The 144,179-nt window shown below is 42.7% G+C and overlaps 4 protein-coding genes and 1 long non-coding RNA gene across 5 annotated transcripts in view; 3 read left to right on the top strand and 2 right to left on the bottom strand.

Moving 5' to 3' along the window:
- Positions 1–13,602: 13,602 nt before the first annotated feature.
- tesca (tescalcin a) lies at positions 13,603–42,115 on the top strand. The gene is made up of 8 exons (XM_055655611.1): positions 13,603–13,822; positions 19,210–19,279; positions 19,387–19,467; positions 20,207–20,346; positions 30,428–30,489; positions 32,046–32,150; positions 36,951–36,998; positions 39,367–42,115. Exons 1-8 carry the CDS (start codon positions 13,762–13,764, stop codon positions 39,445–39,447), a joined length of 648 nt encoding a protein of 215 aa, XP_055511586.1. The 5' UTR covers positions 13,603–13,761; the 3' UTR covers positions 39,448–42,115.
- Positions 41,853–72,198, bottom strand: fbxo21 (F-box protein 21). The gene is made up of 12 exons (XM_055655610.1): positions 71,954–72,198; positions 56,131–56,266; positions 54,376–54,470; positions 54,127–54,248; positions 53,368–53,514; positions 52,612–52,742; positions 52,395–52,531; positions 51,292–51,468; positions 49,546–49,678; positions 47,180–47,370; positions 43,987–44,144; positions 41,853–42,288 (listed from the first exon to the last, which is right to left on the bottom strand). Exons 1-12 carry the CDS (start codon positions 72,196–72,198, stop codon positions 42,116–42,118), a joined length of 1,845 nt encoding a protein of 614 aa, XP_055511585.1. The 3' UTR covers positions 41,853–42,115.
- A 4,038-nt stretch (positions 72,199–76,236) lies between these two features.
- On the top strand, positions 76,237–78,864 carry LOC129709331 (uncharacterized). The gene is made up of 2 exons (XR_008725501.1): positions 76,237–76,455; positions 77,512–78,864. It is a non-coding gene; the product is annotated as an uncharacterized LOC129709331 (long non-coding RNA).
- A 15,679-nt stretch (positions 78,865–94,543) lies between these two features.
- plbd2 (phospholipase B domain containing 2) lies at positions 94,544–124,830 on the bottom strand. The gene is made up of 12 exons (XM_055655612.1): positions 124,574–124,830; positions 123,134–123,227; positions 118,714–118,884; positions 111,904–112,004; positions 109,976–110,190; positions 108,406–108,497; positions 106,468–106,628; positions 103,583–103,678; positions 103,067–103,138; positions 99,714–99,866; positions 97,697–97,859; positions 94,544–94,964 (listed from the first exon to the last, which is right to left on the bottom strand). Exons 1-12 carry the CDS (start codon positions 124,801–124,803, stop codon positions 94,797–94,799), a joined length of 1,716 nt encoding a protein of 571 aa, XP_055511587.1. The 5' UTR covers positions 124,804–124,830; the 3' UTR covers positions 94,544–94,796.
- A 312-nt stretch (positions 124,831–125,142) lies between these two features.
- Positions 125,143–144,179, top strand: part of slc8b1 (solute carrier family 8 member B1) — a 20,650-nt gene continuing 1,613 nt past the window's right edge. The window contains exons 1-15 of the mRNA XM_055655613.1: positions 125,143–125,398; positions 126,117–126,328; positions 129,928–130,080; positions 132,073–132,125; positions 133,671–133,728; positions 134,844–134,958; positions 135,293–135,460; positions 135,599–135,709; positions 136,650–136,703; positions 137,073–137,209; positions 137,976–138,117; positions 139,796–139,917; positions 141,363–141,516; positions 143,170–143,250; positions 143,334–143,398. Coding sequence (XP_055511588.1) covers positions 126,131–126,328; positions 129,928–130,080; positions 132,073–132,125; positions 133,671–133,728; positions 134,844–134,958; positions 135,293–135,460; positions 135,599–135,709; positions 136,650–136,703; positions 137,073–137,209; positions 137,976–138,117; positions 139,796–139,917; positions 141,363–141,516; positions 143,170–143,250; positions 143,334–143,398 — 1,611 coding nt within the window. The 5' untranslated portion in view covers positions 125,143–125,398; positions 126,117–126,130. The remainder of the gene's footprint in view (positions 125,399–126,116; positions 126,329–129,927; positions 130,081–132,072; positions 132,126–133,670; positions 133,729–134,843; positions 134,959–135,292; positions 135,461–135,598; positions 135,710–136,649; positions 136,704–137,072; positions 137,210–137,975; positions 138,118–139,795; positions 139,918–141,362; positions 141,517–143,169; positions 143,251–143,333; positions 143,399–144,179) is intronic.

Here is a 144,179-nt window from a genome sequence, read left to right on the forward strand (position 1 = left end):
TACTCAGCAGATCCGTCAGCATCTATAGTTTATAGATACAGCATGGAAACAGGCCCTTCGGCCCACCATGTCCACGCTGACCAGCGATCCCCACACATTAACACTCTCCTACACACACTGGGGACAATTTTTACATTTACCAAGCCTATTAACCTACAAACCTGTACGTCTTTGGAGTGTGGGAGGAAACCAAAGATCTCAGAGAAAACCCACGCAGGTCACGGGGAGAACGTACAAACTCCGCACAGACAGCACCCGTAATCGGGATCGAACCCGGGTCTCCGGCGCTGCATTCGCTGTAAGGCAGCAACTCTACCCCTGCGCCACCGTGGAGGGAATGGATAAAACCCTCCTTTACTGCACAAGTAAAGTGATGGGCTCGCAGGGTTTTTGCTGGTCAGCTTAAACAATCCATCCTCTAGCTAAATAAATCTCAGTAAAGTCTTCATTTTAATGCAGGTAAAATTGTTGGTTTGTTCTGCAATTAGCTAATTCATTACATTACAGTAAAATTATAATCTATATTATATGGCGCCAGCAATGGCTGCCTCGCCAACAGCCTGTCTGTCTCTTCCTTCTTTTGTTGTTTGTTTGTATGTGTTAAATGTATGTCTTTAGTGTTCTTTAGCTTGTTTTATGAGGGAGGTGGGGGAGTTGGGGGAGACCTTTTCTAATCTCTTACCTCGACAGAGATGCGATTTTTTTCCGTATCGTATCTCTGTCCGCACTGCGGCCTAACATCGAGGAGTTGGCGGCCTTTGCTGGAACCGACTTTGGAGCTCCACCGTGGGAGCCTGCAGAATTTAACATTGCGGAGCCCGCGATCCCTTTGCCAGGGATCGACCTCTGGCCTCCAACCACGGGAGTCTGCGGGACTTTAACATTGTGGACCTCACGGTCTCTGGTCAGAGACTGACTTCGCAAACTCCAAGCCTCAGGAGCTTTGCTCACCGCGACGTGGGAGCGTCGATCGTCCCGACGCGGAGGCTTCGACCACCGGCTGCGGGAGAGTAAAAGAGGTTGATCGACCCGATCACGGATAGTTCGACGGCCCCGACTGCGGGAGAGTAAAAGAGGAAGAAGTTTGGACTTTGTTGCCTTCTATCACAGTGAGGAATGTGGGGAATCCGCTGTCGTGGATGTTTATGTTAACTTTTAGGTAGTTGTGTGTCTTGTTGCTTTTTTTTAGTATGGCTGTATGGTAATTTGAATTTCACTGTACCTTAATTGGTACATGTGACAAGAAACTGACCGTAAAACCTTGGAACTATAGATATTAGCATGGCCTGTTTCTGTTCAGTGTCTTTCTATAACTAAGAGAATGTGACACTAGCTAATTATCTGACCCAACATTTCAGTATTACTTCAAAAGTAGACGGGTCATTTTAAAGCCTGTCTCCATTCAAACGCATGCATTTGATATTAATTATTTGATCCATTTATGTCAATTCAAAATGCATCTGTCTCTGTATCAGGACCGTGAAGTGTGATTGATTGCCAGTTGAGTATGCCTTTAGCATCCAAAAGATAGAGTTATACTGTCATACAGTGTGGAAGCAGGGCCATTGGTCCAATTTGCCCACACCGCCCAACATGTCCCTTCTACACTAGTCCCACCTGGCTTGGGACTAGTGTAGAAGGGACATAAACATCCACCACAGCCCTCTAAACCTGTCCTGTCCATGTATCTGTGCAATTGCTTCTTAAATGTAACTATGGTCTCTACCTCCTCTGGCAGCTTGTTCCATACACCCACCCAACATTATTGTGTGAAAACATTACCCTTCAGATTTCTATTAAATCTTTTCTCCTTCACCTTAAACCTATGCCCCTTGGTTCATGATTTGCCTGCTCTGGGCAAGAGACTGTGCGGCACGATGATGGACAAACTGTAAAGCTATGCTCCTTTGCTCCACCTAATGCACTTAAGTTTTGCTAGATTCTACAGGCACTCCCCGACTTACATAATAGGCAACTTATCTAAGCTCATACTTACCTAATTCTTTACATAAACAATTCTTTCAGCCCAATTGCAGAGACCCTGTGGTCTCCACATCGGAACTACCCCCTAGTCTCTGCGTAGAATTGTCAAGAGTCAAGTGTTTTATTGTCATATATCCCAGTTAATTTGCACATGTGCAGTAGCCCTTGCATAAGTCACGGAACGTCTGTATTTATGTACAGTAGTATCTGATCTGTTTGGATAGCATGCAACACTCTACCTAAACCATCTCCCACCCCCACCCCCACCTTATTCTTTCTCATGACTGTGAAACACACAATAGATTATTTCTTGAACCTCTGGTTTTAAATCTAAAGCTCCGCTATTGTGGATCTGTTTGTATTTATGCTGACAGGCATTGCCACCTGATGGTCTGATTGCAAAATGGCACCTCTTTATTTGCAATGCTGGCTGACAGATCTTCGGCAATCATTAACAAAAGAGGACCGTTTGTAAGATGGTCAACCTCGGTACAGTCCTAATCACCTCTACCCCATTACGGACATTGGACATTGTCTCAAGAACTGTTGCACTACAACGCTGAGAACTGTGTGTCGGAAGGAACTGTAGCTGCTGGTTTATATTGAAGATGGACACAAAGTGTTGGAGCAACTCAATGGGTCAGGCAGCATCTCTAGAGGAAAGGAACAGATGCATGGCCTCCTTCATTGTCAATATGAATTTTGATTTCTCTAACTTCATGTAACCTCTGCTTTCCCTCTCTCTCCATCCTAATTCTCCGACTAGCCTGACTGTCCTCCGGATTAAACTTTTATTTTTGCATACCTTGTTGTCACCTTCCCCTAGCTAACAATGATCTATTCTAAATTTTGTCCCCTTTGATCTGTCATTTTCACACCTTACCCTTTGTTAGGCGCTCCCCCCCTGGTGAATGCTATGTACTTACCTTTCTTTGTTTCTCTCCCGAGTACAGGCCTCGTGGCTGTGAGTCTGGAATCAAGGGGTTAAAGGCTCCTGTACCCGATTGGCCAAGCTGCGTCAGGTGACGGGTGACTGATCTGAAGCTTAACTACCAGTTTCCCAGGATTCTCTCTCTTCTTCGTAGACCCTGACGTGAGCAGCCTGCTGGTGTGAGCTGAGGAAGGCCTGGCCACATGGCATAGAACTTTGTGTACTTTCACCATTACTTGTTTAACAAATATTGAATTGGGACGGATAAGGGCTGACCTTAGTGTTTTTGGGTATTTTGTTTCAGGGTTATATCTCTTTAGGCAGGTTTTAGAGTCTCCAGTTTGACGACCCATTACGTGGCTGGCTAGAGCATTGTTTAATTGTTTGTTAGTCCATCCATATCCCTGACTGGGTTGTTTAAATCAGGTTTGGGTTTTGTGTTCCATTGAATAAATAAAAGATTTTTGAACTTGAACTTGGTTTTTGAATTATGTTACGCAGCTCTAAAGTACCTGCATTCGGGAGTCGTAACAAAATAGGGGCTCGTCCTAAGCTGTGAGGACCCTAGACGTTTTTGGGGGGTTTTTTTGGTAGGCTTCTGGTGACTGAGGAAGTCTGTGTGTGTGAGGGAATTTTTTTCTTCCCTGTTTGTGGTAGCATTTGTGCCCAGAGTTTAGCTGGTGGTTTGGAGCTACATTTGATATGGAATTTAAGGTGCAAGACTTTGTTGAGGCTCCTAGTCGGGAGTTGTTTGATAGATGTACGAAGGAGCATTTGATTTTGCTGGCAGAGAACTATGACGTGCCTATTGACAACCATTCAAAGAAACATCCATTAAATCGGTGTTGTGGGCTGCGTTGGTGGAGGGTGGGGTTTTGCCTGGCTGTGCAGACAGCCCCCCACCTTCTGTTCAGCCTGGTCAGGACATGAAGGCAGTCATTAGATTGAAGGAGTTAGAGCTGGCAATGGCTGAGGAGGAAACCAAGAGGGCAGAGATTAGGCTGCGGGATAAGGGATTGGATGCCTCCCGGGTTTCTTCTAGGGAACGGGAGTTTGATATGAGCAAGAACATCTGCCTGGTTCCCCCGTTTAGTGGGAAGGATGTGGACAAGTTTTTCACAGTGTTTGAACGGGTGGCTTTGTCCTTGAAGTGGCCTAGGGACATGTGGACCTTGCTATTGCAGCGTGTCCTTGTGGGTAAAGCACGGGAGGTGTACTCGTCTTTGTCTGTTGAAAGCAGTCTGGACTATGAGTGTGTGAAGTCTGTGAGGGATAAGATGATTAAACCACCATCATTGTGAGGGGCCAAAACAAGTATCAAGGAGGACATACCAGATGAAACCCCTTAGAGAAGTTCCTTTAGGAGGGAATGTGAGTGGACTGGGATATGTGAATGTGCCCCTCACAAGTTCGGAGGTGCGGAGCTTTAAAAAAGAAATGAAAAGTCTATTGGAGGATCCCTTGGGATTGGCCGAACAGTTGGATTTGTTTTTAGGACCAAATATATACACCTGGGAAGAAATAATGTCGATCATGGGAAATGTATTTACATCAGAAGAAAGGCAGATGATAAGACAGGCGGGGATGAAAATATGGGACAGGAATCTGGTGGGCGGGGATAGTGCAGATGCAGTTGGGGGAGAGGCGAAATATCCTATCACAGCACCCACTAACCAGGAACAACCTAACAGAGGAAGGGAGGGAAGGTATGAGGGATCTTAGAGAAATCATAATTAAAGGCATTAGAGAGGCTGTTCCGAAGGGACAGAACTTCGAACGAGCCTTTGAGAGCAGCCAACAGAAAGATGAGGCCCCGACAGCGTTCTTACAGAGATTGCGGAAAAATATGCAGCAGTATTCTGGGATAGAACCTGATGCAGGAGCAGGGCAGCAGTTGTTAAGGGCTAATTTTGTAACCAAGTCATGGCCAGATATCAGAAAGAAATTGGAGAAATTGGACGACTGGAATGAAAAGCCATTGAACCAGTTGCTAACAGAGGCTCAGAAGGTAGACGTACGACGAGATGAGGAACGACAGAAAGGAAAAGCAAAAAATGATGTTACAAGCAGTGCGGCAGGTAGTAGAAAAGAACAACAAAGGTGACAGAAGGCTGGGCACTTATGGTGACCAAGAACGAGGTAGAGGTAGAGGACGAGGAAGAGGAAGGGGTGAATGGAGGGACCAAGGTTGGGGTCCCCCGGGAAATAAAGAACAAGTATCAGGTGGATGGCACACCGGGCCATCCCGGTGTTCTCATTGTCACAAAGAAGGACACTTTAAAAGAGAGTGTCCAAAGATAAGGCATGAAGTACAATCGTACACACTGATGGAGGAAAAGGGGGTCAGGGGTTCCCCTCCTTGGGGTGTGTAGGACGTACACGGGAACCCTTGGTAAACTTAAAATTAGGTCCCCAAGGAGAAGACATGGTATTTATGGTGGACTCAGGGGCGAAAAGATCAAGTGTAACCAGGATACCGGAGGGAATGGAATTAGGGGAAAAGCAAGTCAACATCTCTGGAGTAGGGGGAAAGGTAATGACAGCTCCCGAGATAGAAGGAGTAATGGTAAGATATGAAAATCGAGAGGCCATGGAAGACTTAATCCTGGTGCCCCAGGAAGGAATAAATCTGATGGGGACTTACAAGTTCAATTAGGAATGGGCACAGCTCCCGTAGGTGGACAGATTATAGTACAGCTATATAAATTGACGACCGAAGATGAAGACAGGTGTGGGCAAGAGAGGGAAATAGGGGAGGGCTAAGAATACCACCTCTGAGGATAGCCTTGCGAGACGGAAGTGAAGTGGTACAAGTAAGACAGTATCTGATTTCAATGGAAGGAAGGAAAGGGCTGCAGCCAATTATAGAAAACTTACTGAAGGTTGGAGTATTGGAGAGTTGTATGTGCCCCTACAATACGCCAATACTCCCTGTAAGAAAGACCGACGGAACGTTCCGACTGGTCCAGGACCTAAGAGAATTGAATAGGGTAGTTAGGGCTCGACAGTCCCAAATCCTTATACCATAATGGGACGTATACCCCCAAACCATAGGTGGTTCAGTGTGGTAGATCTGAAAGACGCCTTTTGGAGCTGCCCCTGGCTGAGGAAAGTAGAGACCTCTTTGCATTCGAGTGGGAAAACCCAGACACACTGAGGAAGCAACAGTATCGATGGACTGTGCTCCCTCAGGGATTTACTGAATCCCCGAACCTGTTCGGGCAAATATTAGAACAAGTATTAGAGGATGTTCCCAGGACCTATGGGGCACAATTATTGCAGTACGTAGATGATTTGTTACTCTCAGGCGGAGAAGAAGAGCCAGTAAGGGATGCAACCATAACCCTCTTAAACTTTTTAGGGGAAAAGGGATTGAGAGTGTCCAAAAAGAAACTACAATTTGTAGGACAGGAGGTTAAATATCTAGGACACCTGATTAGTGACGGGAAAAGGAGAATAAACCCCGAAACAATAGCTGGGATCACCAGGCTGCTGGTGCCAAGGAACAAAAAAGAAATCAGGAAGTTTCTCGGGTTAATTGGATACTGCAGATTATGGATAATAATAATAATAATAATAATCTTTATTTATATAGCACTTTTCAACAAAACCAGTATGAACCAAAGTGCTTTACAGAGATTGATTAAATTAATTGAACAGATCAAATGTCAATAAATCCATACAAAACAAAAAAGAGAAAAAAGAAAAAAGACACAGAACAGTACACTATAGAAATCAACATGAAACGTCCCCCCACAGCAGATAGACAATTACACCCGACAAGTCAAGTTCTTGTATGATAAATTGTGTGAGGAGACTGATAAAGTACCATGGGATTCTGAGGACGAACAGAGATTTGGAGAAATAAAGAATAGACTGATCACCGCACTGGTACTGACCCTCCCGTCCATCGATCAACCATTCCATCTCTTTGTTAATGCGGAGAATGGAATTGCGTTGGGGGTACTGACACAAAAGAGAGGAGGGAAGCAACAGCCAGTCGCATTCCTTTCTAAACTCTTGGATCCGGTATCACGAGGGTGGCCTGTATGTATTCAAGCGGTCGCAGCAACAGCAATATTAGTGGAAGAAAGTAGAACATTGACATTTGGAGGTGACCTGGTAGTATCCACTCCCCACACGGTCCGGACAATACTAACTCAGAAGTCCAACCGGTGGTTGACTGACTCCAGGATCTTAAAGTACGAAGTGATACTTATGGAAAAAGACGATTTGACCATTCTGACCGATAACCCTTCCCAGTTTTTATACTCGGCGGACGACGAGCAGGAAGGGCAGAGACCAGAACACTACTGTAGCGAAGTTATAGAACTACAGACCAAGAGCAGGGAGGATTTGGAGGAGCAGCCTCTGGTAGAGGGAGAAAGGTGGTTTATAGACGGTTCTTCCCGCTGTATAAATGGAAACAGATATAGTGGGTATGCCATAATAGGAGGAGAAGGATTTGAAGGAGTGGAGGCGAGTGGGGATAATTACAGCAAGAGAAAAGGAGTTGGCACATGAGCAATTAATTGAGAAGGCGCTGGAAGCATTACATTTGCCAGAAAGGATAGCGGTGGTCCATGTGGCGGGACACCAAAAGGGGAACTCATTAGAAGCAAGGGGAAATGAAGCGGCAGGCGGAGCCGCCATAAAGGCAGCGACAGAAGGAACAGTGAGGATGTTGGCTTTAATACCATTAAGGGAAGGAATAGGAAAGATACCTGTATTCTCACAGGAGGAGGAGGATAAAATGAATGAGTTACGGGGCTTGGCGTTCCACTGACGGGAGGTGGTGGACGCCGGATGGGAAACAAATGTTAACCAAAGGATTATCTCGGGATTTGATGACACAACTGCACTCCCAGTCACATTGGGGAGCGCAGGCCCTGTGTGACACAGTACTACGGACCTACGCTTGCCCAGGTATCTATACTTTGGCTAAGCAGACATTCTCCGGTTGTGTGTTATGTCAGAGGGTTAACAAGAAGGTAACGAGAGCTGTCCCTGGTGGAGGACTACAATTGGCTATAGGACCCTTCCAGAGAATACAGGTAGATTTTACACAACTTCCAAGAATACAAAGGTGGAAGTACCTCCTAGTAGTTGTAGACCATTTCACCAGGTGGGTGGAAGCATTTCCCACGATAAATGCCACCGCTCAGGCAGTAACCCGGATATTATTAGAACAAATCATTCCCCGATACGGGGTCATCGAATCCATAGATTCCGACCGAGGAACACATTTTGCCTCTAAGGTTCACCTGTTGGTTTGCAGTACCTTGGGAATAAATTGGAAATTGCATACACCCTGGCACCCCCAGAGTTCTGGGCGAGTGGAAAGGATGAATGCAACCCTTAAAACACAGATAAATAAGTTAATGGGGGAAACCAGACTACCCTGGACTAAGTGTTTACCAATTTCATTATTAAGAATGCGAACGGCACCCCGTAAAGATATTGCGGTGTCTCCCTACGAAATGTTGTTTGGGCTGCCCTATCTTGGAAAGGTAGAGGGCACGCCGACCTTCGAAGGCAGCGATGTGTTCCTGAGGAACTATTTACTGGCAGTGTCTCGTTCCCTTACAGAATTAAAAATAAAAGGACTGTTGGCACAAAGTCCACCACTCGACTTTCCAATACACGCTATAAAGACTGGGTACTGATTAAAAGTTGGAAGGAGGAGAAACTGCAAGCCCAATGGACTGGCCCATACCTGGCATTGCTGACAACGGAGACAGCAGTACGAACACAAGAAAAAGGGTAGACACATGCGACCCGGGTTAAAGGACCCGTTGACCCACCGTCAGTTCCTGAGAAAGACGATCAGTGGACGGTAAAACCAGGGAATAAGCCCGGCATTAACTTTCAGTAAGAAATACGTGTATGAAACTAACAGCATGAAAGGAGCAGTTGTAGTATTACTAACTATGTATGTAACCATTATAAGAAGTGTTAATAACTGTGATAAGTGCTACCATCCTATCAGATATGGAGGGCGAACAACCAGATCATTTACCTATCATTCCCATGTAAGTGATGATTGCTACGACCTAAGGACCAGAGCTGTTTGTCAGGACGGGGGGAGGGGGTATTATGTAGTAGAAAATAAGGGACATGTAGGAAGTTTTGGGCACATTACCTGCCCAAAAGGGGAGAAATGGGTCTGCATGACCAAGAGAGGACAGTTAGGCATCCCTTCCCGAGCCAGGGAGGAAACATTAGACACAATTAAGGAGGTAGTGATAGGGAAGTTAGCAGAAGCAGTAGTCAACAAACCTCCCCCACCTTCCCAGCCTCAACTGCACCAGACTATGTATGATGAAATAAAGCAGCAGATTGAGATCCCGGAAGTGGGGAGAAACCTGTTTGTGGACTTGGCCCTCCGGATAGCCAGAACCCTGAATGTGACTAACTGTTGGGTTTGTGGAGGACCGCTGATGAGCTCGCGCTGGCCATGGAGAGGATCTATCATTGAGGTATGGGACCTGATAAAGTGGAATTTGACGGTGGGAAGAGATCGAAGTCCCCAGGAATGGGTCCTGACACACACCCCGGTTGGAACTGAGTGTATCGCCAGGCGCTGGGCAAAGGATGCCATCCTAGTAGGCAGCAGCCCCTGCCAGCGCATCATCACCCAGTGGCCAAATCAATCCCGAGTGTGGTGGCCAGAGGAACCTCAATGGTATCCCACTGTAAAGGATGAAGGAAACTGTACTATCTGGATGAAGACTGATGGAAGCGAATCGACTGGATTATGGAATTGCACCGGGAACAACCCTTGCCAGGGAATCCCAGTGTTGCAGGACATATGGAACAATGTTACCTCTAGTGGACCGGCCCCTGAAGGACTGCTATGGATATGCGGACACAAGGCATACTCGGTATTGCCAGAAAAAATGGAGTGGGACTTGTTTAATTGGACTGGTACAACCAGGGTTTTTTCTGTTGACCACTGAGGAGGGGCTGGTCGCTAGGAACACCCATCTTTGACGATCTACACCGAACCAAGAGAAGAATGGACGTCGGAAAATGGGAAAATGATGAGTGGCCACCTGCAAGAATCATCTCATATTATGGACCAGCCACTTGGGCACAGGACGGATCCTGGGGCTACCGGACCCCAGTGTATATGTTAAATCGGAACATAAGACTACAGGCAGTGCTGGAAGTAATTACTAACCAGACTGCATCTGCACTAGAGATGTTGGCGAAGCAGCAGACACAGATGAGAACAGCGATATACCAAAACCGTTTGGCCTTAGACTACTTACTAGCCGAAGAGGGAGGAGTATGCGGAAAATTCAACCTCTCTAATTGCTGCCTAAACATAGATGACAACGGGCAAGCAGTAATGGATATATCAGAAGGAATCAGAAAAATAGCACATGTCCCGGTACAGAGATGGAACACAATCATGGGAGCAGGATGGTGGGATTACATCTTAGGAGGAGCCTGGTGGAAAGCGGTGGGACTGGTGATTTTATGGGCATTAGCTGCATTGATCATTATCCCCTGTTGTATACCATGTATCAGGGTTCTTATAACTAGAAGTATAAACCAAATGCAGGCGGTTGTAGTCCCCATGGGGGAGAAAGGGGGCGTCCAGAAGATAATGATAATGAGGCCGAGAGAGGACCCAGAGGAAAGAGAGATAAAAAGAATGTTATTAGCTTTGGAACAGCAGGAAGTCTAGGAATGGGGTTTAATACAGGATGCGTAGCAAAAGAAAAAGGGAGGATTGTGAGGGATAAGATGATTAAACCACCATCATTGTGAGGTAGGTAGATACAAATGCTGGAGAAACTCAGCGGGTGAGACAACATCTATGGAGCAAAGGAAATAGGCGACGTTTCGGGTCGAGACCCTTCTTCACATCGTTATGATATATACATTAGATCAATTTATCTTTCCAAAATATTTCATCACCAAAGGTTTAAGGCAGGCAGCCTAGCCTTCAGCAGGTACTCTGCCCCTCTCTCATCTTTCAAAAGCTTCCATAAACCCTTCCGCTGTCTTCAAAACATTAATCAACAATCTAGACATATCCTCATGAAGCTCAGTGCCAAATTACAACTGTTGCAACTCCTTTGAGTTACTTTGAGGTACTTTAGGATATTTGACTTCATTAAAGGTGCTATGAAAATGAAAGTTGTTGTTGCTGCTGCAGTCAGTTGTTATTGTTATGATGATCCTTCGGTTCGTGATCACATTTACTGATACCAGCTTTTCATTTCCAGTTCAAATATTTAAACAGCTTCCATTATTAGTCTCCACGGTGATAAAACTGTGTAGGAAGGAACTGCAGATGCTGGTTTGCATCGAAGATAGACACAAAATGCTGTAGTAACCCAGCGGGACAGGCAGCATCTCTGGAGAGAAGGAATGAGTGACGTTTCAGATCGAGACCCTTCTCCAGAAACGTCACCCATTCCTTCCCTCCAGAGATGCTACCTGTCCCGCTGAGTTACTCAAGCATTCGGTGTCTATCTTCATGATTAAACTATTGCACTTCCAAATGAGTGCAGGAGGGAGAGTATGTGTTCTAAATAAATGAGCAATGATGGAATAAGGAACTTTCCTCATCTGTATTGATTTTGTGATTAACATCTTTCACCAACCTCAATGTATTCTCCCCACCTAGCTTGTTTGCTCAGATGATTATGATCCAGGTACTTGGTGTTGATCATTAACTTATCTGTAAATAAATCAGTTCAATTTACTCTAACGGGTCGGATCTCCCAACCTGCCACTTCCCACAATGTCTCGCTGCGTTTTCATCAATAGCAACCACAATGTTCAATAGATCCAGGCCAGCTGTGCTGATGTAGCAACAGAGTGCTGCTGCACTTCTCAGTGTTGTAAACATCAGCGGTACACGCTGAGGACCACGCACAATGTTGATGGGGCAGTGTATCTTCCCAGTCGTCATCAGGCAACTGAACCATCCTCTCAACAACTAGAGAGCTGTCCTGACCGGCCATCTACTGTATTGGAGACCATCAGACTATTTTCAATCGAACTTTACTGGACTTTATCGTGCATTCCCCGTCATTCCCTTTATCTGGTATCTGTATACTATGTACAGCTTGATGGAAAATCATATGTAGGAAAGAACTGGAGATGCTGGTTTACACTGAAGATAGACACAAAATGCTGGAGTCACTCAGCGGGTCTCGCAGCGTCTCTGGGGAAAAAGGAATAGGTGACATTTCAGTCGAGACCTTTCTTCAGACTGAGGTGATTCCACTCACAGGAGAAACATAGAACAACGAGCTTTTGCAGTGTACCGGCCCTTCGAGCCTGCACCGCCATTCAATATGAACATGTGAATCATAAACTCAAGTCCCGTAAACTGCCTGGATTCCATGCCCCCATTCCCTTAGGTGATCTACTCATGGAAATATAGCCAATGGGTGACAATTCTGTGGCCTGCTTTTTTTTTTCAATCAAAAAAAAAAAAGTTATTCAATTTTTAAAAATAATATTTACACTAAGCTGTAAAACAAGCCAGAACCCCTACATCGGGAACATAAATCCAATATCAAACCTGTCCAAACCCAAGAATTTTGTAAGTTTATACAAAGATGATACAATCTTCTAATTCTAGGATACAAACAGTCAATCCACCTTTCTGCGGAGCCCATCCCAGCGGTCCGTCTCTGCAACTCCCTCAGGGTGCCCACAGACAGGGCGTATTCCCTTTCTAATCCTACCCGGGCACGGACGTAACCCCGGAAAAGGGGCAGGCAGCTGGCCCGGGTAGAGCCCTCTGCCGCCTGGCGCCATGACTCGCGGATCTTGGCCTGCTCTTTTGGTGTGGGAGGTGAACACGAGACGTGTCACTGACCGCATCCTCTTCAAATAGGCAGCTGGTTGGAAGAAAGGCCAGAGATTAAAAACAAGGTGCGAGACAGAAGGATTGAAGAGTTGCACATTGTGAAGCCAGAGGAGGGAATGTGGGAGGATGGGAAGGGACAAGGAGGAAAAGGTGTGAGTTCAGGTGGGGGACAGGGGAGTGGGTGGGGGGAGATATGGGGGGTGGGGGGGGGGGGGGGGGAGAAATAGTAGGGGGATGGGTCAGCAAGCAACCAAGTTGCTTGAGAATAGGGTAGATACGCAGAGCCTTTTACCCTGACCAGAACCGGAGGACAAGTTTAAAATGAGGGAGGAAAGAGTTAATAGGAATCTGAACGGTAACTTTTTCCACACACAACGTGGTGGGTATATGGAATGAGATAGTTGAGGCAGGTCCAATAATAACATTTAAAATACATTTGAACAGGTATATAGACATGGTTCTTCAATAGTACTTTAGTTGTCACATGTACCGAGGTACAGTAAGATTCATTTTTGTAATGCAGTTCAGTACAGGTATCACTATATTCAGGCACTTGGAGACATCTTTGATCAGCATCTCAGATACAGCACAAGGGTACGGCAGTATACAGTATAGGACAGGTTTCATGGGATATGGGCCAAACGAGTGCAGGTGGGACCAGCGTGGATGGGACGCCTTGGGTCGGCATGGGCAAGCCGGGCCGAATGGTCTGTTCCCCGGCTGTCCGACTGCCTGCCCAGTGATGAGCTGCCGAGTTGGAAGAGTAAACAGCTGGGCTTGTGTGAGCGGCGAGCGTCATAGATTGAGCAGGAGGGACCCGGAAGAATCCTCGACACGGGAGAATCTTGAAACTGGAGTGAGAGAGAGCAAGTGGACTGGGACGAGGACGAGGACGAGGACGAGGACATCCCGAGTGCCTGCGCTCGTCCATTCCCCCCTCCCTCGGGTGGGCTGGGCTGGGTCAGTCAGTCTCCAGAAGCCCGCTGATCCCCGGGACCGTGAGAGCATGGGCGCCTCGCCGTCGCTGTCCGCCAGGGAGATCCGCAACCTTACCGACTCCACCAGCTGTAAGTGCGGGGTTTAGATGTAAACTCGGGGGGAGCCGCTGACAACCGCTGCCGTGTAACTGGTGGGGACAGAGCGGGGTGACCGGGGCCACAGTTTCTGAGGGTCTGTGCTCGGGTGTACACCGTGACACTTCTCCAGTCCCCTGGGGGGAGTGGGTTGTGTCGGGCGTTTTCAAACGTGGGGGCCAGATATTCCTTCTGCCCCTCGCCCCCCAGCTTGGCGGTTGCCCCCACACGCGAGCTCCTCACCCACCCCCGGCACTTACACCCTCCCTGCCACAAGCCACTTCAACCAACAGTCTGAAGAAGGGAGATGCTGCCTGTCCCGCTGAGTTACGTCCGATCTTCGGTTTAAACCAGCATCTACACAACAGTCTCCAACTGCCGAGCAACCAACCCCGACTCCACTGGAAGTGGAGTCGGGGTTGGTTGCCCGGCGGTTGGTTAAGTCTCTATTTAATCCCCGAAGAATATCCTGGGCGCAGCTATTTCTAATCGGGGACAAGAGCCGGGTGTAGCAATTTCTAATTGTTACACCAACGAGCTTGGAATGTTGCGCTTTTAAACAACAACAGTAGCTGGCAGTGCACAGCAGGTCGGGCAGCGTCGGAGGAGAGAGGCGAGTGGGGTTAACGTTTCAACCTGCTGACCCTTTCATCACCAGCTGATCTCACCTCCTCCGGTAGAGGTGGGGGCTCACCTCTCGCATTTGGGCAGAGGAGAACCGGGCAGATGGTTCCCAGCAATGTGACTGTAAATAATTCTATTATAGACACAAAATGCTGGAGTAGCTCAGCGGGGACAGGCAGCATCTCTGGAGAGAAGGAATGGGTGACAATAGACAATAGGTGCAGGAGTAGGCCATTTGGCCCTTCGAGCCAGCACCGCCATTCAATGTGATCACGGCTGATCATCCCCAATCACTACCCCGTTCCTGCCTTCTCCCCATATCCCCTGACTCTGCTATCTTTAAGAGCCCTATCTAGCTCTCTCTTGAAAGCATCCAGAGAACTTGCCTCCACCGCCCTCTGAGGCAGAGAATTCCACAGACACACCACTCTCTGTGAGAAAAAGTGTTTCCTCGTCTCCGTTCTAAATGGCTTACTCCTTATTCTTAAACTGTGGCCCCTGGTTCTGGACGCTCCCAACATCGAGAACATGTTTCCTGCCTCTAGCATGTCCAAGCCCTTCACAATCTTATATGTTTCAATGAGATCCTCTCTCATCCTTCTAAACTCCAGAGTGTATAAGCCCAGCAGTTCCATTCTCTCAGCATATGACAGTCCCGCCATCCCGGGAATTAACCTTAACCTTGTAAACCTGCGCTGCACTCCCTCAATAGCAAGAATGTCCTTCCTCAAATTAGGGGACCAAAATTGCACACAATACTCCAGGTGTGGTCTCACTAGGGCTCTATACAGATGCTACTTCCTAAAAAAAGGCACAAAGTGCTGGAGTGACTCAGCAGGTCAGGCAGCATCTCTGGAGATCATGGATCGGAGACACTTTGGGTCGTGACCCTTCTTCAGAATGACCTGTCCCGACCCTGAAATGTCACCTATGCATGTTCTTCAAAAAGGCTGCCTGACCCACTTCAAAAAAACTGTGGCTTTACACTCTCTGAATTATACTGACCCTGTCCATTTTCAAGGGAACATGGTAAAGTAATATATATTACCCCCAAATCTTCCAAAGTACTGTAGGTGCTTTACGGGGGGGGGGGGTCCATTTTCAGGGAGGGGGTAATATATATGACGGTAGAGGGCCAAGAGGGTAGGGGGGGGGGGGGGGGGGGGGGGGGGGAGACGGTAGGGGAGAGGTGGGGGAGGGGGGGGGGGGGGGAGGTGTGGGAGGGGGGAGAGACGGGGGGGGGAGGGGGGGGAAGGGGGAGAGAGGGGGGGAGAGAGAGGAGGAGGGAGGGGGGGGGAGGGGGAGAGAGAGAGGGGGGAGAGAGAAGAGGGGAAAGAGGAGGGGGGGGAGCAGAGGAGGAGGGGGGAGAGAGAGGGGGGGTAGAGAGGAGGGAGGAGAGGGGAGGGGGAGAGGGAGGATGGGAAGAGGTGGAGGGGGGAGGGAGCCGGGTGAGTGAGCGGGCTGCAAAAAGCGGAGGGAGCCCGGGGAGAGAGAGGGGGCTCTAGTACAGGGCCTGACTCTACTACAAAGCTCTCGGCCGCTCTCGGGAGTTCTCAGGAAAGCCGAGCCGAGGCGTTAGCAGTCGACCTCGGAAGCGCTCTTAAGCTCTCAGAAGCTCCTTCGGAAGCTTTTGGGATCTGCAGAACAGAGCCCACTTGTTCATTCTTTCTGCATCTTTTGAAGAACCGGGGTGGGGGGGTTAACGTAACCTGCGGCGCGTGCAAAAACAGTGGCCAGCAGGCTGCGCTTTGAAAACTCTGCGCAGCTGGTCGCGAGGATCAGAGCCATTGTGACGTCATCAGCTCTTTAGTTTTTAAAAAGATCTCAGATTTGTGAACAATTTGAAGAAATAATTCGGGAAATAATGAATCAAATTTTCAGACGAGGCGATTTTCGAGATCATGAGGTAAATCTCTATCGGAATATGCAAAAAATTCACCGTTAGTGCGTCGGGTTTTCGAGGAAATGTGAATCACAGCCAAACACATAAATAACCACACAAATCCACACACAAATACATCCACATCCAAGATCAGAGTTTTATAAGTATATAGATTATTTAATTGCTGACACAAAAAAGCCAAGGTTAGCTTTCCAGGTTCGTGGAAAGCCAACCTTGTCGTTTCATTTAAATCCAAATTTAACTGGATTGTATGCAAAATAAAGCATTTCATTGCATCTAGGTGCATCACCCCACAACAAATATCCAAAACTTGGAAGAGAAAACCTTCCCCATAATTAACAGGATAAATATATAACCGCACTGTGTGTCAAACACAGGGGCGTTGGCAGCATTAGATTACAGCCTGATACAGCTACAGATTGCACCTAAACCATTGGGAACTTTTATACTCGTCTAGTTTTCAGTTTAATTTATGTGAATTAATGTTATGCTGCAGGGAATCTTTCTTTGAAAATGTTCTCTTAGTTACTTAAACTGATATTTAAAATAATAGTTTGAGGTTAATGATAGTTGTGTGTCAACTATTATAGTAGTTAGACACAAAGTGCTGGAGTAACTCAGCGGGACAGGCAGCATCTCTGGATAGAAGGAATGGGTGACGTTTTGGGTTGACACCCTTCTTCAGGCTGAGGAGGGTCTCAACCCAAAACGTCACTCTTTCCTTCTATCCAGAGATGCTGCCTGTCGCGCTGAGTTACTCCAGCACTTTGTGTCTTTCTTTGGTGTAAACAGCATCTGCAGTTTCCTCCTACACAAGTGTAGTGGTTATTTTGTTGTCACATGTCAAATATTTGTATGGATAGAATGACGGTGTTGAACGCATGATGTCTTACTCCATTGTTCACCTCAAGGACGACCCATTCATCGCCCCATTGCCTGACTCAAACACCTTCAGGCAGAAGACGTTATACTGTATCATCCTCTGAGTGTATAAAACCATGAGAGGAATAGATTGGGTAGACGAACAGAGTCCCTCGCCCAGAGTAGGGAAATCAAGAACCAGAGCAATAAGTTTAAGGTGAGGGGGGGAAAGGCTTAATAGGAATCTGAGGGGTCACTTTTTCAACGGATGTATGGAACAATCTGCCAGAAGAGTAGGTACCATCGCAATGTTTAAGAAACATTTAGACAGGTACATGGATAGAACAGATTTAGAGGGATATGGACCAAACACAGGCAGGTGGGACTAGTGTAGATGGGACATGTTGGTCGGGGTGGGCAAGTTGGGCCGAAGGGCCTGTTTCCAGGCTGTGTGATTCTTAGATGCAATGAAATGCTTTATTTTGCATACAATCCAGTTAAATCATATACATAAGTACAGTCATACATAAGTAAATGAATATGATAATTGCAATGTAAAAAAGTAGATTTCTGAGGCAGTATGCAAAGAATAGCCAATTTGTAGCGCTCAAAAGTTCTTGAAAATATCAACTTATCCTGGCCTTAAAGGTCAGTTGGCCTGATGACGGCCCTGGGTCGTGATGTAGGGGTCACCCTGCCCTGGCAATGCAGTCGGTACCTTCCACCGTCGCTCCGTGCAGCTGCTCCAAAACTGCATGCTCATCCAACTTTAGTGGGGCCTCCAGCGGTGTTTGGTCCACATGGCAGAGATGGGTGCATATGGGAGTATGGCACATGTGTAATAACTCCAATACACTTGGAGTGGCAATGAACACATCCAGGACTGTATCACGCTGGGACAGCTAGGGGTTCCTGGAATGTTAGTTTATTTAATTTATTGTCACGTGTAGGGAGGTACAGTTAAAACCTTTTTGTCACGTGTGTTAAACAGTCAGCAGAAAGACTATACACGATTAGAATTGAGCAGTCCAGTGAACAGATACAGGATAAAGGGAATTACGTTTAGTGCAAAATAAAGCCCAGAAAGCCGATAAAAGATAGTCTGAGGGTCTCCAGTGAGATGGATAGTAGTGCAGGACCACTCTCTAGTTGTTGATAGGATGGTTCAGTAGCCGATAACAGCGGAGAAGAAACTGTCCCTGAATCAGGAGGTGTGTGTTTTCACTCTTCTGTACCTCTTGCCTGATGGGACAGGAGAGAAGTGGGTGTCTGGGGTGAGACTCATCCTTGATTATGCTGGTGGCCTTGCCAAGGCAGCGTGAAGTGTAAGGGAGGTTGGTTTGTGTGATGGCCTGGCTGCATTCACAATTCTCTGCAATGTCTTGCGGTCTCAGATGGATCTGTTCCCAAACCATGCTGCGATGCTTCCCGATAAATGCTTTCTGCAGCACATCTGTAGAAGTCGGTGAGAGTTGTTGGGGACATGCCGACCTTCCTAAGCCTTCTAAGGAAGTAGAGGCATGGGTGTGCTTTCTTGGCCAGTGCTTCAATGTGGTGAGTCCAGGACAAATTGCAGGTGATGTTTACTCTGAGGAACTGGAAGCTTTCAAGCATCTTCAGTGCTGTCAATATATACAGTATGTACCGACCGCTTCACTTCCTGAAGCCGATCACGATCGCCTTTGTCTTGCTGACATTGAGAGAAAGGTTGCTGTCTTGATTCCAGGTTACCAGGTTCTCAATCTCCTTCCTGTACTCCATCTCGTCATTATTTAATATTTGGCCCACTACCATGGTGTCATCTGCGTATTTGTAAATTGCGTTGGATTTGTACTGTGGATTTGACACATGTGGGTGTCAAATACTTGTGGAGCCCAATCTGCTACCCAGTCACCCAGTGTGAACGCTGGGTTCTACCAGGCAGGAGGTGCTAAGGATGTGGAAGTGTTTCCATGGCTGTGACTTCTCATGTGTAGAATTTCATTCTTCCCAGTTTCTGCAGAGCAAATTGAAATCCTGCACAGAAGGTTCCTACATCTCACTGATGGGAAGACTACAATGAGGTAAAACATTTCTTCTGCAACAGTCATATCTTAGAACAGTTGCTTTTTTGTATTAGGATGGAGCAGCCACACAATGACATAAATGCCTCTCCATTTTAACTTTCCAGCAGAAACAGCTTTGACAATGTTCCAGATTTGGACAGTAATCCCATTAAATCAAGAATCGTAAATGCATTTTTTGACGGGAGGTGAGTAATCAGCATTTTAAAATAACGTTGCTTATATATTGCTGTGTAATTGAACTAGTAGAACTACATAAAAATACAGGTATACATGCCAAGTGCAGAGATGGGATGAGATTAGATTGGCATTATGATTGGCACAGATCAGTCAGGCCGAAGGGCCTGCTCCTGTGCTGTGCTATTTATTTCTAAATAATTATAAATGTACTTGATGGGTTACCCCACTGCTTTTATTAAGTTGCAAATCTAACACAGATCAATGAAATTGAAGTCTGTAATCTCTCCTGGTACTTTCAAGCAAAATCTACAAAGGCAAGAGTAAGCAGAACAAAACTGAAGATATGTAGGAAGGAACTGCAGATGCATGTTTACATCGAAGATAGGCATAAAATGCTGGGGTAACTCAGCAGGTCAGGCAGCATCTCCAGAGAAAAGGAATAGGTGATGTTTTGGGTTAAAACCCTTCTTCAGACTGTCTGAAGGGTCCTTTTGTGTCTATAAAACTGGAGATCCTAGATTGACCACAGAAGTGGCTCATATGAAGCATAGAGGCAGTGTTGTACACAACGAGAAGCAGTTTTGTAGATTGGGATTGAGAGTGAGAACAATGGGTGCTTAAGGTGGGAAACTGCTCCTTCCCCGAGAGTAGGTCCCACAACAGCAAAACAAGACGGTGATATTTAAAATGCTTTGGATCCTTCCTGATGTAATCATTTCACCCTAATTCCTTTGTGCATTTTCCCAGAAACCTGGGCTTACGGTCGAAAGAAAGAGTTGATGAAATCACATTTGAAAACTTCCTGACCACGTTGTCGTTTTTCCAACATGTGGAGGATACCCACCCAAAGGAAGACTTGGAGTTCTGCAAAATTGAAAAACTTAAATGTAAGTCCAAACACTGATGTATATTTTGTGCGCAAGTCATTATGAATTTTGCATTTTGCGCGGTTGTATAATATTATTAAGATAGAGTATAAAGAGCATATTTTTCATTAACTTAAAAATCTGCTAATTGTCTTGGATTGCTTCACGCCTGCTGTGTGTGGATGCGTTTTCACTGAGCGGTGCATAGCTGTCATAAGGTTATAAGATCATAAGTGATAGGAGCAGAATTAGGCCATTCGGCCCATCAAGTCTATGCCATTCAATCATGGCTGATCTATCTCTCCCTCCTAACCCCATTCTTCTGCCTTCCCCTCATAACCTCGGACACCCGTACTAATCAAGAATGGTAATAGTAATGGAGTACAGGATACTTCATGGTAATGGAATATTAATGAGTTAATGGTAATTTGTGCGTATGAATCATGCCTCAGACTTAACATGTTAACAATAATATGTAACTAGAGACTGGGCAAGTGAAAAAGTTCAATGATCTGATGCACCAAAGTATTGCTTCCCTAGACTCGGTGATCATGTGATTGTGGCCTTTTCCCTGCTTTACTCAACTTTATAGAGTCACTTAGCTTCTGATCCCATTCCGGGATTAGTCCAAACGTCAGCAAATGAGCTGGACTCCAGAGACGTTGAGTGAGAGTAACTGCACTCATCTTCAAACCAATCCATGTTCAACTATTGCATCAAAGATAAAATGGAGTCTGCGGGGAATCAGGGGAAAAACCTTCTGGCCATTGGAATCATCCAAGCACAAGAATGATGGTTGTGATGGTTGGTCGTCTATCATCTGAGCCACGGGACATCTCTGCAGGAGTTCCTCAGGATGGCTTCCTAGGCCCAAACATCTTCAGCTGCGTCACCAACTACTTCCCTTCAATAATAAGATCAGAATAGTGATGCCCAATATTGGTTATTGCACAATCATGGAATTCCTTGTACAATTATGTTTTACCTGCAGTTTTTCCAATCATTTGGAAGCATTCCAAATACAGGGAGTTTTGATGCATTACAACCAACGTCTATTATACCTGCAGCCACTTCCTTCCACGCAGAGCCTTAGCCCCAGGAGTTTGCCTAGTATTTCTTCTCTTTGATAGAGATAAGGGTATCAAGGGATTTAGGATTAATGCTGTAGAGCGGCAGGCAGATTAAACATCAGCATGACTCGTTGAAGCCAGTTTCTGCTTTTAATTACGTTCTTCAGAATAACAATTGCCATGGACTTTTTATTTCTAATTGTGTTTTGCACTAATATTTTAATTCCTTTAGAAATATTGTGTGTGATTTAAGCATAATTAGTAATAAGGAAGCATAATTTGTAATAAATTAAGTTTAAAAAAAAAAGAACTGCAGATACTGGTTTTTACCAAAGTAACAGCGAGACAGGCAGCGTCTCTGGAGAAAATGGATAGATGGCGTTTGGGGTCGGGACCCTTCTTACTTGTTTTTTATGTGTCTGTGAGCCTCTGATGCTGTTGCAAGCACGATTTTCATTGTACCTGTACCACCCCACACTTGTGCGTATGACAATAATCTCGAGTTGACTTGAGAAAACTCGTTGGAAAGAAAGTCGGCTACGTTTCAGACAGGAGTCGATATGTTGCCTCCATGATCTCCATTTTGCTACAGCAGTCCTCAGTTCATTGGATGGAGTTGTGACATTCTGCCCATTCTAAATTACTAAACTTCTTAGCCAAACTCTTTCTGCCACAGTAAAAGCAAACAGAGTAAAGTTACAGGTACTTTGGAATGTGTTTCCAAATGTTTATTTTACACTAGGTGTGGATGCATTCCTATATGTCAAATAAACCATGTGCCAGCAGGGGCAATGGTGCCTCACTTAAACGTTTCCATTTCCGCTCAGAGCAGGGTCGGCTACACAGGACTTCTCATGAGGTTGTGGCTAGTTTCTATCAGGCACTGCCTCACATCGATCAATGGGTTTGAAAGCAGGGACTTGGCTCCAGAGGATGCAGAGAAATGTACACTTCAGTTTAGGTTCAGGTTTACTATTGTCATGTGTACCGAGCTTCAGTGATAAGCTTGGTTTTGCCTGCTGTCTAATCAAATCAGATATTACTGTACATAAACACAATCAGATATTACTGTACAATAGGTGGAATGAAGGGAAAGTGCTCAATATAGTTTTCAGCATTGTACTGCACCAGTTCCAGAGACAAAGTCCAATGTTTGCAGTGGTGTAGAGGTGAATCGGACTGTAATGTATCTTATGGAAAGACCATTCAGAAGCCTGTAACCTGTACTACTCTCTCTCTTGTTCATCAACACAGGTGGATATATGGAACACACTGCTAGAGGTGGTGGTTGAGGGAGGTACTATTGATACAAATACATCGATAGATGCTCCTGAACACATCATCAGTGATATAACCTGGGGTCATTGGGTGTTTCGGGTCTTTCAACATCAGACACCCTCACCCAGGCGACCCAGCCGTGGTTGATCAGACCACGACTTGTGTTCAGGTGGCATTCGCTCCTCCCCATGGACCTCCTCTCCTGATCCAGAGCCATCTCGAGGCCTTCTCCGCTGCCTCTGTGGTGTTCTTGATGGCCCTTCTCCTTGCCACTCCGTTTAAGCCCAGTGCACTCAAGGCTTTGTAGAGCGATTGCCCTGCAAAACCTCTGCAGCCAACCTCGATGGGCATACACCTTGCCTTCCAGCCCTGCTTACAGCAGTCTATGACCAGCTCATCATACTTGGCCATCTTCCTCTCGTGGGCCTCCTCCAGACGGTCCTCCCACGGCACTGTCAGTTCCAACAAGACGATGTTTTTGGTCGCCTCTGAGACCAGGAGGATATCTGACCTCAGGGTGGTCGTGGCAATGTGCCGTGGGAACTTCAGCTGTTTCACCAGGTCTACGGAAAGCTGCCAGTCCTGCGCAGTCGCCAGGATTCCTGACGGATTCCTGGCTGCTGTGGTTCTTGGCAGCTGCACTCCGGCCTTTACGAAGGTGATCATCTGGGTGGTGGGGCGTGCTCGTCTGCAGCTGCTGATTCCCATGCTGATGGCTTCTGCAATGGGTTTAAGAACCTGATCGTGACGCCATGTGTACTGGCCCTGCCCAAGAGCCTTTGGGCAACAGCTCAGGATGTGCTCCAACTTGCCTGAGCATTGCGGGCAATCTGGAGATTCCGCTTTGCCCCAGATGAAGAAGTTCGATGGGCTGGGCAGGACATCATACACTGCCTGGACCAGGAACTTGATGTGCTGTGGTTCAGCCTGCCAGAGCTCAGTCCATGTGACTTTCGGTCCATGGCCTGCTCCCACCTTGTCCAGGCTCCCTGCTGCCTCAATCCAACTGCTCTGGTAGACCTCACCTCCTCCACCACTGCCATCACTTCCTCCTGGACCAGCCTGCGCCTCTCCTTCCCCTTGGCCTTGTCAAACTGGGGAGATGGGAAGATTCCCAGGCCAGCTCTTCCCCGAGTCACTGCTCCCACCAGGACTCTGGTGTATCCAGGATTCTGCTTGCAGCACGGCTTCGCCGGCTCTCCACTTCCGCCCAGTTTTCACCTCCACCCCTGCCTGAGCCACCTTGGGGTCGCTGGAGTCCCTGTACAGCATCACCTCTCTGGCCCGAGTCACCTTAAACTCCTCCTCCAGGGACTTCAGGGGCAGCTGGAGCTTGGTGTTATTTCCGTAAAGGGCGAATATCGAAAAGACATTTGAACAAGTTTGGGTGGCATGGTGATGCAGTGCTAGACTTGCTGCCTTACAGCGCCAGAGACCCGGGTTCCAACCTGACCACGGGTGCTGTCTGTATGGAGTTTGTACGTTCTCCTCGTGGCCTGCATGGGTTTTCTCTGAGAGCTCCGGTTTCCTCCCACACTCCAAAGGCGTACAGTTTTGTAGGTTAATTGGCTTCGGTAAAATTGTAAATTGTCCCTAGTGTGTAGGGTAGTGTGCAGGGATCGCTGGTCAGTGTGGATTCAGTGGGCCAAAGGACCTGTGTCCGTGATGTATCTCTAAACTAAACTAAACTACTTTGACCTGAAGCAAATGCAATTTCAATTCCTATTCAGTCATGCAAAAGGCAGTGGATGATGTCACTCATATTACATTAGAGCACGGGCCCTCCACAGAAGGCTGGGTTTCCCTTATAAACTGATAGCAGATCTTTGTCAGTGGCAATGAACTATGTGATTGAAGGCAATGACTGTGCACCTTTAAATAATTTGTCCCCTGGGTATCCTGTTGGACTTGCCTCAGAACATATACCCTATCGAGCCACTACAGCAGACTCCAGTCATTCTGGGTTCATAGCTTTTCATTCAAAAAGTACCACATGCCCTATGTTTATCCATTAGAAGTTGTTTTCAGCAATATAAAATACTAATTACAGCTTTAACATGATCAACAGCACCAATTTTTAATGCATCTACTTATAACACGTTAGAAGCCCCTTAGTCATAGTCATAGAGTGATACAGCGTGGAAACAGGCCTTCCAGCCCAGCTTGCCCACGCCAGCCTACATGTCCCAGCTACACTAGACCTACCTGCCCGCGTGTGGTCCAAATCCCTCCAAACCTGTCCCAACCATGTACCTGTCTGTTTCATAAACGTCGGGATAGTACCAGACTCCACTACCTCCTCCGACATCTTGTTCCATACACCCGCCACACTTTGTGTTCTAATCTTCACTGTTGGCATAATTTCAGCTGCGATTGGTCCTGGAAATGATTCCTGAGAAAATCTCAACTCTTGGAGTGCAAACATCTCCCCACCTTCTGTTCCAAATCTTTGACGTTTAACTCCTGTATATGTCAATCCCAGATGCTGACCGCTCTCCAGCCTGAAATAGTGCAGAGAGAAGTACACTATCTTAACCCTTTAAAAGTTAGAAATGCCTCTGCCAGGTCAACTGCAATTCCTACGCCCTTTCATTTTCTGTTATGTCAGACAGGATTTCAGATAGAAATAGAAATAGCATTTCAGATCAATGGACTGTGGAAGCAGTAGTAATGTGCTGAAGAATTTGACTGCATGAAGGCAGAGTTTCCAGGATTTGGGAAAACTGGACGCTGTGAATTGGGAGTACGGATGTAACAAGTACTGCAGTGAGACAGTTGAGACAGTCTTGCAAAATGAAAGTGTGGTGGTGGGTAATGTTGTCTCTTGCGTGTGTGTGTGTGTGTGTGTGTGTGTGTGTGTGTGCGTGTATGTGTGTGTGCGTGTGTGTGTGTGCATTGGAAGAATGAGGGGGGCACTACAGTTGTGAAGTAGGTATCTCCTTCGCCACACCCCGAGAAGCAGTCGCAGGTTCTTCAAAAGATTCGAAGTGCCCACATTGTGTGTGAAACAAAATGTTGGGTATATTTGAAGGAGGGTGAAGCTGGTTCCCAGTTTGTTGTGTGAAAAATAGCAACAGGCCTTTATCACTGCAGCATCTGTGAGAAGCAGGGTGATGAGCACGAGGTTCTGGACCAGGGAGCCAGAGCAGCAAAATTAAAACAGATAAGGGTAGAAAGAAGTGGTGTTGTGAGCACTGTGGTTGGGGTGAGAGAGAAGTGCCGCAGTTAAAGGAGAACAACGGCTTCAGTCATTTCCCCTATTTTGTTTGCACATAATTTCCCCAGTGCTGATCTCAGAAAACATCTGATGCTGATAGTCATTTATGAAGTTGCTCTGAGATTGCCAACTGTATATTGTACAATACAGAGGAAAGCAGCTAAACAACAGACTTCCTCGGCAGCTGGTTGTTAAAGGCGTTATTGGTTTAAAAAGAAATGCTAACTATAAATATTTATTGGGTAAAGTATTAACATTTGCCTTTTGGCTTTACTTTAAATCATATGACAGAAACCCTTAGGAACTTGTAGCCCATCAAAAACAATCCGTACATACGGTCATATCCTGGAAAGTCCAGGACAAGGGGTCACAGTTTCAGGATAAGGGGTCACAGTTTCAGGATAAGGGGGAAATCCTTTAGGACTGAGATGAAAAAAACATTTTTCACACAGAGAGTGGTGAATCTCTGGAACTCTCTGCTACAGAAGGTAGTTGAGGCCAGTTCATTGGCTATATTTAAGAGGAAGTTAGATGTGGCCCTTGTGGCTAAAGGGATCCGGGGGTATGGAGAGAAGGCAGGTACAGGATACTGAGTTGGATGATCAGCCTTGATCATATTGAATGGCAGTGCAGGCTCTAAGGGCCGAATGGCCTACTCCTGCACCTATTTTCTATGTTTCTATGTTTCTAAATAAGAAGCAATGTTTAAGATCTGAATCTATTACTCAATACAACCCATGACGTGACAGATCCAGCCAAAATCTTAGTTATCCAGGCCTAAAGGTACAGTTTGATTGATTGATTGCTTGAAAGAATGATCAATCGATTGAAAGATCGGCCCTTGGCCACCGAGTCCACACCATCAGCCGATCACCCACTCACACTCGTTCTGTTATCCCACTTTTATGTTCACACTGGGGGATATTTACAGAGTCCAATTAACCTACAAACCTGCACATTTTTAGGATGTGGGAAGAAACTGGAGCATCGGGAGGAAACCCGTGCAGTCACAGGGAGAACGTGCAAACTCCACACACACTGCAGCCAAAGTCAGGATTGAACCGTGGTCTCTGGTCCTGTGAGGCAGCAGCTCTACTCGCTGCACCGCTGCTCCACCCTAAAAGAAACACACCATCGTTGCAACGGGGAAATGAGCCATTCTGCTTGTTCAAGTTGTGTCAATGTTTACTCTCTACGCACGCAAGTTATTTCAATCACATTTACTCGCCCATCACTTTCATCCCGTCTCCAATCTAATCTTCACTGTTGCAATAATTTCAACTGCAATCACTGGTCCTGGAAATGATTTCAAGAGAATCTTATCTCTTGGAGTGCAAACATCTCCCCACCTTCTGTTCCAAATCTTTGACGTTTAACTCCTGTGTATGTCAATCCCAGATGCTGTACTTCTGTGCGTACTTCTCTCTGCACTATCTTAACCCTTTAAAAGTTATAAATGCCTCTGCCAGGTCAACTGCAATTCCTCACGCCCTTTCATTTCCTGTTTTGTAAGACAGGATTTCAGAAATAGAAATAACATTTCAGATCAATGTCATAATCAGAGAGTCATAGAGTTATACAGTGTAGAAACAGGCCCTTTGGCCCAACTTGCCCACACCAGCAAACATTGGCCCAGCTACACTAGTCTCACCTGCCTGTACTTGGTCCATATCCCTCCAAACCTGCCCTATCCATGTACCTGGCTAACTGTTTCTTAAACGCTGTCCCAGCCTCAACTATCTCCTCTGGTAGCTTGTTCCATACACCCACCACCCTTTGTGTGAAAATGTTACCCCTCGGATTCCTATTAAATCTTTTCTCCTTCACCTTGAACCTATGTCCTCTGGTCCTTGATTCCCCAACTCTGGGCAAGAGACTCTGCGCATCTGCCCGATCTATTCCTCTCATGATTCTGTACACCTCTATAAGATTCCTCCAGCGCTCCAAGGAATAGAGACCCAGCCTACTCAACCTCTCCCTACAGCTCTCACCCTCTAGTCCTGGCAACATCATTGTAAATCTTCTCGGAACCCTTTCAAGCTTGACAATATCTTTCCTCTAACATGGTGCCCAGAACTGAATACAATATTCCAAACGCGGTCTCATCAACGTCTCATACAACTGCAACATGACCTCCCAACTTCCATACTCAATACTCTGATTGATGGAGGCCAACGTGCCAAAAGCCTTTTTGACCACCTTATCTTGCAGTCTTAAATATATTCAAATTCAAACCGTGTGAGACCCCCCCGCACTATGTGTGTATAAAAAAAAGTGGAGCCCAAGTCGTTTATCATGCAAACAAAGTTTAGTTTAGTTGTGTCTAGAGTTACACCATGAAATCAGGCCCTTCGGCCCACTGAGTCTATGCTGGTCATTTATCACCCATACATATCAGTTCTGTTATCCCGCTTTCGCATCCTCTCCCTATACCTTAGGGACAATTTATGGAGGTCAATTAACCTACAAATCCACATGTCTTTGGGATGTGGGAAGAAACTGGGAGAACCCACGTGGCTACAGGGAGAACGTGCAAACTCCACACAGGCAGCACCCAAGGTCAGGATTAAACCCGGGCACCAACTCTAGCTTTTCATTGTACGTGACAATAATAAACAAATACCAAATCTTTTTGAGGAAGAGGAAAATGTTTTCCTTAATGCCAAATGATTCAGAGAAAGGACAAGAATACAGTAGACAGTGAAATAGGCTTGAACAGCCCATTCTTGCCCCTATTTTTTATGTTTCTCGTAAGCAAACCATAATGCGAGCCTATCCATGAGGGGAAATCCGGGCCCAGAAATTCATTCACTATGCACTTTCCACAGGAGTGCTCTATCCACATAAATGATCATGCGTTTCCTGTTGCAGGCCAATTCACTGCTCACTCATCCCTCTCTCACTCCAACCCGTTCATCTGCAGCCTCCTCCAGTGATATAATGAAACCCAATGTAAAATGGAAGAACATCTTATCTGCTGCCTAGAACCTTGCAGCTCTTGAAAGTCAACACTGAATCCTCCAGCTTCGAATAAGCTTCTCTCACATCAGTTCCTGTTTATCATGCTCGCGTCCCTTTCACACCCTGTTTCTTTAAAACGTTTTTCTGACAATCAATAATTATTTCCTTTTCACCTGACCTGTCTTAACCCATCTCCATCCTATCTGTCTTACACTTCACTCTTCCCTTCCAGTTCTTCTTTGATAACTGAAAGTCCTCCATCTTACACCCCCCACCACCCTCTCTACCGCAGTTCTAAGCAAGGGTCGCTGTAAGGCAGTAACTCTACCACAGCGCCACCGTGGCTGTCTTATTTCACATTCTATTGTCTTGTGTAATTAGGATCTCATTTCAGGAAATTACAGTATTAATCTCCTAGCATGCATCGTTGTGAAATGCACAGTCATAGATTTCTTTTATTGCAACACTATCTGCATTATTAATTTAAACATCTTTTCAAATGCTGTATAAATGCAGAAATGTGAGACTGCAGATGTTGGAATCTGAAGCCAGGAATAAATTGCATCAAAGTCCTGATGCAGGGTCTTGACCTGAAACATCAACCTTCCCTTGGCCTCCATAGATACTGCTTAACCCATTTAGTTCTTCCAAATGTCTATTTTTGGCTATATGAATACAGTTTTATTTTTATTAAAGTATCCATAAAAGTGTGATGTATATATCCATTTATGAAGCTTACTTTATGAATAAATCCCTAGTTTAGTTTAAGTTAGCTTGGAGATACAGCATGGAAACAGGCCCTTCGGCCCACCGAGTCCACGCCAACCAGTGATCACCTCGTACGCTAGATCTATCCTGCACAGCAGCGATGATTTACAGTAGCCAATTGACCTGCAAGTCTTTGGAAGGTGGGTGGAAACCGGAGCACTCGGAGAAAACGCACGTGGTCACGGGGAGAACGTACAAACTCCGTACAGACAGCACCCATAGTCAGGATCGAACCCGGGTGTCTGGTGCTGTAAGGCAGCAACGCTGCCTCTGTGCCACCCTGCCGTCAGTAATCTTGTTCCTTGTTAACATCAGTTGAGCCCATGAATTTCAATTGGCATATACATTTATCTCAGATAATCTTATCAGAAATACACGTCCTGACTGGCCCTCGGAATGTGTTACTTCTTACAATATCTGTAATATTCTGGCAAAATACATTGCATTCAGACTCTAGATCACAAAGGACATTCTCATTGAGGATCAGCCAGTTCCGATGGGCCAGGTTCCTGCTCCAATTTTGCACCAACAATATGAAATATGTGTAGGAAAAAAAAACTGCAGATGCTGGTTTAAATCAAAGGTAGACACAAAATGCTGGAGTAACTCAGCGGGACAGGCAGCATCTCTGGAGAGAAGGAATGGGTGACGTTTTGGGTCGAGACCATTCTTCAGACGTATGAAATATGTACAGATTGGTTTAACCTGGTCGCAATATTTGTTTCTGCGTAGCACATCATTCGCATTTTCAGTACTCTACACACTGTAACGTTCTCTCCCACTAACTTAAATTATCTTATCCTTCTAGTTTTATTTCGCATGTACGACACTAATGGAGATGGAAAAATCACTTTGGAAGAATTAAGAGAGGTTTGTATTATCTTGCTCGTTACATCAAAGTATACAAAGGCTGCTTTATCATCTGTGCCAAACAAATATTACATCAGGTGCCCATCCTATCAAGTATCAGATTACCAAGCCCAAATTGGATGTGAATTATGCAAACTGAATTTGGTTGAATGTTAATATTACCGAAGTAACAATTCAAAGTCCTGACTAATTATATGGTTCAACTCCCATAAGCAAAAAAAAAAAATTGGGTGTTCTAAAGATTTCTAAAAATCCTTTAGGGAAGAAGCTAAGTTCTGACTCAAAGCAACGTGATTGTTCCCCACAGCTTCTTCCCCCCAGCCATCAGACTATTAAACACAACTTCAAACAAACTATGAACGATAACAGCCTATTGCACTTTATCTGTGTATTTATGTGTGTATATATATATATATATATATATATATTCTATGGTATATGGTCACACTGATCTGATCTGATCTGTATTTATGCCTAAAATATTCTGCGTGCTGCAGCAAGCAAGAATTTCATTGTCCTATCTGGGACACATGACAATAAACTCTCTTGACTTGACTTGATCTCTTTACTGGCCTTGGAAGTAGCCCAGCAGGCTATTTGGTCCGAGGACTACTAATGCCCCTGTCCCACTTAGGAAACCTGAACGGAAACCTCTGGAGAGTTTGCGCCCCACCCAAGGTTTCCGTGCGGTTCCCGGAGGCTTGCAGGTAGTGGAAGCAGGTAGGGATACTGACAAAAACCTCCGGGAACCTACGGGAACCGCACGGAAATCTTGGGTGGGGCGCAAAGTCTCAAGAGGTTTCCGTTCAGGTTTCCTAAGTGGGACAGGGGCATTAGGCTATACAATAAATGCTGGCCCTGCTGGTAGTATCTATATTTTGTTTTTTTTCAATTTTCAACATCCTTCTGACAATTGGCATTTACCTCCCATTACTGGCTCAGTGTTTGGAGTATACATATCTGCTGCTCTGTTTTTGCAATAATGATTCTACTTCAGCAGTACTTGATTGGCTGTGAAAGTTCCACCTTGCAACCGTCCAAAAATAAAACGTTAAAATAAATTACTTTTTTTTAAGTATAAACAAAAGTGACCATCAAAAATGAGTTTAGTTTAGAGAAACAGTGAGGAAACAGGCCCTTCCGAACACCGAGTCCATGTTGGCCAGTGATCACTTGTGAACTAGTTGTATCCCACACACACACACTAGGAGCAATTTACAGTGGCCAATTAACCTATAAAGATGCACGTCTTTGGGAATGTGGGAGGAAACCGGAGCACCCGGAGAAAACCCGCAGGGAGAACGTATAAACTCTGTACAGACAGCACTGGTAGTCAGGTTTGTACCCGGGTCTCTGGTGCGGTAAGGCATGCAACTGCTGCTGCCACACGGTGTCACCCTCAAAAACATGTAACGCTGTTATTTGGTCACAAGATTCAAACGTCGATTTAAAACCATGAGTCAGCTTCTTAATTATCTTCTGTCTTTGAGAATGCATTTGGTTTTCATTATTCGCTTTGATAGTTCCAAATCAATTTTTGTTACCTTTTTTTCCAGATTGTAGATGAATTATTATCCAAGAAAGCTACTACGGATGTTACTTCCTCGTCAATAGCAGACGCTGCAATGTTGGAGGCTGCAAACATCTGTATGGGACAAACGGTTTGTAACATTTCAGACTAACTTTTTTACACAAAGGTTGATGGAACGAGCAGCTGGAGGAGGTAGTCGAGGCAGGTTCTATAGTAACGTTTAAGAAATATTTAGACAGGTACGTGGATAGGATAGGTTTAGAGTGATATGGCCCTAACACAGGCAGGTGGGACTAGTGTAGATGGGGCATGTTGGGTTGTGTGAGCAAGTTCTATCGAAGGGCCTATTTCCACATTGTATCACCAAGACTATGACTAACATTCTTATAGTTACAGTATATGCTATTATCAGAATATCTGATTCTCCATCCATCAACTAATCTGTTTATAACTACCAGCAAGCAGAGGCAGAAGGACACCTACAGGGACTTCTGTGTGGCAAAATGTAGGCTTTTAAGATAGTTTACTGGATAACATTATGTTTTCACCTCTCCTCAAGCCCACCCTTGTTCCCTTCCACCACCATCCCTCCCCCTGGTTCTACATTTCACTCCCCACCTCTCTTTCTTAGTTTGCACCCTAGCCACAATTTGCACCCTTTTGTTTTCACCACATCACCTCCAGTCTCGGTGACTATCCCCACCCATGCCTCCCCCACCTGACCCATCTATCCATCAGCCCCTTCTGAGCACAATGGTCCGACTGGTATCGAATGAAAATATTTTGATTATTTAACAGCATTTATTGTTTGGGGCACTTGGACAACCCATTGAGAGACTCATCTCAATCACAACCGTACGAGAAATGATTTTTTACTAGACATGCCCTATCCTAGAGATTGGATCATGTTGGCAACTATATACAATGAATTACAATTAGCATTTACTCAAATTCCTACCTCATCCTTCCCTGTGTAGGGAAATGCGGGACGGAATACAATGCAGGCATTAATTTGGAATATGAGAATGACATAACTATTGTTGAATAATTACTTCCTCCTTCCACGTTCACTCCTATCCCATGGGCCAAGTGCAGCGAAGTAGTTTGTCTTGTTTAGCGAAACAGAGTGCAGGAAGGGAGGGGTCAGTGTGGGAGGAGAGTGGAAACAGTGCTGAGAGCGAGTCAGTGTGGGTAGAGAGAATGCGGAAACGGTGCAGGCGCGAGGTAATCGGTGTGGGAGGAGAGAGTGTAAAAAAGGTGCAGGTGTGAGAGAATTTAAAATAAAAACTGGATCTAATCAGGTCAGGCACCTCTGTGGGAAGAGAAACAGAGTTACCATTTTAGATTGAGGACTCTTTGTCTGTTCCTCTGAAAACAAAAGAGACGGCAGATGTTGGAGTGTACCTCTTCTTGTGTATGGCGTGCACAGCCTAAAGTTGTAGGGCAACTTGTTCTATTTGATCTTATTTGATTGTGCACGCTGGGTTGATTGCATTCGTCGAAACAGGGTGGACCACGTGAAGGTTGCAATCTCCCACCCTGTTGGGATGTAGATCAGGCCACAGAACCCAAGCAGCAACTATGGAGGCAATAAGATGCAAGTTGACATTTCAGGTCAAGAACTTGCATCAGGACTCGGTGGGAACAGAGAATATGTCCAGTATATAGCAGTACTAAGGGAGGTAGGGTGGAGGGGGATAGGTGGAATATGGGTAATCGAAAACTGGTCAATTCAATGTCTATTCCATTCATCTCCTTTTGCTCATCTCTCCAATCCGTCCACTCACCTAATTTCCTCTGCTCATCATCCTGTCTGCCTGGCTCCACTATCAACTTCTGTTCCACAACACACCTATCTCACCTAGTTCCACTAACCCATCATTCGTCCCCATCTTATGCCACCCATTAGCCTCTCCAACCCCCACCCCCATTCATAGGACTATATCATTCCAGTTTCCTCTCAGTCCCGATGTCCAGTCTGAAGAAGGGTCTCGACCCAAAACGTCGTGCAGTCCTTCTCTCCAGAGATACTGCCTGGTCCGCTGAGTTACTCCAGCTTTTTGTGTCTATCTCCAATGCAGGACTATTTGACCAGCTGCATTCTTCCAGTATGTAGAAACAAATAATTGCAGATACTGGTTTAAACCAAAGATAGACACAAAGTGCTGGAGTAACTCAGCAGTTCAGGCAGCATCTGTAGAGGAAAAGGATAAGTGATGTTTCAGGTCAGGACCAGTCTTCAGATTTTTCCCCCAGAGTTGTTGCCTGACCCACTGAGTTACTTCAGCACTTTATGTCTATCTTTGCGTTCTTCCAGTGTTGTTTTTACGTTTCTCTTCTCACAGATGCAGTCTTCCATGCTGAGTATATCCAGCATTTTCTGTTTCATATAAGATTTCCAGTATTTGCTGTTGTTGTTGTGATTTTCACTTACCTAGAAATTGTTTGGCAAATGGAACTGCCTATCAAATCTATCCTTCAAGTGCAAGTGCAACACCACAAGGTTTGGTCCTGAAGATTCCTCCAAACCAGTTTTTCTTGTTCTTTTCATGTTAGTCAGTATGAATTTACACCATTCGGAACAATCTACAGCACTAAACAAGCCCTTTGGCCCACCGAGTCCAGGCAAACCATTGATCACCCGTTCACATCATGATGTCTCTGTGTTATCCCACTTCCTCATCCACTGCCTACATGCCAGGGGCAATTTACCCAGGACAATTAACCTACAAGCCTGCAGATCTTTTGCATGTGCGAGGAAACCACAGCACATGGGGGAAAAAAAACCCGCAGGCTCACTGGGAGAATGTGCAAACTCCAGCTTCAACTTCAGTAGATTTTCATTGCCAAGAACTCCACATGTTTTGGCTCAGATATACAATAAACTTGCCATCAGTACAAAACACTTCACTCAAGGATTGCATACTTCAGAGCATGTGAACTTGCTGGTATGCCTCTTCGTTCTAAAAATAAACCTTTTCTAAGAAGTGAACTGTTCCATGTCAAGTTGTGAATTGTTCCAGACCCAATATTCACATAGCAGTGGTTTTAAGGAAGATATTTACACGTCCGTCTTCCTCAAAGTATTGCTCACAAACATGGATGGAAATGTGCATTCAGAGCGGAACGTTTAGAGCATCTGCAGTGCACAAAAGATAATTACAATTGGGTATTACTTTATTTCCATAAAATGTATAAGTGCAGCATTAAAATGATGTGAATGGTGCATGGCAAATCTTACTTGGTACTTGAATAACTACTTGAAATCAACTACTAAATGTTGATCAAGTTATCATTTAAAATTAAGTTTGCAGAAATATTTCCACAAAATTTGGAAGTAACACCAAATATGAAATATAATGTATTTGTAACTATTTTCACAGACTAAAAACGGTTAATCCCCATTTCAATGGGATCTATTAATAGTGATAGGGCGTCATGTGACTAAAATAGCATGAAAATAGTCTCATGGTATTCCAGCACAGCTCTTAAAAGGGATTAAGAATAAAAGATGTTAGTCAATCAAACACCGTGGACAGGAACAGAGTTAATGTTCAAGTCAATGACTTTTAATCTAATACTTCATCAACTTCACCACCAATTTCCATCCTGCACTCAAATTCACGGACCATCTCCGACATCTCCCTACTGTTTCTAGATCTCTCCGTCTCCATCACAGGAGACAGAACTCGTCCCTTCACACCCAAACCACCCCCTCCCCAGGTACTTTTCCCAGCAACCGCAGGAGATGCAACACCTGTCCTTTTACCTCCCCCCTCGACTCCATCCAAGGACCCCAACAGCCTTTTCAGGCGAGGCAGAGGTTCACTTGCACCTCCTGCATCCTCATGTACTGTATCCGCTGTTCCAGTGTCAACTCCTGTACACTGGTGAGACCAAGCGCAGGCTCAGCGATCGTTTCGCTGAACACCTCCGCTCAGTCCACCTTAACCTACCTGATCGCCCGGTTGCTCAGCACTTTAACTCCTCCTACCATTCCCAATCTGACCTTTCTGTCCTGGGCCTCCTCCATTGTCAGAGTGAGACTCAGCGCAAATTGGAGGAACAGCACGTCATATTTCGCTTGGGTAGGTTACACCCCAGCGGCATGAACATTGACGTCTCTAACTTCAAATAGCCCTTGCTTTCCCTCTCTCTCCATCCCCTCCCTCTTCCCAGTTCTCCCACCAGTCTTACTGTCTCCGACTACATTCTATCTCTGTCCCGCCCACTCCCCTGACATCAGTCTGAAAAAGGGTCTTGACCCAAAACGTCGCCCATTCCTTCTCTCCAGAGATGCTGCTTGTCCCGCTGAGTTACTCCAGCATTTTGTGTCTACCTTCGACTTTTAAGTGATAAAGTAAGCAAATTTTGGGGTGCAGAGAAGAGGGAGAAGTGGTGGAAACATTAGGAATTGTTTGTGATAAGATGGGGACCAAGGTTCTTTAAGATACACAACGGCTTTCAGTGCTGGTGGGGAGCGGCAGATGAATGTTTGTTAATCACAGCTGATCTGTCTGAAGGATTGTAAATAGAGGAAGGTGAATGAAGGCATTTTGAGAGAAAAACGCATGCAGAAACCACGAGATGCTGAATTCCGCAGGTCCTGGAAATCCGAAATAAAAGGGAATGCTTGGAAATACTCAGCAGGTCAGATAACACCTATAAGAGAGAAACAAAACAAGCTGACAACCTAGCCAGTTCTGATTCTTCGAAATTGTTGAATTTGATATCAAGTTGCAAGGCTGCAATTTGCCCAGACAGATGAACCATGCAGGGTATAAATTAACTAAATACAGGCATGACACATTATTTAGACTGTTAAAGGCATACATTTCAATACACTTTCTGAAGTCTAACTGGACTAATACAATACATTCACGTTTATGCCTCTATATTTTATGTTAATTTTTGTTTGTTCATATTTCAGGAAACTGACGAACAATACGACGGAATAACCTTTACTGACTTCCTTCAGGTCTGTTTCCCTCTAAAGGAAATGAAAGCAGTCCTTAATACTGACCACACATTACAAGAGAGGGATATGGGCCAAATGCGGGCAGGTGGGACTAGTGTAGATGGGGTATTTTAGTCAGCATGGGCAAGTTGAGCTGAAGTGACCATTTCTGCGCTGTATGACTCATGGACTTTGAGCAATAGGTACAGCCAGCTGTGGCCCAGATGATCACTATGATAACAAACTAGGAAGTCCCCATACAGACGTTTTTCTAGATTATCCATTTTGCTGGTCCAACAGAGTTCATGGCCTCCAGTACTGGAATGGTTTGCCTAAGCCACTGAGGGACCACAAAGTCGGCCTAAAAAGTTGGCTACAGGAACGGATCTGCGGGTTTGGCCGGGCGGAGTTCCAGAGCCCTGGCCGGAGGGTGTAAATCTGACCCACCGAACGGCTGCATAAGTCGGCAATGGGAATAGATCTGCCAGCGTTCTAGTGCTCCAGTTGCAAGGAGAAAATTCAACCTGGCGTGGAAGTCCTGATGTCAAAATTGTCCGTCTTACCCGGCCTAGGCGCCACATTTTTGAGGGGGTGCTTCCGGGGGGTGCAGGGGTATTTCGAGGTTTCAAGGTCAGTTTATTGTCACATGTGCCAGTTAAGGTACAGTGAAATTCGAGTTACCATACAGTCATACCAAGTTGAAAGCAACTAGACTCACAACCACGTAAAAGTTAACATAAACATCCACCACAGTGGATTCCACATTCCTCACTGTGATGAAGGCAATAAAGTTCAATCTTCTTCCTCTTGTTCTCCCGCGGTCGGGACAGTCGAACCATCCGCAGTCGGGGCGATCAAAGCCCCCATTGGGGTGATCAAAACTCCCACATCAGAGCGGTTGAAACTCTCTCCGCAGCATGGTGCTCCCGAATCGGCCTCTTCTTACCAGAGACCGCAGGCTTCCCGATATTAAAATGCTCAGACCCCGCGGTTGGAGCTTCGATCCCCGGCAAAGGGACCGTAACTTCCATGATGTTAAAGTCGCACAGACTCCCGCGGCTTGGAGCGGCGGGTCGATCTCCAGCAAAGGCCGATGTTAGGCCGCAGTGGGGACGGAGATACGATACAGGAAAAAACATTTGCATCTCTGTCGTGGTAGGAGATTGAAAATAATGCCCGTCCCACTTAGGAAACCTGAACGGAAACCACTGGAGACTTTGCGCCCCACCCAAGGTTTCCGTGCGGGTCCCGGAGGTTTTTGTCAGTCTCCCTACCTGCTTCCATTACCTGCAACCTCCGGCAACCACCTGCAACCTCTGAGAACCGCACGGAAACCTTGGGTGGGGCGCAAAGTCTCCAGAGGTTTCCGTTCAGGTTCCTAAGTGGGACAGGGGCATAAGTTTCCCCCCACCACCCACATAAAACAAACCAAGGAACATTAAAACATACTTTTAACACGTACTAAAAATAATAAAAAAGGACAGACTGTAGGCGAGGCAGCCATTACTGGTGGTGCTACCCGGCACTCTTGTGATTTTGCCCGGATTAAAGGAAGCGCAGAACCATCAGTTGCCGGAAAATCGGTGGTGTCACTGTACCAATCAAATACGGATCGGTTGATGTGATTAACAGCTACTACAACAAAGTTTCTCTTTTAATGGTTTATATACCCTTACATGCACCATTTGTTTGTTGTATATCACTGCAAATGTGTATCATTCATAGTAATGAATGACAGAAACCTGCTGCTAGTGGGAATATTTAAATTTAGCTTTGCAATTAGTAGAGTGCATGCTGTTTGTAGGACTTGTATAATTCATTGACAATACAGATAAAGGCAATTTGCCAAAACTAGTCCAAACTACATTTAAAATAAAATGGTTATTTTTGCTATTAAATAAATTATTTTTACTCACGAGGTTAGAAGGACGAGGAGGGGACCTCATTGAAACTTACAGAATAGAGAAAGGCTTTGATAGAGTGGATGTGGAGAAGATGTTTTCACTGGTGGGAGAGTCTGGGACTAGAGGTCATAGCCTCAGAATTCAAGGACGTTTATTTAGGAAAGGAATGAGGACAAATTTCTTTAGTCAGATGGTGGTGAATCTGTGGAACTCTTTGCCACAGAAGGCTGTGGAGGCTGTGTCAATGGATATATTTAAGGCAGAGATAGATATATTATTGATTGGTACAGGTGTCATGGGTTGCGGGGAAAAGGCAGGAGAATGGCGTTAGGCGGGAGAGATAGATCAGCCAGGATTGAATGGCAGAGTAGACTTGATGGGCTGAATGGCCTAATTCTGCTCCTATCACTTATGACATGATAAATGTTTCTAAATTTTCAAATACCACAGATGAATTATTGAATAGTATTTTCTTCACTTTGTAGATAATGAAAGACCTCAAGATAGAATCCAAAATGCATGTGCGTTTTCTACAAATGGACACCACAGCCATGTGCACACAGTAAAAGAACTGGAAGTGAACAAGCCTGCAGAAAGCAAACAAATAATCTGTTGATTGTGAATGGGGTGATGCAGTACAAGTCCAAAGTAACTGTACTCATCTGTATTTTTTAAACTTAGATTTTGTACTTTCATCCTTGGAGAAAGTTTTAGAATTTAGAAAAAATGCAGCTTCTTGGTGAATCGGTTCTGCTATTCCAGAGCTCTTTTTGAGCAAAGGTTCTTCCCTCTATAATCAGTAAATGGTGCACAAAGTAATTTTACACAAAGCATTGTTTATAAAACAGAAGCTACACAGTTATTTTAATTGATTTCCATGCATTTTCTGAGGTTCTGCGGATGGGAGCAATTTAAAGTCAAATAGTTCATTTGCTTGTACAGTTACTAAACGAGTAAGTGACGGCCCTCCCTACAAAAATGACCTATTTCCAAACATTATTGATAGCCTATGCTTCAGTTTAGTGTGCAATGGAATCACAGCATGCTAATCAACTAATCGCCTAACGCTTAGTCCCTGAGAAACACAACTTTCCTTTCAAATAAATCTTGATATACCTGAACATTCAGTTCAACATGGCTTGTTTAACCTAACCTTGGTAAGAACTGGCAAATTACTAACATGCTGATTCAACCTACTCACTCTTGTACCATTAAAAGGCTTTGTTGGGGCCTTCCTTTCCCATCAAGTTGTGGCAATGCCTTCCAAATACTGGATGGGAACGATGCTCTCCCCAGCCTCTCCTTATTGGTGCCTATAAATTCAGTTGCATGCACCATGTTCTTTCCTTTGCACCATTTTATTTACATTTCCCATTCTCCAGAGATTTTTATTCCTCTGCCTTCCAGTCTCAAGGGCATGCAAATGACTCCTGAAGACCGTTGCCTTTCACCAATGCTATTAATTCCCAGACTGGGAGGAATTAATCACCAGCGTTTCCATTCTATTCTGTGGGGAGATTCTAGCTATGGATCAGCACTTGCACCTTAATGCTTGGAGTAGCTGCACTACAGTGAACCAATACCACTTTTATGAAAACAATCTGATGATGGATACTTTATTTTTTATAGTAGTTTGTACTTGTATGTTTGATTGCATTCTTACTATTTTAAGTACCAGAATTAATAAAGAGATCCTATTGATTCTTCCACATAATTGAGACGATATTGAGCTGCATTTTCTGGCAGTTAACCACTATTTTTTATTTTTCGGAATGTGGGCTTCACTGGCAAAGCCAGTGTTTGTGTCCATGTCTAACGGATTGAAATATGTGGTAATGTGCTGCCTTGATAAGGTTGCCGTCCTTTTGTAGAAATTTCTCCCATAGTATCGTGTAAGGTGTTGCAGGATTTAGTTGGGCACCGTGATACATTTCCAAAGAAAGGGGCAGCACAGTGGCAGCGTTGTTGCCTTACACTCTAGAGATTAGATTCTGATTACGGGTGCTGTCTGTGCAGAGTTTGTACGTTCTTCCTGTGATTGTGGGAGTTTTCTCCAGGTACTCCGGTTTCCTCCCGCACTCCAAAAACGTACAGGATTGTAGGTTAATTGGCTTCCATAAAAATTGTACATTGTCCCTAGTGTGTAGGATAGACCTAGCGTTAGGGCTGATCACTGGTTGGCACAGGCCGAAGGGCCTATTTCCGCACTGTATCTCTCAAGTCTAAAGGAAAGTAAGACGATGCATCAGGTAAGCCACGTGCTGCTGCATTTGCAGTTGCTGAGCAACACTTTAGTTTAACTTTTTTGCGCAACTTGAGTTTTGTCTTTTATGAAAAAAATGGCTAACAAAAAGAAATTGATAAAGGTTCTAATCCCTAAAATAACATTATTACAGCATTGCAAAGTACAGCTATTTACATGGCTAAGCTTTTTTCGTCACAGTCCAAACGGACTAAAATTCTTATCTCCTTTTGTTTACTAGATTTTAAAGTTTGCAGATTTTAAACCAGCTATTTTTGTTCAGAGACAAACCAAAGACATACTCAGTGGTAGAGCTGATGCCTCACAGCGCCATGGGCCCAACTTCAATCCTGACTTTGGGTGCTGTCTGTGTGTGATGCAATCTCCCTGTGACCGCGAGGAGTTTCTCCGGGTGCTCCAGTTTTCTTCCGCATTCCAAAGACGTGCAGGTTTGTAGGTTAATTGGCAGCTGTAAATTGGCTCCAGTGTGGATGAGAAGGTGGGATGACAGAACTAGTGTGAACAGGTGGTTGATGCTCAGCATGGACTCTGGGGGCTGAAGGATCTATTTTAACGATGTATCTCTGTACTACCCTATATATAAAATTAAAGCATTGCGATGTTTTCCTCCACAAAATGGAAGCAAGAATCAACTGACAATTAGAAACCAATTTTATTGTTTTACAGCATTTCAGGCCAAAACTAGGAGACTTCCAATGGAACATGGTCTGAATTATACAATAGAGTATTCAAAAACAAATGTACCTGATATATAGCAACACAAAGTTTACACTTGAACATTTTCATCGTTTTAAAAAAATATACACGTGGATTCTCTAAATGAATAAGGTGCATGAAATTACATTTATATATGATGCACATGATGTCCTGAGATTTCCAAACTTATATTAGCAAAATTCTCTTGGTTTGTCCTGATTGTTAGACACATTCATTGCATTCTGCATTTATTTCCAAAACAATAGAAAACTCACTCAGGGATGGTCATAGACCTTCATCACAAGCTGGGATATCAACACCAAGTCTTCTGGGTACTGGGTCTGCAATTCCTCATTTGCAACAAAGTGCGTCCCACAAAATTCTGAGAAGTAACGACCAACTTCCTGATGGCCTATTTGCATTGGCGATGAATTATAAAGAAGATTTTCTGCAATATTAATCAGAACATAAACATTTCAAACATCAGGATTTATTATACATATAAATCAAGGCATTTATTTTTATATATATATATATATATATAACACACACTGAATATCCTAGCACACACTAAATATTCCTCAATTAGCAGCATTCGTAATTCTGCTGTATTGCCATTGATCATCAAAACAAGAAATTAAAAAAATTGTGACTGTCTAGTTTCCCCAATCAGTCTGTAAATCTAGATGTGACACAATTTTTTAATAGCAGCAAGGTATCAGACTTTGAAAATTGGTAAAATGACAGATTTGTTTGGATGGCAATGTATGCACCGAATTATGATTTCAGTTTTTCTAAGGTCAATTATAAAGTTAAAAAACTGCTGCCCGAGCAAGTCAGATAATAACTAAATAGTTACAAAAGGCCCATTGTGAAGGTTATCTATGTTACTTTTTGTTGCACAGCCAAAAAAAGGTAACGAATAGAGATTCCTGTCACACCTTTTGGACCTAATGAGCATGAACAGGGTTGTGACAAGAGCTCATTAGTGATTAATAATGGTATTGACAGAAGGCCTGGTGATTTGCCAGTGTTATGAAGTGAATTTAAAATGGATCTTCTTTCTTTCATGCCGCCGCAGACAGTGTGGTACTGGCAAAGGTTTAAAGTGCATTATTTGCTTATCAATCTATTGAACGTTTAAAAGCTCCTCTAAAGAGCATCAACATGACAAAAGGGGAAGATAAGTGATACATTCATAAACTGTGTATGTAACTCTGCATCTATTAAACACAGATTGGCAGTGAATAAAACTAAGCCCACAATTTATGATTTATTCAATATTTTGACAAACATGCACTTAAATAAATTTTACATCAAACTATTTAAAAAAATACTCGTTTCAAATAAGGTTTTTTGATCTTGCAGTACCTTTAGCTAATGTTGTTTGCCATAGTGTTATACAACATGAAAACAGGCCCTTCAGCCCAACTTACCCATGGTGACCAAGAATCCCCATCTACACTAGTCCCACCTGCTCATGTTTGGCCCACATCCCTCTAAACATTTCCTATCAAGTTCAAGTTCACATTTATTGTCACATGCAGCAATTGGTACAGTGAAATTTGAGTTACCATACAGCCATAAGAATAAAATTAATGTACCTGTCCAATTGCCTTTTAAATGCTATTGGAGTACCTGGCTCAACTACTATTGTTCAACTCAATTCTGCAATGTGAGTAACCTGGTCAATGAAAAACTCATCCACAAAGAATCACTTGTTCTTAAATTCAGGAGTTAAGCATTATGTTAGCTCCAGATAATTAATCAGTCAATTTATCTTTCTTCCTTCTTCTGCTCAAGATTCCTCCTTGCGTTAAAACCCCAAAGGGGAATTTGTCACAAGGAGAGTCCCTGTGCATTGGAAAATATGTTTACCACACTTCTGTCCAATTTATTGATAATATCCAGTTTGCTCTATCCAACAATATCAATGGTTATGACTTTTTCTCCAAAGTAAGCAGACAACAGGTTTGTAGATTAATTGGCCTCTGTAAATCAACCCTAATGTGTAGAGAATGTATGTGAAAGTGGGAGGGCATAGAACCAGTGTGAATGGGTGATTGGCGATCGGCATGGACTCGTCGGCCCTATTACCATGTTGTATCTTCCAATTCAAACAGACCAAACCATATTGTTTCCTTACCTTGCGCAGCATATCTACATGAACCATCCTGAACAAGGACATTGTAGAATGGCTGATCAGGCCCATGAGGTAGATTATGAACTCCCATAGTTCGCATCCAGTCCAACCCCATCATACACTTAGGATCCCATCCATATATTACACAGTTATAACCATACCTAAATAAAAAGACAATATAGAAATAATGAAATATTACTTTATAGACATTAGGAATCTCGATACTTCTGATTGTTGTGCTGCACGTCCTAAAATTTACAAGATGAAAGATGCAAATTGCAGAAATCTATGAGGTAGCATGTGCATATTTTAAAAGTTTATTGGAAGCAAGGGCAACAGATGACGAGGGAAGACACACGAGGATTACGATGAGCTATACATAGTCACAGAAAATAATCATAATCATTAAGGGAACTAACATACTAATTTCAGACACAAAATGCTAGAGTAACTCAGCGGGTCAGGCAGCATCACTGGAAAAAAGGAATAGGTGAAGTTTTGAGCTAAGACTCTGGTCTAAAGAAGTCTTGACAGGTATTCCAGATTTTGGTGTCTGTCTTAGGTTAGCATGGGGAAAATGGCTGTGCCTGGATATCAGAAGGCAATGATTCATGTTCTTGAGTAAGAATAATGGCAATATTTAAGAGAGAGTTAGATAGAGCTCTATGGGCTAGTGGAATCAAGGGATATGGGGAGAAGGCAGGCACGGGTTATTGATTGGGAACGATCACAATGAATGGCGGTGCTGACTCGAAGAGCCGAATGGCCTCCTCCTGCACCTATTTTCCATGTTTCTAACCAAAGTGCTCGCAAAAATCAATTACGTATTGATGGAAAAGTACTTGCAAGCATTGGTAAACCAAAGTGCAGGCCTTAGCTGAATGCATTAACCCAGAGTCCGAGTTCTGTCTCAGAACAAATAAAATGACCATTGATATGATTTCATCAGTCAGACAGTTGCAAGAGAAGTGCCATTATATGATGCCTTTACTGCCCTTGGAGAGGTATCTCATTATGTGAACTGGATCAATTTATTTAAGCTAATGCTAGTTCCTTGCCAAAGCCGCACAGTATGACCTATTCATTTCAAAATAACCTGACGTGTAAGATTAGCAAGGACAACTATAAAACGTAAAGCAGAATTAGATTTGCCCCATCAAGTCTACTCCAACATTTGATCATGCTGATCTATGTTTCCCTCTCAACCCCATTCTCCTGCCTTCTCCCTGTAATTGAGAACCTATCGATCTCCACTTAAAAAAAGGGGCAACTTTAATGAAGCTCGACTTTAATGAAAGGGGCAACTTCAGAAATCAAAGTGAACAGGAGAGTCACAGGCACAATGTCCTTTGGCGTGCACCTCCGTTTATTCAGCTCATCTAGGGGATGTCTATTCACACTCCCAAGATCATTCATCTAATTAAGAATAATGGCAATCAATATATCTGCACTGCGAGGAAAGACAAAAATAGTGCACTGGAATCTCAGAGAGCCACTCTATGCTAACAATGCCATACCAGAATCCTAAACCAAGGGAAACATTCAGCAGTTAATGGGAACATTCTCATGCCTGAAAAGAGATAGACCTATAACCAAGCGACAGAGTTCTGCTGTTTTATAGATTAAGAAGCAGCAAGTAGCTGTTAAGAAGAAATTTTAAAATGAAGATGGAAAGTTTAAATTTCAGTAAGGCACAACCGTGAAAACAAGATAGATAATGAAGTGTTGCCAAAGAATAGGATACAATAGTGATGTTTATGATATCACAGTGGATCAGACAGAATGAGATTAGGAAAGAATGCTGGAGTAAGCCACTGCAAACGATGACAGCATTATCTAATTTTATTGGCAGCTGTACAAGGTAGAAATGTTGGAAAATATAGGTTGGGATGAAACAAAATGCCATCTGAAAGCTTCTCAATGAAGCCGACACAAAGACCAGAGAGGGTAAAGGAGAATCATGGATTTTATGACAATAGACAACAATAGCTACTTAAGTCTTTGTGATGTTTAGCTAAAAGTATTCCAGTTTCATAGGTTTTGCAACAGGACCTTGGAGATGAAATTCATACATTTGTCTTGTGTAACTTTAGTTCTTTAGTAACTTGTCAGTTTCTTTGTTGAACTAAATTAAGGCGCATGTTGCAATCAAAAGCGCTTGAACAATTGGTTGTGTGGATATGTGGGAACAATATCTAAATTTGGTGCCAATTGAAAGTTCATGGAAACTAAACACCAACAACAGATCAGTACTATATCCTGATTCACTTTCCTTTACAGTCTTCATTCATCTTCCTCATTACTTATTTACCCAACAAAGATCAGTCAGCAAAGATGGACCTTTGATTCATTAGCACAAAGAAACCCAAGCACCTGGTGTGATCATCTTGATGTAAATAGATGCCAACTAGAATTCCAACCTGAAAACAATTTGCATTTCTATTTCTGTTGCCATCTTCTCCTCATCCCTAAAGCCATGAGACCTTTTTTTCTTCTTAAATAAATTTTTCGGCAGCTTTTACAATCTAAATATACTATATCCATTATAATCTGAAGAAGAGTTTTGGCCCGAAACGTTGCCTATTTCCTTCGCTCCATAGATGCTGCTGCACCCGCTGAGTTTCTCCAGCATTTTTGTGTACCTTCGATTTTCCAGCATCTGCAGTTCCTGCTTAACCAAATCCATTATAATTTTCTTGTCTGTAAGCTACACTGTCAAGATTTGTCAGAGAATCCAGTTTGGTTAAAAATACCCCTGATGTGGTGGGCCCATGTATAATATCCAGCTTTTACATGTAAGTCTCTTAATAAAGTCAAGGATCCCAGGTGATTTCATGATTTTTATTTCCCTCCAATTTATCCCATCATCTTTTAAATTTACTGACATATAATCCAGTCTTAAAAGTATTCAATTAATCCCAATCCTCTGTTCTTTAGCCATCACCCTATAATATGTTCGACATTGCCAAATGACATGGAAAGAATCATATTCTGCCATTTGATCTGCGATTAATAGGCACAGAAAATAGCCTGGAACAGACATAATATTGTAGTGAGAGAAATGGCCTTCTGAAATCTCAAGGATGCAAGAAATGCTGCACATTTAATTTCCAGAACAGATCAATTGTTGTAAACCATCGTCTTAAAAGGATATCCAGGACATATCTGATATGCAATTAAAACAGATCAAATCTACCTTTTGTGCTTCATAATGAGTCCCACTGAAAACTCTACTTTTTTGTGCTTCTCCTCAGTATGCTTTTTCACTTGAAGTTCAGCTGTTTGGTCCTTGCATGCAATTTGCTGCAAGGTCAGCTGAACCAAGTGTCCCACCACACCATGCTGCAAGGGATCCACCGCCTGTATGTGCTGAAGAATGTCCAATACCTATGTCAAATACAACAGACAAACGGAATGAACTTGAGGTACTCAAATCTAAATCACAGAGATCCAAATACAGTACATAATTAAATGTACAGGCAACTGAAACCATAGATACTGACAAATGACGAACTATAAATAATATTCAAGGTATGAGGCCCCACCTCAGCTCAAAACATGGACTCAACCGAAGCTCTGCAACCAGCTAACTAACTTGCCTTGGTAATTTACAGAATGGCTCCACTTCTTCCAAATGTTGTTATACAGGAAATCAGACCTACTCTCAAAAGAACTCTGTTAATCCTACCCATTTGTTCTTTCCCCATAGCCCTGCATATTTTCCATGTGGAGCACTAACTCTATTTGCAAATGAAAATTGAATAAATGTTACTTGCCACTTTAGTCCCTGTCTGAATAATGTCTAGGTCTTGCTGCATGCCAGCATTGGCATCTTGATTTGCTGAAATTGCACATTGTGCAATAACTGAACATCACCACTTAGATGCTCAAATACCTCGACAACAGGTGCAGGAGTAGGCCATTCGAGCCAGCACCACCATTCAATGTGATCATGGCTGATCATCCACAATCAGTACCCCGTTCCTGCCTTCTCCCCATACCCTTGATTCCGCTAGCCCCAAGAGCTCCATCTAACTCTCTTTTGAATGCATCCAGTGAATTGGCCTCCACTGCCTTCTGAGGCAGAGAATTCCACAAATTCACAACTCACAACAAATGGGTGAAAAAGTTTTTCCTCGTCTCAGTTCTAAATGGCCTATCCCTTATTCTTAAACTGTGGCCCCTGGTTCTGGACTCCACCAACATCGGGATCATGTTTCCTGCATCTAGCGTGCCCAATCCCTTAATAATTTTCTATGTTCCTATAAATCTCCTTTCATCCTAAATTCCAGTGAATACAAGCCCAGTCGCTCCATTCTTTCATCATATCACAGTCCTGCTCTCCCAGGAATTAACTTTGTGAACTTACGCTGCACTCCCTCTTCTGACCCATATGATGGAAAGAAACAGCTGAAGATGGTTGGGCCTCGGATCATCGTTTGGAATGATGGTAGGCGGCGCGACTCTGGTCAGCAGCGGCCTCTGCAGCCTGTCCGCGTTTTTATTATTTTTTGTCTGTGTTTTTATGTAGTTTTTGTTATTTTATGTTGGGGTGTGTGTGTGAAACTTTTGAATCTCTCCCTGCACTGGAGACCCGACCTTTTCTCGTCGGGTCTCAGCTGTCGTTGGGGCCGCAACGAGGAGCGGCCTCCAACAGGAAGAAGCCGGGGACTCAGGTGCCGACTCACCTCACCGTCGCGGAGCTGGCCGAGACCGGAGCGGGTGGAGGAGCGTTGCCGCTGCTGCTGCCACTGCTGCTGCTGCTGCTGCCGCCGCCGCTGCTGAGTCGGAGGCTGCTGCTGCGGGTCTGCGGACGGCGGCACCGGGAGCCCGCGGATCCCTGGAGGGAGACCGCTTTTCGGGGCTCCTGCAACGGCGACTTCTCCCGCCCGAGTTGCGGGGTCGAAGAGCTCCTGGAGCGGGGCTTAGCACCACTGCCCCGCGCGGCTTGGAATGCGGGACTTTGCGAGCGCACGCCGGGGGCTCCAACATCAAGACCCGGTGTGCGACCTCGCACCACCCGGCGTGGCTTTAATGGCCGCGGGACAATCGCCATCGCCAGCCGGGGGCTTTGACTTTGACTCTGACATCGGGGGGGAGAGAGTGCAGTGGAGAGATAAGTTTATTTGGCCTTCCATCACAGTTATGTGATGGATGTTTATGTAAAATGTAATTATGTTGTGTCTGGGGTCTATTTGTGTGTAATGTATGGCTGCAGAAACGGCATTTCATTTGGACCTCCAGGGGTCCAAATGACAATTAAATATACTCTATACTCTTGACTCTTCCAGTAATCTCAGTTATTATGCAAGGCACGGCTCCACACAATGTTTTTCCCTTTGGTGCTCATTGACTTCAGTTTTACCAGGATGACTCAACATCACGCTTAGTCAACGCTGCCTTAATATCAAGAGCAATCACCCTTGTCTCTCTTATGGAACTGAATTGGTGCACATTTGGACCAAGGTATTTGATGCGATCTGGAGCCAAGTAGTTCTGTATTTCACAACTCAATTAGCAACCAAATGAAAGTCCAATTTTGTTCATGAGAAACTCAAATACCTTTTCTGGATTGATCCCCAGATGGAAGTAAAGTCTGGCCTGAAGCATCAAGTATTGAACATCATCGGGAGCCAAAGTAAGATACAAATCAAGAGCATTCCGTAGTAATTGGTAAGACTGGTCACTGGCTTCTCTGCAAATCACAACAAAATTAATCTAGACAATGTGCAACAAAACATTTTTCTATCTCTTTATTTAGGTTTTACATTTACATTTCCTACTTTGAAGGCAAATGGCTTTTTTTTTTAACATAAAGTCTGGAACTAGTCTTTTACACAGCTCATTGCATAGAGTCCAAAATATTGCCAATGTTGCACACAACCAAATCTCAAAACACAGCAACCATGCGAAGAGTTTCAACCCGAAACGTTGCCTATTTCCTTCGTTCCATAGATGCTGCTGCACCCGCTGAGTTTCTCCAGCATTTTGTGTACCGGCAAATAATTTGTTTGTTGCTTTTGAGTTGGGGAGATGCATCAGCTAGAACCAATAAAACTTCCCAACCTTCAACTTCCCGTGCAAGATGAGGCTTCAGTTTACAACTTTAATGGTAAGTGCTCAGGATTATGTGGTCACGTCCTGGAGCATGGTTTTGGGCTTAGACAAAGTTGGTGTTGTTTGTCATTCATTCTCGAGTAAGGCAATAACATCTGGTCTATAGTGTTGCAATGTATAGGGAGATTGAATCAATCTGAGCTTGAATGTTCCTTTCACACAAGTGACAGGTGTATGGAAGTTCTACCAGAGTCTTCAGATCTCTTTTTCGGTCTCCACAAAGTAACTGCTTTGGTATTACATCATCTTCCAACATGTCTTGGCCACCTGATCTGTGATTCTTTCATCAATGTGTGGATGCAGGAGAGGTTTGTCTGGTCCTGAATCTGTGTGTCTGGAATCTTGTCTTGCTATTTTGTGTGAAGTATTTTGTGTAGACAGGACTCATGGAAATGGTTAAGCAGTCCGCTATCTCTGCTGTACATTGGCCATGTCATGCAAGTATAGAATAAGGCAAGTATGATAACAGCAAGATTGGATAATCAAACTTCCAATTTTGAGAACATCACAAATGATTTGAGAAAATGCTGCCCGGCTGTTATAGAAATTGACAATATTTCCTACAATGCAAACAGAAGTTTCTCAAGATAAAACTTACTGAACTAACATCTGCTCCAGCAACATTATTTACATTTTCTCTGAAGTAATGCAGACAGAAAGGCAGTCATGTTCAGCAATTCTCCAAATATTTAAACAAGCACAAATAGAAATACTTCATTATCTTCTATATCATGTCAAGCCTTTAAAATAACTGCAGTATTTTAGTGTTCATACATTTAAATATTTCATATTGATATTATATAATTTGCATTTTGAAGCCATCCCTTCTTCCATGATTTCACAACCAACAAGCCTGATCAAAACTGTACAGTCTGACATCCTACAGTCAAATAGACCTTCTCCAAAACACCTTCCACTATTATTTTTGCAGGAAAATCAGGAATCATATAATACTAGCAAAGTTGAGACAAGCCATTTGACTCCCTTCTGATTAGTTGCCAGAATGGATGATCAGTTAGACACAAAATGCTGGAGTAACTGAATGAGTTAGGCAGTATCTTTGGAGAAAAGGAATAGGTGACTTTTTGGGTCAGAACTCTTCTTTTACTTTTACAGTGAAAGTATGCTTTGGACAAATTATAACTCTATTTGGATCTGAACATACTCAAGGTAAACCCATTCACTTCTTACCTCCTTCCCAGATGGAATAGGTTTGTTACCATACGGAAAAGCACATCCTTAATAGTAACAGAACTGTAAAAATTAGCTGCAACTTTCTGACCGATCAAATGCTCACATTCCTTTGCTGTGCATTGTTTCCCTTTGTCAAAAGCATCGATGTAAATATAGTCCAGCATATCATCACTCCTGAGAAAAGTAACAGAATATAAAAAGATTCATTTGAAGGCATAAACCAAAAGTATAAAGTGTTAAATAATAGCAGATAATATAACTAAGAAATGAATCAAAACAAATAGCCAATTCATGGGAGGTGTCTGAATGAGACAAGTTTTATTGCAAGAGTCCTTACATTGCAAAAAGGATTGCAATCCAATGTGGATGTGATCAATTAATCTCGTAATTTTACTTTCTGCATTTATTCAAGTCATTGTGCTCGGGTTTAAAAGCAGGGGATATTCAAAACCTCATTATCACAACAAAATTATACATTAGCATGAGATACATGCTTTGTATTGAGGGTGGAATTTTTAAAAAATAAAAATGGTGTGCAATCAAATTACTTTGTAAATCTGACGTGATCTGTTGTGGTATGTACTTCTAATAATTCAAATTTTCCCCACATTCAAAGAGGCCAGTGTTAATTGTGACTTGCGCATAGTACTGCATGTGTGAAGTTTTGCACGCACAGTACTACGTTAACGACAACACCTTAAGCTTATGCAACACCATTTATATAGGCAATCAAGACCAGACTGTTTAAAGCATAATCAGACAAAATGGATGCCAAACTACTGGAGGATATATAACAGCAAGAAATGATCAAAGTAATTTGTCCAATTTCTGGAAAAAGTCCTTGTGTAACAAACTATAAAATTACCTGATTTGGACACGTTTTATTATTGGGAGATATGACATGGTGTTTAAGGCAGTTTCTTCAGGAGAGAAGTGTAAAGGCACCATGCTTAACAGGGATAATTCCAAATGCAGGGCGAACATGTCTTAAGATTTGAGGACGTTTAAAAAGTTAAAATGAGCTCAATGCTAGAGGACAGTAACTTTATAATCAAACACACAGAATCAATTCATGCTTCAAAGCATTTAGACATTATTACCCTTCAGGTTTTTGGCACCATCTTAAGAGAAAGTGACCAGGGAAACTGACTGGCTCCAGTCGTACACCCAAATTCATGGCGATCGTTGAATATACCACACAAAGAGTGATGGGAATTCCTTTTTTTTGTCTAAGCACCTTGATGCAAAAATAAACAAATGATTATTTGAAGTAATTATTTCACAATCAGACAAAGCTTCGCCTTCAACTTCGTGTACCTCGTGTATGTAGGAATTCATGGGGTTATAATAATCATTTTCATTCCCTTTAAATTTCAGTTGCTTGTATAAGACACAGTTCAGAACATCCAGAGCCTGTTGTTGAAGTTCAAAGTCAATAAACGTGCCATCTGAAATATGAACCAAGGAAGAACGATACAAATTAAAATTACACAAATTGTGCAATGCAAAGAAACCAAGAAATGTTATTAAGACACAAAGTGCTAGAGTAACTCAAAGGATCAGGCCACGTCTCAGGGAAGATGGACAAGCTATCCAGAGATGTTACCCAGAGAGAGAGAGAGCACACACACACCAACACACACACACACACACACACACATACACAGCACTCCACACACACACACACACACACACACACACACACACACACACACACACACACACACACACACGCGCACACACACACACACACCACACACACACACACACACACACACACACACACACACACACACACACACACACGCTTCAAAGGTTGAGTTCACAGAAATAGTTTCTAAAATGTGCAAGATATTGGTTGCAGCTGTTTACATAAAACCATCTGAAGTACATAATGATAATCAAGTTCATGATTTAACTTTGTTTCCCAAATGCAAACACTAACCTACAGAGTTGCAGACATTGAATTTCATTTACCTTTCAAGACTGATGTTAGGTTACAATTAGAGTATAGGGAATACTTTAAGGATAAACTCCATGGAAAAAAACTACTTGCATAACTAAATAATCTACCTCTTTCTGCCGTTATACTTGGATGAGATGATTTTGTTAAACGCAATACTTTTTTCACCTCTTCCGTAATATGGTCCAGCTGCAGCAGGATGTTCTCCAGGGAGGTGTCCACCAAAGGGTTGCAGTACAGGTCGATGAGCACAACGCCTGATAAAGTAAATTAAAACTTTAAGCTTACATATCACTATCAACACTACAAGAGCTTTAAACGTAGGTTAGCTGACTGCTCCACCATCAATAAACAACACATGATTGAAAAATACAGCAAGGAAAAAGGTCCTTCGGCCCACCATCATGACCTATCCCACCTTTGCAGCCATTCCCATTGGGGGTGTTTTATAGAGGCCAATTAACCTACAAACCCGCATGTCTTTGGGATGTGTGAGGCAACACTGGGAGGAAGCCCACATGGTCACAGGGAGAACATGCAAACTTCACACAGATAGCACCAGAAGTTAGGATCTAACCCATGTCTCTGGATAGAGCTGCACCACTGTGCTGCCCTTTCCAGTCCATTGAGCTTATACGTGCGGATAGCACTCGGGGTCAGCATCGAACCTGGGTCTCCGATGCTGTGAGGCAGCAGCTCATAGCGCCAGCTGTACTAGCAGTGCCGTCCTTTGGAGTAACAACTCGAGCTATTCATCTTAATAAGTTTCAAACGATTGAATAAGAAAATTAATACGCTCAACAGTAGATGAGAATAGTGAGGAATATGGTGAATAGTACGATTAAAAAAATAAAAAAAAACACATTTACCTTCTATTAATTTTTTCTGTTCTGGAGGAGATGAGAGAAACTCCTTCAATGTTTTCATCAATTTCTGCTGGCGCAGAAAGCACAGTATCTTCCGAGAATAATATTTCCTCGTCAGGTACTTCCTGCATTATTTAAAAAGCGTTACTTACAAGCAACCACCGCTTATCTTGAAGATGCGAGCAGAAACATAACTTTCCAGACAATTCACACCATCTCAATTTTTTATCTGTGAAATAATATTTTACACACCTGCCATCCGCGTTTAGGATGGACAACAATTCATCTTCAATAAAATGGAAAGATCCATCTAAAGCCTCTATATCTTTAAAGCCTTCAACAGGAACCTGCCAAAAAAAAAGCTTGATTGTAACCAATGCCACATGAGCGCCACCTTCTGGCAATTAGGTGTTAAAAAAAATTTGTTTAACGATGTAAAAATCAACTTAAACATAGTCCTTGTTAACTTAATTATTCTGCTTCATATCCATGCAGAGATAAACATCAAATGTTGAGATTATGGTTATTATTGGCAGAAATATGCTCTGGGTACATTCTTTCAGCAAAGGTTTCCTGTAGATAAACCCTATAGCTCAGTTGTATGTTCAGACAATTTACTCTCAGAGCCTTTTCTACAAACAGATCAATTATAATTCATAGTGGTCACAACCCCAGAGAAAGCATGACGTATTAGTGTGGACACTGATATAAGCAATTCCAATTATTTTGAAACATGTTGGCACATTTTTAAGAAGACTGAAATTGTAACTTTGACCAAACCCATCAGATTATCATACAAGAAACAATTGTCCCATGAACTATTTAATAAAAGAATAATGTTTTAACCATGTGAACCCATTTTTAATGACATCTGAAAGCTGGTGTTATGAACTTCTTGCTCAAATTAAATTAAAATGGTGGTGTGAAACCAACGAGAAATTGACCGATTTCTATCTGTGTCCCAGGGAGCTGTGCGTGTGGCGGGATTGTCCCGGGGAACAACCGCGCCGCTGCCGACCAGAACGTGCCCCAGTAGGCATGACTCAACCCACAGGCCTCCCAGGGGACTGCGAAGCTGGGAGGCGAGGCCTGTATGGGCTGAAGGAGCCTCAGAGGTGGCTGCAATGGGAGCCTCGGCGGCAGCGGGGGACTCAGCGGTCGATGAGCATGGAGGGAGAAGGGGGAGACAATGGGGACCCGGCGTGGGGGGACCACCATGAATAATAATGAGGACCCGGTGTGGGGGGGACTACCGTGAGGGACGGTGGGAGAACAGTGTGAGGGGCGACACACTCTAGTTTAGAATCCTCTGCCCTGGGGATAAGTTTGTTTGTTTGCCGGAGATGAATAAAGTTTTATCGTGTCGCAAGATTAAAATATTAACAATTCTGTAAACATACTATAACTAATGTAAAAATGAAGATACAAGGAATTGCAGATGCTGGTTTATACCAAAGATCGACACAAAGAGCTGAAGTAATTTGGCGTGGCTGGCAGTATCTCTGGAAAAAAAGGATGAGTGGTATTTTGGATTGGGACCCTACTTCAGAAGAAGGGTTCCAACCCGAAACGTCACCCATCCTTTTTCTCCAGAGGTGTTGTTTGACCCGCTGTGTACTTTAGCACCTTGTATAATCGATGTAATATGGTTAGCATGTGGATTTACATGCAATCAGGAGAGCTTGTAACTAAATAATGCTCTGGGAACACCCCAGAAGCCATGGTAGAAGTTTGGCTGAGATGCCAAAGGTCACCATTAGCAAAATAACACACCAGCTAATTTTGAAGCTCAAGGTAGGTATCAACTGCAATGTCCAACTTCCAGCTCCATCACCATTACATTCTGCAAGTGCAGGAAATGTAGGGATAAAGTGAAGACACAATTTAAATAAAAAAGCAGCTTGTAAACAGCACAATCTCTCCATAGATCAAGACACCGTTACATGCATCGCTCAGGTATCAACGTACCATTGTACAAGCTTATTCATTCATCATTACAATTCTAACCTCTTTTGTGAAAAATCGCTTTGAAAAGCTGTCCACAATTTTCATCATTTTGCAGCCGATAGTATGTCGAGTTCGGTATTCCTCCCACCAATTATGGCTTCCTGATATAGTGTAGTATTTTATCATTCTTGGCCACCTACAAATTTAGAAGCATCATATATTCACATTAATACATTTTGAGCTAGGACTCATCCTTGAGGGCCATTACATCCAATACCCCTCCTGGGCAATCAAGCTGCTTGCTCCTGCACTGCCATAAATCAAGGTGGAGCGTTGCACAGTTTCCAGGAGGCAACTGACTTCCATTCTAGTTGCACAAATTGAAGTCATTGGAGAGAAGGAAAATAAGATTAGTCGCATGCTTCAATATTTCGCCACATCAAACTCAATTTCTGAGATATGGTAAACCTAATAGAGAAGACAGGAACAACTTGCTGTTCCAGGTCTTTCACAACTGCAGGATGCTGTAAAACACTTCACAACCAAAGAAATACTTCTGGTGCAGTTACTGTTAAAATGCAAGAAATGCTAATAATTAATTTATGCACAACAATATTCAGTAGATAACTAGTCTTAGTGATTATGCTAAGAATGAACTGCCTTTCTCTAAAACGGTGCTGGAGATTCTTTCATTTTTATCTCAAAGGAATTTTTTTTTAATCTAATATGAAAGACAGCACCTTCAACAACATAACACTGAAGTATTGTCTTGGGCAATATGTTTTAAATTTACAAGTTCAATTTGAATGGACAATTGTTGAGTACTGCCACTGAGCGATAACTTACCAGATAGATCAACAAGAACACACACCGGGGCAGCACGGTGGCATAGCGGTAGAGCTGCTGCCTAACAGCGCCAGAGACCCAGGTTCGATCCTGACTATGGGTGCTTGACTGTACGGAGTTTGTACGTTCTCCCCGTGACCTGCGTGAGTTTTCTCCGGGATCTCCAGTTTCCTCCCACACGCCAAAGATGTACAGGTTTGTAGATTAATTGGCTTGGTATAATTGTAAATTGTCCCTATTGAGCATAGGATAGTGTTAGTGTGCAAGGATCACTGGTCAGCACGGACTCGGTGAGCCAAAGGGCCTATTTCCTCGCTGTATTTCTAAACTAAACTCACCACCATGTTTTGAAGCTTTGGGTTCTCTCCAAGTTGCGAAAGTCAATTTACGATTCTGGAGGATGGATTTGCAAGGTGCTGTGGGACCACAGGCAACATTGCTAATGTGGGAACATTGTTCATGGCAATCTCTGAATGGTTGTTAAAAGCCCTGGTTTAACTATCTTGCTCTTGATTTTAAATATATAGTCTGGTAGTGATGTTTCCCACCTGTGAATTGTTTAGTTACCGACAGTTCGCAGGAACAGAACCCTGCTGCAACCTGGCAAGGACCTGCACAGTGATAAATGGCTCGTGTTCACGAAGCATATCCAGCTCTCGCCTGTCTCTATTAAATTTGCTTTATTTATCATTTAAATCACTACATTATATTAATTCCTTATCCCACACGTGATCATTCTCTGACACTCAAGCCATTGCCTCTGCGTCACTGTGAACAGTTCCAGGAGATGTGCGGAAGGTTTCCAGCATAATTAATATCTTTCCTGACAAAGGCCGTCTACCTCGTGAACCAAATCGACAAGTCGGTACACGACCAATGATGGGTAACGTGCGGCAGGACTATCTCTTGAATTTGATGTGAGTGAAGGTCATCCATGAAATGAATGTAATAGTCCCATGCGATTATTTTGATAGCTTTAAACGTTGAGTAATTCAGTACCAACGCTACTGATCTGGTAATTTCACCACGATTGGTATCAGGAAAAGGAATATGCCGTTTCAGTGGATGTGGTTATCTAAAGTTGCAAACCAGACAGCAGCATCAGTAAAGTGGGTCTTGTAGTGAGGGAGGAACCTGCATCTCATTTTTGACATGCAAAAACTTGAAGATAATGGAAACAAAATATCGTTTCACCTTTGTTTTGAATGCCACACCAAAAATAGGCATATTTTATCAATTTTCACATTTTCAATTACTGTTAGCCCCCATATGACTAAATAATTATTTTTATAAAAACCATGTCCGTGTAATGCTGAGAATTCAACAAAGCTATGTTGATCACAGATCTAAATAAAACAATATTTTGTTTCCATTATCTTCGAGTTTTTGCATGTCAAGAATAAGATACAGGTTCCTCCCTCACTACAAGACCCACTTTACTGATGCTGCTGTCTGGTTTGCAACTTTAGATAACCACATCCACTGAAACAGCATATTCCTTTTCCTGATACCAATCGTAGTGAAATTACCAGATCAGTAGCGTTGGTACTGAATGTGCCAAACAACTGGCACCGATCTATACAGACATTTTTAACCAGTCCCTGCAAGCATGTACTGACTCTGCCTGCTTCAAAGTCTCCACTGTTGTCCCTGTACCCAAAAAGGCAAGGATTACTTGTCTTAATGATTACAGGCTTGTCGCACTGACCTCTGTAGTCATGAAGACACTTTAATGGCTTGCGCTGGCCAAGCTGAAAAATATCACAAAGTCCCTGCTGGATCCTCTGCAGTTTGTATATCGGGCCAATAGATATGTGGATGATGCAGTCAACCTGGGCCTGCACTTCATCCTACAGCATCTAGGCCGCCAGGGGACCTTTGCGAGGATCCTGTTTGTTGATTTTAGCTCTGCATTCAACACCATTGTGCCAGAGCTACTACACTCCCAAACGTTCCGAGTTGACTGTGCCTGAACCCCTATCGGTGGATCACCAGCTTCCTGACAGACAGGAAGCAGCATGTGAGGCTGGGAAAGCACATCTCTAACCCACAAATGGAGCACCGCAAGGCTGCGTACTCTCTCTACCCCAACAACTGCACCTCCACAGACACCTCTGTCAAGCTTCTCAAGTTTGCGGACGACACAACCCTGATTGGACTGATCCAGGATGGGGAGGAATCTGCCTACAGACAGGAAGTGTCACAGCTGGCATTCTGGTGCCGTCGCAACAACCTAGAGCTCAATGCTCTTAAGACAGTGGAATTGATTGTAGACTTTAGGAGAGCTCCCCCTCCCCTCACCCCACTCACCATCAACAACACCACAGTCATACCTGCGGAGTATTTTAAGTTCCTAGGAACAATCATCTCCAAGGACCTTAAGTGGTGGGCTACCATCGACTCCACAGTGAAATAGTCACAACAGAGGGTGTACTTTCTACGGCAGCTGAGGAGGCACAATCTGCCACAGGCAATGGTGGCCCAATTCTACACAGCTGTCGTAGAATCTGTCCTCACCTTCTCCATCATGGTCTGGTTTGGCTCAGCCACGAAGCATGACACCTGGAGGCTGCAGCGAATCATCCAATCAGCTGAGAAGGTTATTGGCTGCAACCTTCCCTCCATTCATGAACTGTACACTGCAAGGGCCAGGAAGTGAGCGGGCAAGGTCATCTCTGACCCCTCTCACCCTGGCCACAAACTCTTTGAATCACTTCCCTCTGGAAGGCGACTCCGGACTGTCAAAGCTGCCACAGCCAGACATAAAAACAGTTTTTATCCACGAGTAGTTGCTCTACTCAACAGCCAAAAATCTGTAGCCTCCCTTTAATCTAATATTTTGTTGGTTCACATGCTTGATCAATGGTGTTTTATCATTAATGTTTTATTATTATTATTAATGTTTAGTGTTTTCTGAGTCATTCGTAACTGTCAGTGCATGTCATGTTGTTACTTGTGGGTGGAGCACCAAGGCAAATTCCTTGTGCGTGAATGATTGGCCAATAAACTTACTTACTTAACATGGACAAGGTGAAACAAGAATCTCAACAAATAAAACAAATGAGGTCTTCTTAAAACAAATAAACTGCTTTTTGAAGGAGGAATTCTGATGATTGTATTCCATAGCACATTCTCCTCCCAAATGGATGACAGTTAGAGTTTGACAAAATATTAACTTATTTTTCCTTTCAAAGATATCACCTCAACTGCTGTGTATTTCCAAAAAAATCATATTTAGTTTAACATTACAGGCATGCTGGCGCTAGAGCTGCAATCTCTACTACGCCAGGACCCAGGTTCGATCCTGACAATGGGTGCTGTCTGTAGGCAGTTAGTACATTCTTCCAATGACCGCGTGAGTTTTCTCCGGGTGCTCCAGTTTCCTCCCACAATCTAAACACGTATTAGGTTAATTGGCTTCAGTAAGAATTGTAAATTATCCGTAATGTGTGTAGGATTGTGTTAGTGTAGGTTTCCATACTGTATGTTTAAACTAAACAAAATAAACTAAAATTTTGCCTAACTATGTCACCAAACTTTACAAGGTAAATATGCAGACGGACTGATACACCGTATACATTGATGTATACATCGGCAAACCAAGCGCAGGCACGGCGATCGTTTTGCTGAACACCTCCATTCAGTCCGTCTTAACTTACCCGATCTCCCGGTGGCTCAGCACTTCAACTCCCCCTCCCATTCCCAATCTGACCTTTCTGTCCTGGGCCTCCTCCATCGTCAGAGTGAGACCCAGCGCTAATTGGAACAACAGCACCTCATATTTTGCTTGGGCAGCTTACACCCCAGCCCCAAAGTAAAAGAAGTACTGACACTTTTGAAAAATATAAAAGTGGATAAGTCTCCAGGTCCTGACAGGATATTCCCTAGGACATTGAGGGAAGTTAGTGTAGAAATAGCCGGGGCTATGACAGAAATATTTCAAATGTCATTAGAAACGGGAATAGTCCCCGAGGATTGGCGTACTGCGCATGTTGTTCCATTGTTTAAAAAGGGTTCTAAGAGTAAACCTAGCAATTATAGACCTGTTAGTTTGACTTCAGTGGTGGGCAAATTAATGGAAAAGATACTTCGAGACAATATATAAAAGCATCTAGATAAACAGGGTCTGATTAGGAACAGTCAACATGGATTTGTGCCTGGAAGGTCATGTTTGACTAATCTTCTTGAATTTTTTGAAGAGGTTACTAGGGAAATTGACGAGGGTAAAGCAGTGGATGTTGTCTATATGGACTTTAGTAAGGCCTTTGACAAGGTTCCTCATGGAAGGTTGGTTAAGAAGGTTCAACTGTTGGGTATAAATGCAGGAATAGCAAGATGGATTCAACCGTGGCTGAATGGGAGAAGCCAGAGGGTAATGGTGGATGGCTGTTTATCGGATTGGAGGCAGGTGACTAGTGGGGTGCCTCAGGAATCTGTGTTGGGTCCTTTGTTGTTTGTCATGTACATCAATGATCTGGATGAAGGTGTGGTAAATTGGATTAGTAAGTATGCAGATGATACCAAGATAGGGGGTGTTGTGGATAATGAATAGGATTTCCAAAGTCTACAGAGTGATTTAGGCCATTTGGAAAAATGGGCTGAAAGATGGCAGATGGAGTTTAATGCTGATAAATGTGAGGTGCTACACCTTGGCAGGACAAATCAAAATAGGACGTACATGGTAAATGGTAGGGAATTGAAAGATACAGTTGAACAGAGGGATCTGGGTATAACCGTGCATAGTTCCTTGAAGGTGGAATCTCATATAGATAGGGTGGTAAAGAAAGCTTTTGGTATGCTAGCCTTTATAAATCAGAGCATTGAGTATAGAAGCTGGGATGTAATGTTAAAATTGTACAAGGCATTGGTGAGACCAAATCTGGAGTATGGTGTACAATTTTGGTCGCCAAATTATAGGAAGGGTGTCAACAAAATAGAGAGAGTACAGAGGAGATTTACTAGAATGTTGCCTGGGTTTCAACAACTAAGTTACAGAGATAGGTTGAATAAGTTAGGTCTTTATTCTCTGGAGCGCAGAAGGTTAGGGGGGGACCTGATAGAGGTCTTTAAAATGATGAGAGGGATAGACAGAGTTGATGTGGACAAGCTTTTCCCTTTGAGAATAGGGAAGATTCAAACAAGAGGACATGACTTCAGAATTAAGGGACAGAAGTTTAGGGGTAATATGAGGGGGAACTTCTTTACGCAGAGAGTGGTGGCGGTGTGGAATGAGCTCCCAGTGGAAGTGGTGGAGGCAGGTTCATTGGTATCATTTAAAAATAAATTGGATAGGCATATGGATGAGAAGGGAATGGAGGGTTATGGTACGAGTGCAGGCAGGTGGGACTAAGGGGAAAAAAAAAATTGTTCGGCATGGACTTGTAAGGCCGAGATGGCCTGTTTCTGTGCTGTAATTGTTATATGGTTATATGGTATGAACATTAACTTGTCTACCTTCAAGTAACCCTTGCTTTCCCTCTCTCTCCATCCCTCCCCCTTCCCAGTTCACCCACTAGTTTTACTGTCTCTGACTGCATTCTATCTTTGTCCCGCCCCCTCCCCGAAATCAGTCTTAGGAAGGGTCTCAACTCGAAACGTCACCCATTCCTTCTCTCCAGAGATGCTGCCTGACCTGGGGAGTTACTCCAGCATTTTGTATCTACTGTTATCTCTTATTAATTTGCCATTTGTTCAAGCCAAACCTGATCAGTGGCTAAGAATTTGAAGAATCACTGTTTTCAATGTGTACATTTAATACCAGCCTTTACAGAAAATTAAAAGCATAGATTAGAGCCTTGAATTACTTTCACAAGAAAAAGAAGAGAATGTGTTATAAAAGAAAAGTGGGGAAAGAACACTGAACTGCTGTACTTGATTATGAAAGCACACTGGGAAGCTTAACAGAGTTTGAAAGTTATCGGCATTTACTGCCTGTTTAGGAAGGAACTGCAAATGCTGGAAAATCAAAGGTGGACAAAAATGGTGGAGAAACTCAGCGGGTGAGGCAGCATCTATGGAGCGAAGGAAATAGGCAACATTTCGGATCGAGACCTTTCTTCAGACTCTGCCATTTACTGCCTGCTGTGTAAGCCTTTGTAAAGCATTTTGATGTAATTTGAAGGACTGCAAAGACAGCAGATTCTTTGATCCATGGGGAGAAAACTACAGGCAGTCTACTTTGCCACAAAGATAGAAACGATATCAATCAGTGGCAGTAAAGAAGCACATCAAAGCAAATGTAAACAATGAATAAATGCCTCACATCATTCAGAATTCACAATCTAGATTATCTCTGGCTGAGTGGCTCGAGATATTAAGCATCATAATCTAAGGAAATGTTGGGTTTATTGTCAACAAAGCTGAGTATTTACAGGTTCAAACTGTTCAGTTAACTGTTAAAGCATTAACAAATTAAGAAACCTTACAAAACATTAGTTTGAGCTGTTTACGACAATGCATATTGCAAGCAAGACACCCAAACCCATCTTCACCTTCTTGAATAACCTCTTAAATTTGGTTCAGGTCTGTTTGTAGTGGCCAATGTGAGCATGCGAAGGTCAAGTGTACAGTGGCTTCAACCAAGGCTTCCAGTGGCTTCACAATCCAGGTAATTAAGGTTACGGTTAAGCTTTTAAATTGACAAAATAGCAAGGGAGAGATTTTTTTTTTTTTTAAATCAAAGCTGCAGAGGCATTTTTGAAATCGATAAACAGAATGAGAACGGAAAGAAAGCTTGACAGAAAAAGTGGCAAGAGATGGTGGATGGAAGTAGTGGAGGGGGCTAGGAAACACATTGACAAACACAACGCAGGGTCTTCAGCATTGACAATGTCACCCACAGCCCGAACACTCAAAGCTTCAACTCACCAACAGCCAAGGACTTACCATGGACAGCGAGGCAGTCAATATATGCTGGAAGGTACACAGCATAGACTTTCTCAGCCATGACTCCGTCTTGTTGCTATCCCACAGAAGCCTCTTCAATCCAGCCTTGTTGCCACCACTCCAAAAAGGCATCAAAAAGGTTCGATTCCAACCTGAGATTCCAAGATTCCAAAATCCAAGGTTGGTGCATTTCTGAAGCTCAGCAGAAAAGAGCTTCAGTCAAAAAGCTGCAAACTCACTGGCCGCATTAGGAAAGATGAGAATACACTCCAGGACCGTAGAATGCAGTGATTAAACCAATTTTTGAAAAAGCCACAAGCCAACTGTGATAACCAGAGGGGTCTCCCTACTCTCAGCTCTCACCACCATGTGAGGCCCCCAACGTCACAATTTTCTTTCTTATCAGATTCCAGAATCTGCAGCACTTTGTTCTGCACTTCTCACTTCCCATCCTCTGCCTCTATCTTTGCCCTTCCTTTCCCCACCCGATTCTCATCTGCCAGTCAACTCCTCCTCACTCCTCCACCCATCGCTTGCAAGCTCTTGCATACCCCTCTCTCCCATCTCTTTATATTGACTATTCCCTCTTCTCTTTCAGTACAGACAAAGTCTCCATCGAAATAGTCCATTTCCCTCCCAAGATGCTGCCCGGTCCGCTGAAATCCTCCAGCAAATGCAGTCTCTTGTGGCTCCGTGATGTTTGTCACTCACATCGTTATTGTTGGGTCCTCGTGTGGATATATTTCCTTAAGTGACAGTGTGGGTTTAATCCTTCTATCGTGCTCTTTATTGCATGATGACTCCAACCAAGGAGCAAGGCCTTTATTGACCTTGCAGAAGCTTTTAGCTCGTCAACCGGAAGAAACTGTGGACTCTCTTCCTCAGATTCAAATAGGCACAGATTTACCTCCGCATTTCATTTGCTTCATGATGGCATGGGGACTGTGGATCCCAGTAACATCAACCTCCACAAAGACAAGTGTCAAACAAGGCTACATTATCTTCCCAACACTTCTTTCTCACCACAATGCCACACCTCACCTCCAAGAAAAATCCTGCAAGAATGCAGCTAATTTCACAATTAGCACAAAACTATCCCACTTTCTGCAACTGATTAGTATAGATAAGTGATAAAAGAATCAGAGGAGCGGGGCGGCATGCAACACAAGATAAGCTGCAGGTGAATGGAACAGTGGCCCAGCAGTAGAGTTACTGCCTTACAGCACCAGAGACCCGGGTTCGATACTGACCTCGGGTGCTGTCTGTACGGAGTTGTACGTTCTCCCTGTGACCATGTGGGTTTTCTCCGGATGCTCCAATTTCCTCCCACATCCCAAAGAAAATTTACCCTAGTCGCTAGCATGGAACTAGTGTGGTGGTGATTGTTGGTCTGCATGGACTTGGTGGATTGAAGGGCCTGTTTTACACTGTATCTGTAAACTAAACTAAAAAGGTGTATAGGAATCGAACTGTGATCGTTCAGTTGGGGGCTGGTATGTATCCAATGGTCCATCATAGTAAATAACACATATTCAACAGGCAATCTCAGTGAAGAATGGTATCAAACATAACTGTATCACTGTCCTGATATCTCTTGCAACTGCAATGTTGGATCTCATTTTAACAAACTTCCCACTGGAATGGAATTAACCCTCTGAAGCCATTTAACCCACACCAACTACATTTCAGAACCAATATCAACTCAAACCTTCCTGCATGAATAAAATGGCCTCTGGCTATAAAGCTTCATGGCTAGACCTCGTAGCTTCTCATATCTTGGAAATTACATATTTAAGGGCCTGTCCCACTGTACGAGGTAATTCAAGAGTTCTCCAGAGTTATTCCCATGTTTCGAACTCGGAGAATGTCCGTAGCAGGTCCGTAGGAGTTCGTGGATGTCTCATAGCGGCTTGTACGAGTAAAAAGTAACCATTTTTTTCGTCACTAGTATTTATTTTACTCCTGGACATTTTTCACAGTGTTGAAAAAACGTCACGAGTTTACCGGATTTCCCGAGTACCTACCGTTACTCATACGAGCCGCTACGATACATCCACGAGCTGCTACGGACCCGTTACGGACATTCTCCGAGTTCGAATCAGGGGAAAACTCGGGAGAACTCTTAAATGACCTCGTACAGTGGGACAGGCCCTTAACTAGGGCAGACAATAATAATGGAGTTTGCTTCAAAGAGTCAACTCAGCCCTTAATCAATTAAAATGGATGCTTGTAGATCAGGTCTGCAGATCTAGCACAGAACTCTTGGTCCATCTTGGTCCCTGCCCTCCTATATGCCCCCAAGACCTAAATTACCTGCAGCAGACACCAAATACCACTAGCGCTACACCCATAAAGCCCTTCAAATACATAAAGGATACAATAACCAACTATATTACCCTTTCCCAGACCAATAATACCAATACAGATGCTCCAGTACATCGCATTTGGGAGGCCACATCATTTGTTTGCCCACAACAGACACCATAGGAGGTGAAGAGGAAACGATTTGAGGAGATACTCAAATTCGCCCTGAGAATTTGGAAATCACCATCGACCCATGGGGATCTACAGCCTGTGATCAAAGTGAAAAAGAAATAGGTTGATTCTATTGAGAACCTCAAATCCATGTATTGCATTAACAATTGAAGTAGGGCAATACTTCAAAACCTATCTAGCCAGCAGTCCTTGTCAGGCACATCTGCCCCCCTGTGTGGAAGTCGGTGGTTTCACACTCACCTGAGAAAACAATAAAAAACTGGAGGAGAAGCAGGTCACCCTCAATCCCAAGGGAACTGACTAAAATGAATCGTTTAAACAAAGCTAAATCAAGGAAAATTATAAACGGTTAAGATTCATGATGTTTGTGCCAGAATGCACAGCGCAGTCAGAATAAATTGCCCCTTAACAATTCTTTGACTCTGTTAAATAGAAGAAATGACAGCACAAACAAAGAGAGAGATGAGTTCAACCTGTGCCTTGGGGTGGAAGATTGCAACCTTCACGTGGTCCGCCTTGTTTCGACTAATGTAATCAACTCGACGTGCACAAACAGAAGATCAAATAGAACAAGTTGTCCTACAACTTTAGGCTGTGCACGCCACATGAAAGAAGGAGAACCTGTGCCTTAACAGAACAGTGGAGAACAAATTAGAAATGATTTTTCCAGAAAACTTGACTTGTAGAAAGGAAGAAAAGGCAGCATCCTTGATAAAGGATGATAAAGTAGAGTGCAATAACAACAGGACAAAAATCAATACTTAGTGTGGTTTTCATTCGATCAGGTCATTATTTATTAATAGAATGTCTGTGTCACTGATAAGCATAGCAGTATTGCCCATTCCTGAAAAACCCTAAGGAGTAAGCTACCAGCTTTAACTCCAATTGTCATGATGCAACTCTGTCCACAGGGTTATGAATGCATGTTTCATAATTAAGACCATATCAAGAATTCATAACAAGACGATGCGAGACTTGTAGGGGCACCTGCAATACAGTGCACCCACATGCACGCTGGCATTGTCCTTCATGGTGCACATTATAGAGGTGACCTGGATGGTGTCATTGGAGCTGCACAGGAAGAGTATCCTATCCGCTTTCTCTTCACTATGTCTTATAGAGTATAAATGCCACATAAAGGCACAGTGAAGAGAAAAAGGGCAGTCACTCAACACAGATTGCCCAGCATCTGAGCCGCTCTTGCAGTCAGTCATTGATCTGTACAGCATGAGCAAAAGGGCCTCAGCCTCACTTACCCAAGTCAAGCATTATGCCTACTACCTGATATTTGTCTGCATTCATCTGCTTTTTTTATCCAAGTATCGATCCAAATAGCCTTTTAATGTTATCATTGTTTCCGTCTCTACCACCTCTTCTGGCTGCTGGTTCCATGTAACCACCACCCACTGGGTGGGAATACATGCCCCCTATAATCTCCTTCAAATTTCTCTTAAAAATAGCGGTCAGGGGATATGGGGAGAAGGCAGGAACGGGGAACTGATTGGGGATGATCAGCCATGATCACATTGAATGGCCGGGCTGGCTCGAAGGGCCAAATGGCCTCCTCCTGCACCTATTGTCTATTGTCTCTCCTCTAGCCTACTCTGAGAAAAAGACTACTTCTAAATGCCCCATGCCATTCCTCTACGTGTAGCATAATGTTTGGGACACATGGCTTCCCAGGTCTTTGTAATTGCTCATGCGTGTTTAATTGCCTCCTCAATGCAAGTATAAGAGAGCTCTTAGCACCTACTCTTTCCTCCAGACTTTCCAACACTTTTGGAACCTTTTATTGCTGTTTATCAACGTGAGGACCAAAGATGTGCCAATGAAAGTCAACTAAGCCATTATGAGACCGAGAAACAAGAATAAAACTGTTAGAGGCATCAGCCAAACCTTAGGCTTACCAAAATCAACTGTTTGGAACATCATTAAGAAGAAAGAGAGCACTGTTTAGCTTACTAATCGCAAAGGGACTGGCAGGCCAAGGAAGACCTCCACAGCTGATGACAGAATAATAAAGAATATCCCGAATATTCTATAATAAAGAAAAATCCCGAAACACCTGTCCGACAGATCAGAAACACTCTTCAGGAGTCATGTGTGGATTTGTCAATGACCACTGTCTGCAGAAGACTTCATGAACAGAAATACAGAGGCAACACTGCAAGATGCAAACCACTGGTTAGCCACAAACATAGGATGGCTAGGCTACAGTTTGCTAAGAAGTACTTAAAAGAGCAACCACAGTTCTGGAAAAAGGTCTTGTGGACAGATGAAGATTAACATATCAGAGTGATGGCAAGAGCAAAGTATGGAGGAGAGTAGGAACTGCCCAAGATCCAAATCATACCACCTCATCTGTGAAGCCCAGTGGTGGGAGTGTTATGGCCTGGGCATTTATGGCTGCTGAATGTACTGGCTCACTTATCTTCATTGATGATACAACTACTGATGATAAATGCATAATGAATACTGAAGCGTATAGATACATCCTATCTGCTCAGGTTCAAACAAATACCTCAAAACTTATTGGCCGGCAGTTCATTCTACAGCAAGAAAATAATCCCAAACATACTGCTAAAGCAAGAAAGGAGTTTTTCCAAAGCTAAAAAATGACCAATTCTTGAGTGACCAAGTCATCACCCAATCTGAACCCAATTGAGCATGCCTTTTATATGCTGAAGAGAAAACTGAAGGGGACTAGCCCCCAAAACAAGCATAAACTAAAGATGGTTGCAATACAGACCTGGCAGAGCATCACCAGAGAAGACAACCAGCAATTGGTGATGTCCATGAATCGCAGACTTCAAGCAGTCATTGCATGCAAAGGATATGCAGCAAAATACCAAACAGAACTACTTTCATTTACATGACATTCCTGTGTCCCAAACATGATGGTGCTCTGAAATGGGGGAGACCGTGTATAAATGCTGCTGTAATTTCTACATGGTGAAACCCAAATGTATAAAAATGGCCTTTATTAAAATCTGACAATGTGCTCTTTAACCACGTGATTTCTTCTATTACAAATATCACATTGTAGAGTACAGAGCACATAGACAAATAAATAAATATATGATGGGTCTTTGTCCCAAACATTATGGAGGGCACTGTATTATTTGACTCTCATCAGCCCAAGTCTGGATGTTTTCAGCACAAAGGCACAGACTAATTCACTTTGAGGAATTGTGAAAGGAATTGAACAATCATCAATGAACATCCCTACTGGTGAAGGAAAGGTCATATAATAAACTAGGTCAAGAAAACTACCTGACGACACCCCTGAAGTGATAATCTGAAGCTGAGGAGAGGAACCACCAACCAGTTTCCTTTATGCAGGTACGACTCTAGTTTTCACCACGATTCCCACCAACTTCAGTTGAGCTCCAGAGCCTCTTAACTCCAGAGTAAGATAAATCCGACCTTTGGTGTTAAGGGCTACCACTCTCACATCAGCTCAGTTGTAATTTGCCCCATTGAATCAATGCTACAAATGTATGGCTGTGTGGTCCTGTTAAACCCTGGACAGAGAATACATACACAGACCTTGAATAAGTACAGCATGGCAGTACTTCCAATGGCACCTTTTTAACACAATGAAACTAATTGGGCAGCAATAAACCAGACTGGACTCATCCTGAGTTTTGTCGACTGGATGCATCTGGAAAATAGTCCACATTGCCAGTCACATGTCTGTATTGCAATTGTACAGGAACACCTTGGTAGGAGCCACAACTAATTGTGCAGTGCAAGCCTTCAGCACTATAGCCAGAAAAGACATCTGGTTCCACAGCTTTTGCTTTGTCCAATAATTTTAATCATGCCTGGAGGTCACATAGATTTCCTCTGCCAATGGGCTTAGGAGACACCAAGTCAAATCATTCACTTGGCATGTCTGCCTGAACATTGTTGCAAATTAGTCTCGGCCTTGGCTAGCCATGGGGACATTCTTGACGCCTCATTTTTGGTTATGCCCAATGTTGCCCCCTGCTATGAATTTCATGAATGGCAGAGCAGGAATAAGGAGCCAAATAGCCTGCTCCTCCTTCTGCTTCTCATGTACACAAAAGGCGCATGTTCCTACTGCTGTTTACATTCAGCATTGATAAGTTTGCTCAGAGCCATCGTTCAAACCTGAAACCAAAAAGATAAGGAAAAGGATAATGTCCTTTAAAAGTGGTGTTCACTACAGAAGAAATCACCACAACTTGCCACATGGAATGGATTTTGGGTGTTTCTTCATTTGTACGTTTTAGATTACTACTAAAAACAGATAGGATATCAGGTACACAAAAAAGCTGGAGAAACTCAGTGGGTGCAGCAGCATCTATGGAGCGAAGGAAATAGGCAAGGTTTCAGGCCGAAACCCTTCTTCAGACCTTGCACCTAACTGAATGAATCAGTTAATTAATAATGATGCATTCAAAATTCATTGATCAATCTAAATTTTAGAAAGTTATGGTAAGTTACTGCATCTTTCTGACCACACCCCATACACACATCTACCTACTAATTTCTAGAGTATCTTACACACAACTGCCACGGAGAAAATCATCAGAAGCTGCAGGGGAATGAAACAAACCACTGCCAATAAAAATCAATTCAGATATATTTAAAGACAGCTGGTATAATATTTACCTTTGCTCAGAACCAATACAAAATTTCCAAATGAGCCACTGCTACCTGATCAAACTCCAGTTTGGAATGAATAATATTATCACAGAGTTTTTTTGTAAACAGATCATTCAAATTGTTGTCTCATTCTTTTAAACTAAAATGTGAAGCTGGGTTACTTCCATCCAAAGCCCTGCCTCGTATTTTCCTTTCCTCATCCCAATTCCATTCCAAACCTCCTGCCCTTGTCCAACAGACCACACTGACACATTCAATTAATGTCCAACACAAGTACACAGGAACTTGGTGTCCATAGGGTGATTTCACGAAAGGTCACTGGAGCGTAGATCCGCACCCACGTGACCGAAAATCTCAAGTGGAGGACATTCTAGACATCCGGTACATGTTAGTGGATGGGAAAACACGCACTTTCCCACCCGTCAAAAACATAGAAAACGGCCATTCCCACATCTCTTCCTGACCCCCTCACCCTAGCGTCCCTCACCTTGCCCCGGAGCCCAGCACCCTATCACCCACAGACCACTCACCCTAGCACCCTGCCCCTGTCTCACATTCCAGCACCCACACACTCTTCACCCAAGAACCCAGACACCCCTCACCTCAGCACCGTAGACAGTACCTCAGGACTCGGCACCCACAGACCCCGCACCCTTCCCCTACCCCAGCCCTGCCCAAGATCCAAACACCCACCTATCCCTCACCCCAGCATCCCACACCCTCCCCTGGATCCCAGCGCCGCTCTCTCCCAGATCCCAACACCTCCCCACATCAGACCTAACACTCACCCACCCAGCACCCCTCACCCTCCAGGATCCCAACACCCCTCCCCCCTGGATCCCAGCGCCGCTCTCTCCCAGATCCCAACACCTCCCCACATCAGACCTAACACTCACCCACCCAGCACCCCTCACCCTCCAGGATCCCAACACCCCTCCCTCCTGGATCGCAGCACCGCTCGCCACCCGTTGACCCATCACACCTCGCCCTTCGGATGCCAGTTCCCCTCGGCCCCGCTCACCTCTGCGTGAACCTGCGCTTCCAGACGGTGCTGCGGCCCTGACACACCTCCTGCAGCTTCCTGCACGTCAGGCAGATGCTGACAACGTCCAGGTGGTCGAGCGACGGACAGCAGAATATCTGCTCCAACACCTCCTCCGGCAGCGCCATCAACCCGCCGCGGCCGTCCCCGTCTCCATCCTCTAGCAGCGCCATCAACCCGTTCCCTCTCTCCTCCTCCAGCGCCGCCATCTTGCTTGTCATCATGCCCAAAGATCCAATAGTGAGCATCTGCGCAATGCAACGTGCTGACGTGTAGTACACAACGGAGCGGAACGTGGGACATTCCTTCGTCCATTTTAGTAACCCGACCCAACTTGTATATCCCTCTCGCAGTGTAATCAGCGTTGCGGGGGAACAATGTGTGTGTGATATAGGGTTAGATTCATAATTCTGTTAAATGTTGTTAAAGATTAATATGTTAACAAATTGTGATTCTGTTATTTGTCTTTTTTTATGTTTTTTAAAACTTTTCTTTTTAAATGGCTCATGTGCCGTGTTTGAGTTGATTTTTTTTTATTATTCTTGTACTCTGTAATTCAATCTAATCACACTGTTCACAATTGCGGTATTTTGAAAACTAATAGCAATATGAAGATTCCAATTGCTCTACTCTTTGAATGTTCCTTAATGATTTGTTGTGTCGATAGAATTGTTTTTCAACAATAAAATGGGTGTTGGATTTGATGGCCTTGCACCCTGCTTGAAGTGGCAGGAAACGGCACTTGAATTTGGTGGCCCTGCACCCTGCTTGAAGTGGCAGGAAACGGCACTTTTGTTTGGTGGCCCTGCACCCTGCTTGAAGTGGTATGAAATTACACTTGAATTCAGTGGCCTTGCACCCTGCTTGAAATGGTAGGAAACTGCATTTGAATTTGGTGGCCTTGCACCCTGCTTGAAATGGAATTTCAAGGAATAGCTGTGAGTCAACTGGTAGCCCACCAGCCATGAGTGAGCTGCCAGCACATCAGGCTTGAGTGACTGAGCTACCACCCCAAGAATCCATTTGGCCCACAATGTCCATACTAGCCCTCTGGAAATCAGTCCCTTCAGCCCACAATACCCATACTAGCGCTCCAGAAAGCCCCCTCCCACACTGGCCACCAATATTGGAATTAGTGGAGAGGTGGAATATTATGTTGGGGGACCAGCCCTCCCGTGTGAACATGGGACCCAATGGGTCCCACTTAGTCTAGTATTATCTATGTACTTTGTGTTTACAGGCCTGTTATGCTGCTGCAAGTAAAAATGTCATTGTTCCAATGTCAGTACATTAAACACTCTTGACTCTTTTGACTCTTCTCCTGCACACATATGCAAATCTATGCTGTATATAAAAAACAATAATAATTGCAATAACGATTTTTAAATTTAATTTTTCCATTTTGTTTCTCAAACATTTAAAATAAATTTACTACAGTAAAAGTTTGATTATCCCACATCCATGGAGAATGAGGAGCACTGGTCAGCCAGTTAGTGTAGGGTTAAGTGCGTTTTCTTTTCATAAACGCTAATACTAAAGATTATACAATAAGGGGAACAAAAGATAGTATTCTGCAATACTTACCCGTGAATTGTAATCTATTTATTGTCATGAGCAGTGAGGCACTTTAAGTACAGGTGTAAAACACTCTGCAGCATACAGTAGTTTGAAATTACAGTGTGTGTTTAGATCTAAATTTTCAATCCCGTAATTTAATGTTTGTGTACTGCACTAATGCTCTTCTGTCTTCAGAAGGGAATCTACAACATCAACACTGGATGTTAATGCAGTTACAGTGCCTTACTTTGTTATCTTATTGGTGTTCTCAATAAAAACAAACAACCTGCACAATTATTTATTTCAATGCATTTCAAAATTGCACTCGGCTCTTTTTCTCAAATTCTTTTCACTGGTCATGACCTGAACTTTTAGGAGCTTTGCATTTTTGGACTTTCCTTCATGTTGGTACAAAATTAATACATATTGGCATCTTTTAATACTTCTCTATCAACAGTTTCCCAGTCATTCCTCTGTCATATCTCTTTTTGGAAACAAAAGTAAATTGCATTGATGCCAATTGCGTTGGTGAGATGCAGGTGCAAGTTGTAGAAGCACGTTAAAGCAAATATCAGATGTCTGATTGCCTAAAGCAGTGGTTCCCAACCTTTTTTTAGCTCATGGCCCCCTTGGGATCTTTTAATTTTTCTGTGGCCCCCCCTGACATTATTAGTGGAAAAAAAAGTACTTCAATATTATAATACCTTCCATAAAAATATCAGTGTCTATTAATTGCACATATATTCTCTTTTATTCTATTCCACAAATATCAAAAATATTTCAACTACATAGATTTAAATTTATTAGAACTGAAATTTAGGAGGCAACAGGGTGGTAGCTCATTGAACTTGTTGCCCCCTAAATCCCCAAGTTTTACTGTGGCCCCCCTGAAATTTGCCATGGCCCCAGGTTGGGAATCACTGGCCTAAAGCAAAGCTGCCTTTCCTCTGGAAAATTGTTGATGATGGCGTGCAGTTGTGTTCCTTCCTGAGCAGAATACTAGAATTCTTCTCACAGAAAAGGACAAGTAATTCCAGTTCTTTTCCCACATCTGCCCAGGATGATCATGGCTGGTCAGACGGGTTGTTGACTTTCCTCAGAATCCTTATCTGATGCCGTGGCTAGTTCACGATTTGGCACAATTTGATCACCAGTGGAAGTGGGACACAAAATGCTGGAGTAACACAGCGGGTCAAGCAGCATCTCTGGCGAGGAGGACGTTAGGATCGGAACCCTTCTTCAGATTTTCATACCAGCATCCGTCTTCATCAATTCTTCAACTTCCTATTCTCCTAGTCTCACAAATGGGTTTGGATATTCAGCATCTTTAAGTACACCCAGATGCCTATGCGTCTTTCTTTTGGATGCCACAACTGCTTTTGCCTCCACTATCATCCAGACAGCACATTGAAATCTCAACATTTACTATGTAAAAAATATTTTCTCTGACACTTAGTTGTGCTAAACAGCTTTAATCTTTGCCTCTTGGGTTTTGACCTCTCTCTCCACGGAGCAGTTTCCCGCAATTTAAATAAACCATCTATATCCATCCCCATTTTAGTTTAGATTAGTTTAGAAGTACAACGCGGCAACAGGCCCTTCGGCCCACCGAATCCTTGCCGACCAGTGATCTCAGTATCTAAACTATCCTACACACTAAGGACAATTTACAATTTTTACCAAAGCAAAATTAACTTACAAACCTGCACATTTTTGGAGTGTGGGCGGAAACGGGAACAGCCAGGGAAAGACCCACACAGTCACGGGGAGAATGTACAAACTCCGTACAGACACTACCCACAGTCAGGATTGAACACGGGTCCCTGGTGCTGCAAGGCAGCAACTCTGCCGCTGCGCCACCGTGCTACCCCAAAATAACCCTACTTACATTAGTCCTATGTTATCTCACTTTCGCATCCACTCTCAACACCTTAGGGGCAATTTACAAAGCCCAACTAACCTAGAAACGCACACATCTACAGGATGTAGGAGGAAACAGGTGCACCCGGAGGAAACCCACGCAATCACAGGAAGAACGTGCAAACTCCACACAGACAGCAATCGATGTCAGGATCAAACCCGGGTCTCTGGCACCGCGAGACAGCGACTCTACCAATTGCACCACTGTGCCACCAAAGAGAAAACCCTGGCTAATTAGAGTAAGTTCACATAGGAAATAAAAATAAAAATAAGAGGGGCAAAGAAAGAACATGATTAAAGTGACAGCAAATGTGAAAAGGAATTCAAATATCCTTTGAACAAGGAAAGGATTGTAAGAAGAGTTGCACACCCTGTCAGAGGTCAAAGCTGTTCATGGAGGCAGAAGGGGGATAACAGAACTAATGTCAATGGGTGATCAAAGAACGGCATGGACTCAGTGGGTCGAACAGACTGTTTCTGTGCTATATCTTGCATTCAATCAATCAATCAAAGGGACTGTTTGGTTTACTCCAGCTTCTATTTTTTACATTAGAGCTACGGAAAATCGTGTTTGATTCAAAAGATAACAAATTAGATATTGTTGAGAGTTAAAGGAAACACTTTATGCTGTGGGGGAGAAAATGGTAGCCATGCTGGAATTCAAATAAAAATACACCACTGTGATGTTTGGTGGACTGTGTGGGGTGGGAGGGCCCATTGCTCCTCCCGTGCAGCAGGTGGCGCTGCACAGGACAAAGGGAGATGTTTTTGTATATAGTTTATCCCGTCTGTAGCAAAGATCGTAGAGGGACAAGATAGACCACTCCTCGAAAAACGCGTAGTATGACGTGTGTGACCGTCGACGCCATATTGTTAAGCATTTATTGGGCTGTAATGGCGTCCTCAGCTAAATCTACATCTCACTGCTCCGCTATCAACTGTTCTAATCGTAAATCTAAACGACCAGAGCTGTCATTCTTTAGGTTCCCCAATAAAAAAGAAAGGTAAGAATATATTATTATAATTTTCAGTCGATATTCTGTCGTGAAAATGTTATTTTCTGTTCTCCCATCAACAGCCATTGGGAAATGGGTTTGTCGGTACATTATAAAGTTATTAGACTTATGTTTAATAGATCTTTACTTACCATAATAATAAAGACAGTTTTAACACTTCTGTACATTTTAGGTTTTGTTCTTGTAAGGGATTTATTTCCAAAATATGGCCTGCGGACACATTAGGCCCAGTGGCCACGGGATTTTTCGAGCTCAGATTCGTGTCCGAGAATGCGGCGGCTGTTACCTATTATATCCCTCGAATTGTCGAGACATCACAAGCAAAGATCACAAGCCCGCCGTGATCACAAGCCCGCCCATTCAAATATTATACAACTCTGCTCTATCATCTTTGGGTGCAATGGTGGGTCGGGGGGTTAGGCGGCGGCGGCCGCAATCAAAGATACGAGAGCAGCTCTGCTCTATAATCTTTGGTCGGAATGGGACGGCTGCGCGTTATAATGTGCTATCGTTCCACTCCCTCTCCCCCTTCTCCCTCTCCCCCATCTCCCTGTCCCCCTGCTCTCCCTCTCCCCCCCTTCCCCCTCTCCCTCCCCCCCTTTTCCCCTTCTCCCTCTCCCCATCTCCCTCTCCCCATCTCCCTCTCTCCCCCCCTTCTCCTCTCTTCTGTCTCCCCTCTCTCTTCGATCTCTCTCTCCCCTCTTTTCTCTCGATCTCTCTCTCTCCCTCTCTTCTCTCGATCTCCCTCCCTTCCCTCTCTCCCTCCCTTACCTCTTCGTGAGAGTTAGCATCTCTGCTATGCCTTGGGTCCAAAAGAGGATAGAAAGAAAATACTTAATGGTCTTTGTAAGAAGATTTTAATAAGCTCTTCTACATTTAAGGTAAATTGACATATTAGAGGCAAAATACATCTTCAACATACAGATCTCCACACAACTGAAAACAATTGCATTTAAGTGATATATCATCCATTGTTCAGGCATGTAGTTATGATCATCTTTCTTCTTATTAGTTAATCCTAAATGATATCTCCTGTAATTTCAGATGTCAACAGTGGGTCCAGAATACTCATCGACAAGATCTCCTGCACCGAACTGCAGAGTATTTGTCAAATAACTGCCGTCTTATGTACATTGTGTGAAATTGTGATTTGTTAACTGCACAAAACTAATGCAAATGGCGATACATGCCTGCATTTGGCCCATACCCCTCTAAACCTGTCCTAACCATCAAATAACCTAACAGAACTGTCATACGAGGAAAGATTTAAAAGACTAGGCTTGTATTCACTGGAGTTTAGAAGGATGAGGGGGATCTTATCATATTGTTTACAGTGTACTATGTTTACAGATTCTGTTGTGCTGCTGAAAGTAAGAATTTAATTGTTCTATCTGGGACAAGCTAGATGCAGGAAAATTGTTCTACATGACAATAAAACCCTCTTGTTAGATGCAAGGGGATCTTATAGAAACATCTAAATGAATAAAAGGACTGAACAAGCTAGATACAGGAAAAATGTTCCCAATGTTGGGCGAGTCCAGAACCAGGGGCCACAGTCTTAGAACAAAGGGGAGGCCATTTAAGACTGAGGTGAGAAAAAACTTTTTCACCCAGAGAGTTGTGAATTTGTGGAATTCCCTGCCACAGAGGGCAGTGGAGGCCAAATCACTGGGTGGATTTAAGAGAGAGTTAGATAGATCTCTAGGGGCTAGTGGAATCAAGGGGTATGGGGAGAAGGCAGGCATGGGTTATCGATTGGGGCTGATCAGCCATGATCACAATGAATGGCGGTGTTGGGTCGAAGTGCCAAATGGCCTCCTCCTGCACCTATTTTCTATATTTCTAAAACACTCATCCAGCAATCCTCGAGCCCACCAGCTCATCCCGTAGTCAATTCATCAGCTTTTCCATAAGAACTTCCATCAGTTCTTGCAAAAGAATGACAATCAGCCAATCTCGATTACCCTCAGCCCATCAAGCAGTCCCTTAATTCGCACAGAAGTCTGAACTATTGAATGCTCACTGCATCTCTTTCCATGTCAGCAAGTTAATATCCAGCTGCATATGAACCATGTGAAAAATGAATAAATAGATGCATGTGGTGCAGTGATTTGTGCAGCACTATAGGCCTGGAGACCAAGAGGAGTTCACCATTGAACGGAGTTTGAACGGGGGGCTTGAGGCCCCCGACCGAGGAAGAACAAAAGGAAGGGACTTGAACTTTATTTCACCTTCCATCACAGTGAGGAATGTGTAGGAGTCACTTTGGTGAATGTCCGTATTAAAATGTGTTTTTGAGTGCTGTTGCTTTTAATTGTATGACTGACCTGGCCAATGAAATTCCTCGTATATTGCAAAACATACTTGGAAAATAAAATCTGATTATGATTCTGAAAAGCCTTTCCCTTCCATACTCTTTCCTCTCTTTGATCTTTTTGCAGCTGACTGCCTTTCTGTACATGTTGCAAGAGATTGTCGCGGCATCCAGCATCCTCGGAGAATGTAGAAGTAAAGGCAGTTTTAAAGATGGTTATTTGCCTCAAAATTGGGTTATTGTATCTCCAGAACCTCCCCAGAGGCTCTGGGAGACACAAGGTTCAAGAGGGAACACAAAAAGCCTAATTAGGAAGAATATTAAGAGTAAGATTTTCAATTAAAATACTGTAATTGATGGAAACTTGCCTTTAAATTGGTTCCTGGATGAAACCCTGATGGTTCTCACATTGTCTCTTTAAATTTACTCTCCTTTTCACACTTGCATTAAAACACACAGCCACCACCATTCACAGTGATACTGCCCGGCAGTCTCATAATTACAGTCTACACAGCTACCTTGACAGCCACACAAAATGATGTAAATAAAAATTGTTTTCCTGTTTAAGAAGTTCAATTGAGAATTATTTGAAATTGTGGGGGTTGATACAAAATACTGTTGACCCACAAATGTGTTGATATGAGACATTCACATTTAAAAAATCCATGTCGCAAAAAAAGCAAGAAGGTGCCCATGTTATTTGACCAACTTGCCAGATTAATTTAAATATACACAATACACAATACAATTTATTTGTCACTTGAACCTCATAGAGGTTGTTGGAGCCCCCGGCGTGCGCTAGAAAAGTGCCGCAGCCATTTAAGCCACGCCGGGCGATGATGTAAGGCCCCGCTCCAGGTCATCCTCGACCCCCGCTACTCGGGCGGAATAATTTGCCGTTGCGGAAGCCCCGAAAAGCGGTCTCCCAGCAGGGACCCGCAGGCTCCGATATTACTGTCTGCCAGGCCTGCGGTTGGAGCCTCCGAATCTCCGGGGCTCGGGTCACAGCAGCGCATGGGTACATATGTAGGTATGTATGCATTAGTTTTGCTCCTAATTCCCTTTTCAAAATCATTAATATATATGGTAAACAGTTGCAGCCCCAACACCAAGCCTTGTGGCAAAAAAATCCAGAAGATTAGTCAAACATGATTTTCCTTTCATAAATCCATGTTGACTTGGACAGATCCTTTTACTGCTATCCAAATGCCCCATTATTGCATCTTTAATAATTGACTCCAGCATCTTTCACACCACCAAAGTCGGGCTAACTGGTCTGTAATTTTCCGTTTTCTCTCACGCTCCTTTCTTGAAAAGTGGGATAGCATTAACTATCCTCCAATCCACAGGAGCTGATCGTAAATCTATTGATCGTTGGAAAATGATAATATATATAAATATATATGTATGTGTATATATGCATGTATGTGTATATATGCATGTATATGTGTGTATATACGTATGTGTATATATATATATATATTTATATATGTGTATATATGTATGCATATAAATGTATCAATATGTATGTGCATTTGTGTATGTGTGTGTATATATGTGTGTGTATAAATATATATATATATGCATATATTTATTATTACTATATAATTATATATATAATTGCCTTTATGGTTTATGTATATCATCTTACAAGACAAATAAATAAATAGTGATGATTTAAATCAAAGTTGCTTCTGATACATGAGAATAAACTATTATCTCTAACTTGCCTCTCACACACAGACACACATTCATATAAATATATTAAATATATATACGTTAAATTTAATTTTTTGCAGTGTGTGTTAAAGCAATACAATGCAAGGGAAACTACACAAAGGAGGGGTCTGTTCCCGCTACAAGATACTTGAGGATCTTTGCTTTGGATCAAAGATTATAGCGGAGCTCTATAATCTTTGCTTTGAATCACAGCGGGTGGAATACCGGAAGTCGAGTGTCGCTGTAACAAATGGCGGCCGTGACGTTCCGTTGCGTACTACACGTCAGCCCATTGAATTTCGAAGGAGTGGTCTATCTTGTCCCTCTACGATCTTTGGTCTGTAGTGTGTGTAGCCATTTTTGAGTTGTCTTGCTGCCAGCATTGAGTAAAGCATTAAACACTTCTGTTGTAAATTAAAGACTCTCAAGTTTTGTGCAGACTTAGAAAATGAACACGAAAACCTCCTTGCCTCTTTCACGTAACCTTTGAATTCCCAACGTCTGGACTCTTGCAGCTTCGTAGAACATTATTCCATGGGGATGGATGGAATCGTTTTTTCCCCAGCAGCATCACTTAACTGCTGCTTGCAAGTACTTGCCTCAGAATATACAATCCCAAATTGGATATTTTTTCAGTCTCACGATTAAATACCATGAAAAATAAGGAGATTGTTTCCATCCTCAACTTGGTCCTAAGGACAGACACAAAATGCTAGAGTAACTCAATGGCGCAGGCAACACCTCTGACTTTTTTTTTAGTTTGGTTCAGTTTAGATTATACAGCGCGGAAACAGGCCCTTCGGCCCACTGAGTCTGTGCCGACCAGCGATCCACGCACATTAACACTATCCTACACACATTAGACAAATCTTACATTTATACCTAGCCAATTAACCTACAAACCTGTACGTCTTGGGAGTGTGCAAGGAAACCGAAGATCTCGGAGAAAACCCACGCAGGTCACTGGGACAACGTACAAACTCTGTACGGACAGTACCCATGGTTAAGATCGAACCTGGGTCTCTGGTGCTGTAAGGCAGCAACTCTACCGCTGCACCAACTCGCCGCCCCTAAAAGCCATCCCTGAAGGAATAGGTGATGTTTCGGGTCAAGATCCTTCTTCAGACTGAGAGTCAGGGGGGGAGGGAAGAGGTATGAAGAGGTACTAGAGGTATGAAAAGATTCAGAACAAACCAGAGCCGGCACCAATGACCAAGAAAAGGTGGAGCCCACAATGATCCATTGTTGGCTGTGGAAGAGGTGATAACCAAGGGATATATGGATGCGAACAGTGGAACTGGCAAGGCGACTTGGTCCCATTTCTTCTTGTGCACCGCATGCCACTCAACTAGTGTTTTGTGAACATTTACTCCCCTTGGTACCACCAGACTGACCAACTGGTCTCCAGGCATCCTGAGAGGGATCCCAAAACTTGTATGCCTTATGCTTGTAAGTTACATCCCCCTTTTAAGGTAGACAAACAATTGATGGCTATTCTTTTCAAATCTCATCTCTCCGCTGCAGAATTGGCACTGTTTGATGAGCAGATAGCCACAAAATGCTGTAGTAACTCTGTGGGACAGGCAGCATCTCTGGAGAGGAATGGGTGACGTTTCGGGGCTAGACCCTTCTTCAGACTGTCTGATGAGCCATCATTTTACCTGAAGTGAGATTTGTTTAAGTGACAACAAAGCATTATGCAATTTGGTAATTCGCTGATCAGAACCCGAGCACTATATATCTAAAATAATTTACAGTCCCTTACTTCTTAATCTTACTTTTTCCTTCTCAAAAAAGGAAATTATTTAATGTTTAAACAATTATTTATTCAAGTGCATTTTAAAATTTCACTGTTCGTTTTCTCAAATTCTTTTCACTGGCCGTGACCTGACCATAGGTGCTTTGGATTTTTGGACATGCATTTATATTGGGACAAAATTGGCATAGTTTAATACGTCTCTATGAACAGTTTCCCAGTCATTACACATATCTTTTTTGAAAACAGAACTAAAGTGCAATACTGGTGTTTGTTACCATGCAGGGACCCTGGCATATTCCAGAGGAACTGCAGATGCTGGTTTACACGGAGGATAGACACAAAATGCTGGAGTAACTCAGCGTGACGTTTCGGGTTGAGTGTGAAGAAGGGTCTCCACCCAAAACGTCGTCAGCCTTCCCTCCAATCCAGAGATGCCACCTGTCCTGCTGAGTTACTCCAGCATTTTGTGTCTATCTTGGCAAATTCCTTGTTACATTAAACAATTCGCCTCGTTATTTCTTCATCTTTTTATTTATTTACAAACAAAATGGTTTTATTATTAAATTATTAAATATTTCAACCCTCAGTATTTCTTTAACATGTCAGTGCAAGTGGAACATTGCTTAGTTTACAGCATGAGAGAACTGTTCCAAGGAATGTAAGATAAAAAGACAATGCAATGTTTTAAGTCTGATAATTATTTTTATAATTGCGTTTTTGTTTATTATCTATTTGTATGACTGTCAGGATACAATTTATTATCTGTGGTTGCCATTACATTGAGCATCTAATACAAAGCGAAAGAAACAAAATCAAACAAATTTTGTGTAGTTTGTGTGCTTTTACAAGGATGCGTTCAGATGGAAAATAAGATTAGATCTGCGAATAAAATTATTATTAAGTTAGGATCATCATTTATCAAGAATTCTGTAATGAAAGATAACTTTTCATTTTTGGCATTCTGGCTAAATCTTGATGATGATCAGGTCTATACCAAATGTGCATTAAAATCAAAGTTTCAAATAACTGAACAAGGAATCTAAGCAATTCCAGCTAATTGGATGAACTAAATTGTTCTCTATTTTTCTTGTAAATCTTTGGTTCTGCTGTGCAGTTGAACGATCCTTAATTGCAAGATGAGTTTCGTGAAATTATCTCACCATTCCATATCACATTTTTTCTCCAATGTAATTAATGCACAGTAGTGCACTGATGAGATCAAATTAATTTTGCCACGTTCAGTAGATTTTTCCATGGATAGGAGAGCCATGTCTAATCATAAACTCACGAGCATAAAACTGTAACCTTTTTGGGGTAACATATGTGCGCCACAGTGTGATAAAGCAAGTTGCAATATTCTTGGGGGTTTCAAACACAACGACAATGCTGTAGTATATATAGTATATATAGTATGTACTAAAATCAAATGCTAAATTAACATTCAAAGGAAGAATTGTTCCATTTCGCCTGAGGTAATTAAACAAATTAAAATGAAATTCTGCTGCAGAGTCTCAATTGGGAAGGTGCTACAGATGAAGAGGTAGCATCAGTTAAACTAAGTTCAACCATTTTGACAGCTCCCACTATTTCCCCTATTGCAGCATCCAAATCAGAAGTGATCCAAGTATCTGGGGTGACACAGTGATGCAACTAGTGGAGCTGCTGCCTCACACCTCCAGTACGCTAGGCTCAATCCTGACCTCTGATGCTGTCTATGCCGAGTATGCCTGTTCTCCCTGTGACTGTGAGTTTCCTCTGGGGGCTCCGGTTTCCTCTTTTGTGGGCTAACAGGTTCATTACCCTTGGTGTGTAGTTGAGCAGTAACATTTGAGAAGCATTGATGAGAATGTGGCAAAAATTAAATGGAATTAATGCAGAATTAGTGTATGTGGGTGTGTGATGGGCATCATGGTTTCTGTGGGCCAGAGCCTGTATGATTTGACAGTGTTGAGCGTGAGAATCACGAATTTGGCCCGATTCTCACGCTCTCATGCTGATCACAAATTTCACACGCTCTGTCGGAGGGAGGGATGGAAGCAGAAGCAACGGCGGGGGCAGATACGGACAGGGAGTCGGGGCTGGCGAGTGTTTGCCGGGCTGGCGAGTCGCTCACTGCAGGTCCGGCCATGGAGCAGTCTCAGGGCAAGAGTCCCGGGCCGTCGGAGGCGTCGGAAGCGTTGCGCCGCTGCCGTGAAAGTCTTTGCGCCAAATTCGTCCTGGTGACTGGCATGGGCCAGGCTGCGGCTCAGTGCATCCTGGAGGACAACCAGTGGCTGCTGGAAGTAGGTACCAAGCACTGGGTAGAAACGGTGGAAGATAGTGGCCTTTAAATGGGGATGGTTGGAGAAAGTATCCTGCTTGCCTGATGGATTTTCACATACTGTAACTGCAGAAAAAATATTTCCGATGTTGGGGGAGTTCAGAAGCAGGGGTCACAGTTGAAGTATAAGGGGCTGGCCATTTAGGACTGAGATGAGGACAAACTTTCTACACCCAGAGAGGTGTGAATCTGTGGAATTCTCTGCCACAGAAGGCAGTTCACTGGATTTTTTTAAGAGAGAGTTACATTTAGTTCTTGGGGCTAACGAAATCAAGGGATATGGGGAAAAAACAGTACAGAGGTACTGATTTTAGATGAACAGCCATGATCATATTGAATGGCAGTGCTGGCTCGAAGGCCGAATTACCTATTCCTGCACCTATTTTCTATGTTTCTACGCTTGAGTATATGGCAATAAAACTCCACCACTTGATTTTGAAGCATTCATGCAATGTGGAGGTATAATGTAGTCATAGAGTGATACAGTGTGAAAACAGGACCTTCGGCCCAACTTGCCCACACCTGCCAACATGCCCCAGCTACACTACCTGCTTTTGGTCCATATCCCTCCAAACCTGTCCTATCCATGTATCAGTCTAACTGTTTCTTAAATGTTGGGATAGTCCCTGCCTCAACTACCTCCTCTGGCAGCTTGTTCCATACACCCACCACCCTTTGTGTGGAAAATGTTACCCCTTAAAAAGTTACCTCTTAAAAATACTTCAAACAAAAAACATTGAAATATACCCCTACAATGCACTAAAACATGATTTAATACATTACATTTCAAAATGTCCCTACCGTAGGAGAGGGTGCCACACCCTTCCCCCGCTCACTTGCTCCACCCTCGCCAGTTACCCCCAAGGCCAGTGATCAGTGATCACTCAGCCCCCCCCTCCACTTTCAAAAACGCCCCTGGTTCAGACGGAGAGCACTGCCAGATGTGAGCAGGGAACTGAGGCCAGTTGTCCGTGATGTCTGGATCCCAATGCTTGGCGCTTCGTGTTTCAGAGTAGGTTAATGTTATTGATTTGTAATTAGCCTGATTTGTAATTAGTTGACAAAACCTTAATTTATTAATCCGTAATATCCAGGTGCATGGGATAAGTGAAACAAAAATTTGAAGCATTGGAACAAAAATTTGTCCTCGGTACATATTAACTGTAATATAATAATGTATGCATATTTATAGGTGCAATCGAAACAAAGATCTTTTTATCATTGTTGTGCTATGAATACCACAGAAAATATTATGTACTCCCCAGATCACATTAAATAGAATATTATTGCTTAAATATATAGTTATTGGACTTTGCATTTTGGAAAAGTCCCAGCTGAGGGGAAGACAGCAAAATACTGAAAATATTGGGGGTAAAAATGACTTCAGGTCAGTTTGTTAGAAAAATGAAGGAAATTGTAACAGAATACTTGTGGACGAATGTAATAGGTTAAGTCCAGGGGGTCCGATATGGGGCTTAATGTGTGGGCCAGATATATTGTCAGTGCAGAGGGGCTGGGGGCAAGTCCAAGTGTGTATCCAGTCACCCTCCGTCAAAATATAGTGTACAATGCAGATAAGGGGACCTGTGATTGGATCCCCATTTACAGGTGCCCTCCCCTTAATTCCACCACTTGTAGGTGCCCTCCTCTAAATCCACCATTTACAGGTGCCCTCCTCTAAATCCCATTTACAGGTGCCCTCCTCTAAATCCCATTTACAGGTGCCCTTCCCTAATTCACCATTTGCAGGTGCCCATCTCTAAATCGCCATTTGTAGGTGCCCTCCTCTAAATCCCATTTACAGGTGCCCTTCCCTAATTCACCATTTAAAAGGATCACAAAATATAAATTAGATAATATTATTTTATTGTTCTGATAATAATAATCTTAGTAGAGGTTCGGGTTGAGACCCTTCTTCAGACTGAAAGTCATGGGAGATATGGGTGATGATGTAAAGAACAGTGAATTAAAGATATGCAAAAAAGTAACAATGATAAAGGAAACAGGCCATTGCTGGGTGAGAACAATCTGGTGCGAGAGATAGAGAGAGAATTGAGAGAAGGGGGGGGATTGCCGGGGCTACCTGAAGTGAGCAATCCCCGCACACTAACATTATCCTGAAATTCCTACTTGCAGTAGTACTGAGTAAACAGCACTGTGCATAATATAATAAACAAGAAAAAAATGTTCAGTGTGGGTGCGTGTGTGTAATATATATATATAGAGAGAGAAAGTAACTGCAGAGGCTGGTTTAAACTGAGGGATAGAAAGAGAGGGAATGTCGGGGCTGAAGTTAGTTCAGACGACCAATAAATCCCAACTAACCAAATTTGGGAATTCCCTTGCTCCCATATATCAGGACGTTGTGCCGAATAAAACTGGCTGAACGTACCTTACGCCGAAGATGTAGTCAATCCGTCAGCTGGAAAACCCCCCATAAAGTGCACGTTCGGTTCAGTTCAGTTTAGTTTATTGTCATGTGTACTGAGGTACCGTGAAAAGCTTTTGTTGCGATCCAACCAGCAAACGGGAAGACAATACATGTTAAGGGTATAGCGTTTAGTGCAAGGTGAAGCCAGCAAAGTTCGATCAAAGATAGTCCGAGGGTCACCAATGAGGTAGATAGTAGTTCAGCACTGCTCTCTGGTTGTGGTAGGATTTCTCACTCTCAACTCTCACCCAATGTTGGCAGCTCTGATTTATAGCCAGGGCAGTAAGATCTGTAAATGCTCATTACGGCAGGCAGATGCAAGCAGAGAAAAAACAAGTTATTTGAAATGGTCGCATTCACCCTTGCAGAAATCCCAGAGCGAGAAGGGCCGACAGGGAGCGAGGGGGGGATTGAGAAGGAGGAGGGTTTCTCTCTTCTTTGAGAAGGAGGAGGACTTCTCTCTTCTACGAGAAGGAGGAGGACTCTTGGAGAGCATAGAGGGTCATCGGAGAGTCACTTGCAGGGAGCTGCCAAGAACAAGAGGGACCCAGCGGAGTGGAGGGGGAGGGGCTGCTGCCATGTGCGGTGAACTTTTATAACTTTGTCGGTGCCAGACACGTGGTGACAGTTGTGTACCGCCTAGGTCAGGTCTGCTGTATAATTTTACCAGGTTGTGTGCAAAACACAGCGTTTCACTGCACCTAGGTACACGCGACAATAAAGTATCATTAAATCATGAAATCAAAATCAAAATTTGTTTTTAGTGTTATTATGTGTGAAACATTTTAAATTTCATGTGCGATGCTCCGCTATTCCCTGGGAAATGTCTTTTCATTTTGCACTGTACAACTGTTGCTTGCAAGATGACAATAAAGGTTGATTGATTGATTGAATCCAGAAACTTGCTAGTTTCACGTGGCCCTTTCTGCCATAATATTATTCATAACTCAGTTTTCTTCTCCCACAGGCACTGTCTCATCTGCTTGTTATTTGCAACATACTTCTTCTGGTTTCATGTTTCAACATTTCACTGATTTAACACGTGATTTTGTTTTCTTTGTGCCTTCATTATTTTATGAAACAGACAGCTCTGTAAAAACATTGGAGCCTGGCTCCACCCTATCACAGATACTCCCCTTTTTAGCGAGTCGAGACAGTAGGTTGATTTCCAAAAGAACTTAATTGCGAAAGTGGTGAAATCAACGGTAATCTTGAGACAACTAAATACAGTGCTACTACCACAACGGTGATTAACAGAATGAATGGGCTTGCCCATAACAGCGCGCAAAAACAAACCCCTCCCCATGGTCACTTGATCAAGGTAGCCGACCGCAGGGATCGACCACTCACAGGCTCCAGCAGGCGCCACTACATCCATTGGCTTCCTTGTTATCTAACATGCTAGTTACTTTGTCAAAGAAGTCATCAATTGGTTGAACTCAATTTCTCATCATGCCTGGAGGTATGAAACACTGATTGGGGTAATCACTTTTTATTAAAACATATTTTAATTAAAATATTCCTTTGAGTTTGCAACGGTGGTTGTGAGCTTGTAGTTGGCTGTTCCGTTAATTCTCCATCCCACACCCATTCTGACCTCTCTAACATTTGGCCTCACATTATTCCAATGATACCCAACACTAGCTTGAGAAAAGACATCTCATCTTCATACTCAGCACAGTTAACATTGGATTCAACAATTTCAGCGGACTTGTCTGTATCAGATCGAGCCTGTTCCATGTACACCATTACCCAGCAACATTAACTCTGTTTTGCTCTTCACAGTTTATTATCTGCATGGTACCCTTATTTTTGTGGGGAAGGGCAGAAATTGTGAAGCAATTTGTTTGTATTGTAACAGACTAATTTCTATATGCCTTATTAAGAGGGAAAGATAAATCGGCCATGATTCGATGGACTGTATGGCCCAATTTTGTTCCAATGACGTGTGAACTATTTGGAAATGTTCCACTGTAACCAACAATAGTATTCCAGATTTACTGGAGGCAAAAAAAAGTGTTTTTTTAATACTTTAGGTTACAGTTTAGAGCAGGGGTTGCCAACCTTTCTCGTCCCGTTTACCCCTGGCAACTTTAATAGCAAAAAACAATGTTATTTCATTTATTTATGAACAGCTAATGATGAACAGATGCTGGTATACCAAAACCAAACACAGTCAGTCAATGAGAAAAAGTATGTACAAATCCAGAATCAACAAATGTAGATGAAATTTACCCCCTGGGGGTAGATTTACCCCAGGTTGGGAACCCTTGCTTTAGAGCATTGTCTAAGAAGCATCTGAAGCAAGAGTAGTCTAAGCAGTGACAAGGCTTCAACCAGCACAGTGTAGGTACCTACTCCCCAAGACTGCCCTGAGGAACTAGCAAAGTCTGGCCCCCACATTTGCCAACAGTAAACCTTAGGAGTGAATTTTAATAGTTTTAAACAGAGTTGCTGCCTCACAGCGCCAGAGACCCAGTTTCGATCCTGACTATGAGTGCTGTGTGTATCGTTCTCTCTGTGGCCACGTGGATTTCCTCCGGGTGCTCTGGTTTCCTCCCACATTGCAAAGATGTGCGGGTTTGTAGGTTAATGGGCTTTGTAAATAGTCCCTAGCGTGAGCGTGTGAATGCGAGTTGGCATGGACTCGATGAGCCGAAGGTTCCGCACTGTATCTCTAAACTAAACTAAACTAAATCGCTGACATTTGGGTCTAATCAGGCTCTGGACCTAAGATGTGATTCCCCAGGGAAATCATTGGAGGAGATTCTGCGCTCTGAACCTGTCAGCAAGTCTGGGATGTCTGCCTTGGAAAGTCCAAGCATGAAAGACCAGGAATTCATGCTGTTTAAATGGTTGCATTCAAGTGGAACCATTGACATTTGCTAGTGAGATCCAGCTCTTCATCTTGTAAGCGTACTTGAGAAAATCTTGGCTACATTTTCCCATCTCTTGTTGTCAGTAATAGCTTGCCGGACAGCTGCCAAAATAGTCAGAAAAACATAGTTTAAATTTATATTTGTCGGGGATTGGAGAACGATGCTTATGTTAAAAATAAAGCGTGTTTAGGAATTGTTCCATTACGCGAGTTTGATTTAGAATTCAAGCAAGCTGATTTATATGAAATGTGAAATAATTCACCAGCTTTTCATTCCCACAGTGATTTCAAATAGAGAAGCAATTGCAACACATTCAATTGATAAAGATTAGAAGATAAATTGAGGAATATGGTTGAGGTACACACCAATCAGTAGCAGCACACTTAGAACTTTAACCAATTCATCACTTCTATTAGTTTGCCTTCAGAATTACAAAAACAATTTGAGGATTAAAGTGTTTAGCAACTGAGAAAGTGTTTAACTCCCCCTCACATTCCCGCACTGAGCTTTCTGTCTTGGGCCTCCTCCACTATCCAAAGTAAATTGGAGAAACAGCACGTCATGTGGAATTCTCTGCCTCAGGGCAGGTGCAATCTCAAGAAGGAAATAATGTGGAGAACTGTGGAACTGGTGAAACGACCAGGGTGGAGGAAGGGAACAAGTGGGGGTGGGGGGAAGCAGTGTAAGTAGACGTTACTTAGATTATTTCACACTATTATGGGCCTGCCCCACTTAGGCGACTTTTTAGAAGGGGAGGAGGGTAATCCTTTTGCCAAATTCAAATTCCTCGGAATGAGCGAATTCATTGAACATGGTCTCAATTTTATTTTATTTTAGTTCAGACATACAGTGCAGAAACAGGCCCTTCGCCCCACTGAGTCTGCACTGGCCAGCGATCCCCGCACACGATTGCTATCCTACACACACAATTTGAATTTGAATTTTGCTAGATTGCTATCCTACACACACAAGGGACAATTTACAATTATACAAAGCCAATTAACCTACAAGCCAGTACGTCTTGGAGTGTGGGAGGAAACCGGAGCTCCTTGGAGAAAACCCACGCAGGTCACAGGGAGAATGTACAACCTCTGTACAGACAAGCACCCGAGGGCAGGATCAAACCCAGGTCACTGGTGCTATAAGACAGCAACTCGACTACTGCGCTACTGTGCCGCCCCATTCTAGGAATGAAATACGAGTGAAAAGTTATGCTTCAGATTATGTTGTTTATGATGCGAGTCAGCATTGATCAATGTATTCCTCCAGCATCTACTGGTTCATCTAGATTCCAGAACATTTGCTTGTGGTTAAATGGAACTTGTGTATTTGGGCACTGGGCCAGTACTCGCTGGAATTTAAAAGAGTAAAGGGGGGGGGACCTCATTGAAACTTACTGAATAGTGAAACGCCTGGGTGGAGTGATTGTGGCGAGGATGTTTCCACTAGTGGGAGAGCCTTGGACAAGAGGCCATAGCCTCAGAATAAAAGGATGTACGTTTAGAAAGGAAACAATAAGGAATTTCTTTAATCAGAGGGTGGTATTTTCTGTGGAATTCATTGCCACAGGCAGTTGCATCAGCCAAGTCAATGGATATTTTTAAAGCGGAGGTTGACAGATTCTTGATCAGTACGGGTGTTATGGATCTTATTCTGCTCCTAGAATTTATGAACATGATAACTGTTACACTGGCTGCAACACAAACCTGTGCAATTACAGTGGAGATCTCGAGCCAGCACAGCCCCATTCCTGTTTAGTGAAGCTGCAATTCATAATATTCCAACCAACAACTGCAGAGGCCAATGAGCATTCCAGTAACATGCTGAGACTTCCTCCTTAGAGTTGATGAACTATTTCACTTTAATCTATGCTAGATGGATAAATAGCAAACCATCTGTATGACGCGATCCATGGTGTAATTACATTTTCCTGCACTTGGTGGTGCCGTCAATGATCCTGGTTAGCATGACACTACCAGGCTCCAACCTACCCAACTCTTCTGAAGCTAAATAGCTACAATTTTATTTCATACCAAAAATACATTTACACACATATCAAAAGCTGAAGGTAACTTAAAGCAGGAATTAAATTACATCCTCAGGACTCATGAAGATCAGTGTTCCCTTGCGCTATCTGAAACCCCTTTACTCCTTGTATAATGTTTCAGAACATTAACCCTATTTATTACTAAGAGCAGCTCTATGCTGCCATCACCACCCAATCCTTCTGTAAAACTCTGTACAATCACCAGTTAGAGGGTAGAAGGCCAATGTTATAGGATAAAATGACTGCACTGACATAGTCCCTCAACCATCATTGATATTTAAAGCAACATTTTAATATTTGCAGCCTATTAGTTCTTATCTGCTCAAGGGAGAGCTGGAAAACTTGTATTAATTATTCCCGATGTTAAATCAGGTCACAGAGGTCTGAAGCATAATGGCCCTTCACTATTTTTATTCAAGTTTCACAACTCAGTACAGACATCCTCCTCTGTAATCAAAAATAAAGCCCAACTTCTGTATTTAGAAAAAGCATTGCGTAGGTTTCTATAGTAGCTCCAGAAACGTAAAATTAGGAAATGAAACAAAAACTCATTTACAAATAATTGTACCAGTTCATTTGACAGCAACCATTGACGGTATGGTCTGGCAGTCTGATTATATATGAAGTCCCCCCAAGATGTTGGCAGTCAGTCATTTTGGAGCACAATGCAGGGAAACATGTCCAAAGTCAAGTCAAGTTATCATAAATGTACCTGTTTTGCAACATCTCTAAATTTGACCATATTGATTTGACTGTTATTAGCAGTAATGGTTCTAGCTCTCATCCTGAACACAGCCAGCTGTTGCCAATTAGTTTATAGAGATACCGCATGGAAATAGGCCCTTCGGCTCACCGAGTCCATCCTAGTCCTATGTTATCCCATTTTCTTTAGGGGATAATATACGTTAGGAGCAATATTTCTTTTACAGAGGCCAATTAACCTACAAACCAGCACTGCTTTAGGATGGGGGAGGAAATCGGAGTACCCAGAGGAAACCCACGTGGCCACAGGGAGAATGTGCAGACTTCACACAGACAGCACCCGAGGCAAGGATCAAACTCATGTCCCTGGTACTGTGAGGCAGTAGCTCTACCTGCAGTCTCACTCAGTGATGCATAATGGGGCTTTTTCATGGGGCGACTTGACGCAAGATGTGACCAGAGTGATGTGGTTGTGGTCTAGCACGATATCATACGATATAACGGGGGGGGTAGCCAAAGAGTTCCCACGGTACTTGGCATTTCTGTTATTTGTGCGAGTGACTTGTCCGTCTCCCGAGCTTTCCCGTTAAATCCTGAATGACATTGTAAACTGTCAAGTGCAATTAAATCATCACGTGGCACAAATGATGTAACTTTTTTTTTTCACACACTATAAATATCCTCCCTGAGAGACATGATTACAACCTCAAACAGAGGGTGTAAAAGCTGTCTGCGACTTTTTTACTTTGCAGCTGCAGGGCACAGACAGACTTATAAGAGAAGTTAACTTAAACTGCAAAAACAGCACTTTTACATCTATAGCATTGTATGTTTTTAAATCTTGGATAACATTAAATGGTTCTCCTGTTGATGAACTGATATATCGTTATATATACTCACATGAGCACCCGGGATACTCCGCAGCCTTCGTCTCCAGCAGGTTCCGTTTTCTCTCCCTGTTTCTATAATCCTCTGGATTTATTGTAGAGAATCTCGTTAAATTGGTACCATTCTACAAGTTCCCCCTCTTGTTCCCTGGAGAAGTTATATGGCCTTACCTTCTGCCATCTTCCCTTTACATAAGCGTCTGTAGAGGCTATTCCTACAACGGCTACTGGGGAGGCAATCTGAAATCCACCTTGCTCACCCTCTCCCTGCTCCAAGGAGCCCACAGGCAGTGTTATCTCTGGCATCTCCTGTTGCCTCTCCACCTGTCTCTCTTGCTGCGTCTCCTCCTCATTCTCCTGCACGGCAAAATCCTTTCTGACACGCTTTACCCCCTTTCTTTGAGCTTTTCTGGGAGCCATCTCTGCGTGTTCCTGTTAAAAAGATTCTCCAACAATGACAATGAGGTGGGACGTCCTCGATGGACACATGTTCCATTGGCGACATTGAGAACACCTTTTTTACTCACCTTCTGTCCCCTCGGTCCAGCTTCCGGGTTTACCATTTGCAGGAGTTCCCACGGTAACCGCAAGAGTTACTACGGATATCGCACTGGCCACTACGTTCATAAAATGTTGCAATGCTCAACCACAAGTGTACAAGTCACTCTTGGAGAAATTCAAGCTTGCTTGAATTTTCTCCCGAGTACCCAAGTTACACGATTACCTGCCGTTAGCGCCGCGGTGGTCCACGAATGCCGTACTGTTATCGCACGAGGTTCCCACGATGTTAAACTCTGCTTACCTCTTGCGTCAAGTCGCCCCGTGAAAAAGGGGTTTTACAGTATTATCACACGCTGCTCTGCACCACTAGATCAAATGATTTGTGGGGAAAAAGGTAATGTGGCTGGAAGTGATATTTTCCTCCATTTACTGCCTTGACATTTTAAAGTATACTCTTCGTTTAGTTAAAGCGCTGTAATAATATGTTAGTTCAGAAATTATTGCAAATTTTAATGTGTGCGCTTGTGGTACCATTTTTAATATACCAGGTATATTAAATTTCAAGATTTCATTCAAAATAAAACTTTGGTACAAGGTGGTGATTATTCTGATAAATTTACACCACAAATGAGAGATTTAAAATTCTCCCATTTCATACAGTAGCTTCATACAAATAAACACGGTAATATTTTAAATGAGGCAGAAGGGCAACATAAGTGGCATGATGTGATTTAAAGTACGTTCTTTAATCGGGTATATGCTCCAGGTTTTCATTCCCAATCCACCATCACTGGCATGAACTTCCATAGATCGGGGTGTCCCATGTGCATTAGTTTACTGAAAGGGGATTTGCTCCATCGAAATGCCGGAACCTCATCCCACGTTGGGCCACTCACAGCAAACATCTTAAAGGTCTTATGCCATTCATATGAGGTGACCTAGGCATAGCATTAAAAAAGTTAGTCTTTATCAAGAGTTAGTCATACAGCACAAAAAACAGGCCCTTCAGCCCACCATGTCCATATTTTTAAATCGCTAATCATACTAACTTAATTTAGCAGATCTTGGTACATAGCCTTCTAAACTTTGCCCATTCAACTTCTTGTCCAGACATATGTTAAATATCTAAACAAGAGGGTGAACTGCCTTCACAAGTTGTGCTTCTAGATTGCAACCATCCTCCGGCTGAAAAATTGTTTCCTCGGGTCATTTCTAATCCTCTTACTCCTCATCTTAAAACAAATGCCTTCCAGTTTTACTTGTTTCTATTGGAGAAATGTTTTTCACTATCCATCCTATCAATGCTCCTCATAATTTCCAGACTGGAATGGAGAAGGGTCCCGTTCTGAAACATCATCTGTCCACACCCTTCACAAATGTTGCCTGACCCGCTGAGTTCCTCCGGCACGTGTTTTGCTGAAGATTCCAGAATCTGCAGTCTCTTGTGTCCCCCCTCATAATTTTACATGGTTCTGTTATGTTCCTCCTTAGTCTGCTCCACTCCATGGAAAACACATTCAGTACATCCAGTGCTTCCTTAAAACTAAATGTTCCATCCCAAGGAGCATCCTGTTAAATCTCCTCTGCACCCACTATTCAGTGGAACTGCACAAAATACTCCAATTGTGGTCCAAGCAAAGTTACATAAAAACGTACCTTGACCTCCATGCTCCTAAATTATATGCCCTGGCAAATGAAGGCCAGCATCCCATATATCTTCACTGCCTAACCTACATATGCTACATGTGTACACTTATTCAAGCTTGCAAACTACATCACCTCACACTGAGGAGGATTAAATTCTATCTGCCATTATTCTACCCTACATCATTTTTGCGTTCTGTATCGTCACTGTATCAGAACTACTGCGGTAACAATCATAACAATTATATAATAAAATAATCTTGGATGACAAAGGATATTGCAGATTTGATTAGGAAAAAATAAGCATATGATTGGGTCCAGGCAACTTGAATCAAGTGAGTTTCCTGTGGAATATAAGAGTGTGCAGCAGTATTTAAAGGAATTAAGAGTTCAACGAGGGGCATAAAATATCCTTTACAAGTCATTTTATGAAAAATACCAAGACATTCTCTCAGTATATCAGGAACAAGAGGATAGCCAGGGAAAGAGCAAGTGGCAATTTGTATGTGGGACCAGGAGTCTTACTATATGCAGAAGCATTGAGTATGTTGAGCAATGATTACATGAACAATAATAACACTAAAGTAGTAAAACAAATGATTACTTAATTCTTAAGTTTAGCGGAATAAATTTGACCAGAGTGACATAGCCTTTCTTTGAATCCTGCCATCGATACCTGGAATTTTCCCATGAGACTTAATCATTTCCAGGCAAGAGAATAGAAGTGTATTTGATGGACAGGAAATAATGATATAATCTCAGTATGATACAGGTTTTCAGAGTAGGAAATAAAGCCGAGGAACGTCCACCAATTGGGCACCATTTTGACTGCCAACATGTGCAGTCGACAGGAATATGAGAAATGAAGGTAACAATATCACTGCCAATTTATTTTCTCAAGAGATATTTTATTTATTTATTTTTATGGGGTATGAATGGCTGGCAAGGTCAGCATTTATTACCCCCATCCCTAGCTGCCCTAAGAGGAAATGAAATGTCTTCTGGAACTGTTGCCACCTTTCTGTTCAAGGTACACAGACACTGAAGAAGGGTTTCGACCTGAAACCTCACCTATCCGTGTTCTCCAGAGAAGCTGCCTTACCCGTTGTGTTACTCCAGCACTTTGTGCTTTTTTGTTTTTACACAAACAGTGCTGTTGGGAATGGAGAACACATTAACTCATTACCAACTCATTGGTGAGTTAAGCAAATGTTCTTTTGAGCAAAGGAGTTAAAATTAAGGATGCACTATTGACGTTTTATTCTGTAACCGTTCAAGATATCAAACACCATGAGATTGCAAGATCATAATGCGTTGTTTGACACAACGACTGAAGAGTGGGAAAAATGAAAGGTTGCTATTAGAAGAGGGAAAAATATTAAATTTACCTACGTGAAGAAAATTAGAAAAAGTGGGTACCCATAATAGAAATGATTACAACTGATCTGCAGGTCAGCCAGCGCCTCAAGAGAAAAGCTTGATAACGCTGCAGGGAAAATCTATCTGAAGTCCTGCTTTCCATATGAAAAGTGTCATCCAAATTGTTAATTAATCTTTCCCCTTTCAGTTGTGGACCAAATAATGCGTATATTCTGTTCTCTAAAATCCCTCACTCCACTCTGCTCAACAATTACCATCTCAGAACATAGACACAAAATGCGAGAGTAACTCAGCGGGACAGGCAGCATCTCTGGATAGGAATGGATGATGTTTTGGGTCGAGACCCTTCTTCAGGATGAGAGTCAGGGGAGAGGAAGACAGAGATAAGGAAGTGTAAGGTGTGAAATTGAGACATCAAAGGAGATGGAACTCAAGGGAATTGTAGAATTGTAGAATAGTGTTTACTGTGAGAAGGTAACAACGAAGCCGACAGAGATAACATTTAATCAGGGGGACAGTCATATTGATCGTAGAACTAGGAAGGGGGAGTGATGGAAAGCAAAGGGTTAGAGAAGTCAATATTCATATCGCTGGGGTATAAGCTGCCCAAGCAAAATATCTCAGAAACCATCTCAGAACATCTCACCTTCATATCTGTGCCTCCATGTGGACGCTGTCCCAGTGCAGAAAATGGGTAGCTTCCATTGGCCGGGTTAAGGTCAGATCTGGCCGAAATTGAATTTTCACCATTGGGCTTAGGATCACATTGCTGACATTTTGACAGAGGATCTTTCTTAAAGTTATTATACCTGAAAGTCAAATGACTAGGTTACAGATCATATGTAAATTATAAGATCCACCTTATCACTTGTCAGGATTTGCCCCACCCCCATATTTTTTTTCCAGATTTCCCCCCCCCCCCCACAACTCAAATCAATCTAAAGAAGGGTCTTAACCTGAAATATTGCCTGTCCACTCCCTCCAGAGATGCTGCCTGACCCCCTGAGTTCTTCCAGCACTTTATGTTTTGCGAAGATCTGAAAAATCAGAATGTGCATCTACCTAACAATTAATTATTACAAATTGAGGGGAAAACTGAAGATGACGGAAAGACTCAGCAGATTAGTGAATTTTATTCCACTGATGGGGCAGGACCTGGCTGATAGAATAGGAATGGAGGTAGTTTGCATGGTGGTGTATACTCCCATTGAATGGACTCGGGTTTCACGATACCACCTCAAATGCTCCTTCCCAACCTTTGGGGGAGAGAGATCCCAGGATTCAGTGGGCATGCTGCAACTTTTTCACCACAAAGTATATCTGAATAACCTCTCCTTCAATGTCAGTGAGATGAAGGAGCTAGCTATCAACTTCAGGAAGTATGGTGGAGTACAAGCCCCAGTCAGCATCAATGGTGTCGAAGTGGAAAGGGTTGAGAGCGTCAAGTTCCTTGGCGTCAATCTTACAAACCATCCGTCCTGGATCAACCATTGATGCAACAGCCAGGAAGACACACCAACGCCTCTACTTCTGGCAGAGACTGAGGAAATTCAGCATGTCTTCAGTGACTCTTAAAAACTACGACAGCTGTACCATAGAAAGCATACTATTGAGTTCCATCACAGTTTGGTTTACATACAGTTCTGCCCAAGACCGCAGGAAATTGCAAAGAGTTCCAGATGGAGCCCAGTCCATCACACAGACAAGACTTCCCGCCATTGACACCATCTACACAACACGCTTCCTTGGAAAAGCAGCCAACATAATCAGACATGTCCCACCCCAATCATTCCTTCTTCTCCCTGCTCCTGTCCGGCAGATGGTACAGAACCTTGAAAGTGTTCACCACCAGACTCAGGACCAGCTTCTGCCCCTCTGTAATCAGGCTTCTGAATGGCATTCCTAGAAGCTAGTGTACTATCCGATTCACCTCCACCTCATTGTGGTCATTGGGCTTTGTCTTGGGAACTGATCCACAGCTACAATGCTGAGCATTATATTCTGCACTCTGTATCTTCCCCCTTGGTCTATCTATTGTATTCCTGTGTTGAAGATGAAGATCATGTCCATGGATGGAATATACACTGCGATTTGGGAAGTAGCATTGTGGCTACTTGGCAGAGGCATTTGATTAGGACAGCAGTAATTCATTTCCCAGTGGCAGACAGCTCTCTACAGTTACCAGAACAGGGCTGAATTTGTGTCAGGATTGAAAGTTATGGGGGAAGGTCAGGTGTGCAGCCAAAGTTGGGGTTGTGACTGGAATGTGGGATTGAGACTGTGGGTAGCTATGTGGCTACTGCTGGGAAGAGAGCAGATTGGCGACCTATTGGGGCTCGGACCATAGGTGAATGATGAAGCTCTCATTCACGCACATAGAAGAGCAAGAGTATATGCGCATGGTAGAACGAGAACCTAAATCCCCAGCAGCAAAGCCTTGTTTCCCGTCATCTGTCCCACCCACACTAAGCCCCTGTGAAATCGTTTACTACAGGATAAAGATCCAGTTTATCCTGTAGCAAAAAGTGGGATAGCCTTGAACTAGCGTGAACTGGTAACCGATAGGCAATGTGGATTCGGTGGGCTGAAGAGCCTGTCTCTGTGCTGTATCTACAAACTAAACTAAAATAGAATTATAATATTAATTGATGTAGTCCAGGTACCTCATTAATTTAATCATCGAAATCACGTCTGTAACAGAAGTCTGATTTCGACGGAATATCAGAGCCCGAGGACTCTTGTCATAACTGAACCAGTCTCCGTATTCCTGAAACAAGGCTAGTTTACCACTTGCGTTATAGATGTCTTCAAAATACCTACAAAAAAATGGAAGGACAACTTGGAGTTAAAGCTGTGTTTTAAAAACATTTTAAATAATATTGGGAGAGTGGTAAAGGATTAGCCAGCAAAGCTACCATATTCGATTATTAAATGTTTGGAGGGAGAAGGCTTCTCCAAAATGAAAGATGGATATTTGTTACTGCACTATGGCAGCAGGGTATCATAATTGAAAAAATGAAAATTGAAACCGAAAGACTTAACAAAAGAGTTAGCCGTCCTGGAAAGGCACCTGTGTGACCTTGACTGAGACAGCAAAGGTTGCACAGGAACGAGCTCATCCTTTAACCCTCTCTCCCCAAATTATTTTTTGAATGGTTGAGCTGGCGAGCGGCGTTGGTGCAGCCATTTGCCTCTGGTACCACATCCTCCTCCTTTACTGTTGGACCCAGCAACACATATTTGCTCTCTTCAGTCTAGAATTCTACCTTTCTTAATTATGGAGTGGGTTGGACCACTCAAGGACAAAGGAGGGAATATATGCCTGGAGCCAGTCTTCAATGATCGATCCATTATGGAGTTCATAAGTTCTAGCAGCAGAATTAGTCCAGTCAGCCAATCAAGTCTACACAGTCATGCAATCATGGCCGATCTCTTTCCCTCTCAACCATTCTCCTGCCCTCTCCCCATAACCTGACACCCTTACTCCCGGTGAGCAGGAGGGCCTGCCCGATAGGCCCGGCTCACCAATCGTGGTCTCCATATTGGCCCCCGGCATCAACAGAACCACGCCACCGAGAGAGAGGAGGATCAGTGAGAGTAATGGGGGGGATCTGGCGGAGGCCAGCCAAGGACAAAGTGGGACCTGACGTGGATGGCCGCCAAAAACAACGGAGGAACCAGCATGGGGGGGGGGGGGGGGGGGGGGGGGGGGGGGAATGGTGGATGGAACGGGGGGGGGGGGGGGTGCGTGCAGTCCTGTGCAGTGGCAGGCATCAGATAGGACTGTTGTAACTTTGTCTGCACCATTTCACTGTACCCTAGTGCACTTGACAATAAAATATAATTCATTCCTTAAAGTATCTTTCATTTATTCATTATTTAGGTGCCCACCATTTGCTTAACACATTAAACAAACTACTACAATCTCAACAATTATCTAACCATCCCGGGACCAGAAACGTCTCAGGTTCTGATTCTTCAATCTCCTTTCTCCACATTTTCACCGACTCCTGCTGACTACTCCAAAATGTAACAAAATATAAGTTCCAAGGATTTTGATCAATGAATGGGGAAAGAACATTTTGGAGAGTTCATCAACTAGAGTCAAAAGTGTTTTATTGTCATATGTCCCAGATAGAACTACAACATTCTTACTTGCAGCAGCACAACAGAATATGTAAACATAGTACACTGTAAACAAAGTAATAAATGAGAAGAAAAAAGTTCAGTGTGTGTGTATATACACATACTCACAAATACAGATATATAGATCACACACACACACACGCATACACATACACACGCACACATACGTACGCACAAAAAACCCCCGATAATAGTGCAATAATAACAATAATAGTCTATGTAGTTCAGAGCTTATTTGAGGTTGTGGTGTTTAATAGCCTGATGGCGGTAGGGAAGAAGCTGTTCCTGAACCTGGACGTCACAGTTTTGAGGCTCCTGTTCCTTTTTCCCGATGGCAGGGGTGAGATGAGTGTGTGGCCAGGATGGTATGGGCCTTTGATGTTGCTGGCTGCCTTTTTGAGGCAGCAGATCTGGTAAATCCCTTCGATGGTGGGGAGGTCAGAGCCGGTAATGGACTGGGCAGTGTTCACAGCTTTTTGCAGTCTTTTTGCACAAAGCACGCAACTATATTTATTAAAGCAAAATGATTAATAAAGCAACACGGCTCACGTCCCTCTGCATATCCGAGCCTCCTGTCTGTGATGGCTGGCCTTGACACATGCACGCATCACAGTCCAGGCTCTCTCTCTCTGAAGGTGAAGTTTTTTTTTCTCTAAAGCTCGGTTGAAGCATGCGCTTATATAACAAAATAAGATTGTGGTTCCACCCTAATCTAAGAACAACAGGTGACTAAGTTTCAAAACAAGCTACCCTCCTTGGTGCCAAAATAACACAAGTTATTTGTACTTTCAGAAACTGAGCTAGTCTCAGATGTCTCTGGGAAAGCAAACATTTATCTTAGTGACCTTGCACGATTTACTGGACCCTCTAAGTTAGCCTACGCATTCTGCCGCAATATTTAATTGTTTTCCTGAGCAAGGTTTGACATGTGTTGCTGCTAATTTAGCCGACAACTCCATTTTAGCTGACATGTGACCGTGTGGGTTTTCTCCAGGTGCCCCCTGGGTTCCCTCCCACATCCCAAAGTTACAATTGTAGCTCTTGTGCTGAATTCCCCGACCAGTGAAGGCAAGTGTGCCAAATGCCTTTGTCACTACTCTGTCCGCCTGTGTCACCACTCTCAGAGAACTATTTACTTGTACCACTAGGTTTCTGTGTTCGACAGATCCCTGCCATTTTCTGTGCAAGTCATGCTCTGGCTTAACTTACCGAGAAAGTACTACATCAGATCCTCGCCTACTTGAGAAAGGATTCATTCACACTTCAATCAATGTGAACAATCTTGGATACTGCCCAGTGCAGAAATCTTTAATAGGTAATCATGCAATCTAATGTTGGATGAGGGATAAATGTTGAAAGCTGCCTTGGAAGAGATCCAGCTCTTCTTTGAATAGTCACAGATATATGACTGCTTGGGGTGGAAGATTGCAACCTTCTGCATTCGAAGCACTCAATGGGACATTGGCTTTCATGGCAAAGAGGTGGAGTGATAGTATGAGAATGGGTATAAATTAAAACATTGTAGTCATGGTAGATTACAGAATGTGGAAATGCAGGAGATTTGATTAAAAATCTGTTCACATCTGGTTCATTTTTTTCTCAAGGTTAAATTGGTGGATTATGTTTATGAGAGTAATACTTGTTAAAAGTCCAAATGTAATATGTTGAATGAGTTGACTTAATATGACACTAAAGATCGTCAGTGAGAGAGTAGTATAAATGAGATAATAAAATATAAATTAAAAAAAATTAGAATGAGGCAGATAATGAGCTGGTTTCTAGGGAATGCGTATAAAAATGTAATTACACTGGATAATTTTACTTATGTAGAGACAGGAGAACTAACCTACTCATCGCGGTCCATACTTACGGTATGTTGTAACTCGCCCAGTAACCGTTCTGCATCAGCACATCTGTTTTATCAGCAACTACGATTTCGCCCCTGCAATTGTACAAAAGTTTTGAGGGAACATGAAATGCAAACAAAGTCTGACAGAAGCAACCAGAATAAAATCAAGAGTAGACACTAAATGCTAGAGTAACTCAGCAGGACAGGTAGCATCTATGGAGTTACTCCTGCATTTTATGTCAATTGTCCCGCTGAGTTACTCCAGCATTTTGAGTCCTCCTGAGATGCTGCCTGTCCCGCTGAGTTACTCCAGCATTTTGTGTCTACCCTTGATTTAAACCAGCATCTGCAGTTCTTTCCGACATATAAAATCAAGAGTGTTTACCCATTCTCACTAAGCAGGCTAGAATCAAAATGTTCCATGAAATAAACGTTGTAAAGACAAATTGTGGAGCACCTTGTCCATGATGGCATTTCTAGGTTAGCCCAGCAGAACCAAATAAACCAATAAATCAAGCACATCACACTCATACTTACGGTATTTGTTCCAAAACTGTCAACAGGTTGTTTTCCATATCAGATTTGCCTGGTTTAAAGAAATTATAGTCCACAATCATCCACTGATTATTGTAGCTGTGAAGGAGAAAAACATATAATATTTCATTACAGCTATTTTCGTGAATGTTAAAGCATAATAACCATATATTAAAGGACCAGGGGAAATATAATCAGTAAGGTGCCAAGTTATAAATAGTTATAAATAAGTTATGAAATAGTTATCAAATCTAGAATTTCTGTGCTTTGCTTGAATCTTCTACCCGCTTACAAGAACAGAATGTTCTTTATTAGCTTTTTGGAATATGATGTTATCAAACAATAAGTGTTTTATGTCATTGTACATCATCTTAAATGGTTTAATTAGTGCAATTTCTCTCCACCCTCACCTAGGAATTTAATTGAACCACATTATTTTGAAAGGGCCAAAATGAAGTTCATGACATCCCTGACATTTTGCTGAGATACTTGGATCAGCTTGAGATAATGACGGACAAGAAAGCAGGTACCTGCCTCTTTCCTCTCGTACCGTAACCTCCAAAAACACGTTACTGCCTTAAAAGAGAACTTTAAACGTTACACAGTATATGTTCCAGGGCCTGCAGCTCTCAATGGCTAGGAGCTGATTCTCATCAGGAAGCCTGTCTAGACAGGAAGGCATGCATGAATTTGGCATTGAAAATGTTTTGATCATAGAAAATTGGTGCAGAAGGAGGCCATTCGGCCCTTCGAGCCAGCACCGCCATTCATTGTGATCATGGCTGATCGTCCCCTATCAATAACCCATGCCTGCCTTCTCCCCATATCCCTTGACTCCACTAGACCCTATAGCTCTATCTAACTCTCTCTTAAATCCATCCAGTGACTTGGCCTCCACTGCCCTCTGTGGCAGGGAATTCCATAAATTCACAACTCTCTGGGTGAAAACGTTTTTTCTCACCTCAGTCTTAAATGACCTCACCTTTATTCTAAAATTGTGGCCCCTGGTTCTGGACTTGCCCCACATTGGGAACATTTTTCCTGCATCTAGCTTGTCCAGTCCTTTTGTAATTTTATATGTTTCTATAAGATATCCCCTCATCCTTCTAAACTCCAGTGAATACAAGCCTAGTCTTTTCAATCTTTCCTCATATGACAGTCCCGCCAACCCAGGGATCAATCTATTGAACCTACGCTCCACTGCCTCATCACTTAATCTATGCAACAACTGATAGATTGGTTTCCCAAAAGAGTTGCTGCCTTACAGCTCCAGACCTGGGTTCAATCCTGACTGAGGGTGCTCCCTGAATGGAATTTGTACTTTCTTCCTGTGACTGCGTGGGTTTTCCTGGGCGCTCTGGTTTCCTCCCACACTCCAAAGATGTACAGGTTTGAAGGTGAATTGGTTTGGTAAAATTGCCCTAATTTGTAGGATAGTGTTAGTGTATGGGGTGATTGCTGATTAGCGCGGACTTGATGGGCCGGAGGGCCTGTTACCACTCTGTATCTCTAAAGTACAAATATTATAAAAGGAAAAGATGCACATGAAAAAGTTCTCTGTGAATTGCAAATAATGTTTTGATTACTTCAGTTGTGATACCACCAAGTGGCTAAATATAATTTGAACACGTTTCAAGTATTTCGGTGGCAGAGTGATATTGGGTGGCAGAATATGTTAGAAATTAGCCCGACTTTAAAAATAAATCTTAAAGTGTGATGAAAAGTTAACTGTTCGCTAGCTATTTTAAGATCATGAATCATATATATATATATAGGTACTCAAGCATGCAAACCCCCAAGAAACCACAGAATCTAGTAAGATATGGCACAAATCTAATCAGGTACTGATTTAAGATGTATTTTCGCTAATAACATTGCGGGGAGAAGTTATTTGTTATGTTGCTACGCAGTGCATTGTCATCTAGTCGGGCCATTCCAACTGCGCAGATCCTTTTATGCATGAATCATGGCAAAATCTGGAAACATTTGCTATATTTTCAATATTAATGAAGAATTAACACAAACAATTTGAAAGGTTAATCACTTTGAGAAGTCCCCAGGTGGCATTGCATGTCTTGCTTGGCTAATTTGTTTACAATTTATATTCTTACATCTGGATTGATTGATCGAAAGATACAGCATGGAAACACGCCCTATGGCCCACCAACTTCTCTCTGACCATCGATTACCCTGTTCACACTAGTTCTATGTTCTCCCACTTTCGCATCCACTCCTTACATACTTGGGGCAATTTACAGAAGCGAATTAACCTGCATATCAGTACGTTTTTGGATGTGGGAGGAAACTCACACAGTTACAGGAAGCATACAAACTCCACACAGACAGATGCTTACGGTAAGAATTTACATTGCTTACAATTGAATTTATCTTCAAAGAAAAAGTGTTCCACAAGATTCACTGATGCAACAATTTTTCTAACTTTGAACTCAGTACCAAAAAGAATGGCGGAGAATCAAATTGAGAATTCAAAAGAAATTTGTTAGGTACTTGGTGGAAAAACAATGAAGTTATGGAGAAATGTCAGAATAACACTAACAGGTATTTAATGAGCTGAATGGTCTCCTTTTGTGTAATAGAGATCACTTTTACTTCTGATAGACACAAAAAGCTGGAATAACTCAGCGGGTCAGACAGCATCTCTGGAGAAAAAGGAATAGTTCTTCAGTCTCGACCCGAATCGTCATCTATTCCGTTTCTCCAGAGATGCTGTTGACCCGCTGAGTCATTCCAGCTTGAGCTACTCCATTTGTTTAGTGTCTATCTTCGGTTTAAACCAGCATCTTAACCAACAACTCTTAAAATGGCTTGCACTTCACTAACAGCTGTATGGTCGATTTAAAATAGGTTTTTAAATTAACTGAACTCACGTGCCACTGTTGAACTTCTTAAAAGTTGCAGCCCATTCCGCACCAGTTGTTGCAAGCCTATTAGCCACAATGTTTCTTAACCACTCCATCACAGAACCATAAGGCTTCACAAAACTCCACAAATGTGCATTATTATTACCTATTGTGGTTTCTAAAGTGACCTTTCAAAAAAGAGATCAATATTAATTAAATATTAATAATGCATCAGTTCAACTTTCTGTACTTGTTAAAAATTAAAATTACGTGTTGAAGTAATCATGTCATTTTTTCTTCTTTCATTGACGTATTCTAACCCCTTTTGCTTATTATTTATTTCCCTTATTATTCAGAGACACGAGAAATCTTTCCCCATCCATATATTCTTCCCAATGTTGAACTAATTTTCAAACATTGTTTGCGTCCATATATCCTTTCGTGATCACCTCTTCCATAGCCAACAATGCACCATTGTGGGCTCCTCCTTTCCATGGTCATCGGTGCTGGCTCTGATTTGTTCTGAACCTTTTCATACCTCCCTCTCCCCTGACAGTCTGAAGAAGGGTCTCGACCTGAAACGTCATCCATTCCTTTTCTCCAGAGATGCTGGCTGACCCACTGAGTTACTCCAGCATTTGATGTCTATTTTTGAACTATTAGACACAAAAATCTGGAGTAACTCAGCAGAACAGGCAGCATCTCTGGACAGAAGGAATGGGTGACTTTTCGGGTCGAGATCCTTCTTCCGACTGAAAAAGGGTCTCGACCTGAAACGTCACCCATTCCTTCTGTCCAGAGTTGCTGCCTGTCCCGCTGAGTTACTCTAGCATTTTGTGTCAATCCTCGGTTTAAACCAGCATCTGCAGTTCAATTCCAGCACATTTGAACTGAATTATATTGTTTCAGAAATTCTAACTGCAGTAAACTTAGAGGTTTTTGATTTAAACCAAATACCAATTTCTACAACCAATAACACATTATCTACTGAGCCAATTTCCTATTTTCATATTACATCAGCGTTGTCATCACCCATTCTCATTTATAAATTGCAAACGGATTTTTGGGCGAGGAAAGGTTACTAATTAGAAACTTATCTGAACTAGCCATTAAGTACTATAGCTTGAAATGCAGTCAAAGCCTTATAGTTCAGCAATGAGTGGTTCACAACCCAACTACTTAAATCGTTTTCACCATCTATAGGTCTTAGGTCAGGAGTTCAAAAGAATACCTTCCCTAGGCTTGGAGGATTTAATACCATCACATACAATTTTCCCTCCATGATGTGCAACTGCATGACGTGGAAAAATATTGGCATTCTGATTCCATTGCTGGGAAAAATTAGTTATAAAGGGGTACCCCCTCCATGGTGCCATGGAGCAATACAGCTCACCCCCTCCATGACACACTGGTCCTTCAGCAAAAGACTGGTTCCACCAAGATGCAACACAGAACGCTACAGATCCTTTTTCACCGTGGCTGTCAAACTGTACATCTCCTCCTCCTTCTATCGTGTGGCAGACTCCACTCCCTCCTCCCCCACCCCAATCTCGGCACATCCCCAATCCTAGACTTTCCACTCATCATTTTAATTTCATGCTTTGTCTATCTTATTGTGTTTTATGACTGTTGACAGACCAATTTTCCTCCTGGGATAAATAAAATTATATTGTATCATATTGTACCTTCACTGTACAGACAGAAGATTAGCACCTGGAAATGTTGCTACCACCTTCAAGGGCAGTTAAGGATGAGTTGTTCGTATTCGCCGTACCAGTGATATTTCCCACCCGATAAATGAGGAAATCAAAAATGTTCAATCTCTAATTTATGTCCTTATGTGGTCAGTTTATATGTCTCCTAAGGCATTGTGTGCATCAGAGTTGATGCTCTGATTGACAAGCACATATTTGTTAATTTAGGAAAGCTGAGAAGGATTAAAAAGTACATCCAGAAATTGCTCACCAATCCACTGCTCAAGATGTAAAAATCGTCACCAGAAAAGATAGTCCCTGGATATGATGAAAAGGCCTGCACTTCACCTGGTATTACATCACCTGTGCAAAATAAAAGCAAGCGTATTGCAAGTAAATCTTAATGATCTTGCTCCAGCATTCAATTTCCAGAACTCTGTGGATCTAATCCCATTCATTCTACAAAGAAATCATAGAAACATAGAAATATAGCAAATAGGTGCAGGAGTAGGCCATTCGAGCCTGCACTGCCATTCAATATGATCATGGCTGATCATCCATCCTGATAACCCCAGTGTATTCATCAAAGAAAATATACTAAACATTTTTTTTAATTTATGTATAGTTTTTCTATTTGCAATGAATTGCTTTAATCACAGAATGTAACGAAATTAAAAAAAAAAAATCATCCAGGAATATCTGGAATAAGTGCCTCACATTTAGCAACCATTAGCACATTGTTCATTCACAACAAATTTATTTATTGATATTGTGGTCAATTAAACCTTGATTAATATTGCCCACATTCTGATAATAATAATAATAATAATAATAATAATAATAATAATAATAATAATAATAAATACTTTATTGATCCCCTCAGGGAAATTCAGATGTCCAGAAGCCCCCAACCAACAAACCCACAGATTCAAAACGCACGCAGACAGGAAATACATAGAATACAATGTGGACACTACCTGAGAGCAATAAATAATTAAAAAGACCAATAACTAACAATTCAAAATTAAAAATAGCAAAATGCATCCCCCTACAGCCTAGCATTCCGAATTATAAATTCTAATGGCTGCAGGGGTGAAGGATCTCCTGAACCGCTCCGTTCTACAGGGCCGGGAGAGGAGCCAGTTGTTGTTCCGAGTGCTCTTTTGACTGTCCAGAATTACATGGAGGGGATGCCCGGGGTTTTTCAGGATGACCTGCACCTTGTGCCTCATACGCCTCTCAAACACATCCATCCCAGAGTCTACTCTCCCCTCCAGCACTGAGCTAGCTCGTTTAACCAGTTTGACCAGATTCTTGTTGTTTTTTTGCACTAATGCTGTTGCCCCAGCAGACAACAGCGTAGAAAATAACACTTGCAACCACAGTGTTGTAAAACATGTGCAGCATATCATTACACACATTGAAGGATAACCTGCGTACAAAGAAGGACTTTGACCAATGAAGGAGGGCTATATTGAAAAGATCCCAAATACGGCAGGCATATGCTGAAACACTGCTGGGACCTGTTACTGAGGCCTGGTGTGTGAACTATGTTCTCCCATACGTGCACACCACAATGTTCAGCTTTGTAAGATTTTACTGTGGAGTCGAGACAGCCAAATGATGCTGATCTTCAGCTCTTTTATGCTTTGATAACTAGAATAACTGTTGTACTTTTCAGTGCACACCTATACAAATTAAAACACAAAAATGGAACATTCATAACTTATGCTCTATTGGTCATGTTTAAAACAAAAACAAAAAACTTTTACACTTTAGTGAGGCTTCACATTGTTAAAACTGCCGAGTTACTTTTTAAACAGTCACATAAACATTTATACCTGCTGGGAAGGTCTTAAAAGGCATCTTGTATTTCTTGATAATTCTGAGCATTGTCTGATAACTACTCCAGGTATCATGCGAAATAAGCAGTTCCTTATTGTCTGGCATTAGTTTGATGAGCGCAGAGCAAGACCCAGAACCAAACATCTTTGAACTGTCCGATTTATTAAATACATTTTCTAGATCTTCCAAGTCACCAGTCATCTGTAAGAGACTGCAAAAATAATGAAGTAGAAAAATATATGAGAGAGGGAGGACAGGTAGTGATATTCTGCAGTGTCATGGGCTACCCTCACTCGCTTCTGTAAGAACATTTTGGTTAAGAATAAAAAGCTGCAGAGCAGAGGAACTAAATAAAGAAATGCATCATAGAAGGATCCAAGTAAAATTCTATCATATCGAAGCTGGAGTAACTCAGCGGGACTGACAGCATCTCTGGAGAGAAGGGATGGGTGACGTTTCTGGTCGAGACCCTTCTTCGGGTTGAAAGTCACAGGGAAAGTGAAACGAGAGATAGAGATGATGATGTAGAGAGATAAAGAACAGTGAATGAAAGATATGCAAAAAAGTACCGATGATAAAGGCCATTGTTAGTTGTTTGTTGGGTGAAATCAAGAAGCTGGTATGACTTGGGCGGGGGAGGGATAGAGAGGAAATGTCGGGGTTACTTAAACTTAGAGAAATCAATTATCATACCACTGGGTTGTAAGCTGCCTAAGCAAAATATGAGATGCTGTTCCTCCAATTTGCGTTTAGCCTCACTCTGACAATGGAGGAGACCTGGGACAGAAAGGTCAGTGTGGGAATGGGAAGGAGAATGAACGTATTTAGCAACCGGGAAATCAGGTTCTGGGGAGGGGGTGACTTGGGTGGGAAGGGAGGAGTTAACCAGGGAGTTGCAGAGGGAACGGTCTCTGCGGAAGGCGGAAAGAGGTGTAGATGAGAAGATGTAACTGGTGTTGGGATCCTGTTGGAGGTGGTGAAAATGTTGGAGGATTATGTGTTGCATTCAACGGCTGATGGGGTGCAAGGTAAGGACTAGGGGGACTCTGTTTCTGTTGCGACTAGGGGGAGGAGGAGCAAGGGTGGAACTGCATGGTATCGAGGAGACACGAATGAGGGCCTCATCTTTGATGGGAGAGGGAAACCCCCGTTCCCGAAAGAATGAGGATATCTCGGATGTCCTGGTATGGAACACCTCATCTTGGGCGCAGATGCGGCGTAGACAGAGGGATTGGGAGTAGAGGATGCATCTCAGCCTGGTGTGGCAATTGCTCTGTTCTTGACCGCCATGAACCTGCAGAGAACGATGAACACAGCCCAGTCCATTACAACCTCATCGACTTCACAGTTGCATCAGGAAGGCTGGAAGCATCGTGAAAGATGTCTGCCACCCTGGCCATTCCCTTTTCTATCTTATACTTTCTAGAAGGTACAGCAGCTTGAAAGCCCAGACATCCAGTCTTATGAACAGCTTCGGCCCCACTGCTATTAATGCTGAACCAATCATTTCTTTCACACCCCCTACCTGAGGTGCTGCCACATAACTCTACCTCATTTTATTATTCCACTTATTTGCTCCACTTCAAATTGCACAACAACATTTGCACCATTCTGCTGATTTTGCAATAGTTGCTGTCTTTATTGTTACATTTATTACCACGTTCACTCTTCACTCAATGAGCTTCATATGCACAAGGAATAAATTAATCTGAAACTAATCTGAATCTGTGTCCCAACCCTATTTGCACACCTTAGATCTATAAACCTTGATAGAACAAAAACCTAGAGCCCTACTCTTGAAATCTGATGATGCTGAAAAATCGGAAACACAAGGATCAATTTATTTAGTCGTCGGAGAAAGGAAGAAATCAAGATACGTCTTTTGGGCTGCAAAGTATATTCCATTAAAGGATGAATTACTTACATTAATCCGTCAGGTCGAATGCTGAATTTTTCAGTAGGAAACAAAATATGCTTATTATAGCCGTCATCCAGTCCTTTCAGCTGCAGTAATGCCAATCGTATCTGATCAATTTAAAGCAGATAATCATTTCAACAAACTGTCTTACATTCTTGGTCTCTCAGGCTATAATCTCCAAGCACACAACTTGAACTCAACTTTCATTTTTAACTTAACTAGTATACACAAAGGCAAAACACCTTAGTTTGCCCACATCTCCAAAACCAACCAATTTTCTGAAAAGCAAAAACCTTGAAGGAAAAAAAAAACCCAGAATGTTGCAAACATTCAGCAAGTCAGGCATAGCTGTGGAGAAAAATATAGAACTCATGTTTCAGGGTGGCCTTTGAAATTCAGGGTGGTTAGAAATTGAAGATGTTTTAAGTTGCAGAGAAGGGAGAGAGGAATGGTGGAGGCAAGAACAAAGAGAATCATGAGGTCATAAGCGATAGGTGCAGAATTAGTCCATTAGTTCGGCCCATCAAGTCTACTGCACCATTCAGTCATAGCTGATCTATCTCTCCCTCCTAACCCCATTCTCCTGCCTTCTCCCCATAACCCCCGACACCTGTACTAATCAAGAATCTATCCATTTCTGCCTTAAAAATATCCATTGACTTGGCCTCCACAGACTCTGTGGTAAAATAATTCCGCAGATTCACAACCCTCTGGCTAAAGAAATTCTTCCTAATTTCTTTCCTAAAGATACATCCTTTAATTCTGAGGCTATGACCTCTCATCCTGGACCCCTCCCACTAGCAGAAACATCCTCTCCACATCAACTCTATCCAAGCCTTTCAATATTCGGTAGGTTTCAATGAGGTCCCCCCCTCATGCTTCTAAACTCCAGCGAGTAAAGGCCAAGTGCCTTCAAATGTTCATCATATGTTAACCCTGGAATCATTCATGTAAACCTCCTCAGGACCCTCTCCAGAGCCAGAACATCCTTCCTCAGATATGGTGCCCAAAATTGCTCACAATACTCCAAATACGCCTGACCAGTGCCTTATAGAGCCTCAGCATTGCATCCCTGTTTTGTATTCTAGCCTTCTCGAAATAAATGCTAGCATTGCATTTGCCTTCCTTACTATCGATTTGACTTGCAAATTAACTTTTTGGGAAACCTACACCAGCACTACAGTCCCTTTGCGCCTCCAATTTCTGGATTCTCTCCCCATTTAGAAAACAGTCTCCATCTTTATTCCTACTACCAAAATGTTTGCTACACTATATTCCATCTGCCACTTCTCTGCACACTCTGCCAACCTGTCGAAGTTTCCTACAGTGTTCCCTGTTTTCTCTACACTACCTGCTCCTCCACCTTTTTTCGAATCATCTGCAAACTTGGTATCATTAATATACAACGTGAAGAGTAAAGGCCCAAGCACCGACCCCTGTGGAACGCTGTCTGTCTGTCATGGAGAGGATACTGGGTGACAAAAGGTGGTAGAAACTGCTGAGAAAGGGTGATGAAGGCTTACTTTTGTAATTGATCAGTGTGAAGGGGATGAAGAGGACGGAGAAACTGTGAAACTGTGGGATACAAAATAGATGTTGGAAATTCAGCTAGAAAGTAAAGAATTCAGGAAATATTCAGAAGGATACGTGGAACGAGAAAAACTGGTTTAACATAGTAAGTTAATGACCTTTCATTAGAATAGATCAGTTCTGACAAACTGAAAAAGCTGGTTATCTAAAATGGTTTAATTCAACGTTGAATCCTGATTACTATAACATGCCTGGTTAGAAGGTTTTCTACTTAATCGATACATTAAGATTAATGCACCAAACAGTATAGGATATCGTCAAAATATAAGTTAAAAAAACATTATTCCACTGAATTCTGTAACAAAAGTGGAGATTAAACCATATCTAGAATTTGAACTCGAATGTTCGCGTTAATACTCGAATACATCAGCCCATCAAGGCACTCTATCTTTTATAGTGCTCTACATACATTACAGTTAAAGATCAGTGCAAAACAAATTACTGTCAGCCAATTATAAACAGTGGCTACATGATTAGATTCACGATTTTGCTTCATTATCCATCTGCCAAATGCAATTACAGAATATTATGTTCACCCATTATGTTCATTTTAATTGTAAATGCATTTAGGTCAGATGTTGCTGACAATATTTTGGGAAGAATTTAAAAGAATTAAAAAGAAAACATTTAATGGTTAAACATTTTCATGAGGCAGCTAAGGTGAGGTGTTGGCATTTCCGCCAGTGCAAGCTTTCCAGTTTGTCAAACAGGAAAGTTTTTACATAACTTTCGTCTTTGTTTTCTACGTGTGCACTAAACTTGAGAGTCTTGAATTGACAACAGAAGTCTTTAATGCTTTCCTCAATACTGGGAGCAAGACCACACGCGCACGCGCGCGCACACACACGCGCGCGCACACACACACACACACACACACTAAACAAAACATCTCCCATTGTCCTGTGCAATGCCACCTGCTGCACGGGAGGAGTAATTGGTCCTCCCACCCCACACAGTCCACCAAACATCACATTCCCATCACATTCCCCCTTTTCAGACTGATCGTCTCCATTTGGCTGGACCTCACTTTGCTCATTTTTCCCCAGCCTTTTTTGCGTTTCACAACTCTTGCTAAAGGCTCAGAATTAACAGAGTTTTCCTCAGAGTTCTCTTTTGAAGAGATATCAGCATTTGCTTTATCTGTGTGATGTTCTTTCTCCACTTGACTGTAGTTTTTCTCGGCGGTCGTCAGCGTTTTGGATGCGAACGCGATTGGTTCTTCTTTGCCGTTCGGCGCCGTTTGTGAGATTACAGCTCCAAGACCATACGGCGATGCATTGGCGGCCAGCGAGATCGGCTTCGATGGGTCATAGTGGACCAAACGCGTCTTCTGGGCGAGCATCTCCTTCAACCTGGTGAATGCATGGTCACATTCTTTGGACCTGTGCCATTCAACGTCCTGTTTTCGCAGGTTGTTCACGCAATTATAACGCAAATATAATGACCCTGACGTGAACTACGGGCCTTGTGGTGGGTTACGTGCCAACATCTTGTAAGGGAGCTTAGAGATCAGTATATGTCTTATAAATAAAAAAGTTTTCTTTTTTTTCTTCAAATTTTGTAAGTATTAACATTATGTCGATTTTGATCACAAGTTAGCTCAAAAGGCCCATTTTTAATGCTGTGGTATTTCATTACGATTTAAAAAAATTCAAATTTGGCCACCTATGTCACGGGTTGGTACCCTTATTTACGGAAACACCCATATACATGCACATATACGTACACATAAAAAACAACACTAACAATAATAGTGCAACAATAACAATAATAGTCATGTAGTTCGGAGCTTATTTGTGGTTGTAGTGATTAATAGCCTAATGGCTATCATAGTCATCATGTTATACTCAGACCATGAGGGGCACTTCACCATCAGAACCAAGTTAAATAATAAAGACATAAGAAATTAACATGAAACCATAAATAGTTGAAAAACAGCACCTATCATGCTTTTCCCAAACTGAAAGAGGGTAGAAAAGTAATACAGTTCAGAATGGGAGGAAACAAAGTGAAGAAGGCAGCATGGAATGGGTTGTGATACAAGGTAGAAATGTGACAAGGAGCAATAAATGGAATATTAAATGTCAACACCAGAACCATAACCAGGATAACAGAGAAATTGAAGTGGTAAGGAACTGCAGATGCTTGAATCTCTAACAAAACAAAAAAGTGTTGGAGTAATTCAGCGGGCCAGGCATCAATGGATAAAATGTACAGACAACCTTTCAGATCGAGACTCTTCTTCAGAAGCTTTAGAAGGAGATAGAAATGGGCAGTAGAGGATTGAGGGATTGTAAGGTTGGAGGCTGTGGAGGGGAGATGGCTGGAGATGAGATCGGTAATGATCTGGGAGATGGTGTTCATCCATTGGATCATGGACAAGTGGTAGGTATGAGGAGTCTGAACATGGGTCCCGATCCAAAGTCTGTCCATTTCCGCCACAGACAATGCCTGGCCCACTCATTACTCCAGCACTTCATGTTTTACAACCAAGAAATTGCTGGCTATTAAAAATCTTGTCATCTTTCCAATCCGATTCTAGAAATCAATCTCATTCTCCTGCTCTTGCAATGATACTCTGCTAAGTGACACTTCTAAAAAGAGTTCCCTTTCCCTCGCACCATGCTTGACAGCTCCCTCATTATTTCGGAACCAATTTTTGCATTTATTTGTTCATCCCTTCACCTCACTTTCCATTCCAATAGATCATATTCTATTATGTCTGCTTTATCCGGTAGGATGACATCCGTGGAGAGGCAGGTGGCACGGTGGAGCAGTGGTAGACTTGCTGCCTCACAGCAGCAGATTTGATTCTGACTACAGGTACTGTCTGTACGGAGTTTGTACGTTCTCCGTATGACCATGTGGGTTTTCTCCGGGTGCTCCGGTGTCTTCTCACACTCCAAAGACAATGCAAGCTTGTAGGTTAATTGGCTTCGGTAATATATGTAAATTGTCCATAGTGTGTAGGATACTGCTACTGTATGGGGTGATCACTAGATTCAGATTCAGATTCAGATTCAATTTTAATTGTCATTGTCAGTGTACAGTACAGAGACAACGAAATGCATTTAGCATCTCCTTTGAAGAGCGACATAGCAAACGATTTTGAATAAAAAAAAAAAAATAATAAGTGTCCGGGGGGGGGGGGGGGGGGGGGGGGGGGGGGGGGGGGATTGGCAGTCACCGAGGTACGTTGTTTAGTAGAGTGACAGCGGCCGGAAAGAAGCTGTTCCTCGACCCGTAGACGGCATAGACTCAGTGGGCCAAAGGGCCTGTTTCCATGCGGTATCTCTAAAGTAAAGGAAGAGCAGCAGATTCCCTACCCCTCTGTGCTCCCAAAGTACCATTCCCTGGTCCACTTTTCAAATGCCTGATTTCCTTCAGAAAAAGTTTGTATAAAAGAAGGTGCACTAATTGCCTTTATGCCTCATGCTTTTCTACAAACTGGAGCTGCAGACACAACTTCCAGGGGAATCTTGTTGATTTGCTTGGACTACATTAATTATTCATGACAGCCACAGCGACATTGGGAGATCAAACATAAACCTGCTGATCACTTTGCCAAGCAGCTACTTGCATTGTAATTCAGTGATTCTTTGACAACATTACCGAATAATTGTAGCTCTTATTTTTGTGGATTTCTAGAAGTCATTTGATAGTTTCCCCATTGACTGTTAAAGCATTTATACAGTTATGGGCAAATTAATGAGAATTGGGATAAGAGAATTGTACTCGAATTGGCACATGTGAATAGCACGTGTTGGAAGTTCAACCATGAAGGGATAAAGAGCATCATATTGAAGGTTACCAGTGATACGTGTATGTGATAATGTCATGTCAAACGTGTGACTACAGGGCTTTCAAAAAGGTATTACATTGCAAATGCTTTGCAGAATTCAACTTCCACTGGTTAACATCAATAAATATTGACTTTGCTGATCAATAAAAAGCTTTCATTGGTAAGAATACTTTTTAACAAATTGGCTGAAATAAATAAAAAACATTATGGTGCCCTGAAATGGGGGGACTGTGTATAAACACTGCTGGAATGTCTACATGGTGAAACCAAAATGTATAAAAATGGCCTTTATTAAAATCTGGCAAATAAATAAATGATGGGTCTTTGTCTCAAACATTATGGAGGGCACTGTATACACGAGCCATTCAAGCCATTTACAAACACAACAGTTAGTACAATGAGAAAAAATAACAGTATGTAGAATAGTGTTCTAGCATTATAGTGTTACTGTTGCTTATGTCCCAGCATATATTTAGAAGGCACTGCATCCCATTTTTTTAACAATGAAATGCATTTCAACTGTAATAGCATTGCATGAACATGGAGGAGTAACATAAACAAAACAGAAAAAATAACATGTAATAATGAGATAAATTGGTCATCTGATTACCTGACAGTACTGTGTTGGTAACCAAAGCAAGAAAGTGCAATTGGGCAGTCAGCAGCTGAATTATTGACCTAATTGCACAGATAATATCAGAACCGTGATTAGCAAAGCAGAAACAGCAATGTTATCTGCAATGGTGTGATTTTGCAGATCTCTAGTTTTGCTGAATTAGTATATTTTAATTCAGAATTGCTACTGCTCTCTTCACACATTCAAATAAATACTGTGGATGCTGGAAATCTGAAATCAGAATAGAAAATGGTGGAAATATCCAGCGGCTCGGACAGCCACAGTGAGCAGAGAAACAAAGTTAAAGTTTCAGGTCAATCACCTTTCATCTGAAAGCTCATTGACCTCAGTTAACTCCATTAACTCCACTACAGATGCTGACCATCCTGGTGGGTGTTGTTCTCAGACTCCGTACCCTTTCATTTACTTCTCATCTAAACTTGGAAATTTGCAGAATTAGTTACTTTGGAGAGCTTTCCTTTTCTTGTATTGCTTTCTGCAGCGGTCCTAGATATGCCACATTTACTTAGTTACAAAAACATTATCAATGTCAAGTCAGGACCATTTTAGCACAAAACAAAAAGACAGAAAACATCAGGCAGCATCCATGGAGAGAGCAGAGTTAATGTTTCAGATCAATTATCTTTTATCAGAAAATAAGAAGTTGGTTAACTAGATTTTAAACAGCTATAATCTATTAGTTATAAAGTTTTGTTCTTTGGTAGTTATTATGCAATTTTTATGCCAACATGTACCAACATATAATTGTTTAGGCTTAAAATATTTTGATATCCAGTTTTGATCTTACCTGGTACCAATATGGATCGGTGTCTCCGTCTGTAGGTTGTTGTGCTAGAATTTCTTCCATCCATGCCAGATTACTCTCTATGTAGGTTTTGAGCTTTTCACAGTAGGCAGTCTGATATTTCAAGGGTTCACAGTAGCCATACAATGTATTCATCCAATGCATGTAAATATACTGGAAAATAAAACAATTGAAATGTTACAAGCAAAAACGATTGTTTTAAATTATGAGCAACCATAATGAAGCAGAACTTAACCAAGTCCTATTCACTCATCACTTTGATACATTTAGCCTTAGAGAATGAGTTTTGATTTAGCAACGCCTCTGCCGTACAATTCTCAAGCTTACTTTCAAATTTCACCATCTCCCACACCCAACTCTCGCAGTCATTTCCTTCAACTCCAGATTGTCAGGAGATCTGCTGTCCATATTCTGGCTGCTTGATCATCGCTAAACTGACATATTCCACCAATGGGAGCTTAAAGCAAACCATAGAGTCAGCCATACAACACAAAACCTGACGTCAATTATACCAAAAGGCACAACCAAGCTTGCCTTATTTGCCCATGCCAACCCCATATTCTTTTAAACTTTTCCTATCCCTAAACCTGCCCAAATGTATTTTAAATGCTGTTATTGTGCCTGTCTACAACTTCTTCAGGCAGCTCAATCCATGAACCCATCATCTTCTGTGTGAAAAAAAAATAAATAACCCTCAGGTTTCTATTAAATCTTTCCCCTCTCACCTTAAACTTATGCCCTCTAGTTCTTGATTCTCCTATCTTGGGAAAAAGTGTCTGTGCATTCATACTATCTACTTCCCTTGAGATTTTATAAGATCACCCCTCAGCCTCTAGTGCTCCAAGGAACAAAGGCCTTGCCTCCCCATCCTCTCCCTGTAGCTCAGGCCCTTGAGGCCTAACAACATCCTTATAAATATGCTCTGCACTCTTTCTAGCTTAATGGCATATTTTCTATAGCAGGGTGACCAAAACTCAACATCCAACTCCAAGTTATCCAGGTATTTGGCTTCAGGAATGCTCTCCATAAAATCAGCTTCTGAGCTGTACGTTAAAATCCTCCTAAGATGCAACTTCTTTGGACAAGCTTTAGTCATAATAATTAACATCGTTGGCATCAAATTTTGGTTGCTTCCTTGAGATCTTTTACCACTTTGAAGGCGCTTTCTAAATGCAAATGATCACTGTCACAAAATGCAAATTAATCTGCATGCACATTTAAAAGGATAAAAGCTATTATTGTAATCACTTGCTTCCAAAATTTATGTAGACGTTATAAAATGCTGTTAGAAAACCAACTTCACTTGTATAGACGATACTGGTTTACAACAAAAAGAATGCTGGTGTGACTCCGCGGGTCAGGCAGCATCTCTGGAGAACATGGGTAGGTGACGTTTTGGGTTGGGACCCTTCTTCAGACTATAGTACTCACTTATCCATGTCACTTTCACAGAAATCTTTCTTCGGCAATCCTTTCTGATCAATGGCAATCTGCTTCCATTGTGGTTCTATGGGCACTTCAATTTACCTTACTTTTAAATATTAAAAAGTGTGAAACAGCCCATCAAGTCCATGGTGACCATCAATCACCCATTTATGTTCCTAGGATTCCTATGTTATCTTACATTCGCATCCATTGGAGACAATTTACTGAGGCCAATTAAGCTACAAACCCGCACATCTTTGGGATGTGGGAGGAAACGGAGCACCCGGAGGAAAGCCACGTGGTTACAGGGAGACTGTACGAATTCCACACAGACGGCAACCAAGGTCAGGATCGGTCCCAGGTCTTTGGTCCCTGGTCCCTAGGTCATAGGTCTCAGGTTTCTGGTCCCAGATAACCACCAGCTGTGTAACTGTGCCATCCTTTTGGAGCATTTCCCCAGAACAATGCAGAGAGCAGAGTCTCAGCTTTGGTGAACATTTTATTTTCCAGTGTGTTTACTTTTTGTTTTGATTCTTGATATATTGATGGTTCATAAATATCCCTTAAGATCCAACATTGAAAGTTTCTTTTTAAATTGTTTAGTATTTGTGGCCAGTAAATCTTTGCTAGATTTCAAAGGCTGCGTGACATTTTAGAGAAAGGGCCCTCTCACTGTGCTACCCGAGTATCTGTTGCCAAAAGCACATTTCTGGGATTAAGAAAGGCCCTGCACATCCAGACAAGGTGACTGCAGGCATGAGGGGGAGGAAGCTCAATTTTATATTTCATTTCATGTTTTCACACAATCTAATAGGAGGCCATTCTGTTCATTGAGTCTATACTAGCTGCCCTTTTATTGTAATCTGATGAAACTATAAATGTATCCCCACAAGGTGGAATGCACAAAAGGCATTATTTTTGACACAGGTTCAATACCTTTGACTGAATAGATTTTGTGGATTGACGCAAAAAGCTGGAGTAACTCAGCGGGACTGGCAGCATTTCTAGAGAGAAGGAATGGGTGACTTTTTGGTCAAGGCATTTCTTCAGACCCAAAACGTCACCCATTCCTTCTCTCCAGAGATGCAGCCTGTCCAATTGAGTTACTCCTGTTTTTTTATGTCTATCTTTGATTTAAACCAGCATCTGCAGTTCCTTCCTGCAGGTCTTGCAGATGGCTTTATATTAAAGATTGTTGTGGCCTGATAAAACAGTGAGGTTCAGGAAAAAAAGGCTCAATCTGATGAAAGGTTGGTAGATGGAAAGAGTGAAGGAGGCCCGGTTTGTTGCTGACATGCATAACTTCTTAAATAGTGTTAAGGCCACCTCAGGCCATAATACCAAGAGCCAAGTATAGTGGGGAGCCTAAATAAGGTTAGATGCAATTTTTTCCCCAGTGGGCATAGACAACCTCTGTACCTCCCATCTTTGAGTGGATTACTTCCAACAAGTCACAAAACGAATGCTCCGTTTAAAAATCAACAAGGCCTCTGTAGAAACGCAGCCCTGCTGAAGGCGAATCCCACCGTTGAAGACCTTCAAGCACAATTCCACATTTTCATCTTCCACCTCTGAAGCGAGGAGGTCATACCAAGAGATTTCGGACCAACTTCGAGAAAGGAGATTTCCAGCTGATGTGACTGGAAAGACAGTTATTGCAAATGTTCTCTTCAATTGCACCTGCCAGTAACTGAAAAGTATTTCCGAAATGCAGTGTGGGGTTTGGAACCTCAGCAGCTGAAACCTGGTTTGGATGTGAACATATTAACAGTGGTGCAGCGGTAAAGGTGCTGCCTTACAGCACCAGTGCCCCAGGTTCGATCCTGATTATGGGTGCTGTCTGTATGGAGTTTTCACTTTTTCTATGACAGCCTTGGTATTCTCTGTGTGCTCCGGCTTCGTCCCACATTCCAAAGACGTGCAGGTTTGTAGGTTAACTGATTTCTGTAAAATGTCCCTAGTGTGTAGGATATAACTACTCTACGGGTAATCATTGGTCGGCGTGGACTCAATGGACCGAATGGCCTGTTTCCACGCTGTATATCTAAAACTATACAAACAGCTTTCCTGTAGAGTTAGTGGATGGAGCACGACATCTTACAAACTACCTAAATGCCCACCATATTAAACACCCTGGCATTCCAGACATTGCATCTCTGCAAGTCTGCAGTTTGGTCAATTTGCCTAGGTGTGATCCAGTGAGTGTGGGATGAACAATGTCTGGAATGTCAGGGGATGGATGGCAATGGTTCTTGTGTGGGATGCTGTCTGATGCAAAAAAGAGAACAAGGGATCAATGATTTTATGAGGATTGTAAGGCAAACACTTGGCAGGCAAAGGAGAAGATAAGATTCAATAATTTTGCTTTAATATTTTAAAGTATTCTTAAATTACGTTAAAATGAGTTGAAAGAAACAGCATAGAAACAGGCCCTTCGGTCTGTTCTCACCAATTCTATGTGATCCCTCTTTAGCATCCACTCCCTACTAGGAGCAATTTATAGAGACCAGCACAGGCCCACATGTCATTGGGATGTGGGAGCAAACTGTAGCATCTGGAGGAAACGTGCAAACTCCGCGCAAACAGAATCCAGGGTCTCTGGCGCTCAGGCACAGCTCTACTAGCTCCGCCAAGTTGCTAGTCAAACAGTCTGATTTGCTTCCACTTGAGATGAAGGCTTCCTGTGAACCAAATATGGCCATCTTCCTGAAAACCACAAATTTAACTGAAAATGGTGCAACATTTCTCCTTTCAAGTATATCTGGGATTAGTACACTGCGACATCAACCAAAAGATCTCTATAGCATTCTCAATTTCGTGAAACAAGATAGCAGAGTTTCATATGGTTTTGGTCATTTCATATTCATTAGTATACTAATTATTGTATCTGGTCACTGCCACTCTTTATGTACATCTATATCAAGTGTCTTTTTGTTCTATAGTGAACTAGAATCTCAGAGTAACAAGAAAAGCTTACGGGGCGTGTGATCTCAGCCTCCACTATTCCTGCAGCATAAGCCTGAATACTATCATTGTACGTTCCATTTGTAGTCAGTTCAAGGTAGGCCCAGCTACAGAGAACAAAAATAGTAAATTAATCATTGGTTAAAAGTGCAGAATATAAATAAAATAAATTGAAATGATATGGCAAGCCTTAGTATTCTCCAACAAATAAAGTAATTTCTGTAACCCTGAATTACTATTAGAGTTAAACCAAGTGTACAATGGAGGTTAATATGAATAATAATCATCGGATCGTTTAGACCCATCTGTCCAAAGTCTACCTCTTATTTCCTGAGGCAGACTGAAGTACTTCACAATATTTTCAAACACTGCCAACAGACTGATAACATTGAAAGACCGGCAAGAACCTGCCAGTTTTTGGAAAGGTAAAACCATGTAAAAACCAAAAAATTTTTTTGGGGTGGGGGGAAAGAGGGGAGGTGAATGTTTGTATGGAGGCACAAGAAATTGCAAATGTTGGAATCTGTTGCCAAAAAAAAATTTTCAGACAGGGAAATGGATAGTCAATGTTTTAGGTTGCAACTCAAGAAAATCAGTGTGCATCCTTTATCTCATGTTATATATATATTCGTTAAAGCTGATTGAGAAGGAGGTTCTTGTGCTACAGTCTACCATATCGAGGAAACAATAATAATCTCTAAACTGTACAATAAATTCACCCTGTACTTTAAATAATACATTTTTACCCAAAGCAAGTAAAATTGTACAATTCAACATTACATGAAAACCTTCCAAACATAAAAATTAAATCTTTTGAAATCTCAATTCAATAACAGAAATGGTCAGTTTTCATATGTACTCCTCCTCATTCAATGTGACATGTCAAGAGGCCTAATGATTCGACAACAAACCTCAATTATTTTGGAAATTATGCATTTAATTTTTGGAAAATTGCCTTATTGGTACTTTATTGATAATAATAGTAGACAACATTAATGCACAGGTAAGTCAAAAGCCACAACTCCAGTTTTCCTTGTTTACCCCCGCGCCACCTTATACAATCCACCCACATCCATCTCTTCCAGTTCACCAATCCCCTCCAGTCCTGCTCAACCCCATCCACCTTGCTCTTCCTTACACCTCTGCTTCCCCATGCACCTCACCGTTCCTTGGCCTCTTCCACCTCGCCCTCCATCACCCCTGTCCCATTCTTCTCCCCCACCTCACCTCATTCTTCCCCTCCCTTCATCCCTCTGCCCCATTCTTCCTCTCCTTTCACTCTTGTGCCTCACTCTTCCTATCCTCACCTCTCCACCTTCCCCTTCCCCACCTTTCAGTGTCACCAAGCCGTCCAGCCCTCAACCCCTGGAGGGTTCACTATCCTCCTTCTCCCCCTCTCCAGCCCTTCACCCCCCCCTATCTCCCTCCCCAACCCTCTCCCCACCGCTCCTACCCCGTGGTTTTGATGTCGTCCCGGAAGCTGCCCCACGCCACCCCGTCCCGCCGCAGCCCCAGCACCACCCTCAGCCTGCCGCCGTGTTTGTCCAGCACCGCCGAGATGAAGTGGATGTCGGAGGCCGCCAGCAGCGGCTGGAGCAGCGCCGTGAGGAGGAGCAGCAACAGAGCGGCCGGCCTGGGCTGCGCCGGGCATCGGGGTCGCTCGGGCCCGACAGCCGCCGCCATGTTTCACCACCCCGTCACGTGATTCAGAGTCTGTCGAAACGCGTCACGTGATTCCACCGGCCCGTCGTCCCCATCACGTGCCGCAAGGCACCGACCGCATCACGTGGTCATGGCCGCAGCTTTCCCCCCCATCACGTGCCCCAGACAACATCGTCATGCGCCGTCCCCGTCCCCCCCGTCACGTGGCCCCGGCATCTGCTGTACCGCATGTAACCATCTGCATGTTCGTGCTGCAAATGTTATCTTTATATCCACACACATGATATATATATTTCTATCAAGGTTTGTCCGACGGGGGTTTTTTTTTGCATTTTTTTTCACAGTGCGAAATGCAGCAGGTAACAAGTATCCGACGTAATTGCCTTGGTGTCAAATCCCAATGATTGGAAGTTGACGGTGAACAAACACTCAGTCAGTGCTGGATGTGTCAGGGCGCAGGCTGCACTAAACTAAACTGTCCCGGTGCTGGCCCCCTGGTCTCGTGGGTTAATTGGAGCTGAACTGATTTAATTGGGGAGATGAAATGATAAGGACATGCGGAGCTCCTGTTTGTGTTGCAGGGTCATTGTCTAGTGGAGCGGGAGGTGTTACATCCGTAAGTTCTCCCTTTCCAGGGGGGTTTATAAATAGAGAAGCAAAAGGATAGAAGATTTATCGCTAAATAATTGTCGGTGTGAAAGTATAACCCTTGGTATTTATTGTAATATTTACTTCCTGATGTGAACAATGAGGGTTCGAACCAAGGTATAACTTACAAAATTCTTAAGGGGTTGGACAGGCTAGATGCAGGAAGATTGTTCCCGATGTTAGGGAAGTCCAGGACAAGGGGTCACAGCTTAAGGATAAAGGGGAAATCCTTTAAAACTGAGATGAGAAGAACTTTTTTCACACAGAGAGTGGTGAATCTCTGGAACAGAGGGTAGTTGAGGCCAGTTCATTGGCTATATTTAAGAGGGAGTTAGATGTGGCCCTTGTGGCTAAGGGGATCAGGGGGTATGGAGAGAAGGCAGGTACGGGATACTGAGTTGGATGATCAGCCATGATCATATTGAATGGCGGTGCAGGCTCGAAGGGCCGAATGGCCTACTCCTGCACCTAATTTCTATGTTTCTATAACCTGCTTTTATGTTCTCTCTTTATTTGCGTGAATCGCCTCTGTCTGGGTCAGCTGTTTCTAAACCAGAGATGGAAACGCCTTCTGAGTTCATTAACGTTAATGAAATTCGCTCTTCCCCGGCGACTTCCCATTCATGTAATGACCGCACAGTGGTAATTGCAAATTAAAAGTGCATTGACTTGTATTCTTTGTGTAGACTGAACCGTAGACATGAAGACAAGAGACCTTGCTGTGATCTGCTGTCTGCTCTGGCTTGGGACTGCCCAGTGCGATTCACGAGAGCCCACGGGAGCGGCGGAATCATATCCACTTGTCAACGTGGGTGGAATAATTGAACCTTATTCTTCTGAAAACACCTTTAATGCAAGTTCGCTTAGTCTGTTTGAAGGCGCCAGTCGGTCAATGGAGGTATGTTATGCATGCCTTGACCCCAAATGTTTTTATAGTACTGCAGCAAAAGCTGATTCTCCCCTCCCCTCCCCCATGATCTATTTCAATGTTTCTGCAATGGGTTCTTGTCAACAGTTGAAGGAACGCTTTGCCATGTCCAGCTATTTATATCTCCGGCTTGACCGAAGCTGGGAATGACTTTCGTTGACGTCTTGCAATTAATTGTGTGGTGCTTTTTAAACGCTGCGGTCTCGCCAATTCAAGGACCTGCCTTTATCGCCAGTTTCACTGTGGTTGGTAATGTTCTTCCTGTATGAGTGCGACCGCTCCAAGATCGTAAGACTGCCCTGTCTTCAGGGTGGCGGCCGGATGTCTTTTTACTGGAGACATTCTAAACCATATTTGTGGGGGCGAATCTTTAATTAGAGCACTATTTGCAAAGTGTTAGTGGAGTGGAGTGCCCTACCCGATATTTGTGGAAGCTGACCGTCGGTTTGTGGCATGTTGCTGTTGTAGGCGTGTAAGATCTAGTATGGGGGTTGGGGTGAATTATTTTATTATCGTGCCATGGTTAAAATAAAGTTTTGTTAGTCTTCACAGCTAAAAACTCAAGCAACAGCTAACAGTCTATGCGTACCTTCGATTTTCCAGCATCTGCAGTTCCTTCTTAAACACAACGGTCTATGGGTATTGGGCCATGTTATCTAATACCAGCACTGGCTAGACAACAGTATGCCCACAATTATGGTTAAAGACAAATGTATCCTTGTTGAATGCTTGCCAAACTCTTTCTCTTGGGATGGGGAAGGACTGCTCCATCCTGCAAAAAATGTCCAACTGTTATTTAGTTCTTGAGCACCATAAACATTCAAAATTTAAATAATAGATTATAGTATATCCTCTTGATACATTTGGTTAAATCGGTAAGCAAACACTATTTGCAACAATGTTTTTAAGTTGAGCAGCAACTTTTTCCCCCTACCCATCCATCTAGTGGCATTTTAATATTAGACTTTCCTGTAACAATCTTTGTGGTGTTCCTCTTGGCTTGCCGAACTCTGAAACTACAAGGTGTTGCCTTGTATGAGTGGCACAGTTGCCCAGCAGGTAGTGCAGCTGCCTCACTGCACCAGTGACCTGAGTTTCATTTTCCTCTCTGCTGCTGTCTGTGTGGGGTTTGCATGACCTCCCTGTGGATATCCTGAGTGCTCCCATTTCCTTCTCCGTCCAAAACACTTACTGTTCAGTAGATAAATTGGCCACTGTAAATTATTTAGACCAGAGGACTATGTAGTAGAATAATCGGGATGGAGTTATTTGACATGAGAGAATCTAACAAAGAAATACACTGGGGAATGGAAATGCTCTGAGATGGCACTTGATGATGGCCCAATGTCATGGGGAAGATATGTAAAACGTGCTCTTTCTTCCAGTTGCTGTCTTGGCCTTTATCCTTGCCAGACTGCTTCATGGTAAATTGATGAATGGATGTTGGTTTTCTCGTTTCAAATAGTCTGTTTGTACACTACATCTGCAGCAGGCCATGTTAATGATTGGGAAATGCCATAAACCAAATTGAATGCTATTCCAAAGTTGGAAATAAGGTGATTGTTAGTTTCAATATTTGAATATCTTTGAGTAAGCCCAAATTTCTGATATGTGGCTTTTTAATTTGTAAATAAATCTTGCTTGGTACCCTTTCCATGGGTGTCCTGGTATGGATGTGCCGTTTGATATCCAACAATAGAGACAATTCATTTGTGTAGTATCTTTCGTACATCTGGGCATTGTCTGAAAATGACTTGGCAATGATGTGTGATCTGGCCATATGCCAGCCCACTTTCACAGCAAGATCCCACAAACTGGAGTAAAACTGACCACTGTTATCGTGTAGAAAGAAACTGCAGATGCTAGTTTACATCAAAGATGGACACAGAATGCTGGAGTAACTCAGCGGTCAGGCAGCATCTCTGGCAAAAAGGAATAGGTGATGTTTCTGGGTTTTAAGCTGCCCAAGCAAAATATGAGGTACTGTTCCTCCAATTTGCATGTGGCTTCACTGACAGTGGAGAAGGCCCAGGACGGGGTCAGTATGGGAAGGGCAGTTAGTGTTTGGCAACTAGGAGATCAAGATTACAATTACTGGTGGAGGATCTCTTACACTGACCCCCCCCCCCCCCCCCCTTCTCTTTAGAATATGGTTTGATCTCTGGATTTTTATCTGAACGTACAAACTCACTTTGTACTGCACCTGTATCAATCAATGTTCTGCCATTTGGCATTGTGCCCAGTTGCCTTTTTGAAAGTATTTCAATTTGAAATTCTCACTAGGATTTTGGGGCAGGCTTAACTTCCATGTGAAAATCTGTCAAATGTTAATTTGAGAGAATCAAGTAAATTGCCCTGGGAGAGGGGGAGCTAATTAAGGAACGTGTCTCTTAATCAAAACCTATATCTTGACTCGCTTAAATGGTTTTTAAAATTGAGCCTAACGATAGCATCTGATCTAGCATTATAAATGTAGTTTGGTTGCATTGTCTCGATTTGCAGTTTGAGTAAAAATGTCTAACTTCTCAAACTGTATTAAAGCCATTTAACAAAATGCGACTCGCTTTAATTTGAATGTATGCAAGATCCCTAATTTCTACCTGCCACTGACAAATAATGTTTTCAAGAACGACAGCTACATTTAAATCAAACGCAAAGTGCCAGATTAAACTAATGGGTTGGGCAGCATCTGTGAGGGAATAGGTAGGTGTTGTTTTGGGTCCTTCAGATGAAGGGTTGTCTGAATATTCCCTCGGATCCTGACTGATCATCTGCATTACCCTGTTTAAGAAGGAACTACAGATGCTGGAAAATCGAAGGGAGACAAAAATGCTGGAGAAACTCAGCGGGTGAGGCAGCATCTATGGAACAACGGAAATAGGTGATATTTTCGGATAAGGGTCTCGACCCGAAACATCGCCTATTTCCTTCACTCCATAGATGCTGCCTAACCCGCTGAGTTTCTCCAGCATTTTTGTCCATCTGCATTACCCTGGTGTTTTGTGTTTTGCTTAAGATTCCAGCATCTGCAATTCCTTCTGTCACCTTTATCAATGGCCTACAGTCAAGTAATTTGACATTTTGAAAGTGCCAAACACTAGAAAGAATGGGAATTTATCATGAAAGTAGACACAAAAAGCTGGGTCAGGCAGCATCTCTGGAGAAATGGAATAGCTGGGGTTTTGGGGTCAAGAGACCCTTCTTCAGACTGAGGGGAAAGAGAAATGAGAAAGATACATGGTGATATAGAGAGATGTAAAACATATGAATGAAAGATAAGCAAAAAGTAATGATGATCAAGAAAGGGGCTGGACGTGGCTGAGATGGTCCCCCAAGTGAATTTGAGTGCAGGATGCAAATTGGTGGTGAAGTTTTTTTTTGTTTGTTTTTTTTTTTATATTTTATTTTATTAGAAGTAAGTACAGTCATATGGCACCAAAGTGCCTAATATATATTTTCATAATACATTTTATGTACAACTTGTGGTGAAGTTAATGAAGTCCATGAGTTCTGCATGGGTGCAGGAGGTAAATGTTGAATCTACTAACTATATTTTGGTTCTTTTCTAGTGTCGCAATGTTGTGCATCTGAATGGGTCCCAGTGGTGTTCATTTGTAAAAGCTACGGAAGACTGCAGAATTGGGAGCGGCTTTATTGATTACCTCCAAGGGGCTGTCTGTGGCTTTTGCCATGATCTGCTGCCTCTGGCCATTGTGCTGTATGTAAGTGTTGCCAATATTGGTAGAATTGAGTAAATGCAAAGATTGTTGTCAACTGTCATTAGTATCATGGACTGCTAAACTATGGTTGTCAGTATTGCATTGTATTAACAACTGAAATAGCTGCATCTAGCAGAAAAATGTTCTAAACAACTTTCTCCAATGTCTGAATTTCCACAAAAATATGGAGGTTGCAAATGTGTTAACTGCTCTTTGCGGGATCCAGTGTTGGTCAATGAATTCCTCCAGTACCTGCACATAGCCATAGAGTTATATAGCACGCGATGGACCCTTCGGCCTGACATGTCCATGCTAACTAAGATCCCCATCTATTCAAGTCCACATGCTGGCCCTGCACCAGTTTGGACCTTGAACATCTCCAATAAAGTAGTGTCTGTGGGGCACAAGGTGATGGTTACTATTTTTAATATTTTAAATAATAATGGGGTTTTAGTTTAGCTGGCTTTTATGTCTAGAGTTTGTGATGCAAGACGTTGGTTTGGGGGGAGGGAGGCTGACCCATTATGAATAAAACTTGGCAATTTCTATCAACAAGTTTCATTGGTTTCCTGGCTGTCTTTCAGCCCTCTGATCAGAACCTCAGTCTTTAGAACATCCCAGTAATAGACCCTTCAACCCATGTCTGCTAACCATGTTAGCATTCCGAGCTAATCCTATCTGCCTGTGTTGTCAACCCTCTTCTCCAATGCTGCAGGAAGCCTGCCCTCGTATACGATTACTTTAGTCATGCATTCAACTGTACTATCATATAACCATATAACATATAACAATTACAGCACGGAAACAGGCCATCTCGGCCCTACAAGTCCGTGCCGAACAATTTTTTTTCCCCTTAGTCTCACCTGCCTGCACTCATACCATAACCCTCCATTCCCTTCTCATCCATATGCCTATCCAATTTATTTTTAAATGTGTCAATGTCGTACTATCGTAACACTATCGTAACACCATCCATTTTCTAGACTCCAACATTAATCATTTAAGGCTCTAAAATGTTGTGTCTTTTTAACCCATCTCACTATGGGTTTCACGCTCTGTTAGGCCGCTTACTGTTTTTAAAACCAAGAGCTCCTGCTATCCTTGGCCAATTATTTACCTTTAGTTTCCTTTTAAGATTTAGCAGTTCCTTCTACAGGCTTCTTTGGGATCACGGGCATGGCTTCCCCTCTCTTAAAAATAATTTGAATTAGAGAGATATTTCTTGGATTTTTTTTTTAATGCAACAGTTTGCTCTCAACTCCACTAATTTGACCTAACATGTTTGCTGATTCATGTGACGATCTTTCCAATATCGTGCATGCACACTGAGTAGCAGAGAGTATTAGTCATTGTCATGGGCTTAGTCTGTGATTATCAATGTTGATTTCAAATCCAAATTTTGCGTTGCTCTCAAAAAATCCACAAATGGATTTATCAGTTGATGTGACTGATCAATGTTTAAAGGTCGTCAACTGATCTTTCCTGTTCATTATGTGCATTTGCACTGCGCTCAATTTACTTGTAACACTGCCAGTTTACAAGATCTTCTTATCGAGTCCACATCACAAGATTAGAAATAGTTCAGCCAGAGTTGAACGCACTTCTCGGCATCCGCATACAATGGCGTCTTGCGCTTTTTGTGCGTAGTGGTGGAAAGATTGGTGGAAACGGGGCCATGACGTGCACGCTCTTTCCTTAGCCCCAGTTTACAAGATAATTCATTAACACCTTGAGTTAGAACTGCATAAAACCAAAGTTCTTGAGTTCTATTTTTGTTGCTTTGGGTTATCCTTGATATACTATTTTTGGGACATGTTAAATTGATTATTTTTGTAAAATTTGTACATTGACAAAATGTGTGGTTGTACATTGGACTAGAATGCAAGTAGCTGCATTCAAATTGTTTAGGGTTGGGATTAGAAAATGCTTGACAATAAAAGGTAGGATTTGTAAAGTAAGGTCCAACTGTATCTTCATACTTTTACTTTTACACAGGCAGTTTGGTTGATCTATCTATTCATGTTCCTTGGAATCACAGCTGAAAAATTGTAAGTGCTGACTTTTGGTGCTTAATATAATTCCTTGCCTAAACCGAATCTTTTGCTTACCCACTCTTTCTGCATGACTGTTATGGGAACTTTGTCTATCCTGTTCCCTTTTTGTAATTATTGAAGTTAATTTTAAAATTGTGAATTTTAAAAGATTTTGGTGTTTTCCATTCTTCAGTGTAATTTTTTTTAAATTTTGTAATCCTCAAATTAAGATTCAAATGCCATATAGTTAAAGGCAATTGACTGAGATCAGGTTTCTGAAAATGCTTGTAAATCAAGTAGAGAAAGATGTTTCTGCTTCAATCTAATGCAGAACCTTTCCAGGCTAAACTATGCAGAACAAAGTTTTGTATGTTGGGTGGTAGTATTAGTTTCGTGTTCTGAAACGCCACGTGACGGGAAATTGTTGGTCAGACACTCTAGATTTTGGTGAGATTACGATTTGTTCTGTTCTACAGCTTTATGATAAAGAGATCACAATAGATAGGGACACAACGTGCTGGATTAACTCAGCGGGTCAAGCACCGTTTCTGGAGAACATGGATAGGTGATGTTTTGGATAGGGACCCTTCTTCAGACTGAAGACCCGAAAAGTCACCTATTCCTACTGTCCCGCAGAGTTACTCCAACATTTTGTTCCCTTATTCAGACTGGTTGCTGGGGGAGAAAGCCAGGAGTGAGGAGAGGCAGGACGAAGTGTGTCAGACAAAGGGTGAACAAAGGTAGTTTGGATAGGTAGATGTTGGAACAATGGGTGAAATGATTAAGGCTAGATATGAACAGGAGAGAATGGAAATGTAAAGTTAGGTAGCGATATTGGTTGGAGGGAAGAGGGGTCAGGAGAATGGGTGTGGGGAGGGGTACAGGAAAGAAGGGCGGGGGGGTATTACTTGAAATTGGAGAATTCAAATGCCTCAGTTTTGTACATTAAATGTTTTTGCTACCCTCTTCAAAATCTTTTCCTGCTCTGTGAATATTCTCTGGCTTAAATCTAGTTGCTAGTTGTAGGTTTAATTAACGTTAGTAGTCCACGTTGCGTGTGCTGTTTCTAGAAAATCTACCCACATGGTAGTCATTTCTTTATGCACTACATTTCTTGATATTTACCCACTTCTCTTTTAAAATGTTTCTGTTCCTCATTAGCAGTGGAGATAATTATAATTATAATTCCACCCCGTAACGGACTGTTCCAGCTGCTACGGTCAGGCAAACGCCTCCGTTGCCATGCGGTGAGAACGGAGAGGTTGAGAAGGAGTTTCTTCCCAGAGGCCATTCGGACTGTAAACGCCTATCTCACCAGGGACTAACTCTACTGAATGTTTTTCCTTCCATTAGTTATTATGTAAAAGAATATGTGTGTTATGATTGTGTTTATAATTTGTTTGTCTTTTGCACAAAAGTCCGCGAACATTGCCACTTTCATTTCACTGCACATCTCGTATGTGTATGTGACAAATAAACTTGACTTGACTTGAATTCTTAACTGTTCTGATCTTCAAACAAGTTCTAAAGGCAAGTCTCGTTCATTTTGTTTCTCTTTAGCTTCTGCCCAAATTTGGCTGCCATAGCGACAAGTTTAAAGTTGTCACATAACGTGGCAGTATCCTTTTTATCACCTTTGAATACATGGATGTATTCAAAGCTTGATGTTTTATATAGTGGAGAAAAACTGTTGTCTGCTATCCCAGCACATCACACCGGACCAGAATATAATCAGTAATGCAAAAGAATGAGCGAATGAATACTTTATTGTCATATGTGACCAGTCCCTGTAAATTTCTTTGTTGTGTTTTCCCCAAGGTATGCAAAGAGCCGCCACATAAAGGGTGCCAACAACATACCTCGCGCGGGGTCCTTTGTTCTTTCAAACCCCCTCCCCCCAATTACAGCCGCCGGATCCTCGTTTGTATCTTTCCCCCCCACCCACGGCATCCCACTACTTTGGTCTCAAACTATTTAGCCTCCAAATTTTATCCTAATTTCAGTAGTTGACATCCATTGCACAGCTATTCGTGTTTTACTATAATAAGGACTGCCTTGATATTGGGACTTGGTAGCTCTAATGCGTACTTGACCCATATATTGGGACTCTTGTTAGGAAGAGCTGTTTTATTTGATATTGCGTATCTTCCAAATTCCACTGCTTCCTCCTGATATTTTTTGATCAACATATTAACTTGTAATAGTTGGCCAGCCAATGTCCCGCTTGTTTGAATTGTAGATGTTTGACGGTGTGTAACTATTGTCCTCTATCTCGTGTTCTGTACTCCCATGTGAATGGTCCACGAGCAAGAGGTTTACAAGCAATTGTCAACTTTGTGAAAACCAGGTCTAAGTTACTGAGAAGTATAGTTAAGTTGTCTGGAAATATTTAATTGCATCTCGTTCTGTGGTTGGAGTTATTGCATTGAACTTTGAGCGATGTCATGCACTCTCTTAAAGTTTGGCATGCGAATCAAAAACCTGTTTTATCCTCTTTTTTTAAATAGAGCATTTCTAAATAACCTTTCAAATACACCTTTCATATTAAATGTGAATTGTTATCATTAATATTGTTCATATTGGGATGTTCAAAATTGTTCCCAATTTTCAGCTCTAAGCTTGTGCACCCAAGACTTGTTTTAATTAGCTCGAGATAATTGAGATTTGGTTTATTTGCAAAGATAGTTCTGACTTGTACACCACTTATTTATTCATCATGTGTCCTTGACTGAGTATATTCATGGTGTCACTTTCCTTGCCCTTGGTAACGGAGCTCCTGATCTATTCAGTGCAATGGCTGCCTTTTCTGATGCTAGAACAGCAAGCCTGGCGATTGGAGCTTTGTTTGGTAAGTTGTTTCTTTGCACTTTCACTTGGCTATTTAACGTGTCGTTTATTTAAAACATCGACCCCGTTGATATAAACGGGACTATGGGTCCCCATCCTACCCCTTCCAAAGTCCACAACCAGTGGATTCGGTTATAACATCCAGAAGGCGCTGTGTTGATAGAGCAAGATAAAGCCACTAAAGTCTGATCAAAGGTAGTCTGAAGGTCTTCATCGAGGTAGATAGTAGTTCAGACTGCTCTCTAGTTGTTGGTAGGGTGGTTCAGTTGCCTTCTCAAGTCCGGAAGGAGTTGCTCTGAATACTTTAAGATGTAAACCTTTGTGCTACTTTGCAGGTGCTGGTATATTTGTGACCACAGTTGTTGCCGGAGGTGTTGGCCTTGCAAGACCATTTACAGTGGCATCCAGACCATTCCTCCGAGACGTTACCTTCTACATGGCGGCAGTTTTCTGGGCATTCCTGGTCATCTACTTTGGGAGTATTGATTTGGCACAAGCACTTGGTGAGAAATTTGAGCTTACTTGGGGAAGACGCATCAGCTGACTTTAGCTTCTGTCAATCTATCCAATTGAATTTTGTAGTAATTCAATATGTCTTTCAACTCTCATTGTGAAATGAAGTTTAAATTTTATCTCCATAGGCTACTTGGCCCTGTATGCCGTTTATGTACTTGTGGTAATCATAAGCAGTGTAATTTACCAGAAGGGCAAAAACCAGCCACAGACTTCTCTCTATAACAATCATCCAGAAAGTAAGTGAAATGCCAACCTCTGTTTAACTGTATTTTTTCTAAATCTTAATTATAATTGCAGAATTGGCTTCAGGCCCTCGGTAGTAAGAAAGTGGTGGCCACATTAACTTGGTGCTGGGGCAGTTTGCAACCCAGTGGTATGAATATTGATTTCTCTAATTTCAAGTAACCCTCCCCCACCGTCTGGTCATCCTGCCAGCTTCACTGTTCATGTCTCTTTGATATCACCTCCACAGCCAACAATGGGCCATTGTGGGCTCCTTGGTCATCGGTATCGGGTCTGATTTGTTCGTACCACATCATGCCTTTAGATTCCTTCTCACCTGAGTCTGTCTGAAGAAGAGTCTCGACCCGAAACATCACCTATTCCTTTTCTCCAGAGATGCTGCCTGACCCGCTGAGTTACTCCAGTATTTTGTTTATATTCAGTGTAAACCAGCATCTGCCGTTCCTTCCTACACTAAATTGGGTTTTATCTCATTGAAGTGTTTCATGAAATGCACATCTTAATTGCTTGCTGCATATTTGTACGTTGCTAATTTTGAGAAGGCTAAGTTTGTGTGTGGATTAATGGTGGCGTGCTTTGTTAAATGGTTATTAACTTTTCATCTTTCAAGAATAGTGGGTTTTTTAAGTGACTTCTACATTTCCCGCCTCATCTCCTCCAGGACTAGTGCCACAAGCATGGTTCGATGCATTGGGAGATGTGTTAAACAATAACTATTTAACATTCTACTTGACTATTAAAACTGAAGCAGCATAGAGCAATGCTCTAGAATTAGTACTATACAGGGCAACTTGACGAGTCTTGACCTGAAACATCACCTGTCCATATTCTCCAGAGATGTGGCCATAGCTGCAGAGTTACTCCAGCACTTTATGTCCTTTTGAGATGTGTATGCTGTTTGATGTAGTAAACAATATAATTACTGTTTTTCAGTTAATGGCAATGACGATGAGATTCCAACACTTATCAGGAGACCACTTGAAGACAGTAAGCACTTTTTCTTGAGCTAAACTATTAGGGTTAGTCATACAGCCCGGAAACGGGCCCATCAGCCTAACTTCCCCATGCCGACCCAGATGCCCCATCTACCTAGTCCCACCTGCCTGTGTTTGCCCCATATCCTTACAACATTTTTGTTTCCAAATGTGTAATGTGGAGAATTTGCTGAAGTTGAGATCTTTCTGTGCCATACTTTTAAACCTGTATAAATTGGTTTGTGACATGGTCTGTTTTTGGCCCATTGTTATATAATGTACTTGCCAGTTCAATGGAAGACATTGCAGTAGACTTTTGCTTTTGCCTTGCAAATCCCATAGTGCAGACCCTGTATTTCTGACCAAAGTTTTCTTTCTGCAGCAAGCGAGTATCAATCTTTAATTGAGTCGGAAGAATCGAGATCTACCAAATCCATTTTGCTGGACTCTCTTAATCCCATCGACATTCAAAAATGGAGGAGGAAACATTTGCCCTGGAAGATTTTCAAATGTCTGAAGGTGATTTGAGTTTAGTTTAGTGATACATCGTGGAAGCGGGCCCTTCGCTCCACTGTGTCCACATCGACCAGTGATCCCCGCACACTATCCTACACACTAGAGCTAATTTTTACCAAAGCCAATTAATCTACAAACCTTTGTACGTCTTTGGAGTGTGGGAGGAAACTGGAGCTCCCAGAGAAAACCCACGCGGTCACGGGGAGAATGTACAAACTCCATACAGACAGCACCCGTAGTCAGGATCGAACCCGTGTCTCTGGCGCTGTAAAGCAGCATCTACCGCTATGGCGCCCTTCCTTTAAAATTAGTACTTGAAGCTTAATTCTAAATTGCAGTGTTGGAGGCCATTGTTAACGCGTTCTGCATTGAGATGCTGTATTTTGCTATTTGATTTCACTTTCAGAGGAAGGCGAAACATTATAATGGTCCAGAATGTAAATCTCCAGTTTTGTCAAATATTTTGCTTAAATAAATTGGGTGAAGTTTTCAGTTCCCATAATGGCCGTCTCTTCCCTTCCCTCTGCAATCCAAGACAAATTGAAACTTCAGCATGTGAGTTAGTCACTTGTAACCAAATCACTGTTTATTTTCCAGAGCTAATTTTAGTCATACATTTTTTTCCAATTTTGTTGCTGGTTTCTAGTCTTTCCATTTTCCTTGCCTCGCCCTCTTCTCCCTTGATTTAGTTTCCTCATTTTTGACTGGTTACAAAAATTCTTTCGATGTTCAGCTGCAACTTTCTGACTCTTTAATTTCTTTCTTCCAGCTGCCAATTGAGTTTTTGCTTCTGCTTTGTATTCCTGTGGTTGACTTTGACCAAGATGATCACAACTGGAAGCGGCCCCTGAATTGTCTACAGATAGTTACCGGCTCGCTTGTCTGCATCCTTGCATTTAAATCTGGCTACTGTAAGAATTTAGTTTGCATTACTGTGTTAAAATAAGAGAACTACATTGTAACGCTCGGACAAATCTGGGGTGGGTCTGGTTGAAATTTGATATCTCAAATGTAGATAAAAGGAGTTTTCTAAAACAACCGGACATGTGACATACCGTTTGCAGAAGGACTATTAGTTGAGTTGCTTTCCTTGACATTTAGATTTTCTTCAAACTGAATTGTCAGCCAAAAGCAGAACACTTTCTGAATTTAGGCAACTTGCGCAATAGCTGATGTTGTTTTTCCATCCTCCCTTCCCTGCTTACTCATTGAGATCATTGATTCCACAAGCACAATTTTTTTTTTCCCCTCCCATGCTGTTTTATTGTTGCAAGTGAACAGGAGTTTTAGATTTTTAATTTATTGGTACTTTTTTGTTTTGGTACTCCATGGGAGAATGAGATAAATACTGGTGCTGTGAATTAATTAATCACAGTTAATTAATATACTCTAAGCATGATTATCGGGGTCAACGGACTTGCACTGCAAGCTCCCAACATTACATTAGGGGATTTGGAAGCTGCTTTGCGGTTGAAATGTCTGCCAATTTAAATCTAGTTATGTACAATTTTCATAAAACCAATTCCGCTGCAATTGGTTTTGGATTAGTTTAACGATACAGTGTGGAAACAGGCCCTTCGGCCCACAGAGTCTGCACTGTCCAGCGATCCTTACACACTCACACACACTCGCATACACACACACACTCGCATACACACACTCACTCGCATCGCACACACACACACACACACACACACACACACACACACACACACACACACGAGATGCACTTGCTTTTGAGCTTCATGTTTTTAAAGGATACATTTTCCCTTTGATATGGCACAGAGAATCTGCCTGTCTGGGATTGAGTATCTCGTATAAAGAGCAAGATTAGTCCATAGTTAAATTTGGATAGTAAATCTTGAGTACTGAGGATGTTCAGCCTTGCTAACATCAATAGATTTTTGAACACCCTTGGGAACCAAGATACAGGGTGTGATGGGGGGAATGCAGATGCTTGTTTAAACTGAAGATGGAACAAAGTTGGAGTAACTCAGTGGGTCAGACAGTATCTCTGGAGACAAGGACTAGGTGATGTTTCGGGTGTGAAGAAGGGTCTCGACCCGAAACGTCACCTATTTATTTTTCTCCAGAGATGCTGCCTGACCCGCTGAGTTACTCAAGCATTTTGTGTGTATCTTCAGGATACTGGGTTATCAAGTTGGATTGCTAGTGTAATTGGGTTTTTTTTGGGCTTAAGTGTAGTAAGTGGGGAAATAAGAGTATCTTGAGGCTTATCGCTGCTTTTTGTATCTTATAAAGGGCCTGTCCCACTTGGGCGTCATTCGCGAGTAATTTACGCGACATCATTTACGCGTCATGACGCGAGCGTGGTGTCGTAGGCAGTGACGCGTGCCGCCCCAGAATTTTGGGATGTACAAAATCTTCGCGGCCATCTGCATGACGCCCAAGTGGGACGGGCCCTTAAAGATCAGAAAAACAGGGCTGCATTTTTCATTGGACTTTAATGTGCTGTACAGGTTGCATGCGCTACATTAATTGTATGAAAATGTTTCTAAATTAGTTTATCTACAGAAATATTGTCTATAGTCTGCATGAGATCATTTAACTAGAATTTCTTTTCTTTAGATGGATTGCTGCTCATCCGTGGCCAGTATCCTGTGTGGGCTGTAGTTCTGGTGATTACAATAGTTTTAGCAGCGGTCATTTTCTTCACCACAAAAAATGAGGCACCACCAAAGTTTCACTGTGTAAGCCATCCATCCAGATTTCATGAAACGCGTTTCGAACGACGTTCTACATTACTGGGCCAATGCTGTCTTGCATTGTAATGTTCTATATTACTGGGCTAATCCCCACTTGGATTTCAATCCGAACAATAGTTTATTTCTTTCTGTTAATTGCATTCCAAAAATTCCTTTCCTGTTTGTAACCCAACCAAAACCTTGATGGAATCTTAATATGTCTAAAATGTCTTTATTTCTAGATTAATATATGCATTACAACCATTTTAATTACATATTTTTAATTGTTCTTAAATGAACATGTAGGCTGAATGGAAAATTATCAGCATGTTTCATCGTGATTAGTCTTGTAGTTATGAACCACATGATTTCACAATGACTGCGGCTGCATTTTGCTTCATGATGTAACATTTTCCTTTGATCGTTCATTGTTACTTTATCTTATCTTCCTGTTTAACAGTGATTTTACTTCAATTTATTCTATGGTGCACAGTTTTAATTTCTCTGCCTGAATTTGGGCAGAATCCTGGTTTATGATTACTAGTAGATCTCCAGATGCATTTGTACTCGACTCTGTTTGTATTGGAACAAGGAACTGCATTGCTGGTTTACCTAACAAAAAGCGCAAGAGTGTCAGAGGATGATAGTGTGGCAACAGGCCCTTTGGCTCAATGCCCACACTGGCCAACATGTCCCAGCTATTCTAGTACCACCCGCCTGTGCTTGGTCCATATCCCTCCAATCCTGTCCATGGTTGGCTAGCATTTCAGGGTGGAACCCTTCAGTCTGAAGAAGGGGCTCTTCTTCAGACTGATGTTGGGGTGGAGGTGGGGGGGGGAGGAGGAGGAAAGAAAGGAGATGGTGGAGACAGTAGGCTGTGGGAGAGCTGGGGAGGGGAAGGAGAAAGAAAGCGAGAACTATCTGAAATTGGAGAAATCAAAGTTCATGCCACTGGGGTGTAAACTACCCAAGCGAGGTATGAGGTGCTGTTCCTCCAATTTGCGCTGGGCCTCACTCTGGCAATGTCAGTGGCCCAGGACAGAAAGGTCTGATTCGGAATTTGAGGGGGGGTTGAAGTGATGAGCCACTGGGAGATCAGGTTGACTGTTGCGTAGAGCGGAGGTGTTGGGCGAAGCGATCGCCAAGCCTGCACTTTTTAATCTTTTGAACTTTTAACTCTACACACCATTCTTAGATGTTAAATCCATTGCTCCATCTGAAAAGTGGTCTTTGTATTTGTAATTTGATATGCTTTGCCATGCCACTGGTCATCTGACTTTTTTTTTTGTCCAACCCATTTTTGACCTTTGCCATTTAAAAATGGTTAAAATTCATAACATTTGTAACAACATTTTGATTGGACCAATTATTTACTTAAAAATGGGAGAATGTCTTTCTAAGGTCGACATTCGGTACCTGCAAGAAATGACAGATATTTGTCTTTGTTTCAGGTATTTGCTTTTATTGGTTTCTTCTTCAGCATCGTACTGATCAACAGTGTAGCCATCGAGATCGTCAATCTTTTACACGCCTTTGGAATAATTTTTAACCTGAGTAATACTGTTCTGGGATTGACGTTACTCGCCTGGGGAAACAGTATTGGAGGTATGTTATTATGGTCTGGCTGGGGAAGACATTGACAGCCAATGTAAAATGGCCAGAAGATGATCAACACTTCAGTGCTAATACAGCATGTACTTTGCAGTAGAGACAGACCCCTTCTATAGTTAGAGTAGATAAACATTTACCCGCGGCTAATGCTATATTAGTTTTGGACAACTTTAATAGTAAAGAGCCAGCATATTTTACAATAGTGATGCAGCGGGAGAGCTGCTGCTTCACGGCACCAGAGGCCCAGGTTCAATCCTGACTATGGGCACTTGTCAGTGCAGTTTGTACATTCTCCCTGTGACAGCGTGGATTTTCTCCAGTTTCCTCCCTCATTCCAAATATGTGCGGGTTTGTAGTTTAATTGGCTTCTGTCGGTTACCCCTTGTGTAGGATGCGAAGCTGGGATAACATGGAACTAATGCGAATGGAGGATTGATGGTCAAGGAGGACACTGGGACGAAGGGTCTGTTTCCACTGTATCACCAAACTCCAGATCTATACTGAATCGAATGGCCACTTCCACTTTTAGCCGAGTTTCAATTTTATTTGTAAATATTTATTTCCAACATTTGAAACATAAATAGTAGTAATATTGTAGCTGTGATAATGGAATAGTGATCTGGAGTACAACGCCTGTATTCAAATCCCACCACGGCAGCTAGAGAATTGAAATCTGATCGATTGAATCAAACTGGAACACAAAATTAGGATCAGTCATGGTGACTGTGAAACTAACAGATTGTGTTTAATATTCTGTCTGACATGCATGTCCTTTGTGAGGAAAGGAAACCTGCATACATTGGTCTAACATGCATGATTAATCCTACTGCATTTTAATTTCCTGGGGAATGTTTTGATGGCTCCAGCAATGCATAAAGATACTGCATGATCCCAAAGGCATTAACAGAGTGGCAAGGATTCTCACTGAGAAACAGCAGTTTGATGGCAGAATACAGCTTGATCGCAAACTGCCTCTGACCGGCAGCTGAGGAAATGTAATGTTTTTATGTCATGAAACATGAGCCTAATGTCAATGCAATGATGGTTGGAGAAAATTATCAATTCTAAATGTGTAGAACACAAATTGCTGGAATAGTTCATTGGGTCAGTCAGCATCTTTGAAGATGCGTGTCGGAGAGAACTGCACATGCTGGTTTAAATCGAAGATAGACACCCAATGCTGGAGTAACGCAGCTAGACAGGCAACGTCTCTGGAGCGATGGAATGGGTGATGTTTCGGGTCGAGACCCTTCAGACTGAAAATATGGATAGGTGACATTTTGGGTCGGTACCCTTCAGATGGGTGACCTTTAAGAGTCTTGACTAGGGGAAATTTTAAATAAGCTTGTTTACATTAGGGGGAAACTTATTTAAGAGGCATTTTATATATTAAATAAGATTATGAAGGTTGGTTTTAATTTGGGGGAAGGATATTTATGCTTTGTCAGGCTACTTCCCTAAAGCTGGTGACAATGAGAGGAACTAAATGTGTGTGCTACTGGTGGGTTTCCTAGTTTCAAAGCGAAGGTGGCTGTTTTGGGAACAGCGTGCAAATGTCGAGTTTGTCACTGCCACACTTTGAATCAAATTAGCACTTTAGTGGGTGGAGGTTGAAGCCGAAATTAACCTGATGCTTTTCTCCCCCAGATTTGTTCTCCGACATCACAGTAGCTCGACAAGGATACCCGCGGATGGCTATTGCCGCATGCTTCGGTGGAATAATATTTAGTATCCTTTCTTGTGGTTTCTGCATTTGGATATAAAATTCGAAAGGCTATTCAAAGTTGTATGGTTCCTTAATTCCACTGTAGATATGCTGTTTGGTATAGGCTTAAGTGCTCTCATTCAAATGCCCTACAATAATAACATCCTTGAGGTGTGTACCCATTCTTGCTATATACTATTTCATACCATGTTTGCATGCTTTTGAAAAGTAAACTTAAAACTGGACTTTTTTGTTCTCTATTATTCAGCAACTTGGAGGAGCTGCCAGCTCTATATAATGGGAGGGGAAATAAGAACAGGCTGCTGGTCAAAAATAAGAGTAATCGGTCTGGGAATATTGAATGGTTTTTAACCCAGGGTAAATGCTGATTTTGGGTCAGGTGTTGCAGCACCTTTGAAGATGGTTGAAAAGCAAAAATGGTTTGGGTTGATAGGGATAAATTGCTGGCGTAACTCAGTGGGTCAGGCAGCATCTCTGGAGAAAAGGAATAGGTGACATTTCAGGTCGAGACTTCTTCAAAGGTTAGGGTTTATTATTGACTCGTGATTAACTGAGAGTTTTTTGTCTTGCATGCTATGTAATCAAGTCGGAAAATGCTATACATGAATACAATCAAGCCAAACTCTAACACAATAGGTAGTGATTGGAAAGAAATTGGTTCTGAAACAGAATTCTAAGCTGAAAATGTGTGGGACAAAGGCCAAGATATCAAAATAATCAGCTGGGTAAAGAAAAAAAATCCCTTGATACAAATCCTTATACCAAGAAAGGATGTCCAAATGAGTGCTTTTAAGAAATGGAAGTGTGTACCAAAGGATGTAGTTGGGAAGCCATGCTCTGGATAGAACATTCTTCAAGATTAAATTAGTGTCAATGGAAAATGTGGTGTCGTTCGCAAGAGTATGTAATTTCTGGAGTTCAAAGATTATAC

Source organism: Leucoraja erinacea, chromosome 25 (genome assembly GCF_028641065.1).
Source record: "Leucoraja erinacea ecotype New England chromosome 25, Leri_hhj_1, whole genome shotgun sequence".
Taxonomy (NCBI): domain Eukaryota; kingdom Metazoa; phylum Chordata; class Chondrichthyes; order Rajiformes; family Rajidae; genus Leucoraja; species Leucoraja erinaceus.

Excerpts from the sequence above, each read along its gene's own strand:
- plbd2 (XM_055655612.1), bottom strand. The coding sequence starts at position 124,803 with ATGGCGGCGGCTGTCGGGCCCGAGCGACCCCGATGCCCGGCGCAGCCC. Across the intron at positions 103,679-106,467 it reads AAGAAGTTCAACAGTGGCAC|CTACAATAATCAGTGGATGA; the intron begins GTGAGTTCAGTT and ends TCTCCTTCACAG. Across the intron at positions 99,867-103,066 it reads TGGGCGAGTTACAACATACC|GTATTTTGAAGACATCTATA; the intron begins GTAAGTATGGAC and ends ATTTTTTTGTAG.
- tesca (XM_055655611.1), top strand. The coding sequence starts at position 13,762 with ATGGGCGCCTCGCCGTCGCTGTCCGCCAGGGAGATCCGCAACCTTACC. Across the intron at positions 13,823-19,209 it reads CCTTACCGACTCCACCAGCT|TTTCTGCAGAGCAAATTGAA; the intron begins GTAAGTGCGGGG and ends CATTCTTCCCAG. Across the intron at positions 30,490-32,045 it reads CTTTGGAAGAATTAAGAGAG|ATTGTAGATGAATTATTATC; the intron begins GTTTGTATTATC and ends CTTTTTTTCCAG.
- fbxo21 (XM_055655610.1), bottom strand. The coding sequence starts at position 72,198 with ATGATGACAAGCAAGATGGCGGCGCTGGAGGAGGAGAGAGGGAACGGG. Across the intron at positions 54,471-56,130 it reads AGCGATTTTTCACAAAAGAG|GTTCCTGTTGAAGGCTTTAA; the intron begins GTTAGAATTGTA and ends TTTTTTTGGCAG. Across the intron at positions 47,371-49,545 it reads TGGGGATCAATCCAGAAAAG|GTATTGGACATTCTTCAGCA; the intron begins GTATTTGAGTTT and ends TATTTGACATAG.